Here is a 121896-nt window from a genome sequence, read left to right on the forward strand (position 1 = left end):
AAGTGACCACAGTGAACTCAAACCACTGCATCTGGCATCCTGTGTGAGGTGATTAAGCTATTGTTTCATTCAGACTCTGTGAGGATAATCAGGGTTAATAAATGATTCAAAATTACAATGCATTCTTTGTAAGATGTGCAATTTCCAGTGTGAATCATTACTTTGTCACTTCTTGAGCCATTAACATTTTTGGGTTAACTGAACTTTTTATGATTAGATACTTTACATTACGCACAAGGGCAACACAATTCAACACCTCATTCAAAAGCCAACTCAAATCTCACCTCTTCAGATCAACCTACGACAACTGACCACCTGTTCCACTTTCATCCACCCTTCTCTCATGTGTTTTCTTATTTGTATGTGTCTCTGCCTTTTTGCTTGAGTGTTTGTTCTTTGTTTGTCCTTTTGTATTAGCTCTGTATCTGTTCCATAACTGTATTTGCCCTTTTGTTGTTCGTTTGTTCCTTGGCTGCTTATTGTAAAGCATCTTTGAGTACCTAGAAAAATGCTATGTAAAACCAATGTATTATTATTATTATTATTATTATTATTATTATTATTATTATTATTATTATTATTAATTCATCAAAATACAATTGTAATGACAATGTCACCCAATTTAATCAAGTAACTGCAAGAGGCTCCAATTTAAAGATTTGGAATTTAGAAAGATTAGACCTTATGTAACTGAAGGAACAGGAAAAAATAAACAGCTGTGTTGTATGGTGAAGTATTGGATTTAGAGACACTGAGCAGGGAGAGTGATCGTATAAGTATGTTTTTATGTTTATTATGTTAGTTTAAGCCCATAATGGTTGACTTGACAAGTTTTAAATTGTTAATCTGTATTTCCCTGAAAAAAAAAAAAAACATTAGGGAAGTTGTGTGAACTTGTGTTTTTCCTTTTCCTGTAAGAAATTTAAAAAAAAATGTAGTTCAGGCAGGAAGACACATATTTTAAACCACAGGTGTCAAACATGTGGTCCGGGGGCCAAAACTGGCCCACCAAAGGGTCCAATCCGGCCCATGGGATGAATTTGCAAAGTGCAGAAATTATACTTCAGATATAAACAATCAAGGATATCGAAGTCGTTTTTGTTCAGGTTCCACTTACAGACCAATGTGATCTCAACTAAAATAATAGTATAATAACCTATAAATAATGACTCCAAATTTTCTTAGTTTAATGTGAAAAACATAATATTACATTACATCTATAAATAAATAATGACAACTCCCAACTTTTCTCTTTGTTTTTGTCTTAAAACTTACAGTAAATGATGAAAATATTAACAATTAGACTATCCTTTAACAATAAAATGCATAAAACCTGAAATTTTGAAAGTAAAATTTGAACATTATTCTTCCTGTTATTAAATATTTTGTGCCTTTGTAGATCCAATCTGAAATATGCATGTATAAATGGTAAGTTGAGGTGTAATATTGTTAAAATTGCACTTATTTTTCTCAAGAAATTTCATTTTTTTTTCAGGTTATTCACATTATTTTTGTTTGGAGAGTTTGCAAATGTACATATTTTTATAATTTAATTTTGATTGCACTAAAACAAAGAGGAAAAATTTGGAGTCGTAATTATTTACAGGTTATTATGCTATTGTTTTACTGGTCCGGCCCATTTCAGAGCAATTTGGGCTTAATGTGGCACCTGAAAGAAAATGAGTTTGACACCCCTGTTTTAAACCATTTATTGCGACAAATGCTAATAGAGTTAACCTTGGCATTGATGGCTCTGCTCTTGGGTTCTTCCTGAGTTTTTTTGCTCAGAGTCAGTTCATGGACACCCAACAGAATCCTCCAGAATCAAACCCTTGGTGACAGTGGCAAGGAAAAGCTTCCTTTTAATAGGCTGGAACCTCGAGCACACTTGGAGGCTGGTCATCTGTTTTTACCAGTTGGGGTTAATACCAGTCCTGTGTAGGATAGAATCGGGGCCTTTGTGGGTGTAGTCTAGAAGGTGGAGACTGGGGTGGTGGTAGCAGTTCAGTGTGGTTTGGTTGAGCTGAAAGAACAGGAAGAAGTGAGTTTAAATAGACCACCTGATGAGTGAGGATGAGCTGGGATGGCTACTGGGATCAGCTGATGGTCACGATTGGGCACATGACTACCGTGTCCAGCAAAGCTTCATTTTTTTGTCTTGACCCTAGTTCCGTTTTAAGCATACCCATAAAGACCCAGTACTACTTTTGAAGCAGTTCATAAATGAATTTTTCTCTTTATTGAACCTTTCTTAATTGATTTATCAACATTTGTTATAATATTATCTTGTGTATTTTGCATTTTTTTTCAGTGAAAAGCAGCTATTTTCCTATATTTAATTTACTAATCATGTAGATGTTCATAAAAACTCATATTAAAGTTGGTGATTATATCAGAAACAGAGAAAACTGAAGAGAAAATGACTTTTTCAGCAAATATATCATTTATTGAATATGAAAACAAGTGTGTCCATCCACTGTCATTTATCAGACTCCATGGGTTTTACAGGTGAATCAATGTCGTTGAATGTGACGGTGTTTCCACATTCACTACGGAGCTCCCAAACTTATGGGTCTGTGTTTTACCTGAATTCTTTCAGCATATTGATAGGTTTAAAGGTTCAGAAGTTCAAAAGGCTGTTTGGGTCTTTGAGGGTTAAAGACAAATGGGAGATGGCCAAAAATAAGTTAGGAAATGACACAAAAGGTCATAAAGGTTCAAAACAAGAGGTGAACCTGCCGCGTTATGGTGTAAGTATAATGTACGTCTTCATGTCAAACAACTGAAATCTCAAAGTAAAGAGGCCACAGAAAACATTTTTATTTCAACAAAAAATGTGGAAATATCAGATCAACCAGTCAGGTTGTTGATTTAATGTTATTACGTTGTCCATTATTGTACATTACATAACTTTACCACATACAGTTATTGGTTAGTGGTTTCACAGATATTTGGCGTGGGTCCTTGATGGAGCAAGTTTAGCATGACAGCTTTGCAAAGTTTCCAGACGGTTTATTATAGACGTCTGAGTCAGTCACCCGATGGTCAGGAGACTTCCCACCCAATAACAGCCTCGATGTGACGTCTGAACTATCATTAATATTACATTAGGACTTGTCTGACGAGTCAAAATGCTTACCTTTAACCTTCTAGTCCTAGCAGTCAGTTTCCCTTTGCATCATGCTGTCTAACTGGTAACAAACTGTCAACGTGGAAATGACATTTTTCAACCTTTGGGCAGTTTTTGGTCTGACTTTTACCAATTCCTAACTCATGTTTGTTAAACGGTGCCCCCTGTGTTACGTCACTATGAACTATAAATAAACCTGTCTCATCTTGACTCCATAGCTATTTTAAACTAAAACCTCTGTAAAGCTGTGTGTGTGTGTGTGTGTGTGTGTGTGTGTGTGTGTGTGTGTGTGTGTGTGTGTGAACAGGGTAAATCCAGTCAGGAACCAGTCTGGACAGGGTGGAGTCCACAGTGAAACAGAGCTCATGTTTTACTCACCCTGCATGTTTAGTTTTTATGACCCTTCATTATGTCACACTGTACTCAAACCAATATGTTACACAATTGTTATATACAAATACCTACTTAATATATGACTAAGTATGTGTAATCTGTATAATTGTCAGGTTCTCATAATTAATTCCCAACCCAACTAATTCCCGATTTAACCCATAAAGCCCCAGCGCTACTTTCTGTGGCAGTTCCCAAATGAGGTTTTCTTTATTGTAACCTTTCTTAAAGCAGCGTTTGACATATTTTTTTTTAAATTTGCAAAACCCCACTGATAGCCTAATTATCACTAGCCCATTAATCTTTTAGTGGCTGGAGAGCTGGCTTGTGACATGTGACTGATGGGTCGCCAGCTTGATTCCCTGGATTGGTGGAGAGTTGTTGGCTGATGTGCCCTTGAGCAAGGCACTTAACCCCCCCATTTGCTCCCCAGGCACCCACTGCTCCTAGTATGCAGTGTGTGATGCATGTATGCATGATCTAGTGATGGGTTAAAGGCAGAGGACAAATTTCATTGTGATGCATGTTAACGTGTGTGAACCTACTGACAAAAAACAGATTCCACTTCCTCCCAGAGGCGATTTCTCATAGACTGCAAGGGAAGCTCGGCTTCCCCTAAAATTACGAAAATTGAATGGTTAAATATGTACAGTTGTGTTGACATTTCATTGACTACAAATGTGTTAGAACACATTCATCTCAAAGACGAGCTCGTTCAGAATCAGCTTTATCACAAATCAACGGACTCGATGTCGTTCATTTCTCATACATTCCCGTTGCGCTGTTTTCTCATATGATCTATGGTCAATGCATTTGCCCGTAGACGCCTGGCGTCCATGGACTTCAATGGGACTGAGTGGAACAGTTTTTTTCATTGCCTGCTTCCACATGCTGATTGGAGGATCAGTCGAAAGGCTGAATCCCGTTTGACTGACAGCTGTTTTGAGATCTACTCCTTCACTTGACAGAGTTCAGTTTAATACCGTTGCACATTCTGCTGTGAAATCGAGTGAGAAACCACTACGAAATTACTTGTTCATTTCTTGCACTGTAAATAAAACACACTCATTGTACTTCCTTGTTTCAATTTAACATAATTTCAAAATTTTCTTGTTTACTTGGTACGATAAGGGCACTGACCATTTTCTTAAAAAGGAATGGAGGGCCGAATTTATGTTTAAATAACTTGACTTTTTTTTTTATGTAAGCCGACAATGAGCTTCCCCTGTCTGAAAGACGAGCAGCCGCCACTGCTTCCTACATAAACTGAATTCGTTACTCTGGCCTTTTCGGAAATTTTCACAAAGTGCATTGTGGGAATGATGAGCAAGCAAAAGCAGTTTCTCACAGAGTCAGCAAGAAAACGAGCCACATCGCTACAATATAAAATTATACAGTCCACCTGGGTTGTTTTAAAGAATGAGTAAAGTCGATGGATGGAGGTGAAGGCGACATTTGGGTTCACCACTCACCAAGAGACAGCAAAACTGCTGCTGCGTGGAATTCCCATTCCCACAATGCAGCTCTCGACAGAATTTGAACCTGCATGGAACATCTGAATATTATTTTTATTGTTTTTCTTGTATTCATATTGCAATGAAAAGACAGTTGATGGGTCTACACTAACAGGCATGTTTTTTCTAGTTGACAAATTGACAAATTATATTTAATCAGATCAATCAGTTCTTTTTGGTGTATGTTAAAAAATCCCAAGATAAACAAAAGAGATAACAACTACAAATTTACAACACTATAGTAATGTATTGTAATTGAATAGAGTTTATTTTTGATGCCTAATACTGTTATGAAATGGACAGTTTATTTAGGATGTCTATAACATTTTTGTGCTTTGTGTATAAGATATGTTAAGTTACTTCAGGGAGCTGACATTGGAATTTTTGGTCATTAAAAAAAGACAGGGTAAGGGGGCAGGAGTATATAAGTTGAACTGCATTCCGCTCCTTTTTGAATATGTTTTTTTTATTTTTTATCTGTTGTTTTTCCGTTTTGTATTCGGTTTTAAATGTTGATATCCAAAATCCATAATTTTTTGGTTAAAAAAAAGTTATTTGTTTCAGTGGAGCCAGTTTGAATATTGAAGTGATTGTTAAAACATAAGAAATTGTACTGATTTACAGAAACTAGTGGAACAGAAACCATCTCAGTAATTCAAGCCTGTATAAGAAAAGTCATGATTGGATGAGTCTGACCTGTTGTTTTACATCTTTGCTGCTTTGTCGGTCACAGTTCGAAAAAGAGCTGTTGATGACTTTAGTCCAAGAGATTGACAGCTGCTGACTTTGACGCTTTGATTTGACAACGGATCACGTGTGAAGCGGTATAAACGGCTTGGCGCTCGAACTCTGACACGTTCCATCTTACGGGGGCATCAGAGGGTGCAGCAGCTGGGTGACATGCAGCCCATGGGTGAGTTATGGATGTAGGGTGGGAGGTGGCTGCGGTGGGCTCAAGTGGTGTTGTGGTGGTCGGCTGACCCCCTCCCCCCCTCCTTCCAGATGCCCCTCAATGACAGAGGCCTCAGCCATCGACCGCAGCAGGACACTTGGCACTGACGTTAGCTGTCGGTTCTCCCCGAGGCCGGAGCGTGCCAGGCGACAGCTGCACGGCTCAGGGCCTCTACACATAACAACCCCCCCAAAAAACATCCCCGCTACCCCCTGAAAACCCCTGTGTAACCCTGCATCCACGCCAGGCCACGCGGGGCAACGTCCTCCTCAATACGACCATTGTTGTGCCCTGGGTCAGCTAAGCCCCCCATATCAGAGGGATGAAACCCCCTCCTCAACACACACACTGAGTGGTGGTGTGATGGCGATGTGGTGGTGTGTTAACACGCGGCTGAAGATGATGGACTGGACTTTAATAGCGCAGCAGCTGTTTTCTGCATGGAGCAGGAAAGAAATCCACCATTTAAAATACACAAAAGCCTGTAGAGAAGAAGAAAACACACAGACGTGCTCACACAAATCATCAGACTTAACTTGACTGAATTACATTTTCTAAGTTGTAATTACCATCTGTCTGATAACGGCCTCTTCTGTGGCTCACAAGTGATCAGTGCTGCCTTCTTGATGAAATTAAACCATACAGAGCAATGGCTGAAAAAAAGGAACTCCCCACCTTTATGTAATTACTAAACTTCTGTCCACACCTGTAACACAAACAGCATATTCTGACCCAGGCCTCTACCACATCTTTGTCATTGTCAAATATAGTCCGGATTAAGACCAAATGTATGGCATTAATGTGATTAATTGAGAAGTTGCAAATTTGAGATTATTTCTCTGGAGATGTTATTGTAATATATTAATAACGCATTTGTTTCTCCAGTCTTATATGGCATGTAGTTTTAGTTTAAAGGGAGTATTTTTGCTTCCAGGATTGTCTTCAGTTCATGTAACCAGAAAACAAGCAATTGCAAAACTGTCTGTAATATATACACAGAAAAAAAAAAAATCAAGATTTATTTATTTGTTTATTTTCAGCTCTAGTTTTGTCTCGCTAGATGTAGATCCAGATCAGTGGCAGCTGATGAACAAATTTTTTGCTGGGGTGCAGTATCTAAGTCAGTTTTCAGGTGCACTAGAACCACATATCACCACTAGGATATACCAAAGGACTGCACCATTATTTAAGCTATTAATTTAAATTAAAATAAAAATACACAGTATATGTTTTCAACCATGTATTTTTTCAATCAATCAATCAATCAATCAATCAATCAGTCAGTCAGTCAGTCAGTCAGTCAATCAAATTGTATTTATATAGCGCCAAATCATAACAAAAGTTATTTCATGACACTTTACATATACAGTAGAGCTGGTCAAAACCAGACGCTCAAGCCAATTTACAGAAACCCAACAGAATCTTCCAGGAGCAAACACTTGGTGACAGTGGTGAAGAAAAACTTCCTTTTAACAGGCAGAAACCTGGAGCAGACCTGACTCCTGGAAGATGGTCATCTGACATGACCAGTTGGGGTTAAAGAGAGGGGGTAAAGGAAGAGAAGGAGAGAGAGAGAGATATTATATGTAAATTTCGCTTGTCTATCCTTCAAACATGAACATATTATGGGGGGTTTTTGTGCTCCAAACAGGAAACACAGGAAACAGAAAACCGCTCAGTAAACAAACAAAAACATTTTTAAACTACACTTGAATGCAGATAATTCATGGTACTCACAGGCTGTATCATATATGGCTTGTTTATTTGAATATTAATGTTTTTGTATAAGTATTTTAGCTGATTCCTGTCTTCTTCTTCATGTGACAGGTTGGGCAGCGGCCTAGTGCCCTCTATTGACGAGCCACCACTGATCCAGATCCAGACTCGAGAATTTCTTTGAAGTCTCACCATTGAGAGGTACATTTGACAGTTTTGTCATTTTCTTGGAAAACATGCAGCTTTTATCTTAAAAAAAATCACACACGTGCTGCATGGTCTGAGAACATATTTTTATTTCATTTTCCTAATCTGCCATATTTGATACTTCAGTTCTGACCATAGTACCTTCAGTTGCAGTATTTATTCTGCATAAGAATGGTTCACACTCAGTCTGACAGTGCAGACACTGAAATGACACCCACTCCACTGCAGATAACTTCAAAACAGTTGATGACAGAAACTTCACTCCAAATAAAAACGCTTTACAAGACAAAATAAAATTGTAGACAACAATAAAAAAAAAAATAAATCACTTATATTAGATTATAACATGTACAACAGCAAAAAACACACAAAATGAGTTGAATAAATGAAGTAGAAAGTATGAAATGAGTTGATATATAATTTAGAGGAATAACAGTTTTTATTGCGGCTTCATTTCACACTAAGGCTTATGGGAGTTTGTTTGCTCATAAACAACCATGTATTTGTAAATGAGGTCCAAATACATGACTGTTGCACAAATAACATAGTTACATAACTTTACTCTGAAACGAATCAGTTTTTACTGAAAGTGAGAGCTCATGGTATGTGTGTGGTAAGGCTGTGATGTAACTGGCATGTTGCTATGGACACCACTCGACCTCTGACCCCGGGGTAGGTGTGTAGAGGATCCTGATGACGCTCATGCACGATGACTGGCATGTCACGGTACGTGCCACAGAATTCAGGTGTCATAGTACAAGTGTGCAAGTGTTAGTGAGGGGTCGAGGGTGTTGTGAGCATGTGCAGTGTTGATCAGTTTAACCCATTAAGACCCAAATGTCCACCGGCAACCAAAAGTATCTACTGATTTAACTGTTTAATACCTGCTGAGCCACTAATTCTATCAGAATATATAAGTAATAGGTGTAAAATGCAGTTTGTCATCTTTTCATGGTCATCAGATATGACCCATTTGGATGTTCAGAGGCTCTGTAGTTACCATGGAAACAACGTCATCTTCTACAACATTGATTCACCAGCAAAACCCATGGAGTTGGATCAATGACAGTGGATGGACACACTTGTTTTTATGCTCAGTTAATGATAGCTTTTCTGTAAAAGTCCCTTTTTCTTCAGTTTTTTTTTGTTACTCATAATAAACCTCAACTTTAATCTGAGCTTTAATGAACATCTACATGATCAGTAAAATGAGTATGGGAAAATACCTCATTTTCACTGAAAAAAGAAAATTACAGAGGATATTATTAGATTAAATGGTGATAAATCATGTAAGAAAGGTGAAATAGAGAGAACTGCCATAAAAGTAGCGCTGTGTCTTTATGAGTTAATGTTTATATCACATAGATTACACATAGATTACATAGATCGATAACTTGAATTAGATTACTTGATGGTGCTATAGAACTTGCCTTAACAGGAATAATGGCTTATAAATCGATATAATTCTTTACTGATTGTGAAATTCAAAGTGTTCCACTATGGAGTACAATGTAATTATTATTAAGTCACTGAATTAAATCAAAATTAACATCTGAATGTGTAGTCACTGTTGGTATTTTCTCTGTCACAATATGTCTGTGTATGTTTTTTCTACTATAATATATAGATCACAACTAGGGCTGTGTATCAACAAGAATCTGGCGATATGATACAAATCACAATACTAGGATGATGAGACGATATATCATGATACTGTTAAAAAGGCGATTTTTTTGTTTGTTTTTTTTGTTTTTTTAAAGATTATTTCCTGGAAGAATTAGGTTACACCAGAAATATGCACAAATACTAAATATATTTTTCTTTGATCAGAACAGGATCTAATATTATATCACAAATTTTTTCTAATTCTCCTAGTTTCCAAAGGAACTAACATCTCCCACTCTCAGTAAAAACAGTAAAAAGTGTTTTTAGGATGGTTCAAATAACCATTATTTAATAAAACAGGGTTAAATAATAATAAAAAAGATATGAACAAAAAAGAAAAATAAAAACCAAAAATGAAAATCCACCATATCTGCATTTGAGTAAACACCTAAAAATATCGATACAGTACTTTTTAATATCGATACAGTATTGTGAAATGAAATATCGCAATGTATTGCAGAACCGATATTTTCTAACACCCCTAATCACAACAATGAAATGTTGATGCAGTGACACTGCTGTTATACATGAATCATGTATATATGGTATTAACACAAACACACAAGCAAACCCTCTACAACATGATTTAAAACTAAGACTAAAATGTATTTAATTCATATAGCTTTTATTTATACAGGCTGGTCTAAGGTTTATCTCTCTTTTGCGTGGATATCCCATCAAATAAATAAAACAAAGTTATTGTTTTGAGGCGCTAACATATAAAAATATGCATTTTAAGTTTTATTTTCTTGGCTTTCAAAAAAATTCTAGACTATTTTGAAACAATAACATGCAGCTGAAACCGTGAAATGATAAATGTAATTAGACTGTCTAATGGTGTGTGTGTGTGTGTGTGTGTGTGTGTGTGTCAGGGGAAACTCACTAACTGTGTGATTTACTCCACCTATGACACTGAGACCACTCTGTTACCAGATCCTCCATGACACCCCAACGACCTGAAATCCACCTCATCAGCACCTTACGACACACGCTCACACACACACAGTTCTGAGAAGTCTCTGTGCAGAATGTGCTGCTGTGACGATGACTGAACTTCATGACCTGGATGATAAAAATGATGAAAGCAGCCTGTCTCTTAAAATCTGATCCACCACTTTCATTTCATTACTTTATATTTGTGTGCCTTTTTATCACCTCTGCATGAACATCTGTATACACATAGATTACATGTTGCGTTGACAGAAGTTTTTAGGTGTCACTTCTCTTTTCGGCTCAGAGAAGCGGTGTGGTGTAGATGTAGGTGATGAGGTCTGGGTTCAGGTTCATTCTACAGGTGTTGGACAGCTTTGTGCAGACCAGTAAAGTTCTGCTAAATCATAGGAAAAACACCTTTGAGGAGCTGGTTTTGTGCACTATGGGACAAAACACAGAGTTGGAGGGTTGTGATGTTGTCAAAACTTGTACACTAGGGGGCGCCGCTGTATAGCAGACCAGCAATATTTCCCTTCACTGAAATTAAAACCACTTACTGGACATGTTTATCTTAAAATTATTCTATATCCTCCTGAAACCTAGAAAAGTAAAAATTTTGGTCATAAGGCAACAGTTTTGCAGATATTTATTTATTTATTTTATTTTATCTATTTATCTATTTGTCTGTCTGTCTGTGTATGTATCTATCTATCTATTAGGGCTGAACGATATGGACAAAATTTTATATCTCAATATTCATGCCAGTTATCTCGATATCGATACAATACGATATGACTACGGGTTCGGTGAAAACCAAGCATTTTTCAGAAAAATACAAACATAATACAAAAGAATCTGGAAAGTGCAGTTTTATTTATAAGAACTCACTGCTAGTCATCAACATTAACAGAAAGTACAAATAAATAAATTACAAATCAAACATTTTACTGCAGAATTTTTTTTTTACTGCAGAAATTTAAATCGCTTATATCGTTGCTTTTTCGATATTAATATCTTGAATGTTCATATCTAGATATAGATACGATAGCAATATATCTTTCAGCCCTACTATCTATCTATCTATCTATCTATCTATCTATCTATCTATCTATCTATCTATCTATCTATCTATCTATCTATCTATCTATCTATCTATCTATCTATCTATCTATCTATCTATCTATTTTTTTTATGGAATGGCCTTTGCATTTGTGAAACTCATGTCCCCTATAGAGGACATTAATGCATTGCTGGGTCTCAAGGGTTTAAATGTATTTATGATGTATGTATGTAAAATTTTCTTCCCGATGAACACAATTCATTTAATTCTGCTGATATTAACAATATATATATTGAATACAAACAGCAGTTGACATTTTAACAGTGAACTAGAATTTATCCCTATTAACAGTAATGACACTTTATCTACAGTTTATCTGATATTTGTTTGAAGCACTTTGCATCTAAAAAATATTCTGTATAAAGCAAAAGGAGAAGGGGAGGTATATTTTTGCTTTCATTCGGTCTGATTCTGTCTTTTGCTGAAAACGGAGAACCAGTTTACTATAAAAGTCATCCTGTAGTCATCTTATTAAACGCTCAATAGAATGTTTCACATGATCCTCAGGAGTAAATTGAGGCTGTTGTCATCAAATCGTATGTATGTGACCTTATTTGCAGTGCATGCACATATCATATGCTCATATTCTTATTCACAGTGTTTATCTTATTTTTAACATTGGATATTTAGCTGATTTGTCTTTAACTGAAACATCTTGTAGATTTAGTTTTTTACATATTTAGTGTTTTCAGCCCACCTGCTTGAATGAAGTAAGAAAAGTAGGAAAATGTTGCTTTATTTAAAGTAATATGAAGAACAGGATTAAATATATTGCTCTAGAATTATCAGACAGAACTTAATTCAACTATTATTTATGTTTTTGATATTGATGTTTGATGTTTGTCTGCTTTTATTAATTTGAGTGCTATGCTTTCACACTGCAGATGTTTCCTCAAACAGCTGATTTTGGGTTAAGATTTGGAAAAAAAAAAGGAAAAAAAGTGAACGTTTAACTGTAGATCGTGGTTGTGTGTTATGTTTTGGAACACTAGAGGGAGCTAGTAACTCGTTTGTGTTCAGATGTCAAACAGAAATAGGACAGATTGGCTTTAATGTCTTTTTTTTTTTTTTAAATCTTGTCATTATTTCTTGTCTTTCTACAGTAAAAAATAGGTTTTATGTGGGTTTAAGATTAATTCATGTTATTTTCATTGTTACATTTATGTTGTTTTTAATGTTGTGTTCAAATATAGAGACTAGAAATGACCATTTATTAGAGTGACCATAATGACCATTACTAAGGGTCGGGCAACTGTGCTGTTTTTATTGAAATACATAACAATGTGATTTGTGACTTAATCTCCTCAGTTATAATAGAAGAGAGTTCTATGAAAGAGAATAAACAAGAGCAAGAGCAAAATGATGCAACAAGATGAAAGTGACATCAAAACAGATGCAGTATTTTATGAAAAAGTCAGTTGTGCGTTTGTCAGCATTTGACTTGTGTCTTGTGTTTTTTAGTCGGTGTCAGAGCATTGAAGCAGCTAACATTACCATTTAAAGTGGATGCTGGTGTCATACTTAGTAGTGTTATTAACGTCTTAACATTTTCAACAAAATTCCTTTAATTCCACATTGTTTTAAATGTGAAGAGTCTGTTAGAGCATAGACATTATTTGTGGAAATTTAGGTCCAGCAGAAACAAATTGATTTTTCTGTTTTTTTGGGGGTTTTTTTGAGCTGGTTTTGGAATCACTGCTCTGAGGACACACTGAGATTATGATAATGCTGGGAAATCGCAGCAGTGAGGGGTTTCTTCTTCAACTTTGTGATTTATTGATTACGCTGTGGTTATTCTTGTGACTCTGATCAATAATTAATGAATCTGTGAGCTGTGAAACTGTTGAAACACTGCCAACAGACCTGCACTTGGAGTTTAATGTGGTTCCTGTATTTATAAAACACTATCAGTAAGTTGGACAGATCAAGAATATGGAACAGATTCAGACATCTGACTTCACAGTAACTGGCACTGGTGAAATAAAGTTGACGTTACAAAAAACATGGATGTTTTTATACCGAAAAAAGATATTGTTTGCGTTTTAATGAACTGAATGCCGTCGGAATTCTTATTTGAGTCTTAACGGTGAGATTAAATATAATAAATAAGAAAACATTCATTTTTGAGATGAACACCTTTATGACACTGCCTGTAAATCACATGTATTGTAACATAATTAAATAACTGTCACTCACATAAAAATGTCCCAACACTGAAAGCAGATGCAAGATGTTCAAGACCCTAAAGACTATGTGACAAACTAAACAACATCACATGTACCCTGATCAGTATGTACATGGAAAAAGAATAAATAATATATTAATATAACAACCTCATGAGCTCAAGTTACCCATATCCTACTACTGTAGAGTCTTAAAACAGGCTATTTATTATATGTGATCAAAAAATTAGGAGAAAAGCACTTCCTGGACTCTGCTCTTTGGACTAGAACATATATAACAAAAAAAAACAACAACAACAAATAACTCCATGGCTCTGTCTTTTAAAACAATAAAAAAGTCAGTATTATCTCTGTAAAGCAAGGCAAGGCAGGTTTATTTCTATAGCACATTTCATGTACAAGACAATTCAAAGTGCTTTACATAAAACATTAAAAGCATTACAGCAGAAGCAATAAAAAGTATAGGCATGAGAAAAACAAACAAACAAACAAACAAAAAATCAGATAAATAGATAAAACAGATAAAACAGACAAGCAGATAAAACAGATAAAAACTTTTAGCTTAAAAGGAACAGTGCAGATCTGAACTGATGAATCCAAACTCTATTCAAATGCAGCTGAGAACAGGTGGGTCTTTAACCTGTATTTAAATAAACTGAGTGTTTCAGCTGATCTGAGGTTTTCTGGAAGTTTGTTCCAGACACGTGGAGCACAGAACCTGAATGCAGCTTCTCTGTGTCTGGTTCTGACACTGGGAACTGACAACAGACCAGATCCAGATGACCTGAGGGGTCTGGTGGGTTCATACTGGGTCAGGAAGTCACTGATGTATTTTGGTCCTAAACCATTCAGAGCTTTATAGACCAGCAACAGAACTTTGAAGTCTATCCTCTGACGGACAGGCAGCCAGTGGAAGGACCTCAGAGTTGGACTAATGTGGTCCACTTCTCTGGTCTTAGTGAGGACTCTAGCAGCAGAGTTCTGAATGAGCTGCAGTTGTCTAATGGATTTTTTTAGATAGACCTGTAAAGACACTGTTGCAATAATCAAACCAACTGAAGATGAATGCATGGACTAGTTTTTCCAGGTCCTGCTGAGACATCAGATCTTTTATCCTTGAGATGTTCTTAAAGTGATAGTAGGCTGATTTTGTGAGTGCCTTGATGTGTTTTTCAAAATTTAGGTCTGAGTCCATCACTACACCCAGAGTTCTGGCCTGGTTGGTGGTTTTTAGGTCTATAGACTGAAGCTCTGTGGTGACCTGCAGTCGTTTCTCTTTGGCTCCAAAGACAATTACCTCAGTTTTGTTTTTGTTCAGCTGAAGAAAGTTGTGGCACATCCAGTCATTAATCTCCTCAATGCATTTACCCAGAGCCTGTACAGGGCCTTGGTCTCCAGGTGACATTGTGATATAGATCTGTGCGTCATCTGCGTAGCTATGGTAGCTAATATTGTTGTTCTTTTATAACCTGTGCCAGTGGGAGCATGTAGATGTTAAACAGAAGAGGCCCCAGGATGGAGCCTTGGGGAACCCCACATGTAATTCTTGTCTGCTCAGATGTAAAGTTACCTAATGACACAAAGTACTTCCTGTTCTCTAAGTATGTCTTGAACCAGTTTAGTACAGGGCCAGACAGACCCACCCAGTTCTCCAGTCGTTTCAGTAATATAATGTGGTCGACTGTATCAAACGCAGCACTGAGGTCCAGTAAAACTAACACTGACATGTTTCCATTGTCTGTATTCAGACAGATGTCATTCATCATTTTGGTCAGAGCAGTCTCAGTGCTGTGGTGCTGTCTAAAACCTGACTGGAAGACATCGTAGCAGTTGTGTTGTGTTAAATGTAGCTCATATTGCAACTATATTTTGAAATCTATCAACATCAAGCTTCTGTTAGTGTTTTTGCATGGCATTTGAAATGTTTTAAAAAACACTGTCATTATTTGTTGTTTTTGGCGCTACTTGGTATTGAATTTGGAAATTAGGTGTGTAGGGACCTTATTGTCCCTCATGGGAAATTTATCTTAGACAACAATGCGACTTGATGCTGCATGCCCATACAATTACAAATCAATGATGACAAATACAAACAAACAACAGTTTATCTCTACCTCAATCACACAGACAATCTGTGGTCAGAGTGTGAAAATAAAAGAACACAAATTGTTATAAAATGAGATGTGTAATGTAATCGATCCCTGATTAAAACCAAAGAGAATTAACCCATAAAGACCCAAACAGCTGCCAGTAACCAAAAGCATCTACTCATCTCTAATGTTTCATACCTGTTGATCCACTATCCCTATAAATACATGTAAATAATTGGTGTAAAATGCAGTTTGCCTTTTTTTCGTGGTCATCAGATATTACCCGTTTGGACATTCAGAGGCTCTGTAGTTACCATGGAAACACCGTCATCTTCTACAACATTGATTCGCCAGTAAAACCCATGGAGTTGGATCAATGACAGTGGATGGAGATGCATGTTTTTACATTAAGTTATTGAGATCTTACATCTGTATGACCAGTGAATTAAATATAGGGAAAAATAAATGATTTACACAGAAAAATGCAAAATAAAAGAAATAAAATGTCATACATACACCAGGATAAAAACAAAACAGTATGTGGGACAGGCCACATTCAATGTAAGATCCCTAAAGGTTCTAATCAGTGAAATATAAGGGAGTTTGATTAATGGTAATTTAATGAATGCCACGTTTGTGAGTTTTTTCATCAGTACAATAAAGGTAATTACAAGTCATCTCATGAGGATAGATGTATAAGCACAGATGTGTGTGATCACGAATCATGCTAATGTTGTGAAATGAATTAGAATGAGATTACTGCAAGTGATTACATCAACTAAAACTGTCACAAAATGATCAAATAATTACTTTGGTTTTAGGTGATACTGATGGTACATCATACAGAGCACAAAATTTTAGTACAAAAATAATATAGTAATGAGAAAATGATCTACTGGTTTCCATGACAGCTGGATTCATGTCCTCTTAATGTGGTTTTCTAAATTTATGGTTCTCAGCTGGAACAGGTTTGTTGGAGGTATGCTTTGTTTGTAGCTTTTTTTTTAAATTATTTATTTTTGATTTCTAAGTAATTTTTGTCATGCTAATCCAAATTTAGTGCAAACAAACATATGGTAACTATTCTGCTATCAAACATAAAGTAACATGCAATATTCTGTTCCAACCTTCAGAGCTTTCACAGCATCAACTTGTGATAGAATGACTTTTTGCAAAAATGCTTTGCACTCTGGTATAAATGTCCTGTGATAGTAGGCCTATATAACAAACCAGGGTGTAAACAGTATTATGACCTGGGTGCAAAAAGCATCTAGCAACAAGTAATTGATTATATTTTGTTGTAAATCTGATCATGAATTTCATCTAGAGTGACAATAAAGTCATGAGAAGTCATAATAGTGGCTTGCTATAAGCTGTAAGAACAGTGCATTCTGTAGTAGATATAAATAACACTTTTGTTTTTGCAGGTCGGCTGTGGGTTGGAGGAGGGGGAGGAGGAGGAGGAGGAGAAAGAGGAAAAGGAGGAGGAAGAGGGGGGATCATACTGAGCTGATGGTGAGCTGTAATTAGTCGACAGATTTCCATCTAATTGGGTTTTATCAGATTAGGTTTTAAGAGCCAGTCGACCTGATCCACTGTGGAGACTGAAACCTGAGGGATCGTCTGCGTCTGTGTGTGTGTTTGAGCCTCATTATATCAAACTGTGGTTTTGTGGTCGTTGCTTTGTTTCCCCGCCCTCCTTTTCCCCTGGGGTTCAGATGAGTCGAATACAGAGGACAGATGAAATGTTTAGCTGAATTACGGCTGTGTAATAATTCATCTGATTATCCGAATGTGGGTTTCATTCATCTGTGTGCGTGTGTGTGAGTGTTTGTGTACCAGTGTTGGTGGCTCTCTCTCTCTCTCTTTCTCTCTCTCTGTTTCTCCCTCTCTCTCTTTCAGCCACGCTGAACCTAAGAGGGTCGTTTCTCTTCCGGTATCTCTGATTGGTTGGAGGAGAGTCTGTCTCCAGAAATTGCTCTAATCCTCTTAGATAAAACACAGTGCTCGTCCAATCCCCTGCCCAATCCCTCCCCTCTCCTCTCTCTCCCCCTGCCTCTCTCTCTCTCTCTCTCTCCCTCTCTCATGGGGAAGAGGAGTTTTTAATCCAAGTGGATTACGTTGCAAATTGGGCGACAGTGGAGGCAAGCGGCTGCAAAATCTGGTGCAAACTGCCAGGTTCTATCTTTTTAAATATATGCAAAATGCACAAATGAACCCACTTGTTATTCAAGGTGTCATGAGGAACTAACTGGATGTACCTGCAAAAGAACTTGGAAGAAGCTGGGGGAGACAAGGAAAACTTCTGTGCCTCACTTTACCCATCTGAAGAGACCGCCACTCTGCCTCTTTCACCTGTCATCTTTAACACCTTGGAGGACTTTAAACTCATTAAGGATCTTCTAGAAGTTGAGGAGATGAGTGGGTAAACCAGAGAAGATGCCAGCAGAAGGTCTGGTTTCAGCGAATATGACAGAGAGTATTCAGGCTCAACAATCCACTGACACAAACGTCCCAGTTGTCATTTAGCCAACATGAGGAAACCATGTCCTACAGACTCCTCATGAACTGTCAGAGTTGATCCGAGTTTATGAAACTTCCTCCTGAGTTTTAGAGTCTGACCTGTGAGGGGTTTGAGTTGGAAGCAGGATGGAGAGCAGGACACCGGGTTTCAGAGAGCTCCTGAAGATTCTTGGATTCTTCTGCTTGTGGATTACAGCTCAGGCTCAGATGAAGATCCCACCAGAGACGTAAGTTTCCCATCTTCAGGATCTCAGCTCCCTCTATCATCCATTTGATCATATCAACAGGTTGTATTTTCTCAGAATCAAACTCAAAGGGTGTCATCATGGGACCACCACATGTGTCCTACATGTTATCACCAAGGTTTTGATTGTGTTCAGATTGTAAAAGTATCCAGGGGTTCAAATTCTGAAGGATGCTATTATTATGCAATGGTGAAGCTGTATAAGTCCAACTTAATAGCAATGTGATGGTTAATACTGACTTTTAAAATGCAGGATTACAGAAAAATTTAAGGGCACAGGAGGTTACATCTCATTTCATCAGATCCCTTTGATACCACTGCCCTGCTTTGCACAATGTTTACAAAGTATGAAGGGACTCTGTGGTGCATTCAGGTGCACCTCATATACTCTATATTTAAATGGCTATTAACAGTTTTTTGTGCCTAATCCCAGCTGAGATTGAGTGAAGATGGGGTCAATCTGGGAAATAAAGCCAGACCATTACCGACCTGGAACAGTGAATAAAAGAAAGGATTTGTTATCAGCAGTCATTTCTAAGCTATCGTACTACACCTTTTACAGTCGCGGAAAAAATTATTAGACCACCCTTGTTTTCTTCAGTTTCTTGTTCATTTTAATGCCTGGTACAACTAAAGGTACATTTGTTTGGACAAATATAATGATAACAACAAAAATCGCTCATAAGAGTTTCATTTCAGAGCTGATATCTAGTCATTTTACATGTTTTTCTTGATAAAATAGCTTAAGTTCTTACATCAGTATCTATGGCGTACTGCCAAAAACAGTGCTTTTAGGCATTCCATGTTTTCTTTTCTGTCTGTTTTAGTCACATTATACACACAGGAGTTAGTACTTGACTGCAAAACCATTGTTTTTGATGACTTTGGATGGTTTAATAATTTTTTTTGCGACTGTATATCCTTATTTTCTAACAAATGAATTAAAGACAGCAGTTGCAGTGAGATGCAGTTTTCTTTTTATTTCACATAATCAGTCATAGCTGTGCCACAGATTGGTATCGGAAATTAAAGGACATCCACTGATGGCAGTTGTTAGGCCTCATGCAAGAAACCATATACAAACAAATGTTCTCTTATTTTTGTTAGTATACTACATATCTCTTACTTTGTTACTGCCCATAGATCTATTATTTTCTTGTTCTTACTCCAGTTAAGATGAAATTTTACAAGTGGTTGAGTGCACTCTTACCAAGATAAGATAACAACCCAGGAAGTATTTGTTCAATACATGGAAACATATGTTTTAAATTTTAGGAACACAGAATCACAAATTACAATCTAATTCAGATTATTGTATGTTTTAAAGGAATTTCTGTGATTATTAAATTTGCGGTTGGAAAATATCTTATTTGTCAGTTGAACCATAACATGATTGTCATGTAGAGCGTGTAAGTGGACACCTTTGTATCAGAAACATTAACCCTTAAAGACCCAAACATCCACCATCGACCAAAAGCATCTACTGATCTAAACTGCTGATCCACTAAACTTATCAATACGTATAAATAATTGGTGTAAAATACAGTTTGTCATCTTCTCATGGTCATCAGATATGACCCATTTAGACATTCAGAGACTCTGTAGTGACTGTGGAAACACAGTCATCTTCTACAACATTGATTCACCAGTTAAACCCATGGAGTTTGATCAATGACAGTGGATGGACGCACTGTTCAATTAATGATATACAGTATTTTACAGAAAAAGTCACCTTTTCTTAATTTTTTTCAGGTTTGATACAATAACCTTTGTATTTACTCTGAGCTTTTATAAACATCTGTATGATCATACATCAATTAAACATATGAAAATACATGATTTTCACTGGAAAAAAAATGCAAAATCCAAAGGTTAATATTATAATAAATGTTGATAAATCGCTTAGTAAAAGTTAAATAGAGACAGATTAATTTGGGAACTGCAGCAACAGTCACACTGGGTCCTTATGGGTTAAAAACAAAAATGAATAATTAAAAGGACAACTTTGGGGCACAGTGGAAATACATATTTTCACTTTAACTTGTTTTCCCTCAGATCAGTTTTTGTCATGATCGCCTATAGATAAATAAAAAAGTTGGGGGTTCAATAACTCCTTTCAGATTTTCTTAGAAAGGAAAAAAATACAAAAAAACTATGGGCCTCTGTCTTTTTTTTGTTGTTTTTTTTTTTTCTGAGCATAATAGACAAATGTCCTTCATTCACACCCTGATGAAGACATCGTCCACACATGTTGGTCTGTTAGTTTTCCTACAGCCTGTGCTCATAGATTAATATAATCTACTTTTTTCACTATGAGATGGAGTACCTTTTATACCTCCAAAACTATAGAGCACCTGACAGAGATTATTTTAATATCAAACCACTTTTTTTTTTTTTAATCTCTGTCACTGGTCGTTCCTCTGCTGACATTCACAGCATATTCACATATGTGTTGCTGTGTTTTTTCTGTTCCTCTATCACCAGAACTGACACTGTGTTTAATTTGATTTAAAAATATTTAGATTTTGCTGCTTCTAAAGTTCCTTTTCTGCATAGTGCCTTTTTTTTGGGTGGAATCTCTGAAACTGCTGACCCAAACTCAGCTGTTTGCACATGGCACAAGACCTGCGTTTTTATGGTGTTTAGTGGGTGTGGTCACATGTTAATTGGCCACACCCATTACATTCACAATCAAGGGGGATTGAAAATTCAGCACACCTAGGTAAGAGCAGATTTAGATGGTAAGAACATTTGGTGCATCTGGAGTTGATTCCTCATATTTTTTTTTTCTTGTAACGAAAAAGTAAGAGAAAATATAAGAGAGATTTAAGAAAATGTTGCTGCATGAGGCTCATTGTTTCATAAATGTGAATGACTGAATTTGTGCTCATTCGAAGATAGTGATAATGGACTGAAGTTTTTATATTGAGGATTTCTTTGTTTCCCCGATACAATAGGGGAACAAATACCAACAAAAACAGCCAACTTGTGACTTTTACCCCTCAGCCAACTTCTCATTGAAGGGGTATTGTAATTGTTTTGTTTGTCCATCTGTCTGTCCATTCAATGACATAATTGCATTATCTGAAGAATGTATTGAGATATCTGCACCAAATTTACACTGTGGATGCATCTTGGCATGGAGCAGAAACTTACTGAAAATAGGTCGTCTTTACCTACTTTTTCAAGGTCAAATGGCCTTCTGTATTTATAATATCTGAGTACTTTCATATATAAATACATTGAACATCAAAAGAAACTCATCACATATTCTATGTGATGCCATTTAGTTCACACCATTTTATTAAATATGAAAATAAATTCTTTCTTGTTCTTAAAAAAACATTTAATCAACAAACAAAATACAACAAACAACAAAACAGTGGATGAGTATCCAGAGGATAATGTAAAATATGACAAACTGTAGTTCAACAAAGTTCACATTTAGCAACAAGCAACATTATTAATCCACAGCAAGTCAAAGATTGACCAAATGGTCCAGATCAATGTCCTTAGTACTGGGTAGCCTAGCAAGATTAGAAACAGCTGGTTGAGTACATCCAATGCGTCGAGAAACCTCACGTTGTCTCAAACCAGCTTCCAGCATGCCAACTGCACGCAAGTGTTGCTCAGATGTTAGATGAGGCATTGGAATTTTCGTAAATGAAGCATGCAAGAGTGAGAAAGATACAAGAAAAATGAAGTTACTACATTTGAGTTGTAAATGAAAAACATTCTGTCCTACTGAAATTTATTACATACAACAAAGAAGTGGTGATAAGTTTCTTTTGATGTTCATTTTATGTATGTAATAAGTTTTACACACAGACCATCTAATCTAAATTATAGGGTGGTAACTTTCAACAGAATCTTACATTATATTTGGCCGAGGGGTATTTAAAGTGCGCAGTACATTATGTTTAACATTGTCATTAGTTTCATAACTTCATCCCTCCCAGGTCAGATTCTCCCTTGTTTTGTAAAGTCTTTACTCTCTACACACTCCAGGGACAGGGTTTTTTTCTCAGCAGTAGTTCCCCAACATTTTTGTGCTTGAGAACAAAAGAGAAAATTGATGTTTTCCTCAGGACCTGAACTTACAAAAAGACATCATGAATTAATTGCCTTAAATCTACATTTTTATTAACTCTTCCACTGTCAAACCACTGTGTAGTTTGATCTGATCCTAAGGTCTTTTATGTTGTTCTATTTTAGATCTTTTTACATCTTTTTAGTTGTTGTTACATGTGTCTTTTCCATTTTTCTTTTTAGTCTGTCTTCATTTTCATCTTCAACACCCATCTCCTCACCTCTACATTTAGAATGTGTTTGTTGAGGTCAACATTTATAAATTCTTCCTGAGAACACATTTGTCTTTTGTTTTAAATAGAAAAATGAATTCAGATATCATTACTGTTGTACGTCTTCCCCTGCTCATTAGCATCCCACTAAAAACAGTTCCATGACCCATTTTGGATCCATCTTTAAGTGTGGGGAAACATATTTTTTTCAGGTTTACAGGAATGAAAAGAAAGACAGAATGAGGCATTTAAGGCCCAACTGGCCTACATATAAGTGTGTAGTCAGTGAGAATGTGTTCATCTGTGTAAATGAGAAGCATCCTGGATGGAGTGGAGTACTTATTGGTCCTGTTTCAGATAAATGAAGCTTCACATAACAAACTCCCAGAGTGCACTGTGTTTTTACAAACATCCTGAGGGAATAACTGTGAGTCATCGGGCTGCAGTTTTCCCTCAGGACTCCATGAAATCTGTTCTCCTTTCTCTGTCCATGAGAATAATCAGCAGAGGATTTTTTTTTCCTCAGGAGTTCAGTTTATAATATTTCTTTCCTTTATTTAATATGTGCTATACAGTATGTGTTGCTGTCTAACCATAAAGCTCCCCCTAACCCCTCCTCTGCCTTGATGCCTTATACATCAAATGTCTCGACCTGTAAAAAGGTTGAAGACGGTGGTGTAAGACATGACGTGTTTATTTATAGTGAATTATTTATCAGAGGGGCGGCTCAGGAGGTGGGTCGGGGCATCCATAAACCAGAAGGTTGATGGTTTGATCCCAGTAGTATCAATCCTTGAACTAGATACTGAATCTGACTGGTGTGTGTGACTGTGAGTGCATTTGGTAACATCAAGGTAGAAAAACACTATAAATACAATTTATAGTGTTACCAATTATTTATATAGGACATTTAAAAACACAACACAGCTTTGCCCGAAGTGCTGAACAATCAGCCAAGACTGAATAATTTAACACAATCAAACACACTTAGAGCAAAGTAAAAACAATAAATAAATGCAGATTAGAACAAACAAAACCATTAAAAGCAAAACAACGCTTTAAAAAAGAGAAAGTAGAGTTTAATAGAGTCAGAACCATATAAACTTTTCATGATTCATTCAGCAAAAAAAATATTAGCATCTGATAATATGTTAACACTGATTGTTTCTCACTAGTGGGAATGAAATTGTTTCTTTCTGTCATGAAGGGAGCATTAATGGAGGGAAACCTGGTCTGGGGATGACACGTCTTTTTTGGTGCAACTGTATAAGGTTTAAAGATGTTGAATGCCTTGCATTTGAGTAGCTGAACAAATCTGCTGAATTTACTTGTTCTTGGGCCTAACAGTTGTAAGGCTGCTCTTTCCTTCTATTTTGTAGTGTGTTTACCTGATGGATTAGACATTTTTATGGCAGGACTTATGGCAGGCTGTTGTTGAAATGTAATCTATTGTAACATGCATAAACCTGGAATATCATAGAATTCTCCAATGATTGCATTTCAGACAGACTAATCATTTAACCAAGGAAAAGAGTTTCCAGGTCTTTATACTTTGAGAAAGTTTGCTTAAATTCTGTGAGGCTGTGACTGAAGATTCATGAGCAGATCAACAAAATTATCTTAAATCATATATAAAGTCAACTGTAAGTACACTGTCTGTTTTGATGACTCTATTTTCACTATTTTCGGTGCGGTCTCAATTATTTGGATGTCCTGAGTTGTACTGAAATACTTCAGTATAACTTTTTTTGTTGTTGCTAATATTTTTTTCTTTAAGTCTGTATCATGACCAAATAAAAAAAAACAACCCTGAAAACACAGAAAAACAGTGATGAAGTCAGAGTGAAAAGCAACTTATTACAGTTCTTAACAGCAGTTGGATCCATTAAATGTACGTCATCAAATCGCTTTATTGTTCATGCAAACAGTTAGGTCAGAATTTTATATCAGAACAACTTCTACAAATTCCAAGCAGGTTTAATGTGTAATGTAGTTGCAGTTCTAATGATAAAGGAAAACGTCAGCAGCTGCAGCATCTCACTTTAGTTAAGTATGCGGTGCTGCAGCCCTGCTTCCTGGAGGACACACACTCCATCACCATCTGTGGGCCAGCATGGCTCGTTGGCCACCGGCCACGCATGATCAGCCCGGTCACCTTCCACCATGACCCACATTCACAGTCTGACCGTTCGCCACAGGCCTACCCAGATACATCACCTGAATACAAACTCACCTAAAAAAACACACGGAAAAACAGTCCAGTCTGAGCTGAGCCGAAACTGAGGAGGCAGACTCAAGTGTGTGTGAATTCAGAGTGATCCTGAACAAAGCTGGTTTATTTACACACTTTGTAAAGGTCTGGATCGCTAAATGTACATTGTAATCAAGAAGACAGCCCTGTTTTCATCGGTGAGTCACAAGATAAACTAGCAAGTAAAAATAGCTTTGTTAATTGGAATAGAAATAAAAATCCAAAATCTAGCACTTTTCTAGACACCCAGAGCGCTTTACATGATTGACCCATTATTCATTCGCTCTCACATTCTCCCTCTGGTGGTGGTAAACTACATCTGTAGCCACAGCTGCCCTGGGACAGGCTGACAATTTGTGCCTATGGACCCTCTGACCACCACCAAATATTCATACACCAGTGTGAGTGGCACTGGAGGCAGGAAGGGTGAAGTGTCTTGCCCAAGGACACAACAGACTGACTAGGACAGAGCGGGATTCGAACCACCAACCCTTCGGTTACTGGATGACCTGCTCTACCCCCTGAGCTACAGCCACCCCACTTAAAAGAAGTTGCAGGCTCATTCAGCTATTTTCACCCCTTTTTCCTCTGTTAATGGTGGAACTGGACCATGGACACTGGTTTACAAGAATAAAATGGTTCCACAATATGGTTACAACTAATAATCATGAGTCCTGCTTTCATATTCAGTTTTCATTTCATGTTTCAAGTCCTAAAATTGAAGGTGTTTCTTCATAATACATGAAAAACTAAAGCTATCACTGAAGCTACACTAAACCAGTCCATTCTCCAGAACAAAAATTAAAACAATATTCAAGATGAAAAATAAATATAAATGTAAAACCTATGAGAATTCTGGGCCTTTTGATGGTAGAGTCTGATTTGATTCAGTTGATCCAGGATCAGATTAGATTTTTGTAGTGATCATGATAAAGGATTTAGTTAAGATTATTTTTTCATTGCTGTTTGTTTCTATGTTCTATAACTGAGTGCTCCCACACATTGGATGTGTGTTTGTGTATGCATGTGTGGAGGATTCATTTCCAGATGGACCAAATTATTCCTCTGCTCCTCGGACATGACACATACTCTTATTTGTGTAGTTAATGAGTTGTGGTTTTTTAATGTTTGTGCCAAACCTTGTTGGAGTTTGTTTCTTGCTGTGCATCATCCTCCATGTTGTGGTTGTGTGTTGCGAGCACCTGCATGTCTTTTTGCCTTGGTGTTTTGTTATTTTAGTGTTGTGTACAGTTATTATGTAGTTGCATGTCCTTGTGCAGATGCCTGGGCCCTGTTCCAGAAGGAGGTGTAACTAACTGTCAACATAACCCTGAACTCTGAGTTGTCAGTTTTTGGTGTCAGAACATTTGACCAGAGTTAGTTCATTTACACAGTCTATTCTGAGTTCATTGTGTGTCTTATGAGTGAAAAAAAAGTCCGTAACCATGGCAATGGATTATAAAGCCATCATAATACCATGTGAATTCAATGGAAGTACATATATGTTGTTATGAAATGGTCAAAAAACCCAAACAAACTAGAAGCTATAGCAATCTCAGAGATTATTCATTGATTGTACATCTAGTAGCTCTAATTTTTTTTTTTTTTACCATTTAATTAAAACCTTATGTATTTGTTCAGTGTAGGTTTCCATGTAGGTGAACTGTCTTTATAAGGTGACATGTTTAGGTCATTTTTACCTCCGCCAAGGAGGTTATGTTTTTGTCGGCGTTGGTTTGTCTGTCTGTTTGTCTGTCTGTCTGTTTGTGTGCAAGATAACTCAAAAAGTTATGGATGGATTTGGATGAAAATTTCAGGAAATGTTGATACTGGCACAAGGAACAAATGATTAAATTTTGGTGGTGATCGGGGGTGGGGGGAGCCACTGATCTGCCTTGGCGGAGGTCAGCACTCTACGAGTGCTTTTCTAGAAAAGACCGCGCAGACCTCCGCCAAAGCAGATCAGTGCCCCCCCCCCTTAATCACCACCAAAATTTAATCATTTGTTCCTTGTGCCAGTATCAACATTTCCTGAAATTTTCATCCAAATCCGGGGCACTGATCTGCGTTGGCGGAGGTCTGCGCTCTCCGAGTGCCTCTAGTTTAAAGTTGCATTATAACCACACTAGCAAAAAATAATGAAAGTGCATGCATTTTTTCAGTGCTGAGTATGATTCTAATGAGTCAGTGTGAAGGCACAGTTCAAATTAACCACAACAGCCCTTGAAAGTATGACCAATACTTTATGATTTACCCATTTTTTCATAGTGCAAACTCAGAATGCACTGGTCTTTTACCATTTTCAGTCAGCATCAGTCAGGCAATGTGACGAACCACTGGAAAATCGGTAACTGCCACAACTCACAGGACTGACCACTCTTCAGCATGTGATGAGGATGTGATCTCCTTCCACTAAACTAATTAATGTGTGGGGATCATGAGTATATGAGCTGTAGTATTACTTATATGAATGAGAACATCTACTGTCACAGAGCTCCTGCAGACACCATGGGGGAGGACACACAGAAACTCAGTCATTGTTAAAAATAAAACCTAGTGAGCAGGTTGGTAGGACATCACAGTATCTGACAGTTTCACTGAACTCACTGTGTAAAACTGAAAAGCCTCACGTTCCTTTGTTTCAGGATTAAAACACTGAGAGTTTGAATGAAACCTGCTTTGTGGAACAATGTTCTGCAGTCGTTTGTTATATTTAATTTTTTTTTTTTTTTTTACATCACATTCTGGTATTATTGTGTGTGGCAGTGCTTTGAGACATGACCCAGTGCTGTATTTTGTTGTATTTTTGGGTAGTTTTTTTGTGCCCCCTGTGTTGTACTGTTTTGAACTGTGTGCAGTCACAGGCAGTGCAGTGTGTTGTGTTGGAGTTCTGTGCTTTTATATTATTGTCTGGTTGTGTGCAGACACATGTACACTGCAAAAGGAGTGTCTCAAAACAAGATAAAAACACTCAATCTGAGGAAAATATTACTCAAAACAAGTGAAATATCTGTCCATGCAGCAAGATCATTTCACTTGACAAGATTTCTTGTATTTAGATAAACCTAGAAATAAACATGTCTACAGATGTATGACCACTTTAAGCACTTCTAAATCTAAGTTTTTTTTATCTTGGTAAAAACCAAATAATTTGCAGTGTAGTTATCTGTGTTGCGATGTGTTGTATCATTGTGTGGTTGTGTGTCTGTATGCAGATACCTGCAGCTCGACGCTGTGACCCAGATGAAGAACAGATTATCTAAATCTCTCTCATCACCGTCATATTTAACTGCCTTTTTCTGCCATAACTCTGCTGAACAGTATTTCCATGGCAACAGTCAGCCTGACTCAACATTCTGACGTTAGTTTCACTGTTGGTCTGTGAACTGTTTATTAAACATAACTGTAGGAACATCACTGCTAACACTTAGACTACCTTTGGACAGACTGTTATTTGTACTCTGTGCTGTTATTAATACTAAATAAAAATGAAGACACGTTATTTGTCAGTGTTTAGTACATGTGAGCATGGACACATTGAAACTGACCCTCTGCACTTAACCCATCAGTAGATGAACACACCACACACCACAGACGAGGAGGGGTGGGCTGACATATCAGGCACCCAGGGAGCAAAATAAGGGGTTAAGTGCCTTGCTCAAGGGCACATCAGTCAAATATTTTGCTGCCAGTCTGGGGGAACTGAGCTGGCGACCCCTCAGTCACAAGCCCATTCTCCAACCTTATAGACCTCAGCCCCCAGTTCTTCACTGTTACTCTAATTGATGCTCTGACCAGTTCTGTTACTTTATATTACTGACTACTACTATATATATGTGTGTGTGTGTGTGTGTGTGTGTGTGTGTGTGTGTGTATTAGGATCTCCATAATACAGAGACCAAATTTCCCTACGGGGATAGTAAACAATCAACTGTGAATGCATTTTTTTTTTGTCATGAAACATGTACATTGTGTATCCTCTCTGTAAAACCAGGAGTACTGCACATTCAGTTTGTTACTGGACTCAGATGACTTGCTAGCTTAGCAAACAACCCATGATGCAACTCTGTCTCTCAGTATAATACCCTAATTACACTGGTGCTTAAACCTTTTACAATGGATGTTAATGGAGCACATGTACCCCCCCCCCCCCCCCCCCCCCCCCCCCACACACACACACACACACACACACATACACACTGCCAAAGAGAGAAATCTAAATCTGACGAATATGCTGCATGATCCGACAGAAGTGTTCATGAGCCTTAGAAGAAAGATAATTTAGTTTCCAAAAGGTGCAATCTAAGAATATAATCCAATCATCCACATAATCCAAAGGCTGTAAAAGACATTTTATACTGTGACAGACTTGACTTCTACATGTAAATCCTGTTTGTCTGAGTCTCACAGATCAAAAATTATGTTACAGCTGTGTGCAAGTGTTTTTCAGATTCAGAAGCCTGTGCCTTCTGCTGATCAAGCTAAACCAAGTGCATTTGTTGTTTTATCATCCCTGTGTTGTAAACTTGTTGTCTTTCTGTGTGTTTCAGGGTGCAGCAGTGGGCGACTGCATTTTCTGCTCAGCTTCGAGACATTAGCACCAAATACTCTGGTTCTCTTCTGCTGCAGAAAGTAAGTCAGGACAAAGCCGGTGAAACAGATTTACTGTGGTGGAATTCCTCATTGATCCTCTTTCAACAAACCGAGCGTTTGACTGATTGTTGGAGATGCTTGATGGGAAAACAAATCCTGTCATTTCTCATCATAGAACATAAATCTCATATTTTATGCTGCATTCACTGTAAAATGAAACTCTAAAAAAAACAAACAAACAAAAAAACATGGCCATGTAGTGTATAGGAATACATTTTTCCTATATCTTTTGTATTTTCTAATATGTTGTTTTTTTTGGGCTGGGCATATATCAAATTCATTGATTAATCGAGGTTTTTCTTTCTGAAAATAGTGACAAATTCCTAAATTGTAAACTTGAGATGATTCTTTCAGAGACCTTTCTTGCTCATCAAAAAGTAAAAACAGTCCAACTTTTGCTTCTATTAAAAAATTAATTCTCAAGTCAGATATGACAGACAGTTTCAGTAAAGAGAGAGTGTTTTTCAATCATATTTTGTCTTTACTTATTCTAGTCAGAAATGTATCAAAATCAAGAATTCTCCATAACATTTCAAACAAGTGGTGCAAGGAACAACAAACCCCACCCCTCGCACATATTTCGCCCATTATAAGTAAATGGGAAGATTTTTAAAAATCATAACGAAGCTGAACTTTGCTGTTCTCAAAATGTGATGACATCTATTTTGGCTCACTGGCAATCTATAAACCCAATATGGTATGAATTGAACCAATAGTTTTGCTACTAAAGTGTTAACAAACAGAACCAAAAACAACACCCCTTGCCTCCCCTTTTGGGGGGGCCGGGGTAAAAATAATTGTAAATCCAGTGCCTTTGCCCATCTCCCATAGGCTTAAGCCATTCTACAAGAAAGGATCTATTTTTAAACCCATCATTTCTGATAGGATGTATTTTTAACACGCTAGCAGCATAGATCTATGAATAGTAATGTGATGTTTTGCCATGAAATATTGTACAGACATGAATAAGTGCAGTTTAAAGAGATACATGTATGTACCAACTGAAAGAAAAATCCAAGGCACCCTCTTTAAACATTAAAATGCCTTTATTGACATGGCACGGTCACATCTAGACTCAAAAACACTTCAACGCGTTTTGGCTTCAAGCCTTCATCAGGAAGTCAAACAGGAGCCCGGAAAGCTGTAGGTTCTTATATAGTAGGATCGACCAATAGGGACTTACCAACTGGGCAAAGGGGGACAGACAAAAGACACTGAACCAACAGGAAGCTTTCTGGATTTTTAAACTCCAAGCCACTGTTCCCCCTTGGACTGAATGAAGAATTGGACTTTTCTGTTTTCCTGTAATGTATTACGTTTACTTGTTTTAAAGACTTTACACTGTTTTGATCTTAATTTAACAGGCATATGTAAATTTTGCACAGTTTTTTATCCATGTATATTTGTAAATATTTCTGTTTGACCTGCAGTGACACCATCTGCTGGCCGTTTACATGTGGACACCCTCTGCAGGCCATTGTTTTCATGCCCAGTTTGCAAGTCCCCATTGGTCAATCCTACTATATAGGAACCTACAGCTTTCCAGGCTCCTGTTTGACCTCCTGATGAAAGCTTGAAGCCGAATCGCGTGACGTGTTTTTTGGGTCTACATATGTCAATAAAGGCATTTTAATGTTTAAAGAGAGTGCCTTGGATTTTTCTTTCAGTTGATATCTACTTTTTGAATCCCTTTTTCCAAAGAATACCTCAAACAAACTCTTTTTTGGTCCAAGAAGCATTCCTTCCATTGAATTTTTTGAAGATTCATGTATGTGTTGCTTTTTTAGATGTTTTAACAACTGTTTAATATACTTAGAAATTTCATATATTTGGTAAAGGTAGTTATGGTGTCCAGATAATCATTGTTGACTTGAACGTATTGTCTTCTCTATGCTGTTTAAATGTTTTTGGGTTTTTTTTTATAGATGATGTATTTGACATTAGCGCCTTTTTCTTTTATCTTCACATGGTTTTAATACATGGTTTTGAGGCAAATTGTCAAAAATGCAATTAAGGGTGTCATGACTAAAGGCGTCCCTGTAATATAGGTATATACTTACATCAGCATTTGGTTTGGTTTGGTTGAAGCCTGAATGCAAAATAATAGAAGTCATTATTACAAAATTAGAGAGGTGCTGACTAACTGGCTGAACTGGGGGCACAGAGTAAAGGGTTGTGTGTTGTGTTAAGATAAACATTTATTTATTTGTGTCTGGGTTTGTGACTGTGGTAGTGTCTGTCTGAGTGTGTGTATGTTTGTGTGTGTGTGTGTTTACCCATACACACACAGGGATCATGGTAATGCCCAGATTGAGGACCGAGCCCTCTTTACCGGCGTCAGGATTTGTGGCCTGTTCTGATTTTAGACGTTCATCCATTTATCTGTCAGATTTATTTTTATCAGAGGCAGTCTGCAGTTTGTCTGTTTCAAACACACAAACACCTCCTTTAGTTAGAAGATGACTGCACCTGATTTACCTGATTTGACTTATTTTACAATACACACTCAGTCAATACTAGCTAAATATTACATCTGTGAGACATTTGATAATTTATTTTTCCTACATGAACCAGATATGGTATATGATTACAGTATATGAATAGAGGAGCTAGTGCAATGTCGGCTTTTTGGAGCCAAAAGTCACCATATTTTGGGCAGAACTATGGGAGCCCTGGAGGTCAGAGGTGAGTTAATGCTAACTACTGACCTACTGACTTGGTAAAATGACCAATTTTATCAAGCACTGTGAAACAAATTCATTTTACACACTTGTTAGTGTAAAGTATTTGGCAAAATTAGAGCTGTCTGTTAGGAAGAAACATGTTTTATAAATGAACCTAAACTCCCAAAAGCCAATTTGGCACATTAGTGAGCTGTGATACAGACCTGTCAATCAAAGTCCAACACGGTAGACAACAAATCCTCTCAATCTTATTAACAGAGGGTCAAATTAAAGATCATTGATTAGGCCAAGATAAAATGAATGAGACATGAATGAGTGCTGGAGGGAAGTGTTTACCCAGTGTTTTTAGAGTGAAGTTCCAGGTCTTTGGGAGCCAGGGCTTTTTTAGAGCCAATTGGAGCCAATCCCAGTAGGTATCAGCTGTATTGCAACTTTAAGATACTTCCACATTGGCGTAATGTTGGAACCAAGATCCTTTCCTCTTGGTCCCAGACAAGGTTTCAGTCTTGGACACAAAATTGGGCAAAATCACTCTTATCTCACTGAATTAATTTACACATTCAATGTGTTTAATAATGAATGTAATTGATGGGTGCAATCCCAAAATAAATCTCATCATGTTGTACTTTTCAAAACCAACAGGCCATTATGTAATATTTATCAATACCATTGTATCATTTAAACTGTCACTGTAAGATTAATTTGAATTTTTTTTTTTTTTTCCAAAATTCAGTGTTGACTAGATACTGTTACAGTGGTGGAGGAAGTACTGAAGCTTAGTACTTAAAGTAAAAATACAAAGTATATATTCAAGTAAAAGTAGAATTACTACATCGACAATCTCTCTTAAGTAAAAGTACTCAGTATTTACTATATTATTCTTTTAAAGTAAAAAGTACTCACACAATGGGTTGTGTTAACGTCTGGGCTGTGGTATTGTGATAAAGAATGTAGATATACTGGCTTATGCCTCTATCCATGTCACTGCTGTAAGAATTACAAGTAACTATACAGTATATACAGTTGGTGTACTTGTTGTGTGTTCTCTCTGCAATATTATGTGTACTCTAAGTTATAATTCTGTGGATGAGTCTAATAGAGCCACCTGATTGGTTTGCAATGGCAAACAACGCCACAACGCAACCGGTAGGTTAACAATTTTTTCGTGCAAGATTTTGAGGAAACTTTGTTCATAAAATGTAACGAGTAACGGCATAAATTGTAGAAATGTAGTGGAGTAGAAAGTACAGATTACTGATTCAAAGTAATGTGCAAAATCAAAAGTATGCATTATTATTTTTCACTTAAGTATAGTACAGATATGTTAAAAAAATCTACTTAAAGGTGCCCTGCCACACGTATTTCATTACTTTTTGATAATATCTGAAGTTCTACCATGGACTCTGTAACATTTTTTTTTGTGGATAAAACGCCTTGGTTACCAAGTTTCAAGTCATTCTAACATGGTATAGAAAGCCTGCTGGAAGACTCAACTCGATTTGCACCAGTTCTCATGAATATTCAGCATGCTAATCTGCTTGACTCTGATTGGCTAACAGCTAGCCAATGATAGCTTGGCTTTTCAGTAGACTCCACAATGGTACTGCTCCAGGCTTCAACGGTAACCTTATTGTGAAGCCTCTGCTGAACTTGCCAAAGTTGATGAAGTCACTCTCTTCAATATGCGAGGATAAGAGTTTGAATTATAGTGTTGCTGGGGCGCCAATGAGGGGTGGTAACCATGACAAATTTATGGGGCCCAGCATTTGTGGGGGGGCCATAGAGCAGAGGAGGGGGTCCAGTGGATACAGGCTAGAAGTTGTAAAAATGTCCTGTAAGATCCGCTGTATAAGAGAGACATAGAAGTTGGGAATCGGGAAACATTGAAAGCATGTTAAGTTTCGGTTTCGTTTTCACACTAGCACAAGTGATGTTATGTATGGACCGCCCCACCCACCCCCCGACAGATTGACAAGATACTGAATTTTATGAAAGGGCCCACATTGTTTAGCTTTCACAGTTGGCAGCGGCGCCCCTGTAGTGTTGTAACATTGTTCCAAAAATGAACTGAAGCCATTTGATCCTCAACTCTGGGTTCTTGGTCAGCATATGCATTGTTGAAGTTCTGTTCGAACATAGCGCACAAGAGCATTGACATTTAGCCATCCTTGCTGTACATGAAAACTGTCACTGGGCTGGACGAATTCTGTAGGCGTGGTCTCACCTGGGCAAGCTCATGAATAGTAATGAGCTCAGGCATTAACACGTCACACTGACCACCTTTCTAATTAACCTGATTTCTGCACTTATTTTTTTTTTACTGTCAATAGCAGACAGAGGAGGTAGCGGTTCATTTTCACATTCACTACGTAACACAAACACCTATGGACTGAATATATTTAAAAAAAAAAAAAAAATTCAAGTAAAAACAGTTTTGTGTGGCAGAGCACCTTTAAATACAGTAACCAAGTACAAACACTTTGTTACATTCCACCACTGGTACTGTACAGTTTGGTTTCTCAATAATCACACAAAGTTAGACCTATTTCCAGATTTCATTGGAGCTGCAGTGCTGGAGATTAGGCTATTATCACTTTCATCATGCACCTCGAGTATATATACCAATGAGATACCACTTCCCATTCATCATAATACTCAGCACACATCAATTACACTCCATAACAGACATCTTTCTAGAAAGTCAAAAACAAAACAAAACAAAAAACACATTAAAAACACAACATCAATCTGTTTGTTTAATTTAATCTGATTTGTCTTGAGTGGTGATAAACACAAGACACAATGACAGTGGGAAGTGAGAAGTGTGACATTAAAATGACAAAATCCACTTAAAGAAAACACAGCATAAACTGATGTATGCTGATTCCTCAGAGGTTGTTGTTCTCTCATGTAGTCAGGGTTTAGAGTGCATTATCTGACAGAAAGTATTTGTATTTGATTCTCTGAGAACCTGTTTCATATTCAAGCAAAGTGCGTATTGTAACTGATATATCCCCAACTAAAATCACTTGATTTGAACTGAAACCCCGTGAGATAAAAGTGAATACATTTGTGAAATCTGTGCCAATATAGTGAATGTCAATCAAGTAAATTTGTATCTGTGTCTGAATATTTGGCATCAAATTATACTTCTGTAGAATAGGGATGTGTATTGGCAAGAATCTGGTGATACAATACAAATCACAGTGCTAGGATCACAATACGATATATTGTAATATATCACAATCCTGCTATATAATGCACATTCTATGTCCGTCTGATCGATGTTGCAGCACAGGAGGGCGTTTGTGCGGATTTTTCCGAGACTTCACAGGCCTGATCGCCGCCAAACTCGCCAAATGAATAGAAACATTACCTGACTACCTACTAGGCACAATTTTATGTCCGTATTCAAATGTTGTGAGGTATACTGGGCGATTTTAGCCTCTCTCTACTTTGAATTCTTCATCCCTGCCTCCATACTCCATTTTCAGAAGTCGTTATGCTGCCGTTCATGACATTTCTACTATGCTACAATGTGAAGGCTGCAGTTCACTACCGCTGTGTAATTTTAATCATGCTTGACAGGCCAAACAAATACATGCTCTTCCCTTCATGCCTCACATGTTGGCTCAAATTATTACCTGCACAGTGCATGATTAAATGGTAGTTTACAAATGGATAGTGGTGGCAGACAAGTTCTACTTATCATGCTATCGTACAATGGCACCACGGATACAATGCCTCTACTACTCTTAACAGGGCGATATTTTTTGGTTCTTGTTTGTTTTTTTAAGATTATTCCCGGGAAAAACTGAATTACACCAGAAATATGCACAAATGCTTGGTACATTTTGTTTGATCAGAACAGGATCTAATGCTATATCTCAAAAATTTCCTCTGTAAAAACTTAAAGTGCAGGATTTGGATAAATTAAGTTTTAACATCTGTCTTTACCTGTATAAAACACACACACACACACACACACACACACACACACACACAAACAAACACAAGCAAAACAAACAAACAAAAAAAAAGACAAGTAAATAAATAAATACATAAATGTTTTATAGACAGTAAAACAGTTTAAGAGCCTGTTCCCTGAATCATCCAACATCATAATATTATTTTTTTTCAATCTCAGCGAAGGAACTAACATCTGCCTCTTTCATACAGTAAAAAGTGCTTTTAGGATGTTTGAAATAACCATTATTTAACAAAACAGTGTAATCAGTTTCAAAAAACTTTGCATAACCTGCAATATCCTAATACTACTTTTGTAGTATACAAACAACAGAGCAAAAATACCCATGTGACTATATAAATAAAAGAGCAAAATACCCATGTGAATATAGAAATAAAAGAGCAAATTACCCATATGAATATAGAAATAAAAGGGCAAAATACCCATGTGAATATAGAAATAAAAGAGCAAAATACCCATGTGAATATAGAAATAAAACAGCAAAATACCCATGTGAATATAGAAATAAAACAGCAAAATACCCATGTGAATAAAAGAGCAAAATACCCATGTGAATATAGAAATGAAAGAGCAAAATACCCATGTGAATATAGAAATAAAACAGCAAAATACCCATGTGAATATACAAATAAAAGAGCAAAATACCCATGTGAATATACAAATAAAAGAGCAAAATACCCACGTGAATATAGAAATAAAAGAGCAAAATACCCATGCGAATATAGAAATAAAAGAACAAAATACCCATGTGAATATAGAAATAAAAGAGCAAAATACCCATGCGAATATAGAAATAGAAGGGCAAAATACCCATGTGAATATAGAAATAAAAGGGCAAAATACCCATGTGAATATACAAATAAAAGAGCAAAATACCCATGTGAATATACAAATAAAAGAGCAAAATACCCATGTGAATATACAAATAAAAGAGCAAAATACCCATGTGAATATACAAATAAAAGAGCAAAATACCCACGTGAATATAGAAATAAAAGAGCAAAATACCCACGTGAATATAGAAATAAAAGAGCAAAATACCCACGTGAATATAGAAATAACAGCAAAATTGCCCTGTGAATGTGGAAATAAAAGAGCAAAATACCTATATGAATATAGAAATAAAAGAGCTTGATAAACAAAAACGACAACCAAAAAACAAAAATGAACCTCCTCTGTGTCCGCATTAGAATAAATACATAAAAATATCGATACAGTACTTTTTAATATTGATACAGTATCATGAAATGAAACATTGCGGTATATCATGGTACTGATACTTTCTTATACTCCTGCTGTAGATATGGTCACGGAATAGTTTATAATAAGGTTGTATTAAGCTGTATTTAAATATTGACCAAAGTTTTACCCAGAAGCCTCCACTGAGACCAGTATGAGAGCAGACAGAGACTCACTGTGTTAGTTTTGTGTGTGAGCTGATGCAGAGGTTGGACTGAATGTTTGACTTTGGTCATGTGTCCACCCTTAACGTGTCATGTGAGATTCTTGAACTAATTGGAATTAGTGAATGTCTTAATCAAATGATTCCGAGTCTAAACAACCAGACTTTGCTCCCCGTACTGGCTGATCCACTTCAAGCTTCTTGATCCAGAGTAAGTGATCTAATGACCTCAGAGCGACTCACTGCTAAAAATCATACCCACCTACACATAACAGCCGCTGATTTAATGTGATTTCTCTGATGAAAACACAAGCCAATCTGCCAAAGTTATCAGGTCACTTTCACTGTCATCTGTTTCAGTCAAAGAAAGAAATAACCCTCAACAATCGAATTTTTGCTTTAAATCCCACTGAGCAGTTTTTATGACTTTAATGGGATAAAATGAAAAATGAATAATGTACAGTAATCAGATTCAGCGATGTGGAATCAACAAAAATCAATGTGTAATAATCAAAAATCTATAATAATGACATGGGGGGAGGGGTGTTTTTGCACTTTATACAATTTACTCCAGCTCTTTTAATACTATTTAAATATTTTGTATTTTATGTTGTGTATTTTTTTTTTTACTCAAGCACCGTCTCCATAAAGCACATCTGAATTTCGTTGTATATGCTCTGTGTATACAATGACAATAGAGGAATCTTGAAAATTAGAAAACAGCAATATTTATCAAAAGAATATGAGGAGACAGACAAATAAATATTTCAATGAGGATTCTTTCAAGTTCCAAGTTGCAGTAACTAGTCATTTTGAAGTTTCTGTGAAAATAAATAGTGATGCTCATTCAGATTCAGATCGCTCACCTGTCTGCCTTTGTTTCCTTTCAGAAACTGAAGGACGTGGAGTCAATCATTAAGATCGTAGAGGTGGATGGAAACGATTTAGTTAAGGACTATTCTGATGAAATTGAAAGGATGTTGGGGAGTAAGATGAAATCTGTCAAGGTGAGGATGTGGAGGTTTCACTGGCTTTACTATACTTATTAAGTGTCTATTTTATTTATTTTTTTTACCACTAAATTAATGGGTTTTGTATGTGACTTACCTCTCACAATCTGCTTTTGTACTGTTTAATTCTTCTTTTTATTTGATTATCTTGTTTTATTTTTTCCCCAGCGGTTAGCAGAGTCAGCAGAGGATGCTGATCTGTACCATGAATTCAACGCTTCTTTAGAGGTTAGTGTTTCTGTTTCAGTTCTTTGGGTCACTGAATACTAAATTTCAGTTGGAGAGAGAAAAAAAAAAATCCATTACATAATCCACCCGTATCATCCCTGTTTCCTCTCTGTCTCGCCTGTGTTTTGTCAGTTTGTTTACTCTCACTGCTGTGCTTTGAACTGAATGCTAACGTTAGCATGTAGCACAGATCGGAGTTCACTGCAAGCAGGTTGGCACTGACCTCTGCAACAGATTGAAGCTTTAAAGCTTGAGCTGACACCTGAAATTAGATCAACCGTTACTGATGCTGTGAGAAAAGTGGGTCAACGCTGCCAGAAACTGAGCTCAGCAAAAGCACATTTAAGAAAATTGTATATGAGGTGATGGCAATATATTAATGTAAGGTTTAAAAAATAGTTAGCAGATATGAAACATAGAGCAGCTTAATTCATGACAAAAAGTGAATGTCTCTCTTCTTGTAAGTTGTCAAACATTCAATAATTATACCAATACTCCCAGGTGATTGAGAGTAGTTTAACCCATAAAGACCCAAATATACACCAGCGACCAAAACCATCTAGTGATCTAAACTGTTTAATACCTCTTGATCCACTGATCCTATTGATACATGTAAATAACTGGTGTAAAATACAGTTTGTCATCTTTTCATGGTTATCAAATATGACCCATTTGGACATTCAGAGGCTCCGTAGTGAACATGGAAACACCGTCATCTTCTACAACATTGATTCACCAGTAAAACCCATGGAGTTGGATCAATGACAGTGGATGGAGACACTTGTTTTATGTTCAGTTAATGTGAGATCTGACTGAAAAAGTCACTTTTTCTTCAGTTTTCTCTATTTTTGAAATAAGAATCCTTAAATGTCATCTCAGCATGATGATTTAAGTACATGATCAGTAAATTAGATAAAGGGAAATACCTGATCTTCACTGAAAAAATGCAAAATGGAGAGGATGATATTAAAATAAATGGTGATAAATCACTCAAGAAAGGTTAAATAGAGAGAAAAAATCATTTGGGAACTGCCATAAAGGTAGCACTGGGTTTTTATGGGTTAAGGCAGTGATTCTCAAATGGTGGGTCTCAACCCAAAAGTGGGTCTCAAACCCGTTTACAAATCCTGTTTTATTTTCTATGGAGCTGAGCACCGTCTATTCACACTCCCCAACAGTAGGTGGCAGTAATGTGCTGTAATGCTAATTAAAACCAGATGTTTCACAGCATAAAAGAAGACCCAAAAGTCTATTCAAATCATGTCAAAACTCAGGTATGACAATGACTACACCAGATATGGTTTTACCTACACTGAGGACAAAAACCTTAGTGTGTTTAATTTTTGAAGTGATTGAATGCACTTTTAATTTTTAACTGAGTGCATTTTTTAAATTTTGGTTAAAATGTACTTCATTTAAAGGAAATATTTCCCTCTTAAGCATCACCACCCGCTGATCATTTTGGTTTATCATTAAACTTGTCTTCTGTGTTTTCATATTGTGATATTCTGTATTATTTCAGGTTCAAAACACACCATCTTTTTATTAAAAAATTTGAGAGCATTAATTTTTATCAGTTTGGGTCATAGCTGGTCATTGAGGGGTGATAGTGGGTCCTGAAGCCAGACCAGTTGAGAACCACTGGTTTAAGGTGTTGACTTTTTACAAGCTGTTCCCTAGTTTTTCATCTAATTCTGAAAGGAGCGTCCTCGTGTCCTCTTCCTGTCTCCTCAGTTTGATTATTACAACTCCATGTTAATCAACACAGTGGACGAGGATGGAAACAACATAGAGCTGGGAGGAGAGTTTCCACTTGAGGAAAACGAACACTTTAACAACCTTGCAGTGAACACGCAACAGAGCGACATTCAAGTCCCCACCAACGTCTACAACAAAGGTCAGAGGTTGTCCTTAACATCTAAAATGACCAGCGATACACTGCTTTTATTTATAGAATGTTTCTGCACAGAGGTTCAGAGCTCCACTGATGATGCTAATATTTATCTTATTGACACAGGAAAAGAGATGTTTTCGTTCAGTGAATCTTGATAGGGAAAGGATCACCACCCCATCCAAATCTGAAACTCTACTGGAAATGCTTGGAGAAATAATTTGGGCATTAATGTTCTGATCCATATGTCCTACAGTCCTCGATGTTCGGGCAAACAAACACCTTTTGTTGTTCTTCTTCTGCTCTTCACTGGTCAGATATTTATTTAGAAAATTAATGACCTTTAAACATTTGCTTTTACCTTTTTTTAAGTTTCCTGAAAATGCTTCATTTACTCACAGAATAGCAGATATTCTGTTTCTTTAGCACTAAAACACCCTGAATAGCTGCATAAAATGTATTTAATACTTGAAAAAAAAAAGAGTTTTAGCAATCTTTAGAAACATACTCCTTTAATCGTTCAAAGCAAAGAGCCATTTCAGTCTGTCACTGCACATTTCTTCACTTTGAACATCTCATTTATTCTGAATTGTGTTAAATCATCATAATTTGGATGGCACAGAAGAAAATGTGATTCATTCTCAGTTTCTCCTAATTTGCATAATGCTTCCAACCTGCTCTCACTTCAAGTCATGCTAATGAAGTCTTGCTTGTTGTTTCTATGTGTGCAGATCCCAACATCCTAAATGCCATCTATAACTCAGAGGCTTTGAATGACGTCTTCATCAATAATTTCCAGAAAGATCCGACACTCACTTGGCAGTACTTTGGCAGCTCCACTGGCTTTTTCAGAATCTACCCGGGTAAGATTTCATACGACAGAGGAACAAAACATGAGTAGTTTAGCTGAAGATAATTTAGTTTAGTTTAATTTAGTTTGTCTTGTCATTTAAAATAATACAGAAAAGCTCATGATGTACAGTATTGAGGTGTTGTGTCAGGTTTACCCAAATTCTCTTCTAAATTCTCATCCTTAAATCTGTATTATTAGTAACTTCATATTACGAAAGAGTAAAATGTGGTCAATATATGGAAATTGTCAGAAGTGTAAATCTATATGCATGTTTATTATATTTACATGTTTTGCATATTAAATGTTGTTTAAATGAACGTGATGAAGTCATTTGAAAAATACTTTATCAACAAAGTCAGTGGAAAGACCAGGGGCCTCATGTATAAAGCGTGTGTATGCACAAAAACTTGGTGTACGCCCTTTTCCACACTCACATTCAGATGTATAAAGAGTGAAATGACCGTGGAAATGTGCGGTCCTCCACGCCAAGTCCAATTGATTGAGTGATTTAATTGGTTTCCCCTGTAAGTCGCTTTGGAAAAAAGCGTCTGCCAAATGCGTAAACATAAACATAAACATAAGTCCATAGCTGGCGTACGCACGTTTCTAGTGCTTTGGAACCATTGGCGACACAAAGAGGTGACACTGGGAACCTGTTAATAATGTGAAAAAGGTCATTCTTCAGAATGATGTGCACATCGGAGATACACAGATGAACAATAAACACACCGGCACATCATCCTACTGCCAGAGCAGCACATCCACCCACCAGAACCAGAACCAACCAGACCCTGGACCCATTAATGCCAATCCTGCCCGGGTGGAGATTAAGCAACAACCATATAAAGAGAAAAGGACCCAAAATTCACTGGTTGTTAAATGCATTTAATGTAGGGTTAATGTCTGTGAGAACATTTATTAGTCAGTCCAGTCGCTTATTGACACCGCTGATTGTTCTCATGATGTTCTCTTGTGATTCGGGTGAGTACAGACCCATGCTGGTCGGATAGGCATCAGCAGCTGGCTGTTGCTGGACCGGATCGGCTAATGCTGGGGAGGCAACAGGAAGCCTCTGTGACAGGAGGCTGATACTGTGTCTGACTGTCTTCTGTCTCACTGTTGGAAAATAATAATTTGAGTAATTAAAAATGAGTCAAAGTCTATGATTTCCTCTTTGATATCCTGGCATGATTACGCATGAACCTTTATCTTGTTTGGCTGTGATCAGACTGTTGTATGACCCGTAGAATGAACTAATGTGTGAGTTACACAAATACTAAATATATATTTACCTTGAGGGGTGATCCGAGTCGCCCCTGTTAGACCAGTGTCACCCACAGTAGCAGTGACTCTCTGCTCAAACGGGCTGAGTTCGTCTCTTTTCTCCTTCCGCCTGTTTCGGCCTTAGCTTCACGTCCACCTTGACGTCATCATGTGATCATGCAGAGAGGGGAATCCCAGAGGGAATCCCACCTGCAGGCCCCGTTTATACCAATTTGCATATTTAAATGTGGGCGTGGAGAGGGAGGAGTCTGGTACTCTAACATATGCAGTCAATTCAACGCTGATTGGGATGTATAAAGGAAGTGTGTTTGGATTCTGGCGTACACTCAGTTTTATTCATCTGGATTTTTTTGTGCGTACAGACTTTTCTGGACTTAAGTGTATGCCAGGTTTCAGTATGAAATCCATGCAAGTCTATACATGAGGCCCCAGGTTGTCATTAAAAACCTATTTGTTTTTTATTATTATGTTCATGCATCTCCTTCAGGCATTAAATGGACTCCAGACTCTAACGGCGTGGCAGCTTTTGACTGTAGGAACAGAAACTGGTGAGTTTTGTCCAAATTTTGATTGATCAATTCTTATCTCACTACATTTTTTTAGATTTATAATGTATTAGATGTTTATTAAACGTTTTTTGTCATTTACTGTAAATTTCTCATATAGTGTTTTATAAGTTTATGGCTAAATTGTGTCTGTGCTTGTTCAGGGCACCACATTTTAGTTTTGTTGTGCATGCTCGACATACATGTATAATGACAATAGAATAGAATAGAATAGAATAGAATAGAATAGAATAGAATAGGATACGATACAGATACAGACACAGATTAACTCTATTAATCCTTGGATGTGCACAGACCCAAATATTCAATGTTTCAGTCAGCTGACAATGTGTATGTTGACATGCCATAAATCTGATAAAATGTCATCTTCATTGTAGTCTTCCACATGTCAAACTTCCACAAACTTATTCAGTCCAGCGCAGAGCAGCTGCTATAAACAGGTCCTATATTGTGTGAGAGACTCAACAGGAGAAAACTATATTACCTGTACCATATGGAGGAGGTGAATCATCTGCTTCTTGTTCACTCTGGGGTCCTGAAAGCATCTGTATCTCAGTCAAGGCTCACTGAAAATTAGCTATTTAATTAAGGACAAGAAAGTTTATTAACTGTATTCCTCCAGTGGTAACCACAAGTTTTTATAACCACATAGATACTCACTTGGCCTGTGCTCCACAACCAGGAAGTCAACATATTCACACTGAAATAGTAAATACAGCTAAAAACAACAGTGCATTTAGTATTTCAAAGACTTTTTATTAAAGTGTATGTTTAGTAATATGTTTAACCCATAAAGACCCAGTGCTACTTTTAAGACTGTTCCCAAATGAATTTTTCTCTATTTTTAACCTTTCTTAAATGATTTATTGCTATTTATTCTAATATTATGCTCTTTATTTGTATTTTTAAGTATAAATCAGGTATTTTCCCAATATTTGATGTACTGATCATGTACATATCCATAAAAGCTCAGATTAAAGTTGAGGGTTATCATGTCAAAAACAGAGCAAACTAAAGAGAAAGTAACTTTTTTAGTCAAACATATCATTAACTGAACATAAACCAAGTGTTTCCATCCACTGTCACTGATCCAACTCCATGGGTTTTACTGGTGAATCAATGTTGTAGAAGATGACGGTGTTTCTGCATTCACTACGGAGTCTAAATGGGTCATATCTGATGACCATGAAAAGATGACAAACTGCATTTTACACCAATTATTTACATGTATTGATAGGATTAGTAGATCAGAGGTTATTAAACATTTTAGATCAGCAGATGACTTTGGTCACCACTGGCTTTTTAGGTTTTTATGGCTTGAATAACTCTTCTTCTCCATATGACTGACCAGCTGCCACTGTTAGAATGTGGTGAAGCAGATGATCTGAATCTACTTCTACTTTATTCAGTGTCCATATCTCCACCGCTGTCCTCAGTTGTGCTTCTTTTCAAACACTGAAACAGCTTTAATGCTGCTTCTCAGCGGACTGCAGCATCGAATAAGATTCTTACCTCCAAGTGGTAAAACATACAAAACATGAGTCATTGGCTCCATAGCCTTCATGATGTATGATGTTAGGGCCACTAAGTGATATAATATATTTGCAATAGTACCAAAATCAAAAATAAAGCCTATTCAAAAGGGTTCATTTAAGTATAGTTTCTACACATTAGTGGATCGTAATTACTGATAACAGTTCACAAAAGGTACATAATGATTGTTGTGTTTTGTCCAAACTTGTGGAGGTGGTTAACTGCATTGTCTGCTGAAACCCAATGGATCATGTTTGTTTACTGATATGGATTACATTAAAGACTTGTTATACTATAAACACTGGGACAGATGGCTGCTAAGTTTAGCCTCTTAACAAAGGTGTTGCCACACAAACAGGAACATGGAGTCCAGTAACAAAGTAGACTGGAGAGAACTGGATAAAAGTGTGATGATTTATGTATGCAAACATGGTTCATTAGAAAGTAATTCACTTTTTCAGAGCCAAAGATGTTTTTTGTACATAAATTACACATGCTGCATTTGTCTTTTTCCAAAATCCTAAGAGGATGACAATAACAAATATATGAGTAAACCCTGTCTATATTTTACAGCATGTACTAATATATAAGTACAACTCTAATGCTGAAAACTAATGTCTTTAAGAATAAAACCAATATAAGAACTGTACAAATAAAGCCATTATACAGTATGGTAAGACACTTTTTGTCATTTTATCTACTTCCTGACTATATCTTGTGTCCTACCAGTGAACAGTTTGGCGTCTCAGTGGGATGGCACTTTTACAATCCTTCCGTAAATCTCAGTTTCACTTAGTCTGAGGCGTTCTGCTGCTGGCTGTGTTGGCTGAGCAGCGGCCAGCCAGAGTCCTGATCCGCTGGAAAAGACGATAAGCTGCTCCTTAGCCGGGTCACTGCAGCCCACATGGCACCATATGTGACTGTTCATGCATTTCTGAATAATACCGGAGAGCTGCATATGTCCCAGAACAACTCCTCACGTTGCATTACAGCAGCTGAAAAGCTGCTGCATGCATCTGCTGCAAGACAGAAAACTTGTGCAATTAAAAGTTAAAATTATTAATAGAAAGAATCAATTGATTAGCAATGAGCATAGCAATCAGGGTTGTAATTGTAATTAAGGAAAACTATGATGAAAACCACATTTTTCTTTGAAAATACACTGAACGAAGAAACACAAACAAAACAGAATTGCAGGTAAAATCAGCTTCCATACAAATGTTCTGTCAGTGCTAATTGTTCATGGTTACCAAAAATAAAAACTTTGTGCAATATTAGACCTTTAATTAACAGTGGTTTTGCAATTTTTGTCATATTTGATGTCATGCATTGTTTCATCCTTTTTCAGCTTCCATAAATTAACATCAAAACTAAACTAAAAGTCAATTCATCAAAATAAAAACTAAACTCGTTATATGCTTAACCCTTTAACCCCTGACATGTCTGTGGTGATTGAATCTATGATTTATTTTAAATATTCCTAAAAATTCAACCGTTTGCTCAATAGGAAAAATTTCCAAATGTTCTGATAGAATAGACCCTAATCTTTCCATAGACATCTAAGCATGCTCAGTGCACCCCCGCTGCCAGTTGATGTTCAACTTCCTAAATCTCTTATTGATGTACATTCTGAGTGCCTTATTTAGTCAAAACCTGTCAAACTTTAATTTCTATCTTTGTCTTTTTCTGTTATTTCACCCTGTTTTGACCCTGAAACACACAGTAAAGTAAAACCACTGAAGAAAAGGAACACAAGCACATACTCACTGCAGCTTTTATGACACTGAAACAGACACAAATTCACAGCAGCACCTTTACCTGGAATCAGGACTCCGGTTAAAAGTTTAAAGATCTAACTATAAGTAGACTCAATAAAACTACATAAGAATAAAATGTCATTAAAATTTTAAAATGATGAAACCTTGTAATTGCCAGCAGTGCAGTGTACGATTTTGTGATGAACATATCGCAGCTTTTGCCATGACTAAGGTGTACTATACGGTTTGTGTGCAGGTACATTCAGGCAGCCACATCTCCAAAGGACATCATCATTATGGTGGACATCAGTGGTAGCATGAAGGGACTGAAGATGACGATTGCTAAACACACTATCAACACCATCCTGGACACACTGGGAGAGAACGACTTTGTCAACATCATCGCCGTAAGACACACACACACACAGATGTTGACCATAAACTGACTGTAAAAGCCCTGGTTAAGTTATTGATCCACTGCTTTGTCATTAACACGTCTCTCCCTGTGTGCAGTATACGGACTATGTTCGGTATGTGGAGCCATGTTTCAAAGGGACGCTGGTCCAGGCTGACTTGGACAACAGAGAGGTAAAACTATTATCTGCGTCATGAAGGCTTAAAGAGCTAAGGAGCATCTTACCAGCTATTACACACTGAGGAATCCCCTCATCATCATCTTCAAATCAGCCTCTTGACCTACTTCTTGACCTAACATCAGAAGGTCACCGCAGGTCAAACTACAGCATTGTGTCCATTTTTGTACTTTGTTAGGACCACCTGAATTTTTAGACCATTACAAGAGTAGTGAATTCAATAGGAGGATAGTTACTGCTGACCATGTAATGCTGATTACAATCTTTGGTTGGAAGAAATGTGTTATTTCTGTGTACATTTGCAGAGGTGGGAAGGTGTTTTCTGTCTTTCCTGCACTTAGATAGATAGATAGATAGATAGATAGATAGATAGATAGATAGATAGATAGATAGATAGATTGATAGATTGATAGATAGATTGATAGATTGATAGATTGATTGATTGATTGATTGATTTACAGTCCCTGCTCCACAGAAACAGTCATACCACATCATCAGTAAATAAATAAATACAGAGTGTAAATAGCTAAAAATAAGTTAGATTAAAAAGATCTTGTATTTGCTGCTGCCAGCTAGGAAATTTCCCCTTAGTGGAATCAATAAAATCTATCTTATCATGTCTTATCTCATCTCATCTCATCTCATCTCATGTTCTATTTCTCACATTTGTGGAACAAGATTCTTCTTTTTCTGTCATTTATTTACTTTTTTGACATCACAGCATGCCTTCCCACCATGAAGACCTACATGAACACAGCAATAACACATATAAAAGACAACCCCTTTGTCTATGAGGGATATAGTTACACCAAAGATGCCACAAAACGAAAAAACAGTGGAACATAAATTTGGCTATGAAGAAACTGGTGTATATAATGAGATGTTTCAGACTGCTTGAACTAATGCCAACATGCCAACATTAGCAAGTTAGTTTCAGTGGCTTTGCGCAGAACCTGCCCTTATAAATACTTGTTTTCCAATTCAGTTCAGTTCAGTTCAATTCAGTATTTCAGTATTGCGTTTACTCTTTGAGTACATTTTAGAGCTTGTACTTTTACTTGAACAAAAACATCTAATCATTACTTCTACTTTAACAATATTGTTTTTTTATACAACAATCTACATGTATACCGATATTCTGATGAACTGACATAACAACATCACATCACAGAAACATAGTAGTATATAAATAAAATGCCTCATATCAGGTGAAACCATTTTACACTCACCTGTCTCTTTGATCACATGCATTGTCAGGACATTAATTCGGCAAAGTTGTATAATTTTATAGTCATTGCTTTTTAATGTTTTAAGCACAGAAAAAAGGGTGACAGCAAGTTTTAGATGTTGTATTTCTGAACTTCAACCCAGACAAATAATCTGAAAGTTATTACAAATCTTAAATATTAATCTACAATCTATGTGCATGTGTTTCAGCACTTTAAGGTTCTGGTGGAAGAGCTGCACGTTAAAGGAGAAGCGAAGATCAAGAATGCGATGAAGGAGTCTTTCAAAATTCTCAATGAGGTTAATGTCTTTCTGTGCTCACAGCATAGCGCAACCGTTTCATAAAACACTGTGAGCTGGCATTTATTATCAAACATTACTGTTTGTGTATAGGCCAGAGCAAATGGGCAGGGCAGCATGTGCAACCAGGCCATCATGCTGATCACAGACGGAGCCATGGAGGACTTTGAGTCTGTCTTTGAGGAGTTCAACTGGCCTGAACGCAGGGTGAGGACGAGCACTGAGGACTCAACTAACCTCTCACCTCTCACTAGATGTCTTCACATATGTTAGATCAGAATATTTAAAGCTACTTCTTAAAAGTGATCTGACCTTAAAGGCACCAAGGACAGATGCTGATATCTGGTCCAAAATAGACCCTGAAAGTGTTGGATCTTGATAAATCAGACACAGAACAAAAGAGCAGGAGTGTATTTATTGATTTATTTGACAAACTCCAGTCTGGTGCAGAACAGAGGCATTTCTCCTTAGAGTTTGGAATATCTTGTTGCTGTCTGAGTATTTTAAAAGCTGCATATTCTGGTTTATAGACCTTGATGTCGAGCACTTCTTAGAATATCTGAAACAGCTCATGGTTTATTATGTTTGTCTGGTTTGTAAAAGTGCAATGTGTGAAGTCTTAAGTTAATTTAAAAAACTGTTAAACCCTAAAGACTTAAATAGACCGATTATTTGGGTCTTGTCTTAAGTTGTCGTACAAATCTGTTATTTGAAGCCAAGTGGATCTAGTGAAAGCAGAAAGAATTAAAATATTAAAAATACTAAGGCCATGTTCAGACAACAAGGATTGTGGATGGACGGATGGATGGATGGACTGATACATAAACAAATTAAATTAGAACTTCAATAAATACAAAAACAATAAAGATGTTAAACAAAATAGAAAAGAATGCCTCATCCAAAGCAACAAAACAACAGCAGAACCATCACTAAATGTGGTACCCCAACTTACAGGAATAAAACATTAATAAAAGGATAAAAAAATAAAATAAAAAAAGGATATCAAGCAATAAAACCAGTCTATAAAAAATATGTTTGAACATGTGATTTAAAAGAGGTTACTGATTTTTTGCAGCTTATATAAGTGGACCAAAACCAAACTGAAAAGATGAGCTTCCATATGAGTTGTGCCAGTTTTTTTTTGTTTGTTTGTTTGTTTGTTTGTTTGTTTTTTTGGCATGGGGGGGTGGGAGGGGACAGATTTGAGTCGCATATGAGCAAAAACAAAATCTGATTGGACCAGTTTTACCTGCATATTGTAACCTGTTTTCCTCTGCAGGTGCGAGTCTTCACTTACCTGATTGGCAGAGAGATGACCTTCGCTCAAAACACAAAATGGATCGCCTGCAACAACAAAGGTCAGCCGTCTGCGTGGGTCTGTACTGGATATGTGTGTGTTTGTTTGTGCACTCACTAACTCATCTTTACATGTGGTTTTCAGGTTATTACACACACATCTCCACGCTGGCCGACGTGCAGGAGAATGTTATGGAGTATCTGCACGTGCTCAGCCGGCCAATGGTAATCAACCACGACCATGACATCATTTGGACGGAGGCCTACATGGACACTGTGGTGAGCCCCACCAACCAATCAGAGTTCACTGTCATTATGGGATGAGCTGGTCCTTTAAGTCATCAAACTGAGGCTGTCATCCTCCTCCACATCATCATCTTCATCATTGTCAATGTCACTTCATTTTCATCTGTGTTTGCTTTCTCCCTGTTTCATTCTCCCATGATCCTCTGGGCCTTCCCTTCCATCACTGTGGCAGCTCCCCAACACCAAGGAGGTAAAGGAGAGGTTTTAGAGAAAAGTGGCAACAGTTTAAACAGTTCTGTTGTAGTGTTTATATAGTTTTTCCTTTTTAAGTCTACTCTTTTTTTTCCTGATCTATCATTCATGTTTCTGTTGAAATGATCACACTGTTTGTTGTGTCTTGTTTTTCAGCTCTTCACCACTAAAGCTCAGAGTCTGCTGCTGATGACCTCCGTGGCCATGCCCGTCTTCAGTAAAAAGAAGGAGACAGTAAGTGTGTCAACAATATTTAACTCATTATATTTGGGTATTTTAGGACGGACAGCTTTTTCTTTTTTTTTTTGGAGCCTCACTCTGAGCATATGTGCCTGTCTCTCCAGCTGTCCCATGGGATCCTGCTGGGTGTCGTCGGCTCTGACATCCCACTGATGGAGGTGATGAAGCTGGCACCCAGATACATGGTCAGTTTTTTACTTTATAGCTACCTTTCGCAAATGTGGGGTTGGAACCCAACCGTGGCTCAGGGAGCTGTTCATTTTACTACACACTGAGTCATCCAGAAAAGCGTAATTCAGTCATAATTTTTATACGCAAACCCATGAGTGTTCCCACCCTGTTACACTATAAAAAAAGATGATAATTAGCAGTAATGATAAACAAATAAAAAACAAGAAACTCAACAGATTAGTATTAATAAGACTGCTCTGGAATCAGTGAAAGATCTACCTCTTTTATGTGATTCAGAGCAGGTTGCCAGGTACTGAAAAACTTATTGGCACATCCTCTTATAGAATATCTAAATTTTTCTCATGTTAAATTATGTAAAAGATCCAGAAACCAAGATTTAAATGTTGGAGGTTGTTTATCTTTCCATTTAAATAGTATTAGTCTATGAGCTAGAAGAGTGGTGAAGGCAATCAGATTTTTAGATTTTTGATTCAAATGAAAATAATGTGATATAATGCCAAATATTGCAATTGTTGCCTTAGGTTCAATATGAGACCCTGTTACATCAGAAAGAAATTAGAATATAGACTGTCAAAAGTTTTTCAGTTTTGAACAAAACCAAAACATATGAGCGTTCTACTCTGAATTCTGAGCTGAACTGTCATGCAACAGCATTGTTCAGGATGTGATTCTGTCAAGTACATTATTCAGATTTTGCTTGAATTCAGTTTTTTACTGAGGAGGGGAAGAGATCTGGAGATACTGCCTCGGTGCATGCATAACATAAAGATGATTACTTCATTAAAACCCAAAGACAGTATGAACACGTAACATCATTATGAGTAAATAACTGTGGAGCATTTTCCCTCTATTTTCTTTAAGTAAACTGCTTTTTAACCCCAATTTCACCGCACAAAACACTGTTTATGTCTAATATCTGTTTAATGCTAAATCAGATTTAAAGGTTCACTGTGTAAGATTTAAGGTTCTCTAAATGCATAAATGGAGTATGAGGTTCGTGATTATTTTTTTCTGACTAAATAATCACAAGAAATACAAATCATCAAGAGAATGATGGTACAATCTGCAGCTTCACAACTAGAAGCCTCTAAATGTCACACACTGAACCTTTGACCATTAAAAAGCTTTACTGTTAACATCCCCAGCTCTTATTTTGGTGTATTTTTCTTCTTCTTCAGCTGGGAGCTCACGGTTACGCCTTCCTCATCACCAACAACGGTTACATCCTGGCTCACCCTGACCTTCGACCTTTGGTGAGTTTCTAGCAGTAGTTTTAGTTTGACTCTCCTTATAATAATGTTCTCATCTCTGAGATTCATCACAAAAGAGGTTCTTAAAGTCCACAAATATGCTTTGAAAAAAATACATTCCTGTCAGTTTACTTGCAGAACTTGCTTAAAGGGGTCGTATTTTGCTAAACCCACTTTTATTAGTCTTTGGTACATTTATTTGTGTATTTGGACCCTAGTAGTTCCAAAAATTTTAAATTTGAACCCTCCAGATGCTGCAAAGTTATTTTTATATTCATTCTGGCAAAAATCGAGTGGATTTCTCCAACCTGTTTTAATTCCTGCTTAGTTTGTTTCATCTATAACTAGTTACATCACGACATTTGTACATATAAGGTCAAGACATCTGACGAACATTTCTCTGAGTACGACATAGTTGTTGTAGTCCATACTGAAAATATGTCCAAACTTTGAGCCGATTACCTAAAATGTTCAGTTGTTGGTTGAACGAGACAGAGCAGCACAGCCAACAACCTGGAGGGGGTGGGGCGTGAAGTGGCTCATTTGCATTTAAAGGGCCAGCGCTCAAAACAACCTTTCTGGTGTCATTACTCAGAAATAGGGTTGAAGATGGACCTGTGGAGTTGAATTAATGAAGAATTCAGACCCAAGCATAGCATTTACAGTTCATGTAAACCACAGGGAAATGTTTTAAAATGCATAATTCCATGTAAAAAAAAAACAAAAAAAAAAACAAAGCAAAATATCGCTCCTTTAAGACTTCAAGGTTTTACATTTTTGACAGTACCACAGAAATCCAGTGATAGTTCAGAGCTCACAGCATCCATGGTAATACAGGGTGTCCATAAAGTCTCTTTACAATTTTACAAATTTATTACAAAGCAAATTAATCGACAAATCTATGGAATTTTTTTTTGCCTTATTTAATACACCTCTATATGGGACCATTAGTTATACTGAATTTGTTTCCATCTTGGCTGTATCATAGCTTCATCAGTGGTGTCAATGGCATCAATTATCTTTAGCTTCAGGACGTTGATGTCCCCTATTTTTATTCGATACTCGATATCTTTAACATAACCCCATAGAAAGAAATCCAGGGCAGTGATATCTAGTGAACGAGGTGTCCAGTGAATTGAACCATCCCTTCCAATCCAGTCTGGAAATGTTTGAATTAGGAACCCACCAACATGCAGTCTCCAATGTGGTGGTGGACCATCTACCTGGAAAATGATGGTTGGTTGAAGGTCATCCAGTTGTGGTAACACATATTCAGTCAAAAGTTCAAGGTCAACATTTGTAGTTATTAAACTCCCATTGAAGAGAAATGGACCAATGATTTAATTCCACACAAATGCAATGTGATTAAAACTTTTGAGTACATAGAACAAATCTGATTAACATATCTCATCAGTTACATTGTTTAAATTGTAAAGAGACTTTGTGGACGCCCTGTACAATGCACTGTTCTGGTTTACTGTGCCAAAACTTTATGGGAACTGTAGATGTAAACTTGGTGGCAAAAGTTGATCATCTCACCTGAAAACAGCCTGTTACGACCATGTATGTTAGAGTATGTGATAAAAGCATGTAAATAAAGTAAAGAGGAACAACTAACTTTAAGTTTAATCGAGTTGGTAATCAATGCACAAGATAAATGTGGCACAAAGGTTTAATCAGCTCTGATTTACTTCTTCTCCAGTGGAAGCCAGAGATGTACTGTAACAGTGAGGCAGATGTCCTGAAGGGTACATTAAGGGGAAGAGGTATTAAATATTTATAAGGATGGTATTACACCATGTCTCCTCTGTCCTACAGTACAAAGATGGAAAGAAACTGAAGCCGAAGCCAAATTACAACAGTGTGGATCTGTCTGAGGTGGAGTGGGAAGATACCGAGGAGATGGTAACCTCACACACAGAGGACAAATATCACTATATGAATCCAAGAAGCTGCATCGTGGAAAATAATCTCACGCTAAATAAAATGTAACCTGATGTACTGTATCAGTGCAGTGTTTAATCCAGGGTGCACGGCAGTTATCTGACCTTTCTAAGTACAACGTTGGACAATGACGGTTTCTACGACCGATGAAAGACAATGTGAATTTTTATTTATTTTTTAATAATCTTGTTATTTGGACACATTTTCAGTATACATATCCTCTCAGCACAGGTATAAGCATGTCCAGTTTTCCAAAAACCAACTAACAGCAAACAAAAACTTACACCGAAAAAAAAAAAAAAAGTAGACCCCCCCCACCCCTCCAACCCACATTGGGCCACATTCACTTAATTACAAGTGTTATAGCTGACAATGTGAATTTTAAGAGGAACTTATGCCATACTAATATTAATTTTTGTGCAATTTAAATGTGATTTTCTTACCGTGAGTACTGTATTTTGAGACTGTTTTCATTTTATCCAAAGTCACATATGTCATTTCTTCTGTCTCTAAACCTGTGGCTTCTTACTCCATCTATCTATAGTGATAGTTCTATGCAGCTGTAAAATATAGGGTTTAATTTATAAAAGATTCTTCTAAAACACAATTAACAACCCAGCTATCTATACAACACAATACATACTGTTGTCCTCTGTTTTACCTGCAAAGCATTAATGATTGTATGAATGATTCTAAATAATAATAATGTACCTGAATGCATCACGCTGCTCAGCTAACAGATTTACTTTCCACATTGGACACATATTCTGTGATATTGTATCTGAAAGGATAAATAAGTGAATTGAACTCTGTATTAAGTTTGTTCTTATCCTAAACTTTCAGCTAAGAACAGCCATGGTGAAAGGAGAAACGGGCAGCATCAGTCTGAGCGTCAGAGCTTCAGTGGATAAAGCGGTGAGAAATTATTTAACTAATACAATAACACAAGGCCAGAAATGTTTTTATTGAAATAAAACTGTTTTTCTCTCTATGACAAGCTCTTTGGATCGTGACACGGTTTGTAGATGGGATTCTTCACTTTAAAATCAACAACAGAATTTGATTCATTGGCCTCATGCTGCAGTTTTTTTTTTATAATTTTGAGACTAGCACACAATATGAAAGAAGGCATTATACATAAATACTGTATAATGCCTTTCTTTGTATTTTATGTACACAAAGAGACTGGACTCAGATCAAAAATGTGAAAATAATTTATATATTTTCACTATATTATAATAAAACAAACTAAAGCGAATTTGAAATATAGAAAGGGCAAACCTACACCTGAAGTTAGTGCTAAAAACTAAACGAGATATTCTTTATTTTTCAGAAAATGTTGTAATGACAATCACTTCTGAGTTACCATGAGTCATTTTTAACCCATAAAGACCTAGTGCTACTTTTGTGTCAGTTCCAAAATATTTTTTTCTCTATATTCAACTTTTTTAAGTGATCTATCACCATTTATTAAAATATTATCCTCTGTATTTTGCATTTTTTCAGTTACATTAGGTATTTTCCTGTATTTAATGTACTGATCATGTGGATGGTCATAAAAGCTAAGCTTAAAGTTGAGGCTTAATATATCAAAAACAGAGAAAACTGAAGAAAAGTGACTTTTTCAGCAAATATATCCTTAACTGAATGTAAAAACAAGTGTGTTCATCCACTGTCACTGATCCAACTCCATGGGTTTTACTGGTGAATCAATGTTGTAGAAGATGACAGTGTTTCCATGTTCACTACGGAGCCTCTGAACGTCCAAATGGGTCATATCTGATGACCATGAAAAGATGACAAACTGTGTTTTACACCAATTATTTACATGTATTAATAGGATTAATGAATTAACAGATATTAAACATTTTAGATCAGTAGAGGCCACTGGTGACTATTTGGGTCTTTATGGGTTAATATAAAGTGAGTCGTGCCAGATATTCCTATAAAACAAGAATTAAACTTTTCATAAAAACAGTATCAATGTTAAAACTGTGAATTTTGGTGTAAAACTACATGTGCTGATGTGCTTTGTTACACACAGCATCAGCCTGGGGCTCAAAGCAGTTTGTTGTCATTGTCCATAGCATAACAGGGGACATGGCTTTGTGATTTCTACTCAGATCAATGCACATCACCTTGTTTTTACCACAGTGATGTTCTAAATGAGTCATATATCATGGTTCATTTCAGGGTTTTTTTTTTTTTTTTTTTTTACCTTACTTTACAATTTGCTGTTTTTTATATCCTAAAGATTACATCCACACTGCAAACCTTCATTTTCAGATTTATTTCCAAGGTTAATTTTTTGTTCACCTGTTTGCATTCTTTTTAATTTGACCAAAATTAGATTCCAATGTGAACTGACCTTCACAGTCTCATACACAGCACAGTGTTGTACAGAAGTAAAAGTCGAGGCTTTCACTATAGAACACAAACTAATTAAATATGCCCCTTCACTTTTTCTTTGTTGGGTGCGATCCAGCTGTAGTCCATGTTTGTATTCACACTAGTGCATAATTGTTACAAATGCAAGTCTAGCGTGACTTAACACTTGTATAACTCCCAACTATTCAGATTGAGGTCAGATTGCTGATTTAGGATCTAGGATTTAGGAGCACACATGAAAGTAGCCCAAAATAGAATTGAAATGATAAGATTTGTGCTGTTCCTACCAAGGTTATAATAGTTTTGGATTTTTCATTATAGTTTTGTTTTATTTAGTTTTGACTTTTTTTTTTCTCTAATTCAGTTAGTTTTAATTTGTTTTTAGAGCAGATTTGCTAGGTTTTATTAGTTTTCGTTATTTTCTAAATGCTTAGTTTTAGTTTAGTTTTAATTTCTTTCTATCTTTTGTCTTCTTCTCTGTCGTATTCAAATAAATCCCAGACAGGACTCTGCTGCGTTCTCCCAACTTTAGTCTACGTTTCCAGGTAGAGTGGGGACCAAAAGACGACTAAAGGACAAGTGACAAGAAGTGACGGACCGTTAAATATCATATGGTGCCACCAGCTAAAATTGCTTGAGGGAAATAAATCGATTTTATATCAGTCCGACGTTGAAAAAGATGAAAACGAAGGGAATTTTATCCAGAATTTTTATATGTTTTAGTTAGTTTTGTAAACACACAATACAGTTTCAGTTAGTTATCCTTTTTTTCTTTTAATTATAATTTTTATTTATTTTAGTTAATGAAAATGTTTTTACAATTCTAGTTTTCGTCATTTCGTTAGTTTTCGTTAACGATAATGACCTTAGTTCACACTATTGTAAAAAAAAAAAAAAAAAAAAAAAGTCTGTCATATGAGCAAAACAAATCAAATATTTTCCCTTGTGGTCTGAATATAGACAATCAGCAAGGCCAACAAATGAAACCACTCTGCTCTCATCTTAACATGGCTTTTGTTTGTGTCCAATAGAAACGTCCTCTGTACCTCATCAACGATTACTACTACACAAACATTGACGAGACACCTTTCAGGTAAATTAACAGTTTGACTCTAACTTTAATGTAGTTTTAATGTGTTTTCTAATACAGTAGAATACAATGATAGTTTTGTTTCGTGGGCTGATGAAGAATTTTCCAAATCTGTTTCCAAATCTTCTGCCCTAAAATTGCTTGCATTTCTTTTCACTGTTATAAAACTGTCAGTTGTATCAGTTTAATTTCTTCACTAGAGGGTGCTGTTCTGTGTTAAACAGCCTGTTGTCTCACTGTCTGTTGTCTGTGTGTGTTTGCAGCTTCGGCATGGTGCTCACCCAGGGTCACGGAAAACTGATGTTTTTGGGAAATGTATCAGTGGAAGAAGGTATAATTTCCCACAAACCCCTGCACAGATAATAGTCTACTTATTTATGTACTGTGATTGACGCAGTAGAATTGTTCTTTCTTTTTTCATCATCATACACAACCTGTAAAAACTTGACTTTTTTCCACCTGCAGGGCTGCATGACCTCACTTCTCCAGACCTCTCCATCGCCTCAGAGTGGTACGTCTGAACCACAGAAACATCATTATGAGAGTCAAAAACTGTAGATTTCATTAGGATGCAGCAGCTCAACTTACATCAATTTTATTTGTGTTGAATAAAATAAAATGCCTAGTTTTAGTGGGGTTGGTACTGTTGGTGCCAGTTTGGTGCTAAACACAAGGAAGACATTTATGGTGTGATGGAAAAGGGGTAGCAAAAATGTATAAACTTAATTAGAATTTTGCAAAATTACATCATTTAAATATTTCAAGTCCCTTAAACAGAAGGGATATGAAACCCCTTCAGGTCCGTTTTCAGGATTTTTTTTTTTTTTTTTTTTTTTTTACACCTTTCTTACAATTCCTCTTTACTTAAATAAACAGAGACTTTAGTTTTAAAGCTGATACACTTCACTATTCACCACTGTGTATAAATGTGTGAAAAGAACAGAATATGATTGGAAACTGATGTCATGCTGGTCTTTAGTTTAATAATGCTTAATGTTTAATAACTAGTAAGACGACCATCATCATAAAATAGATGAAAACCTTTTTAATGTTTAACTGTTTTAATGTTGTCTCCAAATGCAGGTAGACCAGTTTAAATCTAAACTGTAAATTATTGAAAACCATTTGATTTTTTGAAATTATAATGTAATATTTTATAAAATAAATGTATGAATAAACAGCTGAAACAGGAGGCTATTCAGTTGACTTTTATGTAAGATACAGTTAATTGTGTATGATTAAATTCCATTTATTGTCCATATGAGCAGACTTTAGGAGGTCAATAAAGTCTGTTGGTAAATCAGACAAAATGGTCACGAACCACTGTGTAAAATAATAAACCTCTTTTCCTCAGGACTTACTGTGAAACTGACATTGACCCCGCCCACCGAAAATACACCCAGCTTCAGGCCGCCATTCGCTACCTGCTGGGGAAAGAGCCAGACCTTGAGTGTAAGTTCAGACCTGGTTTTTAGTGATGGATAGTAGATGAAGCTCGAGCTTTGTGTGACTGAGGTCAATTCTTACCCAGGTGATGAAGTGTTGCTGCAGCAGACACTGTTTGATGCCGTGGTAACGGCTCCGCTGGAGGCGTACTGGAATGCCCTGATGCTCAATGACAGGTGAGGGCTTTGACCTAAAGTTTATTTGTGTTCTTGTAGTTTGGATTTTAATACCATGATTAAACTTGGCTTTTGAATGTGACTTTGTGATCTAAGCACTAGTGGTCAGCTGAAACACTTTACTATTTACAACTGGGTGTATCATGTTTCTTTTATTTAACACGTGTATTTTTCTGTTATGTCCTTATCAAGTACACATCAGGATACATTAGTGTTAACATTGCAATATATATACATGGTCAAATGTGGTCCTTCATACTTGTATTTAACCCATAAAGACCCAAACAGCCACTGATGACTGAAATCATCTACTGATCTAAACTGTTTAATAACTTCTGAACCACTAAACCCATCAATACTTTGAAATAATTGGTGTAAAATGCAGTTTGTCATCTTTTCATGGTCATCAGATATGACCTATTTGGACGTTCAGAGGCTCTGTAGTGAATGTGGAAACACTGTCATCTTCTACAACACTGATTCACCAGTAAAACTCATGGAGTTGAATCAACGACAGTGGATGGAGACGCTTGTTTTATGTTCAGTTATTGATATATTTTACTGAAAAGTAAATTTTTCTTCAATGTTTTCTGTTTCTGACATAATAACCCTCAACTTGAATCTTAGCTTTTATGAACATCTACATGATCAGTAAATTAAACGTAAGAAAATACCTGATTTTCACTGGAAAAATGTAAAATACAGAGGATAATGTAATAAATGGTGATAAATCACTTAAGACAAGTTAAATGTAGAAAAAAAAATATTTTGGAACTGCCATAAAAGTAGCAATGGGTTTTTATGGGTTAATGCTATCCATGTTTGATTAATTCACTTAAGATTCATTTTAAAAACAAGCATAAACAGATTCTGCAAATTACCATGCATCACTTTACTTGATAATTTGACAGAATCTGTTCTTTCATACATATTTTAATACATGCCACTGTTAAAATGAAATTCTTGAAATGTCTGAACTTGAATTAAAGTGGATGCACAAAACCCTCTTTTTAATGTGGATAACTGTGTGCAGGGTGGAGCCAGGGCTTGAGACAGCGTTCCTCGGGACTCGTTCTGGTCTAATGAGGATCATGCGATATGCAGGAGTGGAGAACAGAGTGGCAAAGTAAGACTCCATTTATATACTCTGTTTAGATTTAGGAATTTTAATGTGTCTTAGAATGAATAAAAAAGATGTGTATGCTTTTAAAGGCAAATAAATCTCAGAAGCATTCAAGGGAGATGCTTAAATACTGTGAGAAGTATATTAAATCTCCTCTGTGTTTGATCTTCATACTTTAAACCATGAATGTAAGTAGGGCTGTTGTAATCGATTTTAGTTAATACACCTGGATCCAAATAAAATATTTGATTTTCCACTCGACAGGAAGTTTCTGACGCCATCTGATAAGGACAACCTGTTCACCATCGATCACTTCCCTCTGTGGTACCGCCTCGCTGTGGAAAACATTCCTGGAAGGTTCTTCTATTATCCTGTCAATGATAAAGGTCAGTCCACTTTATCTTATTTCAGTTTTATTGTCTTTGTGACAACAGCATTAAAGTCTGGGTAAAGAAATTCAGAGATTTGTTTCTAAACAAGTTATACACGTCAGGAAACTGTGTAGTACTGAACTGTGGAATTAGATCACTCCGACTTTTCTTTGACTGTTCCTCAACTGATTCTTGATGTTCTTTATTTATTGATTGATTGCAAAAATGTATTTGGCCAGGTTATGCTGGTCCATAATATAGACAGTATTAGTAGGTTAGTAGGAAAAGAAGCTGTTTGGCAGAGCATCCTTTTTATCACAGTGAATTTCAGAACATTTTTTCACATGCTTTAAACCTAATTTTATTTACTTACATAGTATAAACTATACACTTAGCATTTTTTTTATTGGTAGTTCAGAGATTTTTCAGTATTGTGATGAAACATGGACACAGTTTAGTACTGGATTATACAGACTCTAAAGCTCTTTTTCACCTTATGTCATTAAAATACTTTTTGTGTAATGTTGTTAATGATGGGGTAAATTTCCCCCAATAGGAGTGAAATACGTCATAGCAACAACAGCAGTGATGGTGTCATCTGAAGGAAAGACGGCCGTGGCTGGAGGTGAGTTTCAATGCTGGAGCTCTGATGCATACATCCATGTAGGTTCCAAATCTACATCACTGAAAAAGTGATATCTAAATATATGTTCAAGATGGAGGACAAGTGGATACTGACCGACTTTGGATTATATCATTTATATGGTGTATGTAGCTGTTGTGTCACCCTGTTTGTGTTTTGCTATAGGTTTATAGCAGGGATGTCAAACTCATTTTCTTCCGGGGGCCACATTCAGCCCAATTTAATCTAAAGTGGGCCAGACCAGTAAAATAACAGCGTGATAGCCAATAAATAATGACAACTCCAAATTGTTTTTGTGCAAAAACTAACATTCGGTTATGCCAATATTTACATTTACAAACTATCCAAACAAAAAGGATGTGAATAACCTGAAAAATGAAATTTGTTAAGAAATGTCAGTACAATTTTATCAATATTATGCCTCGGCTTATCATTTATAGGCTACATGTGCATTATGGATCAGATCTACAAAAGCACAAAACATTTAGTAACAGGCAAAGTATTGTTAAAATTGCACTTAATTTTCTTTAGACATTTCAGGTTGTTCATATTTGTTCAGCTTATTCACATTTTATTGTTAAAGGATAGTTTCTTAAGGCAGATATTTTCATAATTTAATGTTTTTTGCACTAAATCAAATAGAAAAAAATGGTGTTGTCATTATTTATAGGCTATTATGATATTATTTTTGAGTTTGATGCCCTAACTTGCACTTTGCAAATTCATCCTGTGGGCCGGATTGGAAACTCTGGCGGGCCGGTTTTGGCCCCTGGGCTGCATGTTTGACACCTGTGGTTTATAGGTTCAGTCGGGGTATCCTTGGTTGTATTGTGCAGTATTGTATGGTGTTGGTTTATATTTGACATTTGTTTGTTGCTTTTTAAAAGGAAGTTGTTTGTTCTATATTAACTAATGAAGCAGTGTTCCCACAATAGCAGTTAAAGGGTACATTATAATATAGTTATCAAGTTAATGAATCAGTTTGTCAGTTGTGACTTATTTCAATATGCAGCTCTTATGGTAATTGACTTGAATTTTAAAGCAAAAATAGCCAAATGTAGGCCTTTGTGTGTGGAGTTTGCATGTTCTTGCCCATTGGTAGCTGGGATTACAACTCTTTTTCCAATATATGAAGTCATTTTGTCAAAAAAACAACAACAAATGACTAAACAAAAATGACAACAATCATTCAGACAATACTTGGTTTGAAATATTAAAAGACATTTGTTGTAAGTGACACAAATGTACTGAGCAGGTTTACTGGTCTTTAGGTGTTTTTAGGGTGTTTTATATGCTTTCAACAAGAGTAAAAAAAACATTTTTAGATAAATATAGTTTATTATTTTCAGCATCATTAACAGTCCTCAAGTTAAATTTGATACGTTTGATGTGCTTTCCACAGAAAATATGGACAAAATAAATCAAAAACACACATTTGGAGGTTACACTTCATTTCTGCAAACATCCTCATAACGTCATCTTTCATTTTATTTTACTTTTGCACTGCTGGGATTATAATTGTTGTCTTAACCATATGTCTGAGCATCTGAGTTTGTGCTGAATTGGAAGCTGTTGTAGCTCAAAGCTTGCCCTCTAGGTGGCAGTACAGCTCTAGTTTGGGTTTGATTGCAGTTTATCTGAGTAACAAAGCTTGAAGCAGCATTTCTCTGGAAGCAACGCCACTCTGATATGGTTTAAATGATCTGATAGAATGCAACAGGGTATTCAACTAATAGAAATACTTCTTAAAATGTAGGTGTTAAGTATCACATGGAACAGAAAAGGGTAATCAAGATAAAAGAACATTTGTGCAGCAAACAACAGGAGAAATGTCACGTTTCACTGATTCACATGAGATTTGTGCTTGTTGGGCTCAGGTACAAAGACAGACGCCTTGAACAAAAAGGTAGTTTAATATTTTTGAAGAAGAAAGAAAAACACAGATGAAGGGAAGTCAAGGTGCAGAAGTGCCAAATAGCAGCTTCAGAGGAGTTTAAAAGCTGGCTGAAAGATGCAGCGCAGGGAATAACAATTCACAGAGCATCCATACATTAAAAGAAGTGCTGCAGCATTCCAGCTTCTCTGAATTGAGTCAAGTCCATTAGGTGTACAATCAGTCCATGCCCAGAGATTTTCAGCACAATCATAGAGCCACAGGGTTTCTCTCCCAAGACGTTCTCTCATCAGTGATAAGAGCTGAGGAGCTGAGGCAGCAGGATCCATCTGGACTCATATGAGATCCAGAAGCAGCAGTGGGTCAGAAGCTGCTGATTCGATACCCATGCACAATGCCACATGCTTCTTTAGGTGGCATCTCGTCTGGTGAGGTTGGAGATGACATTTGTCCATCCTCCAGGTCTGTCTCGCCTCCAGACTCGGCCATCAGAGGTTGACCCCGGCTCTTCATCTCTCTCTGGTACCTCGCCATCAATGAGGCGTAGACGCAGCCGTAGGTCGCCGCAACCACCATCATAACACAAACCGTGCCACAAACAACACCTGCTATTATTTGCGTGCCGTGGGCTCTGCGGACGCTGACGGGTCGGTATCGCTGGCGGACGCATTCCTCGTTGCTGCTGACCCGTCCGGGCGGGCAGGGAGGCCGGGTCGAGTAACCTGGCGGGCCTTCCTTGGTCTGACTCTGCAGGCAGTAGCTAAACATCTCTGCTGGCACGCTGCGGATGTCCCTGCCCTTCAGATTCCCGGGGAGACTGCACCGCATCGCATCTACCTGCCCATCTATAAAGCAGACGGAGAGGGGAAACAAAAAGAGAGAGGAGCAGAATGGGGAGGGAATGAATGAAGTGGAGAAACGAAGGAAACAGAAGGAGACAGGGGGATTGAGAGAGATCGAAGTCATTATATTCTTAGATGTCTTTGCTCAGCATACATCCATCCTGCAGAGCGGAGATTAATTGCTTCGATTAGGTAGCTTTTCAACTACAGATTTGAAATAGTGGGAAAAAAAATGATTTGCCTCAGTGAAACACCGTAAGCTGACTGGCAAAACTATCAATTTCAGAGTATTTTCATGTTTGGAGAGGTCTTAACAGCCCTGCTCACCCCTGTAAATCAACCACTCCATCCAGTGCTTGAAATCCCTCAGCTTACAGTCGCACTCCCAAGGGTTTCCCGCGAGCTGGAGCTGCTGTAGCCCAACCAAGGGCTCGAAGGTGACTCTGTCAAGGGCCGCAAGCCTGTTGCTGGCGAGAGAAAGCCAGGACAGCCCTTGTAGCCCATCCAGCAGGCCTTTAGGCAGCCACAGGAGGCCGTTAGAAGACAGGTCGAGCCCTCGCAGATGCCACAGCCCCCTGAAAACCTCTTTGCTCAGGCCGATGCTTCCTTGACTTCTGTTTAAGCCGTGGATAACCTCTACGCTATTGTTGGGGTCAGAGGTTGTGAGGCGCACTCCGAGGTAGTTAGCAGAGAGGTTGAGCCAGCGCAGACCAGTCAGGCCTGAAAAAGCTCCAGGCTGCAAGGTGGAAAAGTGGTTCTGGGAAAGATCTAGGAGTTCCAGGTTGCTGCAGTTGGACAGTTCTGTAGTGCCCAGAGAGGAGAGGTTGTTTTGGGACAGGCGGAGGATCAGAGAGTCTTGATCCAGAAGTGCTAGGATTGGTGTCAGAGAGACGAGGCCGACAGCAGAGCAATCAGTGGTGTTTCCGTAGCAGCTGCAGATACCAGGACAGCCGTGGACCGAGCCCAGTAGTCCCAGGAGAACCAGAACCAGACTGGACAGTGTAGCATAGACTAGAAATAAAACATGATAAAGAAGCAAAAGAGTTTATTATTTTTAGCCTTTAAGTCTTTCAATGTCCTGTGAGGTTATAGTGACTTTGGCTCTACAATTGTTAGTAAAGCAGTTCAGTCTGGAGCTGCATATACCACAGTATTACAGTCCATCCAAGACCATGACACCAGGTCTCTGCTTAACCCATGAAGACCCAGTGCTATTTTTGTGTCAGTTCCCAAATAAACTTTTCACTCTATTTAACCTTTTTCTATGATTTTTCACCATTTATTGCTATATTATCTTCTTTATTTTGCATTTGTTCAGCCTAAATCGTGTCTTTTCCTATATTTAATTCACGGATCATGTAGATGTTCATAAGAGCTCAGATTAAAGTTGAGGGTTATTTAATCAGAAACAGAGAAAACTTACTTTTTCAGCAATGATATCAATAATTGAACATAAAAACAAGAGTCTCCATCAGCTGCCTTTGATCAAACATGGGTTTTACTGGTGAATCAATGTTGTAGAAGATGACAGTGTTTCCATGTTCACTACAGAACCTCTGAACGTCCAAATGGGTCATATCTGATGACCATGAAAAGATGACAAACTGCATTTTTCACCAATTATCCACATTTATTGATAGGATTAGTGGATCAGCAGGTATTAATCGTTTTAGATCAGTAGATGATTTTGGTTGCCAGAGGCTGTTTGGGTCTTTATGGGTTAAACTTGATGTTTCATTAAGGTGTAAATGAAGCAAGTAGGTGTCTTTATTCTCAGGTATTGATACAAGGGATGTTCCTGAGGGCAGGTCTTTTGGAGCGCACACATAACTCATTAAAATTTTGCATTAAGAGCATAAAGTCAGGGAAAGACTGCAGCCTCACTAATACAGGGCATGAAGCAATGTAAAGCAGAAGAAAACTGTTAGTTGTCCATTTCCTTTACAAAGGAAAAAGTCTTTCACTGTATCTAATTCTTTTATCTAACAATTAAGCTTTAACTTGTATTAAATTATCTTTCATTCAAGTCATTCATCTTAAAAATGTAAAAATGTGCAAACTAGATTTGTATTTTTTCCTGCTCTATAAAAAGTAAATAACTGGCAACATTTTTTACAGTAACATCACAACTATCTTGACTGCAACAGCAGAGCAGATGCACTGTCTGTTAGATACAGAAGACACATAAAATTGCAAATTTAATGAAAACTGGCTGTTTGACCAAGGTTTCGCAGCATGTCTGAAACTAATACCAGGCAGTCAGCATGAGTCGTGGTTTATTTTGTGCAGGAAGTGCTTCAGATACTTCACAATGGGAGTCAAAGCAGTGGAACCGCATGTGGAGTTTGAGAAATACAAAAAATTCAGTCTCACATTTGAGCCTGAGTGGCATAAATTGACTGTGTGAGCAGTGTTTACAGCAGGAGGGTTTAGCATACTCAATTAGACTACGACTGGAAACAGGTTGAGATGACACTGAAAATCCACCACTACAAATAAGGTTGTATAATCTACTTTGCAATGTGAATGAAAGCCTTAAAATCCCCCAGAGTGAAGGATGAAGTACCTGTGTGTACTCACCCAGACTCTCCACATAGTTTTGTCCATAGTTGTACAAGATCTTCATGTCTGTCACATCGATTCTGCTGAAGCTTCAGGGTGACACCTCTATCTGCCAGGTCACACCAACACCCAATCAACCAGGAAGTCCTAAGAAACAGATAATATTGGGAACATTTAGTACTTTTCGACACTTTCTAACTTAACCTTTTATTGGGCACTCATAGAAATACTCTGAAATTCAAAATTTCAACCTTAGTGTGTTATTGGAAGACAGAACAAGACTTTATTACTTTTGAGAAATTGTTCAAAATGTTTTATCATTATGTAGGAAATCAAGGTAAATGAAGTTACCATATTTGGTTCCTTACCGGTAAGTGGCAAATAAATAAATAAATAAAATTAAAAATCCAAGAATTAAATATTAAAAATACAAGAGCAACACATTTTGTGAATTCTAAAAAAACAAAAAAAAGTATTATGTAGAAAATTAAGGTTAATGAAGTGACCATATTTGGTTCCTTTCCTGTAAGTTGGAGAAAAAAAAAAAAAAAAGAAATCCAAGACATATATTCATATAAAAAAAAATACAAGAAAAACACATATAAGGTGAAAGGAACACATTAGAACATTACTTTTAGAACATTAGACCAACCAAAGTGCTGATCCAGACCCCTGTCCACATCCACATTATCCCTTTGAACATCATTCCTTACATTAGTACCATTACTTCATGGTACCTTACAGAGCAGGTACACACACTGTTCATACAGAGGTGGACCTTACAGACCCTGTAGACCACATTGGACCTGAGATTGTTGACTCACTGTAACTGTTGCTGTTACTGTCTTCTAATGGATGCAGAAATTACCAAAAATAGTCCCTCGCCGAATAAAGGGATTTATTGACTACAGGAAGCCCATGCTGGTTTGACCCATCCATCCACCTTCTGGCAAATTTAGCCTCATAACATTGTTATTTCTAGTTTTTCCTCCACTGCTCACAACAGACATGACTGGCAGCCTCTAGAGATTACATGTTTTTTGAGGCATTTTTCATGAAAATTCAGCAGAGGAATAGTTGAAACCGAGTGGCAAAACTTGAGATATGGTGAATCTTTGTGACTTGGTAGACATTATCTTCCATTTTCAGTGTTTACAAACCCCCGAGCCCCCCCCAAAAAATAGATGTTGCTGCATTTCTTCTGATAGCAGTTTGATTTACTAGCTCTGCAGATACATCTCTGGAGCTAATACACCTTCAGAGTTGTGGCTGACCTCTTTCTTTCAGTTTTTATATCCTTGAGCTCGCACTCACAGCTTCTTAGTCATACTTTTCATACTTTATGACACGCTCATCTTTTCTAGTTCAATTTCATATTCATTCAACTCTGAAATTCTTTAAGTAGCAGAACTTGATCTACAAGAAAGTGAGTCAAATGTTTCTGCATCGTCAGAACTTGGACTTTTTTTGCAACTGTACAGTACTGTAAAGGATAATCCTGTGCTTTGTTCAGATATTCTTTGCTCTCCTTCAGCTTCACATGCATTTACATTCATTCATCTTGTTGGTAGCTGATGAAATATTTACACATTCGCTCTCTACTCTGCACTTCCTATTTGATCCAGGGATTCAGTCTCAAATCCTCAGCCTATTTCTCAACCTCTCAGCTGCCATGAAGAGTGCAACTCAATATGTGAGATTAAGTGGAGTGCATCGTATGTACAGATTAAAAAACATCAACAGCTTATTCTCAGGCACAGCTGATCTACAGTATATTGGCATTACAGGCTGGAGTTGTGCTGTAATTCAGTGTTTCATTTGTCCTCAATCCTTTTCATTCTCTGCCTTTCTTGCTTAGACAGAACACACAAGGAGCTTCATGATGAAGTGAAATAATCCTCTGTGTTTTCAACACCAACACCGGAGAAAAAGTCAATGCCAACTTCTGTCTTCTTAACTCCCACTCACAATTCCTGTACACAGCAAATTCAGTACAGGCTCAGCATTGTTTTACTCTAACAATCAAGAAAAATGTTTGTATTTTTGATGATTTGTTGATTTTTAATTTGCTCATTTTCTCTTGCTCTGATATCGCTGGCAGTGCTTCAGATTCAGATATGCAGAGGGAAGTGTGTACAGGAGATAAAGCTGGAGAGAAAAAGAAAAGCGCTGTCACTCCATCCGTGTGCAGTGGCTATAAAGAGTCAGAAAATCGCTGCCTCAAGGTCTTTCTTTTGTTGCCGGTCTTTCTTTTGTTAAATTGGCACAAAGATGCCAGTCACTCTGCTATGGACTGCGTTAGGCAGGAAGGTGCCCTCAGGCCACAGCTGGCATTACAAAATGGGAGATATTACAATGCAGGAGGAGTATGAACATAGTAGGAGGATATATAGGGAATGGAGACAATGTGACCCCTAAAGAATATTGGCGTCATTAAACTAGAAGGGCAAATGTCGGAGGTTTACTTCATGGATGATGTTCAAAGATAGATTTAATATGTGTGTTTTGTTTTATACATATATTTAGAGGACAATAACATGTTTTGTTTTGTTTTTTTTTTCAGTTTGTTGACACACCTATGTCCAGTTATGGTTATATTTTCTGGACATTTAAAGCTTTGTCATTTCAAAAAACAGCACCAGAAAATCTCTCAGGCTGTGTGAAGAAAAAAGAATTCATTCTGCTTCAACTTTTTGCTACTACGTGTTTCTTTGATGCATCTTTCTCATTGATACTGCATCAGGCACTTTGCTACGTTTGGGGATTTAGGGAGGAAGCTTGGGATGATTGGTGTACAAAAAACAAAAGGAACCCAGAGTGCATCAGGCTGCATATGACATGACTGAATTTTAGAGGTGTGCATGCTGGCTTCTCTTCAAACCTCTGCAATGAAATGTTATTCAGAGCTCCCATCACTGCACAGATCTGCAGAGATACAAAATGTCTCTGCAGAACTATAGGCTTCCTTTATTATTTCACACAGAAGTGATATTTTCTAATTCTATTGAAGTGTTTAGAGACTGATTCTGAAGGGCTTTGGAGAAACTGTGCATTTATGTATGGAATGGAAGCACTGTATTAGCACTTAGCCCTGTCATTATTATCATTATCATTGTTCAGTGTAAATGCAGATCTGAAGTGTGCATGTTCAGTCTAAATACATTTTTAGTAGACACAGTAGTCACTTTTCCATTGGATATATGTGCAAAACTTTACCGATATTAACTAAATGTTGAAAAAACAGAAGTGTGTAGTGTCGGTTTTTCCATTAAATCACAAATGCGATAATTTGTTTTTTTATTATTGCGAGATGACACGAGAAGTCATTCCATAAACATGGCGACGAATGTAAATATCATGTAGATTTACAGATATTGTCATTATTATTATATATTACTCCTCTATCCCATACTAAATTAAAAAAAAAAAAGATTTGCTTTCCTGGTGTGTCCACACATACCGCGACATGTTTTTTTTTTTAAACTCTTCTTTTTCACTTGGTGTAACATCTGTCAACATGCATTTTTTGTTTTCATGTGACACTAGTTGCAGAAAAAGGTCTTTCCATTGCAGTTTTTCATAATATAGCAATTGTGCTACGCCCGAAAAACCACCTCTTGCCAGAACAAAAACTTTTAATCGAAAAATGAGAGTTTTGGCGAAATTGTTGTTTTCCATTAGGCAAATTTTAACGCACAAGTTCTATTTGTGCAATTTGAGGGTCAATGGAAAAGCAACTAGTGGTAAGCAACTTGACTATCATAATTAAGCAGGTTCTAGAACAGACATTTATATATATGTTAGAAAATATTGGATATATATGGATATATATTATTGGATATATATTATACTTCTTAGAAAACTCAACTGTAGGATCAGTATGAGTACAGCATTATGCACTGTATAAATAAATAAATACTATATGTGCGTCACTCAGAGGCCATTAGTCCAGTCTTCTTCTTCTTCCACAATATTATTTAAATAGAAATATTGAGATATATTTTCCTTCATTCTACCAGTTGGTGCCACTTGTTAGGTTACTATGGTAACAAAGGTCTTAGCTCTTATTCTTTGTAACTTCATAGATCTGCTCTAAAATGTAAGGAGTTTGTCCTTGGTTCATACTCGTTCATGAAAATTGCTGAAATTACTTTGCTTAATCGTGTGACGAACACAGGAACAGTTGTGATCCCATAACCTCCTCACTGAAGCTGGCAATATATAAGATTCATCAGTTTCAAGTAACTCAAGATGTTGACAGCTGTAAGTCATATTAGATCCACTACAACCTCCTGTAAGAGGATGAACTCTGCTTGGAATATCTATGTGGAGGATGACCTCTGACCCCTGTCCTTCTCTGGTTTAACAGATGGAACCCTGAATCACTTTTTACAGAAACAAGGGAGAGGATTTACTGACAAAAATGATTTCCCATTGTATAAATCCTACACACGAGGCTTAATAACGCACACGGTTCACCCTTACACACTTTGAAACACACTTATAGCTGCAAGCTGAGGAGCAAAACAAAAGCAAACATAGGGGTCGGTATGTCATCTTCTGTTTATCAAGAGCTGCAGTTGCTCCTGGCTGCTTCCCTGTTATCCACTATCTTATCCCTCCTTCATCCATCTCTTTTTACGTCCCCTTCCTCTCTGCCCTACTTAGTGTTTCTTTCTTTTAAGATGGGGGAATTTTAAGGATGCCACAGAGAGAGCTGAGGCTGCTGGGTGTAGGTTGAGGACGTCAGATGCACCTAAAGTCAAACTTTCCCCACTGGGGTTGTTTGTAAAATACAGTTTAACAACTTTTATTGGCTTATGTAGTGTTTTGTATGTATTATATTGTAGTTTATAGAGTTTGTAATATTGTTTTATGTTTGGATAACAGTATTTATTTAACTGACAAGACTTATTAGCGTAATCAGAAGGACTGGCTGCAGTTTTTCACACTGATTCCATAACTGATGGTCCACTAGCACTTGCAATCTATGACGATTTTCTCAGTTGTACTAGTGCTATTTAACAGTATTAGCTTTGTGTTAAACAATACTGGGCTGGTAGATTAACTCAGTTTGTTGTATTTCACTGAGCTTCTCTGAGTCTGTTAATGTGTCCAACAGCATTTTGGATTTGATGATTAAGCATTATGTTTGTTTGTGTATTGTGACCTAATTGATGTGTTAAGACTTTAAGTCCCTATTAATCATGCGCAACTCTGAAATTGTGGACCAATACCGTTGTTTGAAGGGTGAATTTGGCTGATCACCCATGCTGACATATATTATTTTCTGTTTCTTTACTTTGTTTCTTTGGTTTTTGTTCTTATTTCTTCTCTTTTTTATACCTGGGAAACAAAGAATTTGTCATTATATAACAAACAACAAAAGCACTCGGAGCGCAGACCTCTGCCAAGACAGATCCCTCCCTGATCACCACCAAAATTTTATCATTTGCTCCTTGTGCCAGTATCAACATTCCCTGAAAATTTCATGAAAATCCATCCTTAACTTTTTGAGTTATCTTGCTAACAAACAAACAAGCAAACACACAAAGCAAAGTGATAACTGAGTAATAACTGAGCTGTTTGTCATACAAGGCTGACAGATACCGATGTTTAGCCATTATATGTGCGCATCCTTTATTTAGACAAACATAGCCCAACATGTCTAAATGTTGGACTGTCCTGTATTATAATCCTTGTAATCCTTGACATCACAGCTCAAAAGTGCTTTCGCATTTGTAGAAAAATGAAAAAAAATCTCACACATCCAACTCCTGAAGCAGCTTGTCAAATGCACCATCAACCAGATTAGACGCCGCCCACCCAACAGCAGCAGGAGACAGATTAAAACTGTGGTTTCAATCCCTGAGTGGGACAGACGAGTCCCTGTTCAGGAGTCCAGATGGTGTCAGAACAACTGGTCCTGAAGAACCACCCCCCGCCCCCCCCATCACCACACTAACCGACTCTGTGTTTCTGTTTTATCATCACACATCTGTTTAGTTTGAGACTTGAAGTTACAGCACTTTAACCAGACCTGCAGTAAACTCTGTATATGCTGCATATGTTATTTAATAACCTCATAACCCAGAGCCACACAGGAAGGTGAACAGATCATAATGAAGCCTGAAGCTGCTTGACTTTTTATATTTGATATAGAATACAAATATCTGGAAAAGCACTTACCCAATAGTGTCTCTTGCTTTCTGATCATTTTCATTCAGTCTCACAGATTGCATCCTAAAATAATATCATCTGACTAATCATAGAAGCAGTAATCCTGCTGTCAAAGTTGCCATATCTGCTGGTCAATTTGCTTGTTTTTCTTTCGTTTCCATGTTCTGTTTTTACAGTTTGAGGCCTCGAGATTCATGTTTAAGTTTGTTCGTTTATGCTCCATCTTTATGTGTCTTTGTACAAACTAGACTGTAGTCAGTGTGGTTGGCCACAGGTCTTTTCCAGCTGTCCACACCTTTTTTTTTTCTACAATTCCAATAAACTTACCGTAGTGTTTATCAGTGGCTATTTCTTATAGTGGTATTGAGAGCTTCTCTGTACCAGAGTAATAAACAGTGCAAAAGGAAATTGATGTTGCTGTACCACAGCTTCTGTGTCAGCTAAAACTCTTGCATCAGCCAGATAGTGAAAACAAAACAACACTATGGATTTGGTCTTAACATTTGGATAAATGGGGAATCTCTAACTTGAGGCTGAATTATTAATACATTTTGCCAAAGCCTACATTTGCAGGGTTTCATGGGTCCTCAAGATGTCTTAAAATCCAATGATCTGAATTGAACACAATTTGAATAGGCCTTAAAAATAGTTTGGATATCGATATGAAGTTAATGTTACTTTTACATGTGAGTTGCGCTGAATTCAGGCTCGCCTATGACATTTTGTGTATTGTGTATTCTTATTGATCACGGTAATAAAAACTAAACTAAACCAACATGGAACCAACAACCACTAATGCCAACTGTGCAGCTCAATCAGAATGTACTGGAGGACATCCAACTGGTATGTGGATCAATGTGGCATCTCTGTCCATCAAGAGAGAAAAACAAACAAACATAGGCCTATCTGCTTCTTTAAATAATAGATTTCAGTAGTTTACCTTAATATTTGTATGCTAACTTTCATCTAATATTGTTAATTGCAAGTTGTACAAGAACAGCTTGTAGCTGTTTGGTTTGAAGCAAGTCTTAAATTACAAAGAAGGTCTCAAAAGGTCATAAAACTGCAGATATCTGTACTTTTTAGCATAACTTGGGACACTGGGTATGATACCAAGCAATATATAATGAACAACATAAGCTCCACACTGATTAAACCAGGATTTATTCAAAAACATTCATCAAACCCAAACTGTAATGTCAGGTATCCTTTCACAAACTTTTGACTGACTGCTACTGTAGTTATGTGTTAAAAACATATTTTTATCATTCTCCAGGTGACCAATCCTCTCTGTGTCTGTTTTTAGGTTGACATTGTGCTATAACAGAAGGGGGGGAGGGGGGAGCTGTATCTCCATGTGGCAAAGTGCTGGATCATTATCTCAATTTAAAACTCTGCTGTTTGGGTTTTGTCACTGAAGTCCTGCCGATTTCATGTTCCCTGCTTCATCTGCAGTGCATCGCTCCAGTTTTCTGGGCTCTAACGTGGCGTCCCGCTAGCTGCTTAATGGCCTCTGACAGACAGGCTCTCCCCCCCTGTGGCTGCTCTTTTCCTCCAAACAGCCTGAGAACGAGGCAGCCGAGCATTCGTTCCAAAAGGCCGAAAGCAAAAACACACTGCAGTCACCACACCGTAGTCAAGTAAATAACAACAGAGAGGCGCACACCAGAACACACACCAGCTCACTCCCACACGCTTTTAGACAGTTTCTGTGTGGTAAAAGCACACGTAATGTACCCTGTGTAGCCAAAAGTATGTGGACATATCAACATTTTTGGTCATATGGTGTTTGTTTGCACGATGGCCATTAACCACCATCCCTTAGATGTTGAACCTTTCTGCTGAGATGTACCCCCTTTCAGCCTCAGTTCATCTCAAAGGTGTTGGACTATTGTGTTTTCATTGTACAGAATAGTCACTTCCACTCACTGGGAAAACCATTATGGACCTGACAGGAGAAGGAAACACAAACTAAAACTGCATGAATGGTCATCTGAGATATTTATGTCACTGTAGGGGGGAAAAAAGTGACAAAATTAGAGAACAGACACCTTCCTTCTGCAGCTCTCACCTCTCAATCCCAATCAAAAAACTAAATATAAATATGTATGAACCTCTCACCATTTCATGCAGTCATGGGAAAGTGAAACCACATTTCCAAACTTCCGTATGAGTAGAAAAGTAGAATTGTGTCCAGGTTCTGTCTGACAAAATCTGATCAGTGATTGGTAATTTCATCTGTCAGTCACATATTTAACCCCCATGCCTAAACCTGCCAAAAACCTGCATCACAGAGTCGATTTTTCTACAGCCCATCAAGAGAGGGAAGTAAAAGATGCAGACGTCTTGTTCTCTCAGACCATTTGAGTTGTAATATCCTGATTGTTTGTTAATGTTTGCGCTGTGACACTAAAAACTAGTGAGCACTGCAGCTTTAACAATATCCTGATGAATTCATTAGTCAATTGACTGAAAAATATTGACAGTTTTGAGCATGTTTTTAATTTGATCAGCTGAAAACATTTATATAAATCACTTTGGGAGATGCTTCTGTTACTATTTTATGATTTTTACAGATAAAGCGCTGACATATCTGAAATACTTTGTAAGATTTGGTAAGATTCTCTTCTTAGGAAACTGAGGGTGCAGCCCATAAAAAAACTAACAAAAAACTGTGCATTTACTTTTGTCTGTATATTGGGGCACAGATGAAAACAAACACTTTTTGTCACTTTTAAAGGTACATGCGCCATGCATGCTGTACATACAGTAGAGTATCTACACACAAACACACACACACCGCTCACCATCTGCTCTGCTGCTTCAGCCTCCAAACAGAGAAAGAGGACAGAAACTGTTCTCCCTCTCCTTCATCTGCAGTGCTCAGAAAAGATGCCAAAAATCCAGATTCAGTCTTAAAAATCAAAGAACAGACTCTGTTCTCCAGAATATGGATTTCACTTTGGAGCCAGAAATCACACTTGTCTTTGTAACTGAATGACAGATACTGGTCTTTACTTTAAAAACCACAAAGCTTGATTCCCGTTTAAAAACAGAGACCGGAAGCGTCTTTAAAGCATGAAACCAGAAGCCGAACTGGAGTTTTATTCCGGATCCAATACGGCTTTCTTTCGTCCTCCTCTTCCTCCACAGCAATTCTCTCTCTGCTTCCTCTGATCGTCTCAGCGCTCTGTCCAACACACCCAGCCTACCGAATGAGAGAGCGAGAGAGAGAGGAGAGAGAGAGAGAGAGAGAGTGCATATATATCTGTCGCGGAGCTGCCACTAATGGTGGGGTGTGTGTGTGCGTGTGTTCTCTCTGTGTTATACTGACTGTGTAACGTGCATTAAAGCTGAGTTTGACAGAAATAGTAACAGCAGAGAGCGTTGCAGCTGCAGCCTGAGCACTGAATGAAGAGAGCGACATAGACTTTGTATGAGAGAGAGAGATAGAGAAATTATAGTACTGTGTTTGTAGTACTGCGTATTATAATGCACATGTAATTGGAGCCAAGGTTATAATAGTTTTGGATTTTAAATTATAGTTTAGTTTTAATTAGTTTTGACTTTTTTTTCTCTTATTCAGTTAGTTTTAATTAGTTTTTAGAGCAGGTTTGTTAGTTTTTATTAGTTATCGTTTTTTTCTGAATGCTTAGTTTTAGTTTAGTTTAGTTTAGTTTTAGTATTAGTTTTAGTTATTTCATATATTTTATCTTCCTCACCATCCTATTCAAAGAAATTAGTGAGGCATGGATATGGGTTACCCTGGACACTTTATTTGGGGGTCGGGTTAGGGCGGCTCATGGACTGAGCAGAGACACAGTGTACCGTACAATGTATAAATTCCCTATAGCAGGTTGAGGTGGGGTGCAATCCATACACAACGTCACTTACGTGAAACAATGCGAAGATGTGCAAAGCATGAGAGGAGATGCACAAAGCAGCCAGCAGTTAAACCAGATAGAACCATATATAACCAGCTAACCAGCAGTTAAAGCAGATAGAAACATATATAAACCAGTTAACCAGCAATTAAAGCAGATAGGAACCTATTACAAACCAGCTAACCAGCAGTTAAAGCAGATAGAAACATATATAAACCAGCTAACCAGCAGTTAAAGCAGATAGAAACATATATAAACCAGCTAACCAGCAGTTAAAGCAGATAGGAACCTATTATAAACCAGCTAACCAGCAGTTAAAGCAGACAGAAACATATATAAACCACTTATAAACATATATAACCCAGTTCCTCAGCAGTAAACCACACTTTAGCAGATCTCTCATCTCTTAATCATCTCCAGTTCCATTATTAGCCAACTTTGCTTCATTTCAGTTCAGCTAGCTGTAGCTAGTAACATCAAACGTTTTTTAACATTCTAACAGGTTCCATACCTCTGTAATTGGATTAGTTTTCATCCTCCTCTTTTCTCCTCTTCTAAACTGTGCAGTTCAGGGCTTGGAAGGCCTTTTCATGGTGATAAACTCTCCAGTTTTAACCTGGATGCTAGTTCAACACTGACTCTGACCTTTAGCTCTGCTCTGTCTCTGTCACTCACACGCACACACACGGTACGCCAAAAAAAAAAAAAAAAAAAAAAAACCCGACCCATGTATCACTACAGTAAACCCCAGACAGGACGGTGCTCCTTTGTCCCAGCTTTAGTCTGTATGTTCCAGGTAGAATGGGGACCAGAAGACAACTGGAAACCACCAGTGACCACACATGACAGACTGGGAAGTGTTGTATGGTGTCACCAGCTCAAACTGCTGGAGCGAAATAAATCAATTTCATATCAATCCGACATTGACAAAGACGAAAACGAAGGGAATTGTATCCATAATTTTTATACGTTTTAGTTAGTTTTGTAAGCTCACGATACAGTTTCAGTTAGTTATCGTTTTTTTCTTTTAATTAGAGTTTTTATTAATTTCAGTTAACGAAAATGTTTTTTCAATTTTAGTTTTCGTCATTTCATTCGTTTTCGTTAACGATAATAACCTTGATTGGAGCAAATCTAAAAAATATATATGATGGAATTTATTTAGTTTGCTTGAGATAATTATCATTGACTGATCTCTAAATGCATTCACCAACTGAATATTTGTTGACCACAGAATTCTGGGAAATGTAATATAGAGAATCAAGAAGGATGAGAGGAGGTATTATAGCTCAAACTAGTGCATTGACTCATGGGGAACCATGGGTTCTAGATCCTCTGATACAGTTCATTCCTTTACTTTCGTGGCAAATTCCACATTTTCAGTTGAATAACCTCTCAGCTGGTATGTCTGTTTCTGCAAATCATGGCAACATGGCCCTATTGTTTATCTGTTGCTAGGTAACCCACTTCAATTCTTTGATTCTGGGCATATCAATGTAATTGGCCATTGGGAGGCCATTTGTTACGCCCTGGCCTGGGGACCCTAGGACATAACATGAAATAGAGTGGACACCTTTCCTCACTCCCAAGCCACAGAGAGAAACCCCGGACATGGGTTGTGCATGTTAAGAAAAAAGTGATTTATTTACAGAGTGCACATTACAGATAATGAAAACTGAACAAAAAGCACAGCTGAAACTTCAGGGTGGGCTCTGGCCAAAATAACAAACAAAACTTTCTAACACAAGAACGAAGCTGACCTGCAACGTAAAGAAACCAAAATACAGAGACTAACCTCCCTTACAAAAACAGGAGAAAACGAGACAAACGAAAAGGGCAGTCCACCCCTACTGCCGAAAGCACGAACAAAGACAGAATGATGGCGGGGTTGGGAGTGGAGGAATGGCAACCCTGGTCCGGCCCAGCTCCGCGGTCTTTATTGGTCTGCCTCCGGCAGCTGGTCCCATCCGGGTGCAGGATCTGGCTCCACCTGTAACACATAATCCACTCACGCACAGAAAAAAAGGAAACACCCACGGAGTGACACAGAGACCCACCATTGTATTCCAAAATTAGTAATATCTCCCAAAATATTGGTCCTATCATCTTGACGTTTTCGCTAGTCTCTTCCTTGACCAAAAATACACAAGTATACCAAACTGCAGCAGTCTTCTCTTTCCAGATTTTGTGTGATGCCAGAGACACACAGAGTCCACTTCCCTTTTATAATATAGGATGATATTGCTGATGTTTTTTTTTGTAGTTTTCATATGACAACAGAGCTCTATGGCATAAAGGAAAGACGATATGGTGACTGTTGAAACTGATGCACTTACTTATTAGTGCTGTAGTACTGTTTAAGTTGTTGTTTTTTTGACTACTACACTGGTGGCAGTCATGACAGTGACATATTTTGGGTTTTCAGGTTATCCAGTCATGACTTTCTCCTGAGAACAATAATTCACGTTCACGTGGACTTGAATTCAAAGTTGAACTCATGGGAATGTGTTGGTCAAACCTTGCTGTGAGTTAGGGGAGGTACTAAATATAGATACAGTAATTTATGGAATTCTATCCTCTTGCAAACATTACAGCAGGGTACCAAGGTGCATATACTTAAATGTTTTGACACATGTGGACATCAAAGTTGCAGTCTGTCATTCTTAAAGAGGAACTCAGTTGAGACTAATTTTTCACAGACTCCAAACAGACTGGGGGCAGACAGTTACAAAGACGGCACCTCCACAACTTTTGGGTGTGTACTCTTTATATTTATGCATTTTCAGTCTCATACTTGATTAGTTTTACCACAAACTGTGATGACTTAACTTGTAAAATTGTTTTTAAACTGATAAACATCAGTGTGTAAATATGGGCATGATTCAGCCAGGATCTAAACATTACTCTTATCTTTCTGAGTGTATTATTATTTACTTTTTTCCAATAAATAAAGTCCTGTGGGTCTTAACCAACAGGGACAGGGCTTTGCATCTCTATTATGACAAAATTTCCCATGCATGTGTAATAGGATGATGAAGTGATGATAAGTTATATCCAAAAGGCCAAAGCTAATCTTCACTGTGACATCTTAAGGTTCTACCAAACGCTTTTCTGGCCAATGTTCAACACTATAAATCAGGATTCCCCTCAGGAAGAGTAGTCTGCTCTGTCCCTTCCTGAGGAGGCTTCAGTGTTATGAATCCATTCCAGTTTTTTATTGATTTGACTTCTAACCAGGACAAGGAGCCTCCCGTTCCCCTGTAATCTACTTCAGGTTCATTGGTTTTGCTGATATTGAGCTTCAGGTACTTCACTGTTTATCAGCTCTTTACCACCAAAAAGCCTGCATCACACAGATTTGGACCATTCTGAGAAGTTTGACCAAAAATTAATGAGTTCACAATCCCAGATGACAAAAACAATGTACCTCTCTGAGAAAGTGGTGGAAAAAAGGTTCTGATTAAACCCACTGCAAGGTGATTTAGTAACTTCTGACTTTAATAATGAATAAATAAATAAAAAAAGAAGAGAAAAATGATAAAATACAGCACAAGACTGAGTAAATTGACTGGTCTGATTTGAAGAAAAGAACAAATAATAAACCACAAACTTAGATTAAGAATTCAGTCAAACTTGTCAGCCTGGATGAGTAATATATTACCACGTGGTCTGTTGTGCATCATCCTCTGTTAATGACACATCTTTTATCTGAAGGGTTCTCCTCAAAACTGGGGGAAAACACAGGCTGATTCAAACATGGCACCAGGGTTCCAAGAATCCTGAACAGAACCAGTACAAGAACCAGAATCAGAACTAATTTAGTGGGAAAAGCCTATCAGAGTACTCTACTAAACAGAAATAGTAATAAACAGGGTTCCAGTGGTGTCTTAAAAAGTCTTAAAAGTCTTGAATTTACAAATCTTCATTTAATATCTTAAAAAGTCTTTAAAAGGTACAAAATTTGATACGGTAGGTCTTATGTTGCTATAAACTTGTTGGCTGTATTATGTTTAAATGTGTCTGAAAAATGTCCAAGCTGCAAAGAAAGTAAGGTTAGTCGACTCAGTTCCACCCGTTCCAACCCGACAATTTATACTGAAACTAGAAAAGCACTCGGAGAGCGCAGACCTGCACCAAGGCAGATCAGCCTCCTTCCCCCTCAATCACCACCAAAATGTAATCATTTGTTCCTTGTGCCAATATCAACATTTCCTGAAAATTTCATCAAAATCCTTCCATAACTTTTTGAGTTATCTTGCTAAAAGACAGACAGACAGACAAATAAACCCCGATGAAAGCATAACCTCCATTCCTTGGCGGAGGTAATTAGGAACCAGTTATCTCTAACTTTGCAGCCCCCGATGACAAATGACTTGAAACGATGGGAATCAAGGCGTTGGAGTAAATAAATACATTTACCTAAATTCTAGGAGTCACAAATTTTGCCAGTACAGCCGTGACATAGACTGTGAAATGGGCATTAAATTCTGTTCTTAGTCTTAAAAAGGTCTTAGAAACACTTAAATTTAACATGTAGAAAACTGGAAATGATTCCCAGGAGCTTCCATTTCGACAAATAAATAAACAACAAAATGACATTATTAAAAACCTCTGTGATGTGAGTCGACAGACATGGATATTACCTTCACCATGACGGGTTAGAGTGAGTAATCAACGGTGAGTCTATAATTCTAGTTCTGTGAGATTCGCTTACCTTTGGGAAATCCAAGCAGTTTGCCAGTCTTATCTGTTAATCTTGAATTTCAGGAAACGGATCAAAGTAGAAAATATTGTCTGTTTGCTGAAAGCCAAAAAGCATATTTAGAAGCACAATATGTGACTCACCAACAGACAGAACATCCATAATCCTAAACTTCCTTTAATCCACTGAAGCAGCATTTTCATTTTCATTTGATCATGTTTTTCCCTGTTGTTTACTTCATACAGTCCAGTATGATTATGTTATATCATCATTTTTCTTTAGATGCTGTATTTTGCAAGTCAATAGAAACTGTCTGTGTTCACGTTTCCAATACATTTACATTTTCCATGTTAAATTTTTGAGATTAGATGCAAATGTATGGATCACTGCGGCCAAACAGGTTTATTGCAGCAAATATTCTACAGTGACAAGAGCAACAGAAATAGATGTCATCATTTCTGAAACATCACATCTTACTTACATCTTACAGCTTACTTTACGCAGCAAAACTGTTCATAGGGGCTGGACGTAAAAATGACTAAAAACATATGAAATATATATATACACACACACACACACACACACACACACACATATATATATATATATATATATATATATATATTTTTTTTTTTTTTTTTTTTTTTTTAAAGCAAGAGGTTTAAATAGTGTAAGTGCTTGTTTTAAAACTTGACTGTAAAGTTATAATGCTGCCGGCAGAACACTTTTACGCAGTAGCATCACAAGGGAGAGTGAAGTCGACTGTTAAAATAAAATTCACACTGTAGAATAATAATCCAGCTGCAGACTTTCAGATTTTTCCACCATTAACTTTTCTTGCAAAAAAAAAAAAGAAAAGACCTAAAGGTGTATTTTTTGACACCGTGACAGGATTATGAGTTATTGATATTGAATGTAAAAGCAGAATAAGTTTGTTTGAGGTGTTTTGTTCTGTTATGAACTCGTAGAGAGTGCAGACTGCAGCAGAAACAGTGCAGCTGCAGCGCTGAAGGGCAGCGATAAGGACGCTGCTGACAGGAAAGGAGAAAAGAGAAAAAAAAACTGAAAAATGAAATCAAACAGCAGAGCAAAGCCGCAGACCACTGAGTCTGCAGAGAAGCTCTTCTAAAAGAATGAGACGAAGCCCTGCCTTAAGAGGTTTAAAGGACCCAGAGGTCATAACGCTGTCTGAACGCGGATGCAGCATCACATTTCTTTTCCCCTGTTCACGCCTCGTCTTTTGGACAGGTGCCACAATTCAAAGCTTCACTTCCCTAAATGACTGTAAACAGAGGTCAGTCACCACCTAATGGGACTTTAAGGACAGTTATGTAAAGAATATAATGAAACGTAAGTTTATAGTTGCTTACGTCTGAGCCCAGGCACAAGAAGTCAACGGTGCATTGTCCAAATTATTACCAGGTTTCATTGATTTGATCCTGAATTATTTGGTAGACTGAGCCAAAATTACAGGTGTAAAACAAGGGATGACCAGGTATGAAACATGGATTAATTCTTGCCTTGAGTGACAGTTTGTACATTCCAGTTACAGTATGTTACAGCCTCTAAAACAAAGAAAAGTACAGAAGGAGAAGGAACAGACGTACAGTTGTGCTCTTAAGTTTACATACCCTAGCAGAATTTGTGATTCTTTGGCCATTTTTCAGAGAATATGAATGATGATACAAAAACTTGTCTTTCACTCATGGCTAGTGGTTGGGTGAATCCATTTATCATCTAACAGATGTGTTTGCTCTTTTTAAATCATACTGACAACAGAAACTATCCAAATGACCCTGATCCAAAGTTTCCATACCCTAGTTCTTAATCCTCTGTGTTGGCCCCTTTAACATCAGTGTCAGCTGAAGTCTTTTGTGCTAGTTGTGGATGAGGCACTGTATTTTCTCAGATGGTAAAGCTGCCCATTCTTCTTGGCAAAACACCTTCAGTTCCTTTAAGATTTTGGGTTTACTTGCATGAACTACATGTTTGAGACCTCCCCAAAGTGGCTCAATGATACCTTCACCTTCACTTTTTTCTGCTGTAGCCAATGACAGGTCAACTTGGTCTTCTGTTTAGGGTCATTGTCACGTTGGAACATCCAAGACCATCCCATGTACATTCTGTCAGGATATGTAAACTTATGAGCTCAACTGTATGTCCTCTTACACACAGTTAATTTCAGGTATAGTGTATCCCATCCATGTAGGTGATGACAATAATCTGCAAGGGAACATGATGTTACAAACACATGACCCTTGGTTCGGACATTAGTTCTGATGTTCAGGCCCTTACATTTGCCCTCCTGTGTGATTCAGAGCTTCCAGGAGTGAATTGCATCTAGGGGTATAAGAAAATATCGCTTCCACAATATATCGCGATATTTCATTTCACAATACTGTATCGATATTAAAAAGTACTGTATCAATATTTTTTGGTGTTTATTCAAATGGAGATATGGCAGACGTTTTTGTTTTTTATTTTTTATTTGTTCTTTTATTTCTATATTCACATGAGTGTTTTACTCTGTTGATTGTATAATAAAACAGTAGTATTGTGATATTGCAGGTCATGCATATAGTTTTTTTTTAAAACTATTTTGTAAAATAATGATTATTTGAATCATCCTAAAAGCACTTTTTACTGTCTGAGAGGCAGATATTAGTTCCTTGCATTAAAATACTGCTCTGATGTTGGATGATTTAGGGACTGAGCACTATACAACTAATAGAATATGAACATTTGAACCGGATCTGAAACTGTAGTATCTGTAAAACATCATTTTATTTGTGTGTGTTTTGTGCTTGTAATTTTATTTTTATTTATCTGTAAAAAAAAATGTTACTTTTTACAGAGGAAAGTTTTGTGATATAGTATTAAATAGTGTTCTGAACAAATAAAAATATGTTCAGTATTTGTGCATATTTCTGGTATGATTAAATTTTTCCAGGAAATAATCTCTTAACATCCCTTAACAGTATCGTGATATATTGCGATATATCGTATTGTGATCCTAGTATTGTGATTTGTATTGTATCGCGACATTCTTGCTAATACACAGCCCTAATTGCATCTTTTGTAATCAGGTCTTGGTCATGAATGAGTGAACGTGTCTTTGTCTCTGCTGTCCACTTGTGTCCAGGATAGCCTTTAATAGGACATGATTGTGTAAACAGATCACATAACCTGCAGTTCATATTCTAGATGGCTGGAAAGTCGGCTGGAGAGTCGGCTTATGGCTAAAAGGTCACCAGTTCGATTCCCTGGATTGGCGGAGAATTGTTGCCTGGTATGTCCTTGAGCAAGGCACTTAATCCGCCCATTTGCTCCCTGGGCACCTGACATGGCGAGCCCACTGTTCCTAGTATGCATTATGTGTGATGCATGATTTAGAGATGGGCTAAAGGCAGAAGACAAATGTCGGTGTGTGGTGCATGTTTACGTGTGTGACAAACTACTACTGACAAAATAAAGATTCTATTGTATTGGTGTCTTGCAGCTTTGGTAGCCCCCTCCTTTGCAGGACCTCAATGCTTAGTTTCTGAATTAGGACACACAGATACTAGTATTGAAAAGATGCAGCTGTTTGTATCAGACTATACTGTGATATCATAAACAGTGTGAAAGAAGAGTTCAGACGTCATCATCATCAAGTTCCTTCCTCGCCTGTCATATCTGATCATTGCCCTTCGTGTTACTTGCATATAGTTGAGGCTTGTCCATCTTCTGATGTCACTAGACCATGTTGTTATGAGTCTTCCTCTCTCTCCTGCCATCAATATTCCCCTCAAGTAAGATACTGTGGTGTATGATGTGGCCAAAATACTTCCATTTTTTTTTTATCTTGATGCTTTCAAGGAGGTGTTTTCTGGTTCTTGACTCTGTCCATCCATGAGATTTTCAACATTCTTTTATATATCCAGAGTTCAAAGGATGTCCGTTTCTTTTTAACCTTTTATTGGGCAAGTGACTATTTTTGGTAATTTACACAAACTCTAAATATGGGGCCAATCCTGTGCCTCAGTGAGGTCAAGAAGGATGTTATTTTTTAACACTATACAATGATTCAGAGAAATTTTATAGAAATTTTGAAGCTGTAAATAGTGAATATGAGTGATTTTTGCCAATTTGTGACCTTATAACAGTTGTTTTATTGCATGTATTTAGTTTTTAGCAAGTGGTGGTTGGATGTTTTATGGCAAGAGGAGGTAGATGACAATGTCCAATAACACACTAAGGTTGAAACTTTAAATTTCAAAGTATTTCAATGAGTGCCCTATAAAGGGTTAATTTGCACCGTAACTGTCCATGTCTCAGCTCCATACAGCAGTGTTGACCATACATAGCAGTATAGAATACAGAATCTGGTTGGTAGTGGAATTTGGGGAAGTTCTTGTCCTAATTTCCTCTTCACTTTTCCCTTTCTCTGTCAGTTTGTTCCCTGGGTAGATGAAGCTCGGGACTTGTTCAATAACTGCTCCATCAGTCACAGTGTTGATACACCTGTTTGTAATAATGCCTCTATAAACTATGTGATTTCAATTCAATTCAATTTTATTTGTAGAGCCCTATATCACAACAAGGTTGCCACATGGGGATTTATAGAATTAGTTGGATATGAAAACAAACAACAGTCTAATAAACAGCACATGAAGGAATTGGATTAATGTCCCCGGGCATCCCCCGTCCTTAGAACCTCCTTCTCGGCAAGGAAAAACTCCAAAAACCCAGTTTTTCTTATAAATTCATCCACAGCCACACTGTGAGACATGGATCCAGAAAACCTAAGTACGACATGGATGCAGACTGTGTGATGATAACATGAAATGAATCTCAGGCTATGATGAATTTACGAGAACAAAACGTCATCAGCGTACATTGTCATTATACTGCTTGGTGCCACTTGAACACTTTAATTATATTTAATTGTTGAGCAACATAGACAGACTGACTTTATTAATCCCAGTAGGAAAATTGTTGCGTTACAGCAGCAGCATCTGACAACACAAGACAAAAGAGAATATGAAGCAAGAAATAAGAAAACAACATGTCTAGACTATATTTACATCAAAGTACTGTATATACATTATGTATTATGAAATACATGTTACAGAATATATAAAATAGATAGAAGATTTACAAGTAGAAGTGAGTATGCAGTGTCTTCCTCATCTGTCACACAGACATATGCTGTTATATAGTGAGACTTTAAAGAGCAGGAATGATTTCCTATAATGTCCTTTGTGACAGTGAGGCTGAATGAGTCTGAAGAAAAGGAGATGTGTCTCTGCAGTGAATTGTGGGGTGGATGGGATGGATTGTCCATGATGGAGGGCAGTTTGGTCTGTTTGTGTCTGTCTGAGAAGAAAGGTCAATTATATAACATATCTGGTGTTCGTAAAGTGAACTGTCCAAACATCACCCATCCTCTCCACTTTGAGAACAAGGGACAGAGAGGTAGTTACATGAGCGATGGAGGCAACATTTTCTGATTGCTTCAAATAATGTTTACTGAATGTATGTTGTCGAGGAGAATTTATTTATTTATTTTTTTTCTTTAAAGCTTTGTTTAACCAGGGAATAAAAATCCCATTGAGATTAAGAACCTCTTTTTCAACGGACTCGTGGCCAAGAGGCAGCATAAAATGCACAGTTACAACCCACACAGTTACAACATACAAGAATTTACAGGACAAGTCAAACTATGAAAAACAAGTGCAAGACATTGAGTTAGACTCTAGCACTTTGAGTTTGGATTTAGAATAACTGGTGACAGGATGAGAAGTTTATTTAAACCCTTGACAATCACAAGGATGCCCAGGTACAATTGCAATTCCAATGAAGTTGGGACATTGTGTCAAATGTAAATATGTTGCAGGCATCAAGTTCAAAAGGACTGAATATTTGCAAAAAGCAATAAAGTTTATCAGTTTGAACATTAAGCATATTATCATTGTAGTGTATTCAATTGAATATAGATCAAAAATGATTTGGAAATCTTTATATCCTGTTTTTATTTACATTTTGCACAACATCCCAACTTTATTGGAATTGTAGTTGTGCATGAAATAAAATAAAATGAAATAAAATAAAATAAAATACAGACAGAAAGGACAAGAGGATTTGACAAGGTAAAGAAAAAAAAGTTACATAATTAAACATTACAAGTAAAAACGTGAAACTTTGAGAAACAAGTTAAACCTTTTAAATGTCTCAGTGGGGTTAATGAGAATAGCTTAACGGTGTCTGTTTTTTGCTCGGACTGAACTGCACCACATTAACAGTAGTGCAGTAGCAAGAAGAGCAGACTGAACTGGAGTTGCATCATTTTTATCCTGCTCCACCCACACTCGCTGTGTGATGCTATTATTGGCTGGACGTACAAACTCATTGTCCAAAGGTCGAGGCCCAGAAACATCCAGAACACAGCAGAACAAGAGGAAAACAGAAAATACAGGCATAGGGCAGCGTCTCTGCAGGTGTATACACCATCACACACGAACAGAGGGTCACAAGGGATAAGTGCAGAATTATTATTGTATTGTTTTGTAAGTGACAACAAGAAAAATCTGTTGTTAGTAACAACTGACACCCAGAACTGAGTGTTTTTGGTAACAAAGCATCTCTATTATTTAGGAAAAATAAAACGAACCCAATTAAATATTAGACAAACAAATCAACTATTCTGTCTCCTAAATAGCAAATGTAACGTTTTAGACTTTAATAAAATCCTCACCGAATCAGTGAAAGGAATTCTAAAATCAGTTGCCTGAACTAAACACACAGCATTGTTTGTTTTTTTATCCTGCAGTATTGGAGGGCGACCTACAGCAGGAGAAATTTCACAATAAAAAACACAAAGCCCAATAAGAAGAAATGACCAGAAATAAGAGGTTTTACAGCTTCTTTCCTTTTCCAATAACAGCATTACACAAGAGACTCAGTATGTCGCCTCGTATCACTCATCTGTGTGCGTTGGTGTGTTGGTGTGTGTGTGTGTGTGTGTGTGTGTGTGTGTGTGTGACTGCCTGTGTGAGGAATAGTTTTCATTATTGAAGTGACAAAAGCAGTTGCAGATATTATGTTGCTGCGAGTGAAACGACCCCTGCTGGTCCTCTAAGGCTGCGGTCAGCTGCGTCTCTGCCTCTGCAGACCCATGTGTTTGTGGCATTGCTTTGGGAATGTCTTTTTATTTGCTGCAATCTGAAAAAAGGTGAAACTGGGAAATCTCCGTTAAAGGGGTTCAGTATTTCTTTGACTGAGTCAGCTTTAACAGTTGTTATGATCTGTTGGTCACTGCAGTGTGAACATACTGGTGTAAACTTTAATGATCTTTATCTCTGGTGTCAAGTCACACAGAAAACTCATTTCAACTTCACCGAACTCCTGACACCTTGCGCTTCCATCAAGGCAGAGGTTTTACCCCCCGAGAGGTGCAACAGACAGATCCATAGGGTCGTATATCCCTTCAGCTACTGGATGTTTAAGATTTTTTCTGTTACATTCCCTGAAGATTTAACCCTTTATAGGACACTCTTAGAAATACTCTGGAATTCAAAATGTCCTTAGTGTGTTATTGGAGGATATAACAAGACTTTATTACTTTTGTGAAGTTTTTCAACATTTTTCATTGTCATGTACATAATCAAGGTCAATGAAGTTACCATATTTGGTTCCTTGCTCGTAAGTGGCAAAAGATACCCTTTGACTGGCCATGGCTGGTCTGGTCCTTGGGCTGTGACTGTGCTGCTGGGGGTGCTGGAGGTTGTGTGGGGGGTTGATGGTGTCCCCCCTTCCTCGGGCTCTGCGTGCTGGGCTCCACCCCCCCTTATAGCCATATTAATTTAAATTATTTCATATAAACTCAAAACAGATAGTAACTGATACAAATACATTGTTACAAATATTAAATTATTTAACTCGTTGTATTGTGACTGCCTCTGCCGCTACCGCCGCCGCAATAAAACTGGCAAATTAGGCTACTGGTATTATTATTATATATTTTTGTATTATTACAACAATTATTATTTTCCGCCTCACTCCCTCCTCTCTTTTTCTCACTTTTATTCATACCCCCCCTTCCCCTTTTCCCTATCACCCCTAACCAAACTATATTGTTTAGTTGCTTTTTACATTTATGATCTTTTTCATCGTAATATGATGTTATCGTTGTTTGTCAATACTCTGTCGTTGTTGTTGTTTTTGGTTTGTTTGTTTATTTGTTTGATATTCCCTTTGTTTATGTGTTGTTGTCATTTTTCTGTCCATGTTGTCTTGTAAAATAAAAAAAAAGTGGCAAAAGATCCAAGAAGTAGTCATAAAAAATGCAAGAAAAACACATGTAATGTCAAAGAAACATGTATTTTAGAACATTGGAACATCACTTTTAGAACATTAGACCAACATAAGTGCTGATCCAGACCCCTGTCCACATCCACATTATCCCTTTGAACATCATTCCTTACATTAGTACCATTACTTCATGGTACCTAACAAAGCAGGTACACTCACTGATCATACAGAGGTGGACCTTGCGGACCCTGTAGACCACATTGGACCTGAGATTATTGACTCACTGTCCTCCCTGTAACTGTTGCTTTCACTGTTTTGTACTGTGTGCAGAAATCACCAGAAATAGTCACTTGCCTGATAAAGGGTTAATTTGGTGCACAGTTTCTTTTCTTTCCTCTTTCTTTATTTGTTTACTTATTCATTGATTGGTTGATTGATTTCTATTTTTCCTCTGCTGTTCTCTGATGATTTAGTGACATCATGGGTGGATTATTTGTAAACAGTGTCAGGAGGATCTTTTTTTGTTGTATTTGCTATTGACTGGGGTCTGACTCAGGACATTTTACTCTTAATATTTTCAGGTCAGTGCTAATATTGATTTTGAGTTGGTTATTATTTGCCATAAATATGAGATTATTTTACATCCAGGGTGTCACCAGGAAAGCCTGTAGCGTCTCCAAGACCCTCTAGTGGACTAAGTGGTTCAGAAAATGATTGAATGATTGATTGATTGATTGATTGATTGATTGATTGAGTGAATGAATGAATGAATGAATGAATGAGATTACTTTCTCTGTCAGACAAACTGTTAAAGATGCTCTAAATGAATCTAATGTCCTCACTCTGATGCGGATATTTTGCAAAATTAACATTGTTTACTACATTTTGGCCTCTTATCAACACATTAACTGTGTTTTGAAATGCCTTCTAAAGTGAGGGATTACCCATGTGCACCTATGAGGAAAGGGAGAATGGAGAGATTAAAAAATGATGTTGTTGCTTTGTTTGATGAATATGCACCTCAAACATCAAATATTCATATAGCTGTTTAGGGTAGTGTATTACATCCAGATTGAGGTCAGAATGGACAAATTTGTACCATGTACCGGTGTTGTTGATGTCCATGAAATAAAAGGAACACTTTGACAACCCAAACCAACATTTATGGTAAAGTTTATATCGTAACTAGTTTTTTCTGCTCATCTTCCTGACAGACCAAAGCCTCTGTGTCTTATATATTCAATATTATATAAAATATATAGTTTTTGCATTATAGTTTGTGCTTAAGTATTCTATAAAACAAAGATCATGTGGAAAAATGTCTTTATTCATGTGGACGAGGCATAAGTTTCAGTTTCATGCAACACAGCTACTCTTAGTACAGTAGCTGTTTAACCTGGAATGCTAACATAAGTGGATTATCTTAAACCAAATGCTGCCATAGTCCTCCAACATGACATGTGGAAAAGAGAGTTAGACCTGATCCACAGAGACACCAGCAGCAGCTCCATGTTCACCAGTTAATATAGTCACAAAAACAGCCGCAGCTGAAGACAGAAGCAGTATAATAGTACTGTGCCCAGAATAAATGCAATGTTTAATTAATTTATTCGTTTTATTAAAGCTCTATTCCCACCTCCTGCACCCGTTCACAATGAAACATTCAGCGACCAAAAACAAAACAATGGTCTAACCCATGCAACATTCAGCGGTTGATTAATTGTGTCTAAAACTCACAGGGAACTGACTTCTCTAAAAACAGGACCGTGAATGTAGTATTCTCCTTAAAAAGGCCCTAAAGCTTTGAATTTTGTTCACACAATATTTAGTTATTTTCTTGCTCTGTTATATGATGGATTAATGTTGTAAAGTCATAAAACATGTCAAATGTCCAAAATGTTTTTTTATATATTGTTCTGTTGTGACATGGATATAATAACAGTAAATATATGCACATGCTCCAGTCCTTTATCAGGCTAAAAAACAAAACTGCTTGCTAGCATTAGCTCATCAGAATACGCAAGTGTTGTTTTAACTGTGGCAGCAGAATCCAAAATACATAAGGGTTAAAGCTTTGTCAGGAAATAACTGTCAAATGCAATGCTATGTTTTGTTTTGTTTCTTGCTGAAAATCTTTCAAGCTAGGTGATGATGGGACCAAAGGTGTTAAGTAACGAAGTACAAATACTTCGTTACCTTACTTAAGTAGAAATTTTGGGTTTTTATACTTTACTGGAGTAATTCTATTTCAGTCAGCTGTTCACTTCTACTCCTTAGATTTTCACACAATTATCTGTACTTTCTACTCCTTACATTTTAAAAATAGCCGCGTTATTCCTTTAATTAATCCTTTATTTAATTTCAGCTTGTTTTCATTCTGGCTTGTCATAGTTCAAATTAAAATTAAAAAAAAAAACAACTATCCAGATAAATTGCTCCATCCAGATAGAGTGAATTTGATTGTGGTTGGATGAGAAGTATAAACATATACCACTCCAACACCCTATTGGTTTGTACGCAATGAATTGCACCTGACTTTTTGCACCATTCCAATACTTATATTCAACTAGTCATCATATCTTCTGCTCCATAAAATACTCGTTAATACTCAGTAGTGCACATATATGGTTCTTTAATACATTTGCATTCATTTTCAATGTTCACATATGCAGCTGAAACAGGTAGACTAGAGCATTCCAAATGTTTCAACGTTAACATTTTAATACAACATTACGGTCATTATGGCCTTTAGAAACATGTTTTTTGGGGAGGTGGGGTAGTGTACTACAGGCCCCTGTGGCACTGGCTAAGCTTTTGTCCTAATGACATTTTTTTCCCCTTGCATTTACTTTTATACTTTAAGTAGTTTTAAAATTCAGTACTTTTACACTTTTACTGAGTAAAAAGCTTGAGTTGATACTTCAGCTTCTACAGAAATCTTTTTAAACTCTAGTATCTATACTTTTACCTAAGGAATGAATGTGAATACTTTTGACACCTCTAGATGGGACTTTTACTGTCATATGAAGAGCTGGAAACACGTACCAGCAGAGGGGCCTGTAGTACAGTTCAGGGGCCAAGGAGGAGCTTCTATGTCTAAAAGATTTTATGTAGAGATGCACAATTAATTGATTCCAAATGTCATGCATATTTACAAAAGGCTGCACCTTAATGTGTGTGTGGTAATATTTGGGAATCAGTGGTACAGTGTAAAACATGCAGTCAGTCTTCTTTATGGGCTTAAAATCCATATTTGTCTTTCCAATACCCTTCATACTAGAACTCATAAACGTATGAAACTGAACTTGGAACTTGGAAAATAAGTGTTGCCACATTCTTGTCAAAGAAAAAAAAACCTGCTTGTTTGTTTGACACAGTTGACACAAACCAGAGTTATAAATGACACAGCGTCTGACCTGAATTGAGTTGACCGAAGACCCTGCACCGCAGCTTTGGCTCATCTCATTTTATTTGCACAGAGATTAATTCATTCCCAAGATCTCCAACATAAGGTGAAATCCAGAGTTTTACAGACCCGATGAAAAAAAATAAAAAACAACTCATTAAGTCATAAATTTAGAAGAAAAAACTTGGAAAAGCAGTAAATCAACAAAGGTAATGGCTGTGAATGCTTACGCCTTGTGCTGCTGATTCATGACTCTTTTCCCATAAATTTACAACTTTAATCTCAGAGAGTATCCAAGTGTTTCTTCTCATATGGAAATAGTGAAAAATTGGGCATTTCTCCCTTGAATATTTCCCCTCTCCTGGCTCATAATTTTTTTTCACCTATGATTTTCCATAGTAAGTTGTCAAATAAATAAAGCTATAATGTAGTGTAGGAAAAAGTACAGTGTTGCCCTCTGATGTCACGGAAGTAGAGAAGTATAAAGTTGCAGGAAATGGAAAGTATAAGAGAGTTGGTAAGGGTTGGATGTTTACTCTCTGTTCACTATTCATCTCCTCTAAATTCTTGGTGTGTACTTGACTCAGTAATAAATCTGCTACAGTGCATTAGTGAGGGCGGTGTCATTATGCAGTCTGCAGGGAGCACACACCATCAGGCTCATCAGCGTTTACATCCCTTCATTAACGTCAGGACATGACAGAGGTGAACTCAGGGTCGAATTGATTTCCCGTCCGGTCCTCCACAAACACAGCGAACTGTTCAGCACCGCCTCTGCAGAGTCCATCTTGTCCTGCGTCTGTCTTAATACTCTCTTTGTGTGTGTGTTTTCTATTTTTAGCTATCGGGGTGCAGATGTCCTTGGATTTGCTGGAAAAGAGGTTCTGGGCCGTCGCCAAGCAGGTGAGCAGATGACACGCCCACACACGTGTTGGCTGGTGTTGATGAGTGTTGACATTTACCAAACCACACACAAACCAAACACTAAACAGAACCAGGCCTGCATAAATCAGTTTAGCCAGTTTACTTTGCTGTTCATTGGAAGTGAAGACAAACCAGTGGTACAAACTTATTTCCAGTTGTTGCATTTATCATTAACATATCACTATCGCTAAATTTTCAGACCAAAGATCCACAATAAGGCAGTGTGTTTACACTAATGCAACAGACAGTGTATTCATAGCAGTAACTCTATAGGAGAGTCAAAAAAGACATTTTCAAGAAAAAACAAGATTTTACAAAGGAGAGAAATTTACTGAAACTGAAGTCATCAAAAATTATATAGAAAATCACAATTTACGGATTTCTCTGTTTATAAGCCTATAGCATACTCAATTATGTCTTTTTTTTAAACTTCTATTTATTCAAGCTTCATGATAATTTTACACACAATAAACAAACAAACATAAAAAAATAAACAGTCTGTAAAATTACAACGATGCTACAAGACTGGTTTATGTAATATATGCTTGTGCAACATCACTAGCACATTGAGGTAGTGCATAATGTTTGCACAATAATTCATATCATATAGTAAAATAAAACACATAAGAATATGAATCAAGAATGTTATTTCTTTACAATCAAAGTGAAAAAGGCAGACAAGCAGAGAAAGCAAAACAAAAAGTGATAGATTTCCATCATGTTATGTATTTAAGTCCAAATTATACTGCACTCCCAAAAGTTCCAGTGGCTTCCTCCATTTCTACAGGTAAATATGAGTCCTTTTATTAACATAGTGTTGTAGTTTTACCAGTATCACAACTTCTGAGACCAGTTACTTTTTGAACTTTTTTTTTTAGTGTCATCTGTCCTGTGAATGTATGGTGGCAAGAAAAAGTATGAAAACCCACTGAAATGTTCTAGTTCTCTGAATGAATGGGTCATAAAAAGGGATCTGATTTACATCTTAGTCACAAGTACAAACACAATGTTCTTAACCTAATGTAAAATAAATCATTATAATAATTCAGGCCTTTATGGAATCCAGCTGTTAACCAGTCACAGTGCAGCTGGAAAATGTAAGTGAACCCACAAATGGAATCAGAAGTTTACAAACCTGACGTTCAGTCAATGAAATGAGGTTTGAGCCAGGTGTGGAACCACTGTGACTTAGAGAAACACTCTTGAGTTTCCTTTTCACAAGCAGCATCTACTGATGTGAACCATGTCTCACAAAAAAAGAGAGTTTTGATTTTAAAAAAAACAAACAAACCAAAAAAAAAGGTTGATTTGCATAAGATTGGAAGCTGTTCCAACTCAAAGACTTGAGGTATTTAGACGAAGTAGACAAAAAAGACTATAAACTACTAATAATCAAAAAGAAACTAAGACTAAACAATTTCACATTAGAATTTTTTCCTAATTAATCATATTTTTAGTATTGATTACATTTGTCTGTGTATGTGTGGAACAGAGGGAAGATATTGTGCTAAACTTATTATTGTTACATACACACTGTTAATATGTCATGACATGTCAGTTTGACAAAAAGTCAAACTGTTCCAAACTACGTCCTCAAAAATGACTGAGGGTAGTCATAGTGTGTTATTTGCTACAGTTGTATTTCTACTATAGTTTAAAAAGGGGGATTAAAATGCAGGGAACCTGACACAGAAGATCTCCCCTTATTTGTCAGCTCCTCTTTTCTACTCTCACATCAGTTCTGTCATTTAGAGCAGATTCATAGACTTGAACTAGGTGACATTAGTGAACAGACGAACACAAGGTGAAACGTACCAGATAAAACTACAGCAACTTTTAACTTAGTTGATTTTTCATGAGTCTTTACGCCCGTGTTTTTCAGCCTTGGGGTCGGGACCCCACGTGGGGTTGCCTGGAATTCAAATGGGGTCACTTAAAATTTCTAGTAATTGATAAAAATTAAAAAAAAAAAAAACAAACAAAAAAAAAACCTTACTAATAAAAATATATGGTGAGTTGAGAGAAACAATCACAATACATAAAATACATGACAAACTCTGAAGCTGAAACTGAAGCACTGTGGTACTGTTTATCTTTCAAATGTTCATTGTGGTCAGTTTCAGATGCTGCAGCTCTTTCATAATTCATAGTTTGAGTTCTTGTTTGTTCAGTATTAATTGGCAGCCTTGTAAATCCAAGCTGGACTGACTGTACATATCCTGACCAAGGAAACTAAAATTCTCACTTTGTGCAGTAATCTACACCTGGCTTTTCTGCCTCCATCCATAATAATATACATTATATAGACTAAATGTCGTCTAAAATTAATGTTTATTTGCAACATAGTATAGCAAACTATTACATGATCAAAAACAAATTAATTTTAGCAACAAAAAAAAAAAATGTCTGGGGTCGCCAGAAATTTGTAATGTTTAAAAAATCAACAGTTGTTTTACACTTGGTCAAGATCATAAAATCACTGAATGTGTGCAGGAAAATCCACCAGTTTGATGAATTCACTGAAATGAACTGATCTCTACCTGCACCCAAACTTCAATTTAGAGTAAAGCAGTGCTTCCCAACATTTTTTGGCTTGTGACCCTGTTTTAACAGAAAAGCAGCAGATTCACACCATCTAATATTTGCATAAATCCAGACCCTCATGGGATAAATGGCTCGGCAGAGGAGATACAGACAGATCTGCAGTCCCTCCAGAGACATGAGTTGGTGCTATAATATGTCAAATGAATAAAATGCGTTAACTTTATCATCTGTCTAGCGACTGGTCATGCAAACTTCCAACGGCACTTGCAAGGACGATGGAATCAGAGGTCATTTTTCCAATTTTCTTTTATGTTCATTAGGGAACAGAACCCATTAATTATATGCATTAAGTCTCTTAGATATTTTATTTTTAGATTAATGTGAAATGAGGATAATGAGAGCCTGTAAAAATGAAAAGCGCTTAAGGCAGAACTGAAAACTTTTTTAAACGTTCGACAAGAACATGAACTTTATATGCAAAGTCACGCTGAACAGCTCTGTATTTTCTGCTGCCGTGGCTGCGGAGTTTTCCTGATATTTGTCCTCAGATTACGCAGATAAACATTCACACACTCCGACGCGGTCCACAGGTGTTTGACCTTGTGTTCGTCTCCTGCAGCTCAGTGAAGCAGAAGCAGCGCTGCAACTGAATGTGCACATGTCCTGTGGAGGTTGATGGTGTAGATAATGTTATTAATGAGAGTCGACAGCTGTGACCGGCAGGATTAATGCTTTCACAAGACTGCTGACTTTCTCATCTGACTCCACAGTTATCACACAGCGCATTTACATCCCGTCACCACAGTTTCAGGGGTCAATGAAATATTTCCTCCATTTAGTAAAAATCGAGGTTAAATCAGGCTCAGTAGTGTCGTTTCTGTAAAGTAGAGAGTTTAGTTATTTATAACTCCAGTATATTAACACACCTGTAACCACGTTTTAACGCAGTATCACATTATTATAAGTGTGTTTGCAGGTGTGACACGATACTGTGCTTACACTGTATTTGCTTTGCTGTAATTGTCTGTTAAAGCATGATTTCTTTACCATTTTCACATCACATCAGAGTAAACTGTAATAACAGATAATAAGGAACATTTATATACTGAGGTTTAGCTGTATCATAAATCTTAAAAAATACATTTTTGAGAATCGGAAAGAAAATTAAAGCATTGTTTGTCTGTGTACATTTCACAAATATGTTTCAACATACATGCATTTAAAACTGTGAAATGTGCATCTTTGCAACATTTTCATCAAAGAAATAACATTTTATCATTAACAAACTCATATGACTTTGTTTTTTAAGAATTCACTGTACTTCTGATCAAACTATAGGCACATATGGCAGCAGCACTGATGTGCATTTAACTAATGTAATGTTGAAATGTTTCTGATCGATCGTTTTTGTTTTTTTTTTTGGTCTCTTTGACTCTTCCCTCCTTGCTGCCTCCAGCCCAGTGACACTGATGTAAGTAAACTGATTTTACTCATTCATAAAAGGAATTTGATGTCTTCTGTTAGAGTGCTGTGGAAATAATTTCTACCTTTACCTTGTGTGGGTTTTTTTTTTTTTTTTTTTTTTTACTTTTTCAGTGCTCAAATATTGAAGGTGTGTGTCCTCTCAGCTGTGAGAGTCCAGTAAGTACTCAGTCCACTTTGTTTCTTCCTCATCACCAGATATTATTATATCTAAATATGTTTTATGATGAAAACCTTCAGTTGATACCCTTATTTCCATGGTTTTTCATTTAGGATCTGAACTGTTTCCTGGTCGACAACAATGGCTTCATTGTGCTGTCCAAAGAGAGGAACGAGGTATGGTCCCTGACCCTGACTCAGCCTTTAACCCCAAAAAAACAACTGTATTTACACTACAATTTCCACATGTTACTGTTGTTCTTCTAAGGTCATTTGCGGCCTTTGGCCACAAAAAAATACACTGTAAATAAAAATCTGTGAAATTTAAAGCAAAATTCTGGCAGCTGTGTTTGCCAGAATTTCACAGTAAAAATGTGGTAACAATGTGAAAGACATTACGGGAAGCTATATTCCGAACTGTAAGTTTCACAGTTAAAAACAGTTATTTCAGTGGTAAGTTACTATTAAAAACACAAATATTGTAAACTTGTTTAAGGTAATTTCTATAATGTAAAGCTATTTACAGTAAACTACGGTGAAAACTAAATAATCTATAAACCCCTCTACAGTCTTTCACAGTGATAACAACCGTATCATGTATCATGGTATTCACTGCATAGTTTGACACATTAAATTACCAGCGGTTGTGGTTGTCAGAATATCACTGCAAAAAATACAGTAGAACACATTAGAAATGACAGTTGGTTTGCTTTTGTTTTTGTTACACACAACTGCTACATTTTCACAGTGAAAACAACAAAACACATAAAATTCCTTTTAATCAAGAAACACTTTATTAAACAAAGACATGGCTTTTTCCGGATACAAGCGATCAAAATGAGTTTCCTCCGTAGGGTGGCTGGGCACACCCTTAGGGATAGGGTGAGGAGCTCAGTCACCATGGAGGAGCTCAGAGTAGAGCCGCTGTTCCTCCACATTGAGAGGGGCCAGCTGAGGTGGCTCGGGCATCTGTTTCGGATGCCTCCTGGACGCCTCCCTGGGGAGGTGTTCCGGGTATGTCCCGCCGGGAGGAGGCCTCGGGGAAGACCTAGGACACGTTGGAGAGACTATGTCTCTCGGCTGGCCTGGGAACGCCTCGGGGTCCCCCTGGAAGAGCTGGAGGAGGTGTCTGGGGAGAGGTAAGTCTGGGCATCCCTGCTTAGACTGTTGCCCCCGCGACCTGGCCCCGGATAAGCGGTGGATAATGGATGGATGGATGGATGGATGGCTTTTGCATACATTTGCCAGAATGTTGCCCCATTACATCAGGAACTTGACATCTATTTCTTTCTTCTTTTCTTTCCCTGTTTGCTATAAAATATATTCTTTCCACGCGATCTTCCTCATAAAAAACATCCTCATACATAGGAAATAAGAAAGAGAATAATATCCTACAATGAGCTAGAGTTTATTTTCTTGGTGGTAAGATAAAAACATAGGCAATAGTTACATGATTATTTAGACGTTGTAATTATTTTGTTTTCAGTCACAGTATTGCCTTCCATAAACTTTCCATTTTCCATGTCCTCACAGATACACATAAACAAAAACCTCATTATGAGTGACCCAAAATACTGTCCACATGTGGATGAGGGTTCGTGGAGGAAAGCATTCATTCGTATTAACATAGACGAGGCCAAAGTTTGATTAAATTAAACCACTTTAATCTATTTGGACTCATTAGAGCATAGGACAATCTGGATCAGTTTTGGTGTCAGTCTGTCCAAAAGGTGACTTCTCATCTTCACGGTGGCTTTTTGGATCATTTAATGTGCTCATAAACAACATCTGGACGGATCGCATGATTTTGGGGATGGTTAAGGTTTTAATCTGTTTGTGGTGCATTAGCGGTCCGATGTAGCAGGAAACAGCTGCTCCACCTGCTGACTGTGGGCGGGGCTTAAGCAGCGTGGGGTGAGATGCAGCACGTACGAAAGACTCGAAAATGTCTGAAATTCTATTATTATAGTGGTTTTGACCTTCTACACATCTGGGTTAGTCATGGTTGAGCCTCAACATTAAATAGGTTGTAAAGTTAGTTTTAATTAGAGCTGAATTGGTTTGAGAGATTATGCAAAAAAAAAAAAACAGATGTATGATGATTTTATAACCTTCTTTTTTTTGCATGTACATTTTTTTGGCTCAAGGGTGCAAAAAGTGTGTGTTCTGTATTATAAACCTGTAAGAATAACTAACATTAGGTTCAAGGAATATGTCTAAAAAGAAATATTCCTGCAGGAACTGTAACGCAGACATAATTATCACTAAATCATAAAGGAAACATGACAACAATGTACAAAAATGGTCTGAGAAGGAAGATAATGCATTCAAATTGCCTAAATATACTTAAAATCATAGATTTTAAGACACTCTTTTCAGTTTATTAAACTAAATTCCAATTATGTTAAAGTTGTTCTTAAACCTGCAGTGTTTGATAGTTTTAGTTTTAGTGTCAGTGGACAAAAAATCCATAATTTTCTTTCAATATATTGTGATTCTAGGGTTTCTTAGACAGACTTTTGCATTTACTTACCTGTGTTTTCAGGCTGCAGAAAATCTACTTAGTTATGCAAATTCAGTCCAATCCCAGGTGTTCTCAAACAGGTGAGCAGGTTAAATACGTGACTGACAGCTGTAATTACAGGACGCTGATCAGATTTAGTCAAATATGACCTGGACGTTCTGCTGCTCAACTCCATATCCCAAAATAGACGCTTGGAAAAGTGGCTTCATTTTTCCATATCAGGTTGAAACAGCATGAAGTCATTTGTATTTATACTTTAATTTGCACAGAACTACAAAGGGAATGAGTGCATTTTCAGATTTTTACATTTTTCTTCCCCTGATCTCGGTTCCTGCAGATTGTAGTATATTCTACTCAGGTGTATTTCTTCTTGACCTGGTTATTCTTTGTGACATTTATCATGTAGAACGTCTTTAAATGTGTTTTTGCTTGTAGAGACGCACAGACCGTAAAGCTGTTGTCCATCTGACAGCTGCTTGTTAGCTCTGGATTAACTCAGCCTGTTAAGAGCCATATTACTGAGGATTAATCCTGTGCCCACCATGCTACTATTAACACACACACACACATCTCTACTCCCCTCCTTTAACTCCACGTCTCCTGTAGCGTTGAGGTGTTCCTAATTATGTAAGTTCAGAGCCGAGGCGTGCTGTTTGGTTTGTGCTTTGTTGCTGGGAGTCAGACCTGTGAGATTTGTGTCACAGGATGGTCTGAGTGATAGTGATGGTGATGGTGAGGAGGCCAGATGTGCAGGAACAGCTGGTTGTGCCGAGGCCAGAGGAGGTTCAACCATCGCACCGTGACCCTGTGACGTCTTCAGGCTGTCAGTGTCACACAGAGCTGCAGACACTGGACGTTTCTCAATATCAAGTTCGCTGAGTACGGTACGGTGGCCCTGAGGTGCAAACCACGAACGCAAAAGAGAAAACACAACTGCAAATGAGAAAACGGAACTGCGGGACTAGTCCTACCTATACTCCTCTGGTAATTTCTAAAAATGGCATGTGGTCAGTGACTGTAATTTGTGCAGTAAAAGTTCCACTGCAATTCTATTTCAGCAAACATAGAAGTCCTGTGCTAGCAACAGTCCAGCGTAAACTGACATTTCTGAGATCTAGATCGATTTGTAATATTTTTTTAAACTATGTATTTCATTTTATCGAGGCTGGCTGAAGATGATAAATGAAAGTTTTAAGTGTTTTTGGTGCATTTTCTGGAACTTGGAGCATAGATATTCTTCGTAGAGAATATACTTAAATCTTTCAGAAGAGCTACATCTCACTACAGTAGATGATGAGATAGATGATATGCAGGACAGAAAAGAACATTTTTCTTGTCTTTCAACAACTATCTGTAAGTGCTGAGCCTGTACTTGACATCAGAACTGTGGAGTAATGTCAGTAAATGTGACTAAAAAACGTATTTATGTCTATAAAACTAACAAATATGTCACATGAAATACAGATGTCTGCAGTTTATATCCAAATCAGGTTCCCAGGTTTTACTGGTCCTGTTTGAATGAGGCTTTGTTTTAAGTTTTAGAGTGTTTTTGCATGTGTATGTGTTGTATTTTTTTGCCTTGGTCTTATCAGTTTTTCACAGCCCCGCTCCACTCTGACATCCATTATTTCCACTGGCTTGTACTGTGTAACTACAGTTTGGAGCTACATGAAACACAACGCACCAGTCACAGACTTCCCGACACTCCTCTGACCAATTGAAACAAGGCATCAGCCAAGCAGGGACGACAAAATGGAGAAACTGTTGATAATTATTTTACAACACTGTTTGTATTAAGACCTTGAGAGGAAAGCTCCATAATGTGTGTGTTTTACAGTTAGATGAGTTGTTGTTAACTTACTTAATGAAAAGATAGAGCATATGTGAAGAGATTTACTTGTATTCATTGTTTTTGCTATTTCCAGCGAAATGAGCACCTTGTAAGATTTACTCATTTGCCAAATAATAGTAGAATTTACACTGATTTGTATGTAGGAAGTTTTGTGTGAAGGCCTTTACAGCAGCAACAATAGCTAATATATAGCATTTAATATTTCTGTGAGAACCAAACATTGAAAAATGTAGTAAGTAGTAACAAGTGGTGCCAGGCACAACAAACCCCACCCCTCGCACGTATTGTAGCTTATTTTGGCATCGATCCAGCTGATGTCATCATGTCCATGCATGTGCTGATGTCAGAATATCAATTGCCTCTATGTATGTGCCAAGTTTGAAGTAAATTGAAACAAAATTGATTTTTTTTTTTTTACATTTGAAATTTTGCCCATTATAAGTAAATGGGAGAAAAAAAGAATTTCAAAAATTCATACAAAATTTGAACTTTGACCTACTTTTCCCAAAATGTAACCACGTATATTCTGGGTCACTGGCAATCTATAAACTCAGTTTGGTATGAATTGAATCAAGAATTTTGCTGGTACAGACATTTAAAAATTTGCACATTATAAGTGAGTGGGAAAAAAATGTTTTTAAAAATTCATAAAAAATTTTAACTTTGACTTACTTTTCCCAAAATATAATCAGATCTATTCTGGGTCAGTTGTGGTCTGTAAACCCAATTCGGTATGAATTCAACCAATAGTTTTACTGCTAGAGTGTTAACAAACAAAGAAACAAACAAAGAAACCGAACCAAAAACAAAATCCCTTGCCTCCCCTTCAGGCAGCAGGATAATAAACGCTAAGACAATAAATTAATGTTTTCCCATCAGCAACAGTCTGTAATGTTCTACATAAAGACTGTTAGCATGGCTGCCAGAGGGAAACACCACATCACCTGCAAGTCTTTTAATTTCCTCTATATTACTGTAAATATTACTCCTCTACACCCGGGGCTCATGAAGTTAAGAGATTTGTTGGTAAATTAAAATTAGAAGTGTGTGTTTGGGAAATACAGAGCAACACTGAAGCAGTTTTTTTTTTTTTTTTGCTATAACGCAGAATAACTCCAAATGAAGAAGAATTTACTGTAGCTGCTCATTTTTCATTATTTGCATGTCTGCAGCGTTCCCAGTGGCCTTACTAAGCAGATATTATGATGAAGTGCTTCCTCAGTGTTTTGCTGAGCTCTGGACTTTGCAGGAAGTTTGTGGAAACACCCAGAATCCTCCCCTGTTTTAATGCCACTGTGGTGTGAAGGTGCCGCTTGTTGAGCCTCGGAGGGTCGGGTAAATATTTAATCAGCGCAGAAATCAAGTCAGTGCTGACTTAAAGAAATGGGTCAGAAAGAGGAAGGGAAATGTGCAGCGTGACCAAGCAAAACTCACAGCTTGTTATTGGTGATGCTGGCCGTGTGCAGAGGAAACGTCTGCTTGATCAATGGTCCTGCTGCGGAAGTCCACTGTTCATGCTCAGGCCGGCAAACAGGTTCGACTGATAACATGAACAAGAAAATCCTGAAATGAACGACTGGATGCAGCTCAGTGAGGTTAGAATGTCCCGCTGGACAGATGACAGGTTTGAGCCAAAAAAGTGCAGGCTTCATCTATCTTTAGTCATCATTTACAGAAGATCTCTGTAACCCACTTCCAGATGTTAAATGTATTAATGAAGACAGGAAAATAAAAGAAAACCACTCTATGCATAATGTATTTCCTCCCCTTTTTAACTGCATCCTTTATGTAGCTGACATTAGTGTCAGAAAACAACTGTTAGAGGAAACAGGATCACAGTTCTTACTCTACTACATTTATATGACAGCTCTAGTTAATTATTCTGTTGTCGTCTAAGCTGAAATTTTAATATAAACTGTGGATAATAAGTATCACCATCTACAACAGAATGAAGAGCATATTAAACATCTTTGTATATTAACATAGTTACTGTTGTTGTCATTGAGATATTGTTTATATGACAAAAAATAAAAGTTAAAACCTTGTGTGTGTGTGGGGGGGGGGATTACTGTAGTGTTTAGAACTGGTATAATTACTTCAGTTACTGTTTTAACAACCTAACACACCATTAAGTAAATGAAGTCTGGTTTTCTCAGCCGCTGCTACAAGAATCATTCCACATTTCTATTTGCAGTTTATACCAGTGCTGCTTTATAGCAATGTTTTGTGTCTATCCACTGTGATGGAGGCAGGGAGGGAACATAGAACAGGGTATTACAGAACAGGGTTTGTGTATAATTTCTATGTAAAAGACAGATAAACAGTCCATAAATCTATTTAATGATATTTTGAAATTTTACGTAGTGAAATATTTACGGAAATGTAAAAAAAAAAATATATATATATATATATATGTTGAAAAATGTCTTCAGTTGCTTGAAGTGTTTTTTGTCATTTTCCACAAAAAAAAGTAAATACATGTAGAGAATGGAAAAAAATGGAAATGTTTGAACACATTTTGATGTAGGAAACATTAACTCATGTAACTGATGAGCTGTTTGTTGTATCTTCCCAGATATCGGGATAAACCGTGGAAACATCCCTGGTACAACAGCTTGTGTTACTGTAATGTCTGCTCCTAATATCAAAAACATACAAATCAGAGAGTGAGAGAGAGAGATATATACAAAACCTGAAAAAAATAACATTTTATGTGCACATAGAGTAGAATAGAATAGAATAGAATAGAATAGAATAGAATAGAATAGAATAGAATAGAATAGAATAGAATGCCTTTATTGTCATTATACATATGCACAGTGAAATTAAAAGAGACAACTCTCTAGTGGTGTGTAGTGCAAAACAGTTTAAAAGAAAAAAAGTGTAAATCTATATACAGAATAAAAACAAGCATGTCAATCAACCAGGAAACGGTAGAGATAAATAAATATATTGCACTTTGACCCTGGCTGGACACTGAGGATATATGTTAAATGTATATCCTTATTCGAGGTATTGCCACTCTTTTGTCTTCAGTACCCATATTGCACTTGGGTAAAACGTGCTGCTAAATCTGGAGGTGTGGGCCTGGATGGATCTGTTAGTATTATAGCCTTACTCTCCACCACTGGAGGCCATTGGTAAACACCTGAAAACAGCTTTGAAACAGCCTGAAACACTTGTGGGTGTACTCATTAATGCCTTAGTAATTATCTAAAACAAGTCAGAAAGATTAATGAAAACCTGCCAGAAATGATCACCATCAGACTGCAACTATGAAAGCCTTAATAAACCACCTGAAACACCTCAGGGTGAACTTATTAAAGCCCAACAAATTACTTCAAGCATTTATGGAAAATATCCTAAACATGTCCAAAATAAGCATTTTGTGAACACATAATATATGATATAACCTGACCAGTCCACCTGAAAATACATCAGACACCTAAAGGAGTCTTTGTGAATCCCTGAGCAATTATCTGAAGCACTTTAGAACATTAACCCTTTCATGCATAGTGGTCACTACAGTAGGCAGCTATTCTACAGCTGTTCTCTTGTACATTCATGGATTTTATTGTTTCAGTTCCATATAAGCCGACACAGTGGACGCCTATGCATCATCCCATACACTGTAATTCATACCATTGCTGTAAGTTTGCTGTTCTTGATAAATCTGATCTGCAGTAACAGGTTTGAGTGTAAGTCAATTGCTTGTTATTGTTATTAGACTGTAATTAACCATTTTTTCTTAAACAAAATTTTTTTTTTTTTCATATTATCTCCATAAAGTGAGTAATAACTAATATTAGACTATATTAAAATGTGACAAAACATCAGATTAGCAGCATTAAAAAAAAATTATTTCATACTTTTCACTTTTTCATCAGTAAATACATGTTTCTTTGCTTCAAATATTAAATGCATGGTGTCCAGCTGAGTGGATATTTTTGCAACTCCATGAAAAATAGGTTCATCAAAAAAATTTCAGTCGCCTTTTTTTTTATGCCTAAAGAGGAATAAAAACACTCAGGAAAAATATATTGATTAGGGTCAAAAAACAGTATTCAAAATCTCTCTGATTGGACATTTCAGAAACAATTTGAACCACATATTTACTTTTAAATTCATTTTTGCTTTAGTTGGACCATAAGGGATTATCCAAAACAAGGAGCTACTTTATATTGAAATAAACGTTGGAATGGCAATCAATTAAAGTTCATTCTCTGATGGAACATTACTGTGTTTTGACACATTAAGGTTCTCATAATTCATGCATGAAAGGGTTAATAAAAGCCTCCGAACACCCTTTTCCTGGAGACTTTAGTTTCTTGTCATTGACGACGGTTGTCAACGCTGACCACAACTGACCGACCCCCAGTGTTGACCCCCCTGACATAATGATACAGTGCTTTTGCTCTAATTAGATGAAACTGTTTGCATATATTGGATTGACAGTACTAGCTGTACTTTCTTGGTGAAAGTGAACAGAAGTGTGTTCCGTCGCTCCCAGGCGGCTGCTGGCAGCTCTTGGACTCTGGCACCGCCGTCGCCTGTATTTTTGTTTATTCCAGCCCGTTCACCCTCTGTTGTCGCTGCTGTCAGGTAAACACAGGGTCAAGTTTTGGTGTAAGCAGCGTTCGACTGGTAACACTCAGCAACCTGCGAGCCCGCCGAGGCTGCTGGGAAAATCCCATCCAGATGGAGATGAAGTGTGGGCAGCTTGTAAACGTGAACAGAGCTGCTGAGACAAAACGCTCTGAATAATTCAGGGATGCTGCTGCTGCTGCTGAGGCCGAAGAGAACACACACACACACACACACACACACACACAAAGCTTTAAATCACCGTTAAGCATTTCACATCACCTCATTTCTTCCTGCTCTACCCGCCTGCTAATTCTACTCTGCAGCCAGACCTTTTGTTTTCATTTACATCCATCTGTTGTCTTTCTAATCTAACAGCTCTTACATAATGTATTTTCAGTCGGCAGCAGACTGGAGGAGACTCCAGCAGACAAATGTCCTGCAGACATTCAATGAATTGCATTGACGATAATTGAATTTATGACTTCCGGAGTGCACACAGCTCATTCTTTCTTTGCGTGCAGTTGTTTTAATATCGCAGAAGACACTTGCATCATTACATCAAAGTGTTTTCTTTCTGTGAGCTTCACGAATAATTAAGACAGACTTTATTGATCCCACAGAGGGCATTTAAAGTGTCACTTCAGCAGGAAAACACAAAAAACTAGTTTGTCTGGTTTTTTTTTTTTACTGAAGTAGTAAAAAAGGCATTTTCACTTAGAGGTGATAGAGGCTATTTTCTTAACATGTAAGTTATCACTGAAGCAAGTTTTTAGCACATTTTTCTTTATTTATTTCTTTCAACCAGTGCCTCATGATAACATCTGTCTGTTTATGTAGATGGAAGAAGACAAATCTAAACCAAGTGTGATTTTTCTGTTATCTTTTTCAGGTCGGTCGTTTCTTTGGTGAAGTGGACGGGTCCGTCATGGCGTCACTGATCAAGATGGGGATGTACAGGAAGTACGTCTGATGTTGTGTGTACTGTTCTCAGTAGGTGATGTGTGTTATACAAGTATATGTTAACGCAGTGTTTTTCAACCTTTGGGTCAGGACCCCACATGGGGTCGCCTGAAATTTCTAGTAATTGATTAAAAAAAACAAAAAAACTTACTAAAAAAAATCTATGGTGAGTTGAGGGAGACAATACAATACATAAAAGACATGACAAACTGAAGCTGAAACTGAAGTACTGTGGTACTGTTTATCTCTCAAATGTTCATTGTGGTCGGTTTCAAATGCTGCAGCTCTTTCATAATTCATAGTTTGAGTTCTTGTTTGTTCAGTATTAATTGTCAGCCTTGTAAATCCAAGCTGGACTGACTGTACATATCCTGACCAAGGAAACTAAAATTCTCACTTTGTGCAGTAATCTACACCTGGCTTTTCTGCCTCCGTCCATAATAATATACATTATATAGACTAAATGTCATCTAAAATTAATGTTTATTTGCAACATAGTATAGCAAACTATTACATGATCAAAAACTAATTAATTTTAGCAAAAAAAAAAAACAAGTCTCCATTTTGAATGTCTGGGGTCGCCAGAAATTTGTGATGTTATAATGGGGTCACGAGCCAAAAAAGGTTGGGAACCACTGTGTTAACGAATTGTGTACCAGTCAGGTAATGTGTGAAAACAAAGGGAAATGAGTGTCTAAAAAAGCCACAGACACATATTCAGTCCATAAAACAAAAAAGACAAAAAGAAAAGCTACATAACCGAATGAAAAGTAAAGTCAAAACAAGTCATGTGTTTAGAGGCTCTTGTAATAATCTTCTTCACACCCTCAGTTTTAGTTTTTGTTGCATGCCATTCCTCATCGTTCTGTTCAGTTTCCTGTTGTTTTTTTCCCGTTCTCATTGATGATCAAAATGTATAAAATGTTCGAAAACCAAATGAGTGTGACTCCACTCATGTAAAAACATCACACCTACTGTGTGGTTTAAAAGTATTTTTGTCTTTGGCACCCTCTGGTGGCCATCTGCAAAACGACACTGGAGATGCAAACAGCTTAACCCTTTCATGCATAGTGGTCACTACAGTGGACAGCTACACTCCAGCTTTTCTCTTATGTGTATTCATGGATTTTGTTGTTTTAGCTCAATATAAGCCAGCACAGTGGACACTTATGCATCATCCCAAACACTGCAATTCATACCGTTACTGTAACTTTGTTGTTCTAGAAAAACCTGATCTGCACTAACATGTTTGAGTGTAAATCAGTTACTAGATGTTATTTGACTTTAATTAACAGTTGTCTTCAACAAAAAGGTTTTTTTTTGCATATTATTCATTCATTCATTCATTTATTTGTTTTGAGCAATAATAAAAATTAAGCATTTTTTGTGTACAAGGAACTAATATCTGAGCAAATACATTAATAAATAAAGGTGATCAAGACAAAATAGCAATTGCCATGTACACCAGTAATAACAAAATAAACAAAATAAATTCAATATGTACTGCTCCATGAAGTGAGTAATAAAGTATGATAAAATGTGAGAAAAAATCTGATTAGCTGCATTATAAATGTTTTTATCTCGTAGTTTTCACACAGTATATCACTTTCTGATATTGCATTTTAATACATGTTTCTTTGCTTCAGAAATTAAACACATCTTGAACATATTTGTAACACCATAAAAAATAGGTTCATTAAAAAAAATTTTAATCACATTTTTTTCATGCCTAAATAGCAATAAAAACACTCAGGAAAAAGAATCTTGACTAAGGTTCTCATAATTCATGCATCAAAGACCCAGTGCTACTTTTATGGCAGTTCCCAAATGAATTTTTTCTCTTTACTTAACCTTTCTTAAATGATTTATCACCATTTATTATAATATCATCCTCTGTATTTTGCATTTTTTTTTACAGTAAATCATGTATCTTATATTTTAATTTCAATCATTCAATCTGATGACCATGAAAAGATGACAAACTGTATTTTACATCAATTATTTACACAGATTGATAAGATTAGTGGTTCAAAAGGTATTAATTATTTTATACTAGTAGATGTTGTTGGTCACCAGTGGATGTTTGGGTCTTTATGGGTTAAACAAAGTGTAAGAAAATATTGAACCAGAAGGTGACAGACATTTCCACTACACACAGCCGTCATGTCAGCTATGAATTAGAGTTATTCGGACTTTTTCCAATATATTTACAGTTATTTATGTGGAGAAGAAAAAGGAAATTATCAAGAAATGTGGGTTAAAGAAATAGTTATCAGACAGATTTTTAGTCATTTGCAGGATGAACTCTGCTCTGTTCTCTGCTTAGATGTTGTTTGTTTGTTTATCTCTGTATTTGTTTGCTTGCAGGGTGTCATTGTATGATTACCAGGCGATGTGTAAGAACAGTCACCATCACGCCAGCAGTGCCCGGCCTCTGCTCAGTGTGAGTCTTACCACTGCTGATTTCAGGCTATAAATGACATGATGAGTTTTGGATTTTTGTAAGAACATTAATATTTCACTGACAATAAAGAGCCTGTAGCGCAATAGCTTATTTTGCTTTTCAACATTTAAGCTATTTTGTCATATAAGATAACGGCTAAAATTTGTTTAGAGGTCTTATTTATGTCTTTGTGCATAAGAAATCAATATAAGTGAATCCCCAAAGGAACTTTGTGTTGGTAAATGCAAGTTCTGCAAATTTACAGGATTTCAGTTCTGTTGCAACATGTTGATGGTCATATGAACTATGTTTTCAGGTCAAAAATGTCCAATTTCATCACAATTAATGCTATATTTTCATGTCACAAATGGCCAAGTTATATTTTAACTGAATTTACCTGAAAAATAAATATTCTATTCTTTTAGATTCCCCAATTTTTCTTACAAGATTCTATCCTACATATCACGTTTTATTTTTACAGGTTGCAATATGGAGTATGGTGCTGATCCATCCTGCTTATGTTACGCAAATACATACATTAAGAATGTCACACTTCACTTTTTAAATCAACAGTTTTCTAATAATAAGCATTTTTATAAAGAAATAACAGTTCTATATTGTTATTTACTCTTTAGTATGATGATAAACTATACAATAAATAATTCTGATCCTAGTTTTTGCACAGGGATCATTAGTGGAAACAGTGACATGGCTGCCGAGCATCAGTATGATGGGATCTGTAACAACCATGTCACATCCGTCCACTGCCACATTTTGTGTTTTTGTGTCAGCTGTTATTGTTTTAGATCCACAATACTAACATTTATGAGTAAGAGGAGAATTAGCAATAGTAAGTATATAAGTTTATTACTAATAAAGTACTGGTACTGACCAGAGCATCATGGGTAATGTCACGTCCGTCCTCCAGCAAAAGTTTTCACATACACGTGCTATTCAAAATCCAACATTTATGAAAATAGAGCTTCCACTGTCAAATAATATCAGTAGTCTGTGCACAAATGTATTAGCATTATTTCAACACAGTTCTATGCATTTCTTACAACTTTTTTTTTTCTTTTTTTTTTTTTTTGACAAAAATGGCCACTCATTTGACCCCCTAAGTACATTTTAGCCGATAAGTTAAAAACTGAAATCTGCTGTCGATATTAACCCGCTTTTTTCCTTCTCCTGCAGCCGTTTTATGGCATCGTGGCTTTAATGCGATGGTTTTTCTCCAACGCGCTGATGTGAGTGTGAACCTGCTGACATGTGTGATGTTTTAGTTTGCAGGGTTGTGTCATAGGTTTTGGTGTCATGTTATATCTGTGTCTGTTGTCAGGTTTTTACTGGACTTCAACCTCTGCGGCCTCTGGCACTCGGATTATTTTGTGGACGGTAAGATTTAGTGACGCCTCAGCTGAAAAAGATCAATTTCTAAAAATAAGAGAAACTATAAACACTTAAAAATCTACAAGTAGTATTATAGTACACTGAAATAAAAGGGTTGTGAAGACGTAAAGAACCACAGCAAAATGAACAGTCTGTTCTAATTAATAAGTGTTTAACTGTAGTGACACATTTTGTTATACAGGAGGTATATTTAACCTACTTTCTGTGCATCTCAGTGGCCTAATTTAGAATAAAACACATCATTAGTCATGTGTTGAGTATATATTTGCCATAGTGAAATAAAAAGCACAATACTTGCTTCATAATTGTGCTAAGTTAGCAGAAAATGGAAGCACTCAAGCACAAATTAGATTGTGTTTATTTTCTTTCCACCTCTGGTCTTTGTTCATGTTTCCTCTTTTTTGTTATCAGTCTGTCTTTAGACATGTTAACACTTCCATCAGAATAAATCCCAGAATTAATTTATATGAGAAAGAAAGACATGCAGTCACTTAAATGTAGAATAAAATTAAAATAAGTACATAAATGAAAAAAATAAATAAATAAATAAATTCTTGTCACTTTGAACATTAAAAACTAATAGATTGATTAAAAAAAAGGCCTTGGAGAGTTATTTATTTTAAATGTATCTATCAAACAAATAAAGGCATATTTAAATAAGGTCTTATACTTAAATGTTAGTCATTAAATGTTTGTATCGTATTTTATTTGACAGTTAAATGTTAAAGGAGTGGATATGAAAACAGAAGAGCCTTTAACCCTCTCAGTGCAGTTATAAACACTTACTGTAATTAAACATATCATCAGGAAATACTGTTACACTCCTGATAAAACACGGTACATTCACACAGTTATCATGAAAACTAAGATTAAATTCCCTGAAAACAGCTTTAAAAGCCTTAGATCAGGGGTGTCAAACTCAATTTAGTTCAGGGGCCACATTCACCGCAACATAATCTCCAGTGGGCCGGACCAGTAAAATAATAACAGTGGAAAATGTAAAATTACATTATGATAATGTTTACATCTACAAGGTTTCCTTAAAAATCTGAATAACATGAACAACTTGACATGTCTTAAGAAAAACAAGTGCAATTTTAACAATATTCTGCCTCAGTTTATCAGTTTATCATTTACATGTGCATTACAACTTACATTACAATTACAAATACACAAAACATATAGTACCAGTTATAATATTGGTAAAATTGCATTTATTTCTCTTCAGGTTGCTCATATTTGTTCAGGTTATTCCCATTTTTTTTGTAAAAGGATAGTTTGTTAATGTAAACATTTTCATGTAATTTTTCTTTTTTTTTTTAAAACAAGGATAAAATCTGCAGTCGTCATTATTTATAAGTTATTATGATACTATTTTACTGATCTGACCCAGTTGCAATCTAACTGGTTTGTATGTGGAAACTGAATTAAAATGATTTTTACACCATTGATTGTTAACATCTTCAGTGTAATTTTTACATTTCACTAATTCATCTTATTGGATCGGACCCTTTGGCGGGCCGGATTTGGTCCCGGGGCCACATGTTTGACACCTGTGCTTTAGATTATACTCTGTCATGAAGGAACTGTCAAAGCAGCTGTGTTTTAATTTCATCCATCATTCATGCCATCACTTCTTTATGTTTCATTTACCTCTGATGACACCTTCATCATCCTCCTCCTCATCCTCATCCTCCTGTGGTGTGTCCTGTGTGTCCTCACTGTGCTTCATCTCCATTCAGCCAAGGCTGGCTATCACACCAGTGAGTACAACATGTGTATGTAGGTGATAGAAAAGAAATGAGACGGACACATAAACAAAGATGATGGACACTTTTATGAGGAGCAGCTGAATGACTCATAGTGTGTGTGTTTGTGTTTCAGGTCATAAACAGAAGAAGGTGGAGGCGTACCTGCCCTGCGATACGGCGTATCCCGGCTTCATGTACGACTCGTCTGTGAGGGAAGCAAACAGCCTCATCAAGTGTGGACGCTGTCAAAAGTACGACACACACCCAAACCTCCACCCACTGCACATGGCTTGGTGTTGGTTTTTTTATATATACTCAAAAATTTTAACTCATTTAACCCAAACATCCACCACCGATCAAAATTACACTGGTCTACAAGGAAAATGCTTCCAGAATAAAAGTAATGAAATTTTACCACATGAGAGTCACTGATAAAGAAAAATCAAGTCAAAAATGCTGGTTGGCTGAACTTTCCAAGATACAGCCTTGGGTCAAAATGTGAAACTCAAGAATTAACGAGAGAATGGGTTTGACTCAAAAGGAATATTTGTCTCAGAGCTACAAGATCTACTTCAAAACACTGTCTGCACATTAGAATACATTCACTTTACAGGTTCTATTTAGTGGAAGATTTATAAAACTATTATATAAATGTACATAAACCAATATATATGTGTAATAACACTTAATCATATACCTTGAAAACATCAGCAAACCGGCACTTTTGTCATTTGTTTTCCAATTAATCTTATTAAAATATGTAACATTTAGCACATTTAATCTCTGAAGCAAATCATTTCTAAAAAATTGTAGACCAGTGTTATCTACTGATGTAAAATGTTTAATACCTGTTGATCCTCTAATCCAGAGGTGTCAAACTCATTTTAGCTCAGGGGCCACATTCACCCCAATAAGATCTCAAGTGGGCCGGGACAGTAAAATAATAACAGTGACAAAAGTAAAATTAAATTATGTCAATGTTTACATCTGTAAAGTTTCTTTAAAAATCTGAATAACGTGGACAACTTGAAACGTCTTAAGAAAAACAGGTGCAATTTTAACAATAGTCTGCCTCAGTTTATCAGTTTATCATTTACACATGTGCATTTCAACTTACTTTACAATCACAAAAACACAAAATATTTACTAACAGGCAGAATATTGGTAAAATTGCACTTAAATCTCTAAAGACATTTCGGATTGTTCATATTTCTTCAGGTTATTCACATTTTTTGAAAAAGGAAAGTTTGTCAGTGTAAACATTTTCATGTCATTTTACTTTTTTTTTACACTAAAACAACAAGAAAATGTGTGGTTGTCATTATTTATAGGTTACTACCATAGTATTTTACTGGACTGACCCACTTGAGATTACATTTCTCTGTATGTGGAGCCTGAATTAAAATGATTTTGACACCACTGATTGTTAATATCTTCAGTGTAATTTTTGCATTTCACAAATCATCCCGCGGGCCGGATCGGACCCTTTGGCAAGCTGAATTTGGCCCCCGAGCCGGATATTTGACACCTGTGCTCTAATCCTATCAATACATGTAAATAATCTGAGTTTAAAGTTATACTTCACTAAAATATTCACATTTTATGTTACTTTATCTCTCACAGTATTTCTGAGGCCAATACTGTACTTTTTACTTCATTATCTTTGTCTGACAGCTTTTACTCAACAGATAACAGATAATAAATATAGTCAAGACTCATATTTCAGATGTATTTCACCCATAAAGACCCAAACATCCACCATCAAACAACACCATCTACTGATCTAAACTGTTTAATACCTGTTGATCCACTAATCCTACCAATCCATGTAAATAATTGGTATAAAATACAGTTTGTCATCTTTTCATGGTCATCAGATATGACCCATTTGGATGTTCAGAAGCTCCGTTGTGAACGTGGAAACACTGTCATCTTCTACAACATTGATTTACCAGTAAAACCCATAAAGCTGGATCAATGACAGTGGATGGAGACACTTGTCAATGATATATTTTACTGAAAAAGACACTTTTTTTTTCCAGTTTTCTGTTTTTGATACAATAACCTTTAACTTTGATCTGAGCTTTTATGCACATCTGTAAGATGAGTGTATTAAATATGGGAAAAAACCTGATTTTACTGGAAAAATGCAAAATATGGAGGAATATTTTTGTATTAAATGGTGTTAAATCACTTAGGAAATGTTAAATATAGAGAAAAAAATAATAATTTGGGAACTGCCACAAAAGTAGCACTGGGTCTGTATTTGTTAAAAACACACCATGTGTATTCTGCAGGTAAACACAATCCAAGACCAAATGCACTCAAATGACAAATTAGCTTCAAAATCTTTAAAATGACAAACTTTTGGATCCATTCATCTTCAGTTTCGGGCTTAATTCACAATAAAGTTTGATGTAAAGTCAATGTTTGAGTGACAATCCTTGAGTAGCGTCTGGTTTGTTTAACTCAAGGGTGTCAAACTCATTTTAGTTCAGGGGCCACATTCAGCCCAATTTGATCTCCAGTGGGCTGGACCAGTAAAATAATAACAGTGAAAAAAGTAAAGTTATATTATGATCAGGTTTACATCTACAAAGTTTCCTTAAAAATCTGAATAACACGAACAACTTGAATTGTCTTAAGAAAAACAAGTGTAATTTTAACAATATTCTGCCTCGGTTTATCAGTTTATCATTTACACATCTGCATTACAATCACACAAAACATTTAGTAACAGGCAGATTATTGGTAAAATTGCATTTATTTTTCTTAAGACATTTCGGTTTGTGCATATTTGTTCAGGTTATTCACATTTTTTTGTAAAAGTATAGTTTGGTAATGTCAACATTTTCATGTAATTTTACTTTTTTACACCAAAAAAACAAAGAAAATATGGGGTTGTTGTTATTTATAGATTATTATGATAATATTTTACTGGTTCTGACCCACTTGAAATCTAATTAGACTGTATGTGTCTGTATGTGGAACCTGAATTAAAATGATTTTGACTCCATTGATTGTTAATATCTTCAATATAATTTTTGCATTTCACAAATTCATCCCAGGGGCTGGATTTGGACCCTTTGGTGGGCCGGATTTGGCACCTGTGGTTTAACTCTATCATTATAAAATTGAGTGGGATCATTACTCCCAAACAAATAATGTGTCTAAGTGGGTTATTTAGAGTTAGGTACATATATTATAGATGACTGTTTACTTAAACTTTAACACCTCAACATTGACTCTTCCAAATTTAACATGTTAAAGTCTGTGTATTTTCAGTGAAACCAAAGGCATGTGGTCTACATTGTGTATTTCATGCAGAGAATCAAAGTCAACCTCCAGCCTGTGACATTAGGAATGGGCTGTATAACATTTATTCTGTTTAAATGTGTATTTTTGTAACTCCTCACTGTTTGTCGTCTGTTGTTTCAGGATGTTTGTGGTGCAGCAGGTTCCTGACACCAACATGGTTCTGGTTGTGACCCAGGCAGACTGTGACTGCTCCCGTCAGTACGGACCCATCATGCTGGAACCCAAAGAGATTAAATATATCCTTCACCTACTGATGATACAATAACTCTCACATGGTTTTATTTATGTAGAAAACAAAAAACCAAACTGCGTATAGAAAGCATGAGTGTAGTCACATTTTATTTAGGTAATGCACTGCAAAAATGAAAATCTTACCAAGTGGATTTTTCTCATTTCTAGTCAAAATATCTCATCACACTTAAAATAAGACATAATCACCTAAAGAGTAACTTTTCAGTGAGATAGAAGAACTGATTTTTTGATAACACTGGTCAACAACAAATTTATTGTTTAAGTTTTTTGAGCTGATTTAGGATAATTTTGGTGTGCTGAATCCAAAAATTACATTAATTTTGCTCAATCAGGTCAACTTTCTGAACTATACTACATATTGGCTTTTTAACATTTTTGCTTACATTTATGGGCATTTTCACATCATATGATACAAAATTCTTTCATATTTCTTGCAATAAACGAGTTCTGAAGATTTTACTTTTGCCAATTTATGATTAATGTTTTTTTTAATATTACAGGTGAATGAAATGGCTTCGCCTAGAAGATCTAAGCCTGACGTATTCTGCTACATCTGCGGTGAATACACCATTATTACCTAACAGGAATCCTGTTAGAAAAGGATTTTTTTTCTCTTAAAACCTATTTTGGGTGAGAACTATATAAAAAATCAACTGATAAAGTCACAAAAATGTAATCAATTTTGTGAGAAGATCAAATTTTTCAAAATCAAATAAGCAAAAAACCCTGACCTGATTGAGAAAAACAGATGTCATTTTTGGATTTAGCGGTGCAAAATGGTCCTAATTCAGTTGAAAAAAACCTAGACAACTTGCAAAAAACATTTTTTTGTAACCCAGTGTTATCAAAAAATCAGTTCTTCTATCTCACTGAAAAGTGACTCTTTAGGTGATTATGTCTTATTTTAAGTGTGGTGAGATATTTTCACTAGAAATGACAAAAACACACTTGGTAAGATTTAGATTTTTGCAGTGTACTTTGTCCAGGTCAGTCATTTGTTTTTCAGTACCTGGATGCTCTGTTTTCCTTAACACCAGTGAACATAACGCCACTGTGAAATGCAACAGGATGAAATCACAGAAGGTGCGACGGCGTCCGGAGTCCTGCCACGCCTACCATCCAAAGGTCAGTACATACATCTAACTCTGCTGCAGGGATGTAACGATTACACTGGTCTACAATTTTTTAGAAATGATTTGCTTCAGACATTAAATGTGCTAAATGTTACGTATTTTAATAAGATTATTTGGAAAATAAATGACAAAAGTGTCAGTTTGCTGATGTTTTCAAGGTATATGATTAAGTGTTATTACACATATATATTGGTTTATGTACATTTATATAATAGTTTTATAAATCTTCCACTAAATAGAACCTGTAAAGTGAATGTATTCTAATGTGCAGACAGTGTTTTGAAGTAGATCTTGTAGCTCTGAGACAAATATTCCTTTTGAGTCAAACCCATTCTCTCGTTAATTCTTGAATTTCACATTTTGACCCAAGGCTGTATCTTGGAAAGTTCAGCCAACCAGCATTTTTGACTTGATTTTTCTTTATCAGTGACTCTCATGTGGTAAAATTTCATTACTTTTATTCTGGAAGCATTTTCCTTGTAGACCAGTGTTACCGGTATAACGATAAACTGTGGTAAAATTGCAGAAGGTTAGTATTACTGTTTAAATTCTAATTATCATGATAACCATGTTTGATTACCTAATCATTCATTGTTTATTGCATAGATGTCGTGTCCAAAGCATGCCTGCTGAAAAATTCCATATATTGACAGAAACAATAAAATTAGACCCACATATTTTGAATATGGTGTACGGACACTACTTGTGTACGGACTCTACAAGATTGGAATGGAAATCTGGCTTACCACATGGTCGCATCTGTTAGATCTGTAACTAAGTCTTCCTGGTACAGGAGGAAATAAACATTTGTGAACAAGTTATAACAATATATCTATAAGGCATATACGCCATATTACTGATGGAAGTATTTTGGTGTACGGACACTACATGAATTTTGGTGAACAACGCACCATTGAAAACATGCGGTTTGACGTAAACATTCATTTGCCACATTGTTCCCAAATTTTCTGCAGCCAGGGGCCAGACCAAAATCTGTCTAGTTGTGCATATTTAGTCATAATAATACTGAAATAACAGGTTCCCATTCTATTATTACAATTGAAGGGCTGTAAAAGAAGGGTTTTCAGAACCAAAATGTTGATTGTCTTAATACTGAAAATAAGAACTGATCATGAAACAGCTGTTCAACAAAAAGGATCGATAAATGAAAAACAATGTGATGTGTGTATTTTGTAATAAAAAAGACACAGGAGTTGAGTAGTAATTATTTACTGTGTTACAAAACATTATGTACAGTAATTTTGCTCTCTTATAACAATAAAATTGTGCACGTTTTCACGCTCATTGGGTCGCCATTTTATCAGTTTTTATCCGATTTTCTTCAAATTTGGAGGATTGCAAGATCTAGTAATAAGACGGCCAAAGAAACATTTTGGGAATGGTTTAGGGGGGATCTTTTTGCAATACTGATTAATAACTGATGCAAATATACTTGTACACCTTGATTGTGATCAGGCCGTTAAATGATGCGGTTTAAATAGTGTCAGTTCATGTTTTTGTTTAATGCTGATGTTAAACGTCTCTGACAGGAAAATGCTAAGGACTGTGGAGGAGCGTCGTCCATTTCTCCGTCTTTCACACTCTTTTCTGCCTCGCTGTTCGTCGTCCTGGTTCTCCACCGTTGGACTTAAACCAGGAACGTCCAAAGAACCCGGATCTTCTGAGTGACCCAGGAGCAGAGACTGAAAGGATGTTTTTGGATTGTTTATGTTATTCCTTTGGAGAGACAACAGGACTACTCTGACTGTCTCTCCTGCTCCAGAATTCAAGGGCTATTTGACTTCTTCAGGAAACTGAACGTGGGGGGGGTGTCTCCACTGATGGAGGAACTGAAGGACACATGGCGCCCCCTGCAGGACAGGTGATACCAGTGCAGCTTGGGGAGAAACGTTGCCATTACACTTTAACAAGAATGTAGCATCTTTGTAGCTTTTTGATACAGAAACATTGTATAAAAGTAGAGTTTTACATTCACACGATCGACTAAAACTATTAACAACATAGGACGGTGACGTTTAAGGGACGTTATCGAACAGGAGAGTGGGTTTTCTGATGTTCAGACCACAGATAGTCCAACATGAAATCACAGCGACATTAGGATTATTTTCATTGACGATAAAAATGTTAATAGCTTTTTTTTTATTATTATTATTATTTATAATAAAGTTAATTTGATTTTTGCAGCTCTTAACATGTCAAAGTATTATTCTGATTATATTTTACATGGATCAGTTCAGTACATAACAGGTGCACGTCACAGTATTTATTTGTGCAGGGTTTTAGCATCTGATAAGTTAAAAAAAAAAAAAACTCAATCTGCTTTTTATTTAATTTGAATTTTTGGAAATTATGACAACACTGGAATATCTGTCAGAATGTTGCAGAAGAATGAGATGGAAAAATTACGCACATGAAGCACTGAAACATGTCGGGCTTTGACTAGACAGGAATATTTATGTCAGTTCGAGCCAAAAAAAACGATCAGTATTTGACGGCAGCAGCGATAGTAGTCGATACAACTGAAACAAAAGTGCCATGAGTCTGAATCTGAACACCAAGAAAGTCTGATGGTGATTTATTATGTGTGAAAACTGTCCTGAATACAGAGCAAAATCATCGATAAATAAATAAAAATGTTCACTCCTATTTGTTGCTGAATTTATTTCTCAGTTTATTTTTGCATTTTAACACTTAGTAGAGGTAGAGATTTTCTGCCAGCAGCTCAGATTCACACCAAAAAACAACATTTCTGATTTAACCGAAAGACTTATTACAGTTTGTAATGAGTTTTATCGTGTTAAATGCACATTACACATCTGTTAAATCTCTACTCTGTGAGGTTAAAAAGAATCACACCACTTGTCAAAGCTCAGATAATGAACAGTACATTAGATTTGGGAAATAAAAGTTTTCTGAATACACACAAGGT

At 36.8% G+C, this 121896-nt stretch overlaps 2 protein-coding genes across 5 annotated transcripts; one reads left to right on the top strand and one right to left on the bottom strand.

The window, feature by feature from the left end:
* The first annotated feature begins 17813 nt into the window (after window positions 1-17813).
* LOC115420484 (voltage-dependent calcium channel subunit alpha-2/delta-4-like) lies at window positions 17814-121613 on the top strand. Of its 4 annotated transcripts, XM_030135734.1 has the most exons (40): window positions 17819-18650; window positions 29770-29851; window positions 38837-38953; window positions 39125-39184; window positions 40919-41081; window positions 41807-41938; window positions 43700-43760; window positions 47325-47475; window positions 47582-47656; window positions 49099-49188; window positions 49282-49395; window positions 50468-50546; window positions 50630-50763; window positions 50963-50980; window positions 51139-51216; window positions 51327-51407; window positions 52593-52667; window positions 54483-54569; window positions 55452-55523; window positions 58028-58089; window positions 58350-58417; window positions 58552-58597; window positions 59441-59538; window positions 59618-59708; window positions 60742-60834; window positions 61096-61217; window positions 61759-61827; window positions 94449-94510; window positions 98532-98546; window positions 98672-98716; window positions 98831-98893; window positions 108569-108639; window positions 111007-111082; window positions 112277-112329; window positions 112422-112477; window positions 114235-114255; window positions 114377-114494; window positions 117682-117797; window positions 118856-118938; window positions 120497-121613. In XM_030135734.1, exons 1-40 carry the CDS (start codon window positions 18550-18552, stop codon window positions 120596-120598), a joined length of 3300 nt encoding a protein of 1099 aa, XP_029991594.1. In that variant the 5' UTR covers window positions 17819-18549; the 3' UTR covers window positions 120599-121613. The 4 variants fall into 4 exon arrangements, with proteins under 4 accessions (XP_029991598.1, XP_029991597.1, XP_029991595.1 ...); XM_030135737.1 differs by lacking the exon at window positions 114235-114255 and having other exon boundaries at window positions 17816-18650; XM_030135735.1 differs by lacking the exon at window positions 50963-50980 and having other exon boundaries at window positions 17817-18650.
* Window positions 63164-76548, bottom strand: LOC115420486 (leucine-rich repeat and transmembrane domain-containing protein 2-like). Its single transcript, XM_030135739.1, has 4 exons — window positions 76131-76548; window positions 67162-67290; window positions 64909-65592; window positions 63164-64584 (listed from the first exon to the last, which is right to left on the bottom strand). Exons 2-4 carry the CDS (start codon window positions 67205-67207, stop codon window positions 64103-64105), a joined length of 1212 nt encoding a protein of 403 aa, XP_029991599.1. The 5' UTR covers window positions 67208-67290; window positions 76131-76548; the 3' UTR covers window positions 63164-64102.
* Window positions 121614-121896: the final 283 nt, after the last annotated feature.

Source organism: Sphaeramia orbicularis, chromosome 6, assembly GCF_902148855.1.
Source record: "Sphaeramia orbicularis chromosome 6, fSphaOr1.1, whole genome shotgun sequence".
In the NCBI taxonomy this organism is placed as follows: domain Eukaryota; kingdom Metazoa; phylum Chordata; class Actinopteri; order Kurtiformes; family Apogonidae; genus Sphaeramia; species Sphaeramia orbicularis.

Coding starts and splice junctions, on each gene's coding strand:
- LOC115420486 (XM_030135739.1), bottom strand. CDS start 67,207: ATGAAGATCTTGTACAACTATGGACAAAACTATGTGGAGAGTCTGG. Junction 65,593..67,161: donor AAACTATGTGGAGAGTCTGG/GTGAGTACACAC, acceptor TTTTATTTCTAG/TCTATGCTACACTGTCCAGT. Junction 64,585..64,908: donor GGAGTGGTTGATTTACAGGG/GTGAGCAGGGCT, acceptor TCTGCTTTATAG/ATGGGCAGGTAGATGCGATG.
- LOC115420484 (XM_030135734.1), top strand. CDS start 18,550: ATGGAGAGCAGGACACCGGGTTTCAGAGAGCTCCTGAAGATTCTTGGA. Junction 60,835..61,095: donor GTGGAGAACAGAGTGGCAAA/GTAAGACTCCAT, acceptor TCCACTCGACAG/GAAGTTTCTGACGCCATCTG. Junction 114,256..114,376: donor CAAGGCTGGCTATCACACCA/GTGAGTACAACA, acceptor TTTGTGTTTCAG/GTCATAAACAGAAGAAGGTG.